General features: G+C 50.7%; 6 protein-coding genes across 6 annotated transcripts in view; 3 read left to right on the top strand and 3 right to left on the bottom strand.

Annotated features, from left to right (window-relative positions):
• Nucleotides 1-4,579: 4,579 nt before the first annotated feature.
• LOC141971913 (keratin, type II cytoskeletal cochleal) lies at nucleotides 4,580-14,670 on the bottom strand. Its single transcript, XM_074929575.1, has 9 exons — nucleotides 14,051-14,670; nucleotides 13,072-13,280; nucleotides 10,457-10,517; nucleotides 9,862-9,957; nucleotides 8,930-9,094; nucleotides 8,664-8,789; nucleotides 7,193-7,413; nucleotides 6,639-6,673; nucleotides 4,580-5,874 (listed from the first exon to the last, which is right to left on the bottom strand). Exons 1-9 carry the CDS (start codon nucleotides 14,447-14,449, stop codon nucleotides 5,705-5,707), a joined length of 1,482 nt encoding a protein of 493 aa, XP_074785676.1. The 5' UTR covers nucleotides 14,450-14,670; the 3' UTR covers nucleotides 4,580-5,704.
• Nucleotides 14,671-28,274: 13,604 nt separating this feature from the next.
• Nucleotides 28,275-44,299, top strand: KRT80 (keratin 80). The gene is made up of 9 exons (XM_074929576.1): nucleotides 28,275-28,601; nucleotides 32,050-32,264; nucleotides 37,377-37,437; nucleotides 38,450-38,545; nucleotides 41,654-41,818; nucleotides 42,310-42,435; nucleotides 42,531-42,751; nucleotides 43,114-43,169; nucleotides 43,260-44,299. The coding sequence occupies exons 1-9, from the start codon at nucleotides 28,275-28,277 to the stop codon at nucleotides 43,460-43,462; spliced, it is 1,470 nt and encodes a 489-aa protein (XP_074785677.1). The 3' UTR covers nucleotides 43,463-44,299.
• A 21,072-nt stretch (nucleotides 44,300-65,371) lies between these two features.
• On the bottom strand, nucleotides 65,372-69,107 carry BCDIN3D (BCDIN3 domain containing RNA methyltransferase). The gene is made up of 2 exons (XM_074929577.1): nucleotides 68,916-69,107; nucleotides 65,372-66,782 (listed from the first exon to the last, which is right to left on the bottom strand). The coding sequence occupies exons 1-2, from the start codon at nucleotides 69,105-69,107 to the stop codon at nucleotides 66,141-66,143; spliced, it is 834 nt and encodes a 277-aa protein (XP_074785678.1). The 3' UTR covers nucleotides 65,372-66,140.
• A 4,444-nt stretch (nucleotides 69,108-73,551) lies between these two features.
• On the bottom strand, nucleotides 73,552-91,438 carry FAIM2 (Fas apoptotic inhibitory molecule 2). The gene is made up of 12 exons (XM_074929655.1): nucleotides 91,232-91,438; nucleotides 89,554-89,734; nucleotides 86,454-86,557; nucleotides 86,230-86,294; nucleotides 85,409-85,462; nucleotides 83,060-83,110; nucleotides 82,471-82,510; nucleotides 81,913-81,950; nucleotides 80,663-80,750; nucleotides 80,086-80,181; nucleotides 78,194-78,247; nucleotides 73,552-76,382 (listed from the first exon to the last, which is right to left on the bottom strand). The coding sequence occupies exons 1-12, from the start codon at nucleotides 91,244-91,246 to the stop codon at nucleotides 76,233-76,235; spliced, it is 936 nt and encodes a 311-aa protein (XP_074785756.1). The 5' UTR covers nucleotides 91,247-91,438; the 3' UTR covers nucleotides 73,552-76,232.
• Nucleotides 91,439-104,547: 13,109 nt separating this feature from the next.
• AQP2 (aquaporin 2) lies at nucleotides 104,548-108,953 on the top strand. Its single transcript, XM_074929543.1, has 4 exons — nucleotides 104,548-104,913; nucleotides 106,995-107,159; nucleotides 107,982-108,062; nucleotides 108,738-108,953. Exons 1-4 carry the CDS (start codon nucleotides 104,548-104,550, stop codon nucleotides 108,951-108,953), a joined length of 828 nt encoding a protein of 275 aa, XP_074785644.1.
• A 9,035-nt stretch (nucleotides 108,954-117,988) lies between these two features.
• Nucleotides 117,989-119,417, top strand: part of AQP5 (aquaporin 5) — a 4,085-nt gene continuing 2,656 nt past the window's right edge. Inside the window, exon 1 of the mRNA XM_074929523.1 lies at nucleotides 117,989-118,477. Coding sequence (XP_074785624.1) covers nucleotides 118,115-118,477 — 363 coding nt within the window. The 5' untranslated portion in view covers nucleotides 117,989-118,114. The remainder of the gene's footprint in view (nucleotides 118,478-119,417) is intronic.

Genomic DNA, 119,417 nt, shown 5'->3' with positions numbered 1-119,417 from the left:
AGTTAAAACAAGATGCCTGGGTGGAGTTCCCTGGTCTTCCCACTCCTATAGATTCAAGGATTAAAACGAAGTGAGAGAGAGGGTACCTTCTGCCTAAGAGCGTTTTCATTAGAGCTTTATCTGGCCCAGTTGTCTCAGCAGCTCCCACCCCAGATCAACCTAGTTTTGTCAGGTTTTTAGATTACACATATACTCCTGGCATGAGCCAAACTTGCCTAAAATTGCCTAGCTTGGAGTTTCCCTACACACTGCATGGATTTCACTGATTATTTGCCCCAAAGGACCAATTTCAAGGGCTGCTGCTGTTTGAAGGCAGTTTGCTTATGTACTTGCATTATCTGTTTTGAAACTGATCCTCAATTTCCCTTTTTCTTCTGGCTTTTTAACAGTCTGGCTCATCTGTTACCATAAATACTGTCCTAACTGAGGGGTCTGGGGGCCAGAGCCCACTGTCGGGTATGGAGGAGGCTGATCCATCAACGTGTCTGGCCTTAAGACACAAAGCTCCTCTGTGATCTTGTTCAGGGGATCCAAACCCAACCTTAAACACGTGGGACCAGCATCAATTCCCTTCCCAGTCGTCCAGGACCCAACTCACTGAACTGCTAACGCAGTACATCAATCCTATTTGAAGGAAAAGGGGAAGTAGTGATTTACTTCTAATGACCATGTATTTTGCCAGTGGCTTTTCTTCTAGCTTTAGTCTTGCATCTCCAATAAATTGACAGAGCAAGTTACCTACCAGGATCTCAAATGCCAAAGCTCACAGGGGTCTAAACCAGGCCCAGGCCAAGCCCTCCATCCGCTGGGAGCTCTTCCTTCCCAACCCTGACACCGCACCTCAGCAGTCTCCCATACTCCCCAAGGCATCCATCCTCTGTGCACATGAGCAGCTAAGCAAGGAGAGGGCTTATAACCTCTCCAGAGCACCACCAAGCTGAAGGCACAGCTCTCTTCTTCCTCACACCCGCACATGAGGAGTCAATGCCGGGTGTTTACGACACAGCTGGCTGCCAAGAAGGCAGGAGAAACAGGTGCTTCCCAGTTAGATGTCTTCATTAGGAGAGGGTGGAGCCCCAAATGATTTTTCCCCCAGGAAAAACAAACAAACAAAAGCATTTAGAGGGCACTGACTAAGCAAAGATGTTCTAGCAACTGGCATAAAGCTAACTGAAACTTTTTATTACTATTACTGGCTGCTAAATCTCCTTAAAACCATCACCGTTTGCCTCGAGTTGCCGGGGAACTCCTCAGAGCCAGACACCAGGAGCTGCTGGATGGTTTTACACCCACTTGTCCTTCCTCTCATCCCGGCACCAGTCGAGGCCCCGCTCAGCTCATTGCAGTAACCCCCCAGGCAAAGCAGACCCAGCTCCCAGCCCATGCTACCTGCCCCCAGTCCACACTGGGTTTGTGCCATTTAATTCCTTTTAAACATAAAATGAAAATCTCAATCCACCTCAGAGCAGGGTTTTGGCCTTAGAAGTTACTGAAAAAATGATGGAAAATGAAGCAAATTCAGCTTAAACACTGGTGAACCAAAGAAAGCTCTCCACCTTCTGTCTTCACAGGCTTGCTTGCATCCAAGTCCTCACCCTTCCCCTGCCTCAGTTTCCCTAGAGAACAGAACTTATCTCCTTTGTAAAACCCTCTGACATCCGTGGACAGAACCGCGTTGCCACTGACCTCAGTCCTGTTATTACAATAACGTGTGTCCAACCTCACTCCCCAGCGCTGGCAGCTGCCGGTACAGCAGCGCCACAGGGGCAGGTGGATGCAGCAGAGCAACCACATCCTGCGACGCTGCCCAGAAAAAACCACCAGTGACAGTCAGCAAGTAGAGAGCGTTCAGCTGGGGCACCAAGCTGGAGAGAGAAAATCAGGACAGCTCACTAGGAGGGGGGAAATACAGAGGCTAAGAGCAAGCAGAGAGCAGAAACACTCAAAGTATTGCTTAAATTATTAGATAAATCTTACAAAGTAGACTTAAATCAGTATTATGAAGTGTAATTATTGTGCATTTTACCCTGCAGAGAGCAAGAGGGAGAAGTTGAAGTGCTCTGAGCCTTGGCAGGGGTAGCTGAGCTTTGCACCAGCAACACTGTAAGAAGGAAAAAAAATCAGTTTCACAGATTTTATGGGGTCAGGAAGCAGCAAGATTTCCTTGAGAGTTCGCTTGGAAAGAGGAAATACGACTGACCACCAAATGAAACCCACTGGGCATCTTAGATTCTGTGAGTAAAGTGCATGGATGGAGCGACCTCCCCAGCCCTTAACGCCCTCGCCAGGGCAGAGCTATCAAGATGTTTAATTGATGTGATAATAACTGAGGGCTCTGAGACGTTTCAGTGATGACGGCAACACAGCGATGGAGCTGGGCTGTGGAAGGCTGAAACTACACAGCAGAGCATAGAAAGATGGATGGGCTCCTGACTGTGGAGTATTACCTGCCTAAATCTAACAGGAGGGAAAATGGGGCTGGGATGTCCCAGCGTCTGAACCGAACAGTGTCCCTGGGATGGCACCAGATGGCCCAAAGGACTTGCCCATTTGAGGAAGAATCGCCCTCTGCAATTGTCTTTTGCTCTCTGCTGGGCTCTGTCTTTCCCTCAACTCACATTCGCAAAGCTAAACGACCTCCAGCTTTCCCTAAATCCTTTGAGCCCAAACTCACAGCTCCTCCGTGAAGCCCAGCAGCTCGTCAGGTCACTCTGACGTCCAGAGCAGGCACGTTCCTGGCCCTGCACCAACACGAACATCCTTTGTCTGTGTATGATTTCATGCACATCTCAGATGCTTGTTATTCTTCTTCCTCATTGCTGCAAATCAGGGAGGCCAAAAAATACTGCTTTGTGGGTCATTTGACACCTTTTTCTACCTTTTAATACCTCTGAGGCCTGCACACTCCCATCATTATTCTTTTTTGCCCCTATTCTCTGCAGCAGTGACATGCTGCCCCACAGCACGGGAAGCTCAGCTGCTGTCCAGACAAGCACTGGGAGGCAAAGTCTGGCACCCAGAGGCTCAGCCTGGGTGAGGAGAGTGGGGTGAGGGCCCTGCTGGGCGCAGAGCGGGCGCCGGCCCCGACAGCAGCTCAGAGCCTGCTCGGTCTGGCAGCGGCAGAGCTCGGTGGCGGAGGGCTCTGCAGTGGGAGGGTGCTGCGCTTCGCTGGGTCACATCTGTCTCCTTTCTCTGAAAGCGCAAAAATCTGCTCTGCTGCAAAGCTGCTTCTGAAGCTGCATTATTTCTCCTGAATACAACTTGCAGAAATTGCGCTCGGCAGGGAAGTTTCAACACACCTGCTTTTGACACTCATTCAGGGCACTCTGCCTTCGTAAGGTCAGCAGCCTTCTGAAGCAGAGATTGAGTTTTGACCAGCTCCACTTATGACCCCAAACTGAGCCAAGATTGAATCCAAAGAACAAGCACAAAGGGCGTCTGTCCCTATTTCATGGCATTTCCTGGTGTGCACAGATCCCCTGTTCCCCATCAGCACTGGGCAGGGTTCGTGGTTCTGCTGCTGTGGGAAAGCTGCAGCCACACAGAACTGCAAACTCCCCCTTCCCAGGTCAGTGCTGAAAATTCCAGAACCAGCCCTGGAGCTCTGCTCATCTCCTGCAACGCTTAGAGACCCACAACTCATTGTGACAGCAAACAGCGGCACCTCCTGCCAAAAACATCTGGGCAAGGTCCGTCTTCGAGCTTTTCATTTCAGTTAACTTCAGGGGATTTTTTTCATTCGACTTTTTGGCCATGCCACAAAGGCAGTGAGCTGGGTGTGCCGGGCCGCCGATAACGGCTGTGCTGGGCACCCCGGCTTCCTCCCCTCCCCGACTTTAGTGCCGCCTCTGTGGTAAAGCCACGCACGGGCTCAGCGCTGGGCTCGCTCAGGCGCGAGGTGCCGGGCCGTGTCGGCGCTGGCCTGACGGGGTCTGGGTAGTGCAGAGGCGGGTCAAGCACCCTTCAAGGCTCATCACCATCCTCACCCCGCAGGAAAAAGCTTTTCTCAGGGAGTACAAAAGCTCTGCCTGGTCTCACCGCCCCTCCCCGGGGTGATGCCTTCTGCACCAGCAGCTCCAGTTCCTGCAAGAATGGGAACAAGCTCAACCCACCCTGGGATGAGACCTTCTCACCCCTCGCCGCCCCAGCAGGAGCGGGAAGGAGTTGCCCACATGCAGCAAGGCCCAGATTCACCTCCCAAAGCTCCGGCCATCTGCAAGAGAGGAGTTTCCTCCAATGTTTAGCTCCTCTCGGCTCAACGGAGGAAGATGGTGCTCGGAGAGGGATTGGTCTCAGTTTCAATCCTGATCAGGGGCTGGGCTGAAGCCAAGAGCTTGAACAAAACCAGTCGCATCATCTCACTGCCCAGACTGGGTGCAAAGTGGGCAGGGGAATCTCCCCAGGAACGGAGGCTGGGCAGGCAGCGAACCCTAAACCCTGACCCTGAGCACAGTGTGGCCCCGCTCCAGGGGACACAGCCCCGAGCAGGCTCTGGAGACAGGAGGAAGGTGACAACGTTGGTTGTTTTCCAGAGCCCCTGAGCATCCAGGGTGGCACAGACAAGGAACTCGGCTGGGACTGAAGAAGCACACAACAGGGAAACTTTATTAATGGCCTCATGACAAGGTCTTAGACCACAAAGACATAAAATGCCAACCAAAAATACACTGCTAGGACATGGCTGAGCATGCGGTACAACAGTTCTGTGCAGCTTCTCTGAGTTATTTATCTAACAGTTCTTCCTACTGCAGTAATGACCTAACTATTTTCACTGGCATGTTTAAGTTGAAGACACATTTTGGCAGGAACAAGTAGTTATTGTAATGATGCATCAACCAAACACGCTTTTCCCCCTAGCTGGGGGGGAGTGAAGGCACCAGATATCACTAGTTACGCTTTGAAATGTTGGGGGGTAAACAGAGACACCCAGGGATGGGGAATGTTATCTCCCATTTTAGTGCGCTACTTAGAATTTCAAGCAACTTCATATCCCTTAAGCTTTGGGCTTCTTTCAAGGAGAGGGAATGGGTGGGGGAGCTTGTTTATGAGCTACTTTGCTATAAAAAAGCTGAAAGTAAATCTGTCCGCGTTGCCTTCGGTAAGAAATCAGCTTCATTCAAAGGGGAATTGTTGAATTCCATTTCTGAGCCCATTTCCAAAGAAAATAAAGAGAAACCCAAAACAGTTTCACTGTTTTCTTCTTGGTATACTTTAAGAAAATAAACCCAGGCTGAAATCTTAACAAGGGTTGGCATTTTCTGAGGAGCCTAAGGGAATTAAGTCTTCCAAATCATATTAAGAGGGAGATAATCTTCTGGTCTCTTTTGCAAAACCACAGTAGAAACGTGGAATAGTTTGCCACTCAAATGATTGCTTTGCCCTTCAAAGGGTGAAATCCAGCCCTGAGCAGGGGGTACCAAGCACACAAGTAACAAAAGCATTATCCCGCCTGCTTCACCGGATGAATTTCACCCTACAGGCTTGAACCTGCTCTCAGTGGAATGGTTCCCACTAAGTTCAACAGTGCAGGATCAAGCCTTAGGCGTGATGTGGCGGGGTCAGGTACTCTGGTATGTCTTATTCCAATTCATTCATCACTGCAGAAGTTTTGCAGCCAATTTGTCCTATAAAAGGCAACAAGACTTTTCTTTCTATGGTTTCCCTGCTCCCACGTACTGGGTACCGTTGATCTCCGCTCCTGGAGTTACTTCCTGAAGCTTCTCCTGCTGGACGAGGTTGTGGTGACGGTGTAGGATTTGGAGCTGCCCCCCGAGGAGAAGCCGAGCGCTCCGCTGCCCATGCCCGCTCCCAGGCTGAGGCCTCCACCGATTCCTCCTCCCAGGAACCCACCGGAGCCGCTGGAGCTGACCACGGCTGCAGCACAGAGAGAAGCAAACCCAGCGTAAGCCCCAGCAGACTTCGCCCTCACAAAGGGCGCTTTTACTCTGCAGTAACCAGATGAAAACTCTCTCATCTCCTGCAGAACACAGGGCCTGGGCCACTCTTGTTACATTTTGGCCCAGAGCATTTACTCTCTGTGCTAAGCCAGCTGCATGGGAGGGTTGAGCAGCTCATCTGCTTCTCCATCACTCAGGCTGGCTCAGGACCCCCTGCAGCATGGAGAAGCCTGTATCACAACCACATCCAGCTCATCCCTCGGGGCACCAAAGAGGCTGCGGGCATGGGGGTCATACTGGCAATTAAGTGAAGGAAAAGTAGAGCCACTGGTTTAGAGCTGTAGACACCAGCATCTGCCTGAGATCCAGGCACGGTGAGCACCCAGTGCTTCCCACACTGGAGACACCCTCTAAACATCACCTTTGCACTAACTTCCAACCCAGGCAACGCCTCTTCTCATTAGTACCTTCTTCTCCATACAAAAATGGGAGGAAAGAAAGATCAATATTCCCCCAAGTTAAATTTCATACAGGTGAGTTTGAGCTGAAGGCTGCCATGGAGCCAACAGCGCTCTCAACTTCTGTCTCGGGGGGCTCCCATTTAAGAAGGGCTTAACTGGGTGGCAGAAGCTACAGCAGGGCGCTACGAGGCTCCTGCACGCAGACCCAGCTGGTCCTCACCTCCATTTTCTAGAGGCACATGGCTACGTGTAACTATTATAAATTAGAAAATCGACTCACAGATGTTGACGTTGCCAACCCCATCGCCAGCCAACCTGTTGGAGGAGAAAAACACAAAGGCAAAAAGGAAGAGGACGGGTTAGACTCTGCATTACTCAGTGTTCCCCCAGGGCCTCAGTGCTGAGGATGAAGACAATGGCAGTGAGTTATTACTGCTGTTGTAAATAATTCAGACAAGATAAGTGTGCCATCCAGCGCTTTGTTCTGGCCCTACATTTACAAGGTCTGTTATCACCTGGGGGGGCCTGAAAAAACACAGGCACTCTGCCCTAATTCCACCCAGCTTTGAGCCACTTGGAAATTTTCTGAACATATGACGGAAAACAACTTTTTTCTTCTTTGCATATTTTCACCAGAAGTATCAAATTTTCCCCGGAACCTGCTAGTTTGGCTCTTCAGCCAAAGCATTTTCAGGACCAAAAACCAGTTTAAAATACAAGGTTTCTCTTCTGCATTTCCTTGCAGAAATTGGAACTGGACCCTCACAATGTCCCCAAGCAAAGTGAATGAAGGGCTGGACCCTTCTTCACGTACAACCCACAGGCTGCCCCCACCTGCTCTCCTCGCCCTCCAGCAGCTTCCTGTAGGTCGCGATCTCGATGTCCAGGGCCAGCTTGACGTTCATCAGCTCCTGGTACTCGCGGAGCTGCCGGGCCATGTCCTGCTTCGCCTTCTGCAGAGCGGCCTCCAGCTCCTCCAGCTTTGCCCTGGCATCTTTGACAGCCAACTCGCCACGTTCCTCAGCTTCAGCGATGGCTGCCTCCAGCTTGGCGCGCTGCAGGGAGGAGCGAGGTATGTCAGTGGGCATCTCCCCCCTTGGTGGGGTGACTATGGCCCATGGACCTCTTGGCATCTACTGGCCAGTCCATCTCTGTGCATCTGCATTGTTCTGGAGCCATCTGCTCAAATTAGATCCCCAGAAGTTCATACCTACACATTTTTTTGGGTGCTGGATGGAGATCAGCCTGCGAAGGAAACTCATTTCCATCTCAAGACATGTTCTTCCAAAAGGAAGACCCTATTTCTCTCCACCAGCTAGATTTTTGGAAGACTTTCTTCAGGTGATCCTCAGCTTCTCAGCCCACTCACACCACACACAACAACACAACACTCAGGGTTAATGCAAGCTCAGGTTTTCCCTCCTATTATGCCCCAGAGCTTGTTCAGTGCCAGTTGGGCTCCAACAAGCTTTGATGTGAGGCAAGCGTGGACTCGAGCAGACCTGCATTTAACAAACAATGCAGACCTAACCCAAAAGCATCCCTGTGGGGCCACACCAAGTTGGCAATCTGATGCATCTACAACTGTGCCCCCTGCACCTCCAAAAAAGCCCCACGTTGGGCAGGAAGGGCTCACAGTGAACACATGTCCTTTATACTCTCATTCATTATTCAAGGGAGCTGCACAGGGTCAGCTCTTCGTTTGTAAGTGTGTGTTGAAGCCTCCCTGCCCTGAAACCAAATAAACACAAACGGATGAATCACAATGGCTTATCTCCAGCTTTGTGCACCCTGGTTATTCACAGCCAGTTTCCAGTCCCAAATGAACAAGGTCTGAAGCACTCACTGGTCTGGCTTCCACCAGGCATTTGATAAAGTGATAACGGTCCCTGGAGAAAGCAAACAGAACTCCCCTGTAGCTGAAAAATTCTTTTATGTGTCCCAACATGGTGTGTGTTCCCTTCTGCAAAAAAGGGAGTGGACAAAGAGCCCAGAAGCAAGGGGGCACAAGGAATGTGTGTGGCTGGGAGGGAGGCCACAGGCAGCCTCACCCTTTGGGAAGGGCTCTGCATTGCCTTCCCTCTGAGCTCTGGGGTCGGGCTGTCTCTCACCTAGTTCAGCTGCCTCTCAGCATTATGTTGCTCACAGCAGTTTCTCCCTCCAGTAGAACAGACAGTTTTTTAGGTGAGCACTGCAGCTGCCCCCAGTCTGCTTCTGCAGATGTTGTGTTACACCCAGATCCCTGGCATATGTGCTGCTACTAAATCCACTGCTCTGCAGTGGGAGAACAAGGGCAGCTCCTCACCTGGGCCTTGGCATTTTCGATTTCACCCTGCAGCCTCTGGATCACCCGGTTTATCTCTGAGATCTCATTCTTGGTGTTGCGCAGATCATCTCCGTGCTTCCCAGCAGTGAGCTGCAGCGCCTCGTACTGCGACACCAGACAGTGTAAGAGAAAAGGGTGGAGTCAGGCAGGCAGTCAGTTAGCTGGCTAAAAATCTCTCCCACTCGTGACACACAGTACACCTACTAACAGAAGCTGTAACTGCCTTTATCTCTCCCATAACTCACCTTGGTTTGGTACCAGGACTCGGCCTCTGCCCGGCTCCTGTTGGCGATCTCCTCGTACTGCGCTTTGACCTCTGCGATGATGCTGTCCAGGTCCAGGTTCCGACTGTTATCCATGGACAGCACCACAGAGGTGTCAGAGATCTGGGCCTGCAGCTCACGAAGTTCCTGCCAGTTGAATTAAAAACAATACCATTAATCATTGACTTGTAAGGGCCTTTCTTTCGGAAGCCAATTAAAGAGAGAATCTAAGAAGAAAAGGGAAAGGGAGGCAGATAAGAAGAATTCGATCAAAACACTCATTAACTCGAAGGAAACCAACTGAATCACATCAACCTTGTAAAGCACAAAGTAATGAACAGCAGAAATGGAGCTACTTCTTATCACCCACATTTTGACAGCCAGGTTAATTTATCCTGAGATAAAAACCCTGCATGAAATCCCAGTCCAAGAAACTTGAGTATCAGCTTCACAACAAAGCGAGGGCCAAATTCCACCACCTCACCCAAGAATGCAAGTGTCCAGTTCAATCAAACTCTTCTCTTGTAAATAATGGGTAAGACAAAGGTCTTTGGAACAAGGAGCTTTCCTTCCTTTCTCTCACACAGCACACAAACACACACCAGGACTACAGCACTGGCTACAATACACCAGTTTTCCTTGTTTTCACACTAACAGCATCAAAAAAAAAAAAAGTATGTCCTGGCTACGTTTGCAATAATCCATCTCACATCCCAGACAGGGAGAAATCACTGGTAAAGGACGTGCGCTTTACTTGCAGGCTTATTTCTGCTTCTGCAAGGGAAGACTCCACGTCTCCATCACCTTCCCTGTCTCTGGCACCAGCACATTCATTTTCTCAGTTGCCATTCGCTGCTCTTCACCCACGGGTGGAGCTGCACTGCAGCAGCCACGAGCAGCAGAAAGGACCTTACCGCTTCATAGAGACCCCTCAGGAAGTCAATCTCATCAGTCAGCGCATCCACCTTGGCCTCCAGCTCCACTTTGTTCATGTAGGCAGCATCCACATCCTAAAAAAGAGCGATAATCCACTGAGATTGCCACAGCTTTGATAATTAAGCCCACCCAGCCTTTGATGGCTTCAAAAGCAGGCGTGAGCCCATCACATTCCCCAGGCTGTCTGCTCTCCATGTCCCTCTGCCCAACGACCTGCCACGTCCTAAAAATTATCTACCAGTGTACTAAATATTGGTGTGCAGGATCCCGTATATGTTCTGTAGGGTCCCCTGGACCTGGGTTTGCAAGTCCACTGTCAGTTCGGACCCTCGGGGAAGGTCTTTGGAAATTTCCCAAGGAAAGATCTAGCTGTAATCGATGATACCCATGGGATCTGGATCATATTCCCAGTTTCCTACAGAGGTTTCAGTGGCTACTGAGGCAGCTTTTACCCAGAAATGAGAGCTGTAGTTCTTCACCTGCAGGTCTCTAGGGACAGCCGTGGCAAAGGCAGTGTAGAGGCTAAAGGGGGAGGAGGGCTGCAAACACACAGCTGATACCCACGGCACGCACCTTCTTGAGCACCACAAACTCGTTCTCTGCTGCCGTGCGCTTGTTGATTTCATCTTCATATCTGCCAGAAGAAAAAAGGGATTGGTGTGAAGTTAGAGCCTGGGTAAAAGGAAAAAATGTCCCAGTGAAGAGTTACCCCAAATCCCATATCTTTCCCTCATTTCCCTCTTTGTGAACGACCTCGGCAGAGCCTGTGACCTCCCCAAGCAGAGTTTGCCACGCTGCCGCAGCGTGTGCTGTATTTACACAAGAGGTACCAGGGTACAACTCAGGTACAACCCGGATGAGCTGACACCTAAAAGCCATCCTAGTCTGTGCCACCATGACCACTAACCTGGAAAGCATTTCCCACATTCATCAAAATTCACTGCACTTAAGGTTTCTGCTCCTTATCCCCAGTCACGGACAGCTGCAGGCTGGCAGTGTATGTCCTGCAGCTCTCAGCTTCGTCACCTGCCCCTTGAGAGAGCAAATACACACACGGAGAGGTGCAAGGAGATTCAACAAATTCCCTCTGCTGATCAAAGCACCTGCTGACACTACGTTCACTGTGCACTTCCTTATTAGAGACATTTTTGAACATTTTGCAGGTGTCAATCCCATGCCACTGTCCTGGTAAGAGCGGAGTATAATTATTCTCATTCTGCACCAAGTGGCTACGCTTCAAAGTCAGACAAATTTCTAATATTGGCTACATCCCTTCCTCGGGTGTTCACCTTTAGATGTAATGAGCTGGATCCTCAGCAGACAGAAATCATGTTCTGTTGACTTTAGAGGACTTCACGGATTTGTACCACTTGCAAGCCTGGATCTCAGAGCCTGCCTTACACCATTCTACAGAAGCCAACCTGCTGCAACAAACAGCCAGAATCTGCTACATAAATCCTGAAAGTCATCCAAGGAACAGAGCAGGAACCACTTTCTCTGGCTGTTTCGGAATTGCCGTTGCCAAAGTTAGAGCACTGCTCTGTTTATTTACACAGCTCCTGCATGGCTGGTGCTGTAATTTGCCTTCCAAAGCATGAGCTACTTCACTTTCAATGGCCTTCACGTTCCTCCCCTTCTGCTCTGCACTGGAAGCTTGCCCGCCCACGCTGGCATAAACGGATGTCCTTTTTGAGGCTGATAAACTGATTTTGTTGCTATTGCAGAGTAATATAATATAACCTGGAAATTACATGATCGTGCTGCGTACACACAGCCTGCAGTGCAGAACGGATAATCTGAGGTAGGTGAAAAAAATGAATTATTCAGAGCGGTTTGTCAAACTCCTCATTTCCTGGGGGAAGCTCCACCAAGCTGACAAATCATTGGATGTTCTCCATTGACTCCCGAGCGCCTCGGGAAGGCCAGGGTGCTATCACACCTCAGCACGCCCTGCTCCAAGCCACACGGACAGGAGAACAGGCTGCTCCTACCCCTGCTCGCCCTGAACCGCGCCCTTAGTCAACGCAGTTACTGAGTCAAGGACTGAATCTCATCCCCTGGCGCCTCGTGCAGACACATCTCCCCTACCCCAGAGAGAATTACCGTGTCAATCGGACATACAAAAAAGAGGCAACAGGCACATAAAGAATTGGTCCTCTTTTGGATATTCTACTTAGATATTCTACTTTAGATATATCTACTTAAGATACTCAATTTAGAAGTTGAGATTTTCTTCATATGAATGGGGAAAAGCAGGTTCTGAAATCCAGTTACGACATCCCCACCCCCCTGCTGCACTAGCATCTTAGACTCCTAATTCTTGCTTCCTTCTCTTAGCACATGCAGGCTTTGGTTTTACATGGACCTGTAAGGTGGAAGAATAAATATGCCCCTGTGCACCCCGTATTCACGTGACATGAAGCTAAAATTAGGGCTGTAATTCCTCTGGGGTCAAGCAGCTCCTTGGTGCTGCCTCGCAGAGATGCACAGTACAACTGTGGGTGAGCACAGAGTGGGAAGAACTGAGCAGGGTCGGGGGAAACATCATTCCCATGCACCTCCTTGGGAATCACTGGCTATTGACTTTCCCTAAACAAACCCTGGGGATTATCAGATATATTTGGTTTTAGTTCCTGCTTGATGCAGTTTGCCAGCTCCCTCTTTTCTTTCTTTTCTTTTTTTTTTCTTTTTTTTTTTTTTTTATTAGAGGCATTCCCCTGTAGAGCTGGGTTGGGCAAGGCTGGGACAAAGGCTACTTTCTTCACGGGACTCCTCCCAAGTGACACAATTTGGACTGAAAAGTTGCTTAAAAATCACAGGTCACCTGCTCCATTACCCACCCACAAAACAAGCAGCAGTTCCTCCATCTCCTGCCAACCTGCTGAGCTCCCGTGGGGCTCTTACGGACCCAAACTGGCCCGTCCAACCCCAAGTACAAAGCCAGCCCTGAGGAGGCCCCAGAGCAAAGCCAGGAGGATGGAGCCACTGAAGAGCACACGGGAACAAGGTGCCAGGAACAACGAGCAATCGAGGCACGAAGAATCCAGGCAGCTTCCCTGGACTAGACACCTAACTCATGGCTGGGAAAAAATCACTCTCCCTAGCAGAAAAGCTGGGAAAGTCTCTGCCAAGCTACAGAACAACCTGTCAGCTCAACTACACCGTTAGATGGGAAGATTATACATTACTTGGTCTTGAAATCCTCAACAAGATCCTGCATGTTCTTCAGTTCGCCCTCCAAACGCCCTTTGTCATTCAACAACCCATCCAGCTGACGTCGCAGGTTGCTGATGTAGGTCTCAAACAGGGGAGCAATGTTACTGCGGGCAGTCTTCTGGTCCTGGAGGAGGCTCCATTTGGTCTCCAGCATTTTGTTTTGCTGCTCCAAGAACCGGACCTGGAAAACAACCAAGGGGTCATTTGTGAAAGCGGGAGGAAGGGGGAGCTGACAGGCCAGAGTTTGGATCCTGGGGAAGGACTGCTTCGGAGAGTATCTGAAGAATTCAGATTGCTCATAGGAAGCACCTAAACTCTGGAGGGTGATAAAGATCATGAGGGAGCACTGCTACTCTGGGGCCTGGTTTATGACTTTAAGGCTTTGTATGAATTGAAGATAAGCAAATTCTGCCTGACACTTGACAGAAGCCATCCACAGACCTCAAAGTCAGCCAATTGCTCAAACTCCAGGTCTGGATTCCTTGCATTTTGAGGATGTCAGAGCTGAAGTTTACACAGGACATGGGATCAATTAGTGCAAGACAGTAAAGCCACAGGGGTACAGGGCAGCAAGCAAACACAGCAAACTCTGACTCACATCAAGATCTGTTCTCTTGGAAAGATTCCTCTCCAAGAGGCCCCCTCCTCCCTGGGTTTGGCGGTGGTGTGCTTGGGTGCGGATTTGATCTTTAAAGCCTGCACCCATATTATGGGCAAAACCAGCTAAATAAAGGGGGTGCAAAGCTGACCTAGAGCAGGGCACAACCCTCTACTGACAGAAATGCACGTGGGCTTCAATAAGTTATGGGATTGCAGTAGGCAAATCACACCATGCTCCTGAGCACCTGACCCTGAGCACGTTTGTGAATCCCCCAGTGGGTTAAGCAAGCTTTGGGTCAGATGTACTTTTAAGCAGTGTCCGCAGAGCTATCAGTCTTTCCAACACCTCACCTTGTCAATGAAGGAGGCGAATCTGTTGTTGAGTGTCTTGATTTGCTCCTTCTCCTCCTTGCGCACCCGCTGGATATTGGGGTCAATCTCCAGATTCAGGGGTGTCAGGAGGCTCTGGTTGATGGTGACCTCCTGGATGCCCGCGGGGCCGAGCGTCCCCCCGAACCCCATGCCTCCATAGCCATATCCAGAGCGAACGCTGTAGGAGCTGCCACCTCCAAGGGAGATCCGCTTGTTGGCAGAGCCAAGGTTGTAGAGGCTGGAGCTGCCAAAGCCACCTGCCCTGCCTAAGCCAGCACCCCCTCCTAGTCCACGGGTCGAGGAGACGGTGCTGACCCGCACTTGGCTGATCCCAGGGACGGCTGCAGAGCGAGAGCTGAAACTCACAGAGCGGGACATGGCTGCTCCGAGGGTGTCTGCAGTACCCCCACCCTTCGAAAGCTCAGGGAAGCTGTGCTGGAGACCCGGGAAGTGAGGGAGTTCTCCTGACTGCTTCTCCTTTTATCCGTTAGAAAAGCTGGGCTTGGCCCAAGGGCAAAAGAGGGATCATTTTACTGCCTCGGAGAGCTGGGTGTGCCTGGCTGCTTTCCCACCCTCTGTCAACCTCCTGAATTCGAGCAGGCAAGGGAAGGGCCAGGAAGGGCCAGGACACACCTGGCGCCGTGTCCCCATGCTCAGACCTGGCTTTGTTCCACACCTCCCTTCGCCTCTGCCACATGTGCAGCCAAGGGACATGAAGCACGGGCTCTTCCAGGCTCCCCGGGCAGAGAGTTCTAACAGGACAGGTCCAATCCCTTTTCCTCAAGGCTTCTCCACTCCTCCCCGCTTAGATGCTGAAGTGAAAAGAGGGGGAATACGCACCGATTTTTTTAACTCTATTGCAGAACAGGTATCTCACCTGTGCAACAGCAGGAAGGAGATGAGGGGCCTCAGCTTAATGCCAGGTCCAGCCTAGTTTAATATAAACCAAAGCCAGCTGCAGCCTTGGACACACACACTGTGCTCTGCCAGCACTCTACTCTCCCAGTGAGTCTGTGCCATGCAGGGGAACGAGGGGGGCAGATGAGAGATGCCACAGCTATCCCTGGCCACCATGGGTTTGCCTTCTCTCTCCTGTTAGTGCTAAAATAAAGGTGGATTAGGTGGGTTGCACCCTGCACATGGAAATACCCAGCAGTGCTAGTCCACACTCAAAAGGAGACAGGACAGGTTTCTGATTAAATTTCTAGGTTCCTATGCAGAATAGGCAGAGGCAAAAGTTAGTTTTTATGGGCTTTCTGCGTTTTCAAATATCCTCGAAGGGACAGGTCTCTTTACTATCAGGTCGTAAATCCTCCATGAGATTTCAAAGTCTGGCCTGAATGTGTCACCCTTCAGCTCTTCCCCTCATCGGGTCAGCAAGATAGAACTGGGTACATATTCTGGCCACAGCCTATTCAAAATATGTACTTCCGTCTTTGTGGGGAGAATACAAGTTGGCTGGAGATCCCAGCTACTAAAAGGAAATTCTCTTTTTCAGGGAGAAAAAGGGGGAGATTGAGCCAGACAGAGACATATGAGGCAAGATTCCTTCTTCCCCTTCATGCTGGCTCAGCTTCCACCAGTGAAAAAAAATAATGCGTTGAGTGTAAAGCAAACTGGTGTGTTGTGCACACCCAGCTGTGCTTGACCCGACGGCTGATGCAGGGTTCGTTTCATCTGTACAAAGCCAGCAACAAGGCAGAAGCCTCCAGCTGCTTTGTGTAGCTCCAGGTCCTTCCGAGTTCACAGACAGAGTCAGGCTGCACTCTTTCAACTCCTCTGGCTTGTCTTGAGAAGACAGGGATGGAATCTGAAAGTGTGATTTAGAGTCCTACAGTCAGGCAAGAATAACTCCCACCAAAGAAAGCCCCGGCTGCTGGATTTTATTCGGCTGCACTCCAGCCTCAACTCCTTTGTATCAGCAGACAAGGATTTTTTTGCACCACACAACTCGCAAAGCAGAAAGCGATCCAGCCAGGTAAATAGGAGCCTGCCGACAGATAAACTATCACAAAGGCAAAGCTGTTCTCAGCAGCCTTGGCAGAAACACCGGTTCAGCAGTAAGAGAACTGAACCTCACCCTGGCTTGCACTATCATGGCCCAGATCAATGAAAAGCCGTTCTCTAATCTTAACTACCGCCATGCAGCACCACTGATTTTAGGTAAGGATGAGTCTGTTTTCCATTCAAAGTTCAAATTTTCTTTTCTGTACCATCAGCAACGCAGCCAATGCAGGAGAGGCTCAGGAAGGCCTTGTTTACCTTGCTGCTATATGCTCCCCAGCTCCCAGTGTGGCAGCTGGGCAGTTTAGATCCCTTGCACCCATCCTGCAAACGAACATTCCCCATTTAAATCCGGTTTTAAGCCAGCGCAGGATCCAGTGATCCAGAAACATCTTGAGCAGAGTTTGCTTGTGTTGTTGGGATGCCATGGTAACACTGCATAGTTTCACAACCGCACGGACTGGTAAATACTTCCAAGCCCATGAGAATGACCCCAGGGATTCAGGTTTGGTAACACAGAAGACACTACTGACTGGTTAAAACCCCTCTTGGGGAAGGGAATGCTTTGACATTGCAACTGCTGTTCTTGGTGTCACCACAAGCCAGCCCAGTCCCTGCACACCCAGGAACAGCCCGCTGCTGGGCACTGACGCTCACAAAGCTGATGAAAGAGTCACAAATGATAAATCCCTCCCTAAGCCCTTGGGAAAATGAACCAAGCTCTCCATTCCAGCCCAGAAAGTACCCCCGCAAAAAATAAAAATAATCAAATATGCTGTGACCTAATGGAAAAGGAAGAAATCTTTGCAGGCGAGCAAAATTGTGTGTTAAGAACATGTTATTGTGGCGATTGATGTCGGGCTGTTGTTTCCACATCTTCTCTCCATACCCCATGGGCTGTCTCTTGCTGTGTGCTTAGGTTGCGATGTTTGGATTGAAAGTTTTCCGGAGCAGGGAGTGCCCTTAGGTTCTGTGTTTGCACAGTGCAGTCCTAGTTTGTGATTGCTGCTCCCAAGTGCTTTGGCGATGAGTCATAAATTAGTGTCCTAACAATAAGCAGTGTTTTGGTGGTCGCCTGATTGGGGTATTGCAAGAGCACAACAGGGCACTCATGGGGCTGTGGTAACAACACTGTCAAGCTGTTACTCTTGTTAACACCCAAATGCAACACCAACACAGCAACGCTTCCACCAGCGCCTGCAGTCATAAAACTGCCCTGCTGAAGATTCCCCCCACGCTGCAATCACACCTTCCCTTTTCAGGATCTGAGCAGCCTCATTAATAAAAACTTCCAGCTCATCAATAATTCCTGCAAATATTGAGAGATTGCTCCAGAAGGAACTTGTTCTCTTACGGTCCCAAATGCAGCCGCCATATGTCAACAAGTTGATGCGCAAAAGAGCCGTGTTAGGATGAGGTGACTATCTACCATGAAGTTTTATTGACTGGTTTAGTCCTACTTCCTGTGCTAGGCTATAAATCTCAATATAATGACGCAGCTCTTCAGCCTTGTATCTCAACGACAGACGAGCGGCTTCTCCAGATAGGCGACGGCTGGCTGACCTGAAGGATTCATTTGTTCCAAAGGTTGGTACCTCGGTACAGTTCATTGCCTTGCAACAGGAATCCTCCTGCTGTAACTCAGGGCCTCATGTCTCATTTGAAGTTGTTTAATTGGTGTCTTTAGTTTTCTGCCGCTGCCGAAGCACTTCAGCAGCTCTCCTGAACCTGGTGTCATTCCCCTGTTAGTGTTAAGCCACAACCCTCTTCATCTTACACTGGATAAACTGAATGGGCTGAAATCCTCACATCTTTCATAGACAAGCGACTTTTCTGAGGACTTGAAATCACTTCTGTGGCCTCTCTCTGCTCCAGTGCCCTTGACACACACATCGGTGGTGTTTGTGCTGCAATATCATGTGGGTTTACACCTGGAAACCGCATTTTGCTCTTAGAGCTCGGCAGCTGTAACAGCCCCAGGTCTCAATCAGCCCTAGAGGCTGGTATGATGGGTCTCACCTGAACTACACTGTCTTCCAGCTCCACCTCTCCTTTTTACAACAAAGCGGAACAGCCTAAGGGGGCACCCCTGGTTCCAGTAGGAATAGCTGGACACAGCCTACCCGGGGTGACAGAGCCCAGCTGGGGACCAGAGCCAGCTCCGTGTTAAGGTTTCCAGCAAGCTCCTGTCTGTCCAAGAGCTGCCTCTCACCTTCTCTCCTCCCCCTGCTCACCCCTCTGAGGCTGGCAAGCTCTCAGCTCGGCTCCTTGCTGCCTGGCTGCTCCTGGGAAGCTTCCTGCTGCTGCCGTGTAATCCACCGCTGAGAAACACCTCGAGCTCAGAATTGGCCACGCTTGTTCTGTTAGCTGAAACCCCCCAAAGAGCGTCGGTCTAAACCTCAAGGTGTTTAGATGACAGCACAAAACCCCTCCAGGAACAACCTGAACCCTCCAAAGTAGTTGCTGCTGCTGGAGTCTCTCCCCGTCCTCCAGCTGCTCAGCACAGCGATGCCCCACGGACGGAGCCCCGTGTGCCCCCCGGCCTCTTTGCAGAAGGAGCGTTTACACCCCACACCACGGCTGCAGCAGCGGGAACCTCCACACGTTGCCAGGAGCTCCTGGACAAACAAGCAAACCCAGCCCATGCAGATGGGCTGTGGGGATCCTTCCTGGGGACACAGCGTGTGGCAGGGCACCAGCTCATCAGAAGAGCTTTCCGTGCCTGACACACGGTGCAGGCATTTAAGCTATGGACTTTCCCCCCCTTCAGCCTATTTTACATGCACCTAAAGCTGTTTTTTTCCCCTCTCCCCCAAATTACAAGATCTTATGAGTACAAGAAATCTTGAAGGAATAAGTATAAATATAGTTATAATTATGTATAATCATAATTAAATGGGTAATTTTTTACATGAAAGTTGAGAGTCACTCCCACAGCTAAAGCCTTAAGGAAAAACAAACAAACAAACAAAAACCCACTACATTTCTGAAAGCTGAGGTGAAACTGCCAGGCCTGGTAACGCTGAGCTCAGTTTTTCTGGAAACAGCACATCTCAGAAAAGAATGGAAGATCCATGTTCTGTCCCCACGAAATCACAGGTGACTTTTGAGTCCTGCCCATTGAATCTGTCAGGCTGTTCCTGATAGCTGATCTGATCTAACCTCTGCGGATACTCACATGGTACAGAGCAGGCAAGCCGGGTCAGATCAGAGTCCATCTATCTCGAGCCAGTAATACACACTGGCCAGCCCTAAAATATAGGGCAATTACAAAGTGATCCTTCCTCTGGCCGTTTCTCCAGCCTCCAGCCATCAGCTGTTTAACCCTTCCCAAGTTGGAGGTTGCATCTTGACCAGCACGTTTAACCGCTGCTGCTGGTCCTCTCTCCCCATTATTGTTCCGCTCCTCGGTTAAATTCGTGCTGCTCGCTACAGCCCGCGGCAATGAGATTGCACGTGGCACGAGAAGATCCTCCCGTGTTCCTGTTTTAATTATCTCAATTGCAAACTAATGTGCCCCGTTCAGAGCAGATGGAAACCGTGAGGTCATTTCACCCCAGTCAAGGGAACACCACCAGTTTGTAGGAGCTGAAATAAAACTAGTGCAACAGCACTCAGCATTATTTCAGGAGTTTGAGGGCCTGATTCATGCCTAGGTTAAAGGATAATGCTGCAGAGTGAATAGAGCAAGGAAGGAGAGGAACAATCTAGCACAGTCATCAACGAGAAATGCTCTTATCAAAACTGTGCTTCATCCGACACAGCTGGGGCAGAGTCAATGACACGATGCCGCTTCACAGCAGCTGATCCTCCCTCTGCAATGCCAGGAAGGATTAAGGTCTTAACTTCCCCCAAAGTACTAAGCATCCAACATGTCAGCCATTCTAATTCACCCGTATTTGTACAGCCCTTGGCACAACGTAATTGTGGACAATGACTGGGTTTCTTAATAGCTACCACAACGCAAATAACCATCTTCACCCTGGTGACTACAGGGGAACAAAGCTGCTCCACAACCTCTGGTCCCAATTACAAATTCCAAGATCTTTTGCAAAATCAAAGCTGTCCAAACAAATCTGTTGCCCAATAAATGCTCCTAAGGAAGGAAAACAACAAAGAAAAACACAGAACTGTACACAGTGTTTTAGAGATAACCTGTCCTGAAGGCAGGAAGTACGTGAGAGAGGCAGGAGTAAAACCCGTATCACCTCCCTCCACTCCCTACACACGGGGTGACATGTTGCCAAACTGTGGCTGTGAATATTCATTTGAATCTTCAGGCCCTTGGATTGCAAAAGCTTCATCAAGATTCCACATAAACTGTCCTCCTGCTACAGAGGGTGGTTTGTACCAGCCAGGGTTTCCCGAGATGGTTTCTCCTGGACAAGCCCCAGGGATGTCCACAGAAGGGACGTTTTCCATGTGCAACCGCAGGAATTTAACACATTCAACTTTGTAAAAATGGGAGCTCGCAGAATCTGCCCCAAACAGCTCAACCTGTGAACATACAAACAATTTTGTGAAAGGCAGAGAAGCAGAAAAGCAAAGGCAGGGGGGCTACAACAAAAAGGTGCAGGACCTCCTCACAGATGAGTCAGTGTCGGAAGAAGAGAAGGGCAAAAAAAATTTCAAATGAGTAATTTTTTATTACGGCTATAATCACCAAGCTGAGATGGTTATCTCTGCTCACAGAGGGGGGCCAGTTCAGGCCCTCAGGGAAACAAGGGTTTTTTTCTACAATTGCAAACACGGGAAATACAGAAACAAGGAGAATCGTGCTCCCAAGATCTCGGCTTCAGTCCTTCCCACCTGTCTGCTGTCGCACCAGCCAGGTATTTTATCTCAGCATTTATATCTCAGCCAGCAAGATGCGCTGCTGCAGCACCCAGCTTTTACCAAGTATGACAGAGTTGGAAGCTTCCAAATGAAAGCCAAAAGGAAGGCGCAACCCCACTTTTCCTCTCATCTTCTCCCAGCTTGGGACCTGGTATCAGGTTTTACAGTACGAGCAAAGGGCAAGATTGCAGCCTTGGACCTGATGGGGAGCCAAGCCCTGGGTGCTGATGGCAGCAGAGGGTGTGGTAGGTCTGTGTCTGGCACCATCATTATCAATACATTAAATTATGACAATAATAACTATGATTATAATTATCTTGTGTCTGCCCACATTGTCTATGACATGGCTGACTCTTTCCAGGTCTGTGGGAGGGGAGGGATGATCAGGTCCAGCACCGGATGGAGCTGGGGCTACCCACGGCCATGTCTGCTGCTCAGAGAAAGTTCCTCCAGCCCCAGCACCCAACTGCCTCTTCCCTCCACCCACCAGCACCCCAAAGCCACCTCCACCATTGGCTCTGCTGGTGGCAGGCTTCCACATTACGTGAGGATAGTGTGGGAGGAGAAAGGCTTGGCTGGACAAAGAAGAAGAGGAAAAATGGTGCCAAGAGCAAGAACAGGTCTCTGTGATGCTGAGGGTGCTTCCTTCCCACGTACCGTGGGCTGCAGCTCCTTAGTGCCGGGAAAGAGCTTTACCCAGCATGAAAAATGACATAAGGGCCCTTCGAGGCAGGACTGAGCTTCCAGTTTACCGGGCGTGCACCAGGATGAATCAGTCGCGCAGAATTTGACCCCAGGAGTTAAAAAATCAGGATGAATCAGATCTGGTACCAGATTTAAGCGGGATTACAGACCAGCTCCTGGGCTCAGAGCCAGCGTGGCCCTGACACACGCACACACATGGGGTTGCACGGGGCTGTTGCACAGGCACACGCAGCCCAGCCACGCCATGTCATAATGTCCTCGCAAAGCCGAGGCAGAGCGAAGCAAGTGGGTGATTCCTTCCTCTGCCTCAAGGTGCTGACTTGGGCCTGTGCCTGCACCGCCTGCACGCTACGAACCCGTTGAGCTACGCTACAGGGCACACCATTTGGTGCCAAAGTTTCCCTTGCAAGCCACGTCGGGACGACAAGCAGCTCCCGACCGCACACTGCGCTGCTAAGAGGTGGCTCCAGGAGTTAACCAGCCCCCTGAGGGGAACCCAGCCCCAAAACTACACACACAGCAACTGCCCCTTCGCAGTAATTCAAGCAAGGAGCAGGACCAGAGCAGGTCGTGCCCCTGCAGAGGGGTTGGGTTGCATCATTTGGGAAGTATGCAGCACGACAAACCGAGCCAGGAAAGCTGTGGTGAGGTGTAGGCATGGCCAAACGCCCACTCCGCATTTATTCCAGAAAGGTGTTGGTGGCACAAGGTAAAAAGTGGGAGACTGAGATTCCAATTCACATAAGTGGCCAGGAAAAAATAAACTCAGACCTTTTGCCTGACAATTTGGGCATGTGGCCTCTGAAAAGTGTGAGCAGAAGGCAGCTATCAAGGGAGGGGGCATAGAGGCACTGGTTCTCCAGCACAAGGAGCTCCCACGTTGATCTTTGTGGGATCCCACAGCAAATTGTCCCTCCGTTTGTCCTAACACAGCTGCTGCATCAAGCAGTGACACCGTCCCTTTCTCCCATTCCCACCCTCACCATGTCCCTGCTCCTGGTTGCGGCTCCCACCTGATGACAAATGCAGCAGGAGCCCAAATCTCTGCCCTCATGGAGAAAAGAGACATCTCACCTCACATGCCATCCCTCAAAGTTCTGGGCTCACCCCAGTAATTTTGTTCTGACCGGCCACCGATCCCCACCTTGGGGCAAAATGATCTGTTTCTGCAATTCCCAATGCAAATGTCCACCTTCTAACTATCACTTTGATGTCTTAAGTCTTTCCCACCCCCCCCAAAAAAAAAAGATCCCAGTGTATTTTAGCCTCAGAATCTGCATGTTGCAAAACAGGTAGATGGCCTCATAAATATCCATGCAACCTCATTAAGAGCGAAAAGTTCGCAGTACCCACTGAAACACAATACATCATTATTTATGCTGCAAAGCATGTGAGAATGACACACAATGCAGAAACAAAATGCCTAATTAAAAGTGACACAAGAGCACAGAGCCAGACTGTAATCAGAGTGGTGGATACTGGGTGCTGTCTAAAAGGAATGAAGTCATTTGCTCAAGTGTGGATTGAGAAACACTCAGCAGTAAATCCTCATACTGTGTGTCTCTTTTTATAAGCAGGGATATGGAGAAAGAAGAAGCCATTTGCCAAAGTAACAGGACAGATTATTAAAAAGGGAACTGGCAACCTTCAGGCTCCCAGCACAGCTCAAGAGTGGGCTCTGAGAGTGGCTGCCACGAGGATTGGGGGGGTGATGGACAGCTGAGAACACACGGTGGGTCGTTCAGAGACTCTGGGCCAGCCTTCAACTGGGAAAATAAAGCAGCGGTTTCTGAGACAGAGCCCAGTCCCTTTATTTGGGAGATGATACCATGCGGCTGCCTGGGGGACATCTAGCGCCCAGCAGCTGCTTCCCCAGCCCCAGGCACGGACGGTATCACCCAACCTCTTTGTACAGTGGGAAGGGAAGAGCCTGCAGCACCCCAGCACAAACGAGTGATGTCACCACCACTTAATTAGTCCTACTTTTTTTTTTTTTTTTTCCCCCAATACCTGAAATTTCCTGGAAACTACGTGAGCATAAGCGCAGCAGATGGATTGGAAACCTTCCTGAGTGTGAAGCAGATGTGGGCACGTCCTGTCCTGCCTTCCAAACCCTTCTATAAATTCTTTGCAAGTGACGTTTATTTTGGGGAAGCAATTTAGACAGCAGTTATAGCTACTCACTGCTTCACCCAGAAATCAAAAAGGAGCATGGAGGGAAGAGGGTTGGCAGGAGGAAGGGGATGTGGATGGCTCTGGGCAGGCACATGAAGGAATGAAAGGATGAAGCGAGAATGGAAAAGGGACACTAAAAGGGTGGATGAGCACAGAAAGAAGGAACAAGTGAGAGAGAAGGAACGAGCAGGGATGGAGTGCGTGCAGGGAAAGCCGCAGAGCTATCCCCAGCCATCCCCCAAACCAGGGCCCACAAAGAGCCACTGTCCGAGGAGAAATTCTCCTGTCCCCTGCCACCATGCCCTGATCCCAGCATGGACAAGGCAGCTACAGCACTTCCCTCAGTGCCCATCCACTGTCCCCCAGGGCTGGGGAGGGTCAGACGGGGAGAGCAATGGCAAACCACATGTGTGCCGAAATTAGCATGGAGCCCTGTGGTCAGTGGCGTGGCCCTGGCTGTCCTACCACAGCACTGGTCCGGGCAGGCCTCCAGCCCAGCCCAGCCCCATCCCTCCTCCACTGGGCACTGCAGAGATGGGCTGAGAACAGCTGAACCAAGGCGTCTCTGCAGTCAAAGCCCCTCACCACAGACCCAGCTCTGGGCAGTGGCGCTGGCCTGTGACCCCACGTCATCCACCTCTCTCCAGCCTATGCCCCAGAGCAGGTAAATGCCTCTCCCGTCGCAGGATGAGGGCCAGCAGCCAAATTTATCAAAAGCAAACCAAACATTTAACAGAATAGGCCCTCCTCTTGCTGGTTTTTTTTTAAGCCTGAAGTGAGCTCAGTGGACTGAACCTGGTTCTCTGGAACCAGGAACCTGCAGCTGCTCTGCCTTGTCCTACCTGTGGCCACAGTATCAGCCATTCCCCTGCGATGTGTCACGGGGCTTAACACACTCAGTTCCCACTCCAGACGCTCCTCGCGTGCCTGATGAGGCTTAAATAATTCCTGCTGACCCACTCATTACCTCCACAGCTCTGCATCCTTCAGCCCTGTCTCTGTCTTGCTTAACCTTCATCATTTGGATTCCTTGGGGCAAATGCTGATTCGTTGTTTATGCTTCATACATTACCCATACTTAATAAACAACAATTACTTATGGAACCTTGATAAATAAATTATTCTCCTATGTGTATAAGTATTGAGCTAATAACCCTAAAAGGTGATTTTCCAGATGGCTGGGATAAGTCTCCATGTATCAAGAGATGGGTGACAAGACTCTCTAGGTTTGTCTGCTAGGGTTTAAGCACTCCCAAGCCACCCTGTGCCCATCTCCAAACCTCCACCTACCAAACAACCACACTGCAAACTCAAAGCAACACGTTGTTTTACTCCAGACAGATCCAGAAAAGATCCTGGGACCACTCAGCATCTTTGGATGGTGATGACTCCATCCAAACGGATGAGGAGACAAGCCAGCCCAGGCTGCAAGGACACAGGTAGCAACACTACAGGAGCAGGAGGACACAGCTGTTTAGCTGGAGGTGACCAGACCCTTCATCACATCTTCCAGAGCCTTCTCCACCTTGCTACCACCTTCCTCTTGTCCCCATCCTTTTTCAGCTTGTTTTAGCTGTGTAGCCAAAGAGGCTGGTGCCAAATCTTAAAGCCCAGTTTTTGAGACCAGCCCATTCCAAAATGAACCAAATACCTCGCCAAGGAGGAGCATCGAGAACATCGGCAGGAAGGGAAGAAAAACCCTGACTCAGCACTGCCTCTCCCATAGGGCTGGGAGGACAGCAAGGGAGAGAAACACGCAGCAAGGCTTTGGCTGCTGCTGTAAAGCAGCTCTCCCTTCTCCATCCTTGAAGAGACAGCGGGAGGTGACGGGCTTCTGCGTCTCTAAGCGCACCTACGACGCCAAAGAGCAGTCTCATTTCAGCATCAGGCCGTTGGATTGAAATTAGGCCAGCTAGACTGAAATTCTTGGATCCCCCAGCTCGCCCCTCTGCCTAGCAGGTGGGACGCAGGAGCTTCAGCCTTGGCACCTAGAGAGGAGAGGTTAGAAAGCAGGTTAATCCTCTCTCTGCAAGCTCTTCCCACACATCCTCACATCACCTGCCAGCAGAGATGACCACTTGCAAACACTTTCCTTAGAGGGTTATTTCAAATTATACCCATCCTTCTGGAAGGAGGCAGGACTTTGAAAAGCCTTGTTCATCTCAGTGTAGAGCGGCCCCAGTGCTCCCACTGAAAAACGGCTTTTCACCCTGCCTTTTCCTAAAGGCAGCTGTAATCCTGAACAATCATCCTTCTGCATCTTTCTGCGGCAGAATGATTTGGCCTCTGCCTCCAGCATCTAATAGAGAGGATGCGGGATACAGCACGTGCTGCTGTGCAGGAACTGGGACTCAAAAGGCACCAAGCAACATGTCACAATTAAATCTGATCACCTCAAGAGGTTTTTGTGCCGTTGTGCATTGGGAGATGCTATTTCAGCCAAACTGGATATCCTCACAGGCTGGCTCCAGTGTTAGAAATCTCATTTCAAGGAAAAAAAAAAAAAAAAGAGAGGGTGAGAGGAAAAAATTGATATTTAGAGGAGAAAGGAGTAGGGATTGATGCACAGGTAGATGTGGCTGCCAATGACCAGCAGTGCTTCCTGGGACCCTGCAAAGCATAACCATGCAATACCCCCACCGGGCTCAGTGCAGAACTCCGCTCTCCGCCGCTATTAAATTGAACTAGCCTAATTCCACCTCTATCTCCTTCCCTCAGAGGGATCATTTCTAGGGAAGCCATCACAACTGCCCTCAGTACCAGATGAAGCAAAAAACCTGCCAGGTGACCCCACGACCTGATGCTAATCATGAACACTGATGTGCCTGCAACCGCAAAGCCACAAAGAGCAGCCCACGATGAGATAGCTAATCTCACCTCATCTTGCAAGAACCATGAGCTTTGTCATCTCCCAGCCATAAGTTTTGTTTTAATCCTTAAAATAAACCGTCAGGATTAAACTCAGAAGTCCTGACCAGGATTCGCTGAGTGAGGGACTTGGTATTCAAATGGATCATCAGGGGAAACATCTTCCCTGAAAAGGGTGTTTTGGTGAGATGGACGCGCCCTGTGAAAGCACATGGGTCTTGAAAAAAATACTGAAACTATGCTTGAAGAAAAGGTTAACCCTACTGGAATGGGTCATCTTCCTTCTGAAGTCCTTCTAAAGGCAAAAACTACTACCTCATCAGACATGTTTCTTGTTGAAGCAGGTCTGTGACAGATCCAAGCTTTCTTTCACTGCACTTGGTAGGGAAATTCCCAGCTTGTATTTCAACACGGGGCAGAACCGGAGCATAAAACAGCAGCTTTCCCACAAAATGGAAATGCCACATTTTGGCCAGAGAAGACCATCCCCTTTCCTGAGAACACCACAGCGCCAACAGACATAAAGAGGCAGAAACAAGTGTTCTGTCCTGATTTTTCACATGCGAAACTGAGTTAAAGCAGGAAAATGCTTTCAAGAGAGCCATGTCCAACACTGATTTAGACCTAGGTCCAAACAGGTATTTAAGGGCATTCCACCTTAACAGCCTAGAATTCATTAAAAGACAGTGGGTTTTGGTGTCTCCAGCACAAGTTTTTAAAGGGCTTTCAAGGAATGTGGAGCGTGGTAGTCAAAGATGGAGTCAGGCACTTTTGAGATCCCACTCTGTGTCCAGAGGTTTTGAAGGCCTCTGCTGTTGCCAGACCAAATGACTGAATAACCTCAGGACTCTTGGTTCCCACACCCAGGGGTCTCAAAACCAGACTCAGCACCCTAAAACCACTCAGAGCACCAGAAGTTTCCATGATGTGCCTGTGTGCCCAAGGGAAGGCCACGAGCACCTCTAAGCACAATGAGCTTGAGATGTGTTTACAAACTCCTACCTTTAGCCAATTCAGACTTTTTCTTTATGATTTTAACACACAGATCCCCCTCCAAAAAAAACAAAAATCACAATTCCTTCCTGCAGATTTTGGCTGGAAACCAGTCAGGGGCTGAACCCAGGCTCCACGTGCTAGGTGCTAGTGCAGCAGCTGTGCTCAGAGCCGTCCTCCCTGAGCCTGCTGCAGCCCAGCACCTTTGACTGTTTTCTTCACCATTTAAGGATGAGGAAAGCAGCTGCTTGGGGCCCAGCGAATTACCTGTGAGTGATTTGTTTTTGCTGCGAGTGCCTATGCCCTCACCACACAAACAAGCTCCTGAAGAAAGGAGGGTACAGACAGAGGAGGGAAAAAAAAAAAAAAAGCCAACAGGTTGATCTGGATTACATCAACGGTTACACCCTCCTCCGTTTAATGAACATAGGAGAACAGGTGCTTGTAATTCATTAGCCAACCCACGAGCTGAGGAGACAGGAATTAAGCCGACCAAGCTCCTCAGTGTGCCACTACTCTCTTTCCCTTTGAGGCAGCAGCAGCAGCAAGAAAACTTCATTTTTTTTTTTTTTCCTCCCTCTTTCCCTCCCCTTCCCTCGAGCTGCAGAGCCACAAGCTGAGCATGACTAACCCTTGCAAAGCCTTCACCAGTGGCTCCCTCTCCTCTTGGGAGGTGTCAGGGAAGATGAGCAGAGGAAAAGCAGCCAGCACGTCCCCGGATCGCCTGGGCCGCTGCAGTCCCGACGGGGCGGCCAGCAATGGCTACAGCTCTCTCAGCCTTCACGGGGATGGTGGATACCGGTGCTCCTCCTACCCCTCCTTCTCCATCAGCAGGAGACTTCTGGCCCCTGTGAACCTTGATATCGATTCAGACTTCCAAGCCATACGACAGCAGGAGAAAGAGGACATCAAGCTGCTCAACAACCAGTTCGTGACCCTAATTGAGAAGGTAAGGTGAGCTACTGAGGACCATGGTGCAGGATGGGGACAAGGATGGTGGTGGGGAAGCAAATGCTAACCTGACCCTTAGGAGACTTATCAAGAACTGCAGCTAACCCTTGCCAGGCTCTGAATATTAGGCTAATTACCCAATTAGTTATTCCTTCAGCGCTATCTATTGTAACAAGGGCTAGCATCATCTCTAGGTGAAGCCGGGCCGCATCCGTGGCCAGCAGTGTCAGGCGTTTCCTCTGCTGTGCCGGATGCCCCGGGGGTCCCTGGGGAGGACAGGCAGCTCTGCCCCCGGGGACCCTGCCCTGCCCGAGCAGCACAGGCAGGGCCACGGAGGCGCCGTGCTGCAGAAAGAGGCCTTGGGTCGCAGAGTGGACGCACAGCCACGGGTGGTGATACTGAATAAGGTGGCAGCTCAAGTTCTTCTCCAACTGCTAAAGAAAGCTGGAAATTCACCTCCATAGCAATGCGGTGGGCAAGGGAGACCCCCCCTCCCACCTCCCTCCTCTGTGGTTTTTACTGTGAGGGGTTGCGTGCTTAGCCAAGAAAGTGTCGCTTTCATCTCTTAAGATCCATGAGAAGGCAGAAGGTTTTTCTCAAAGGAAAACAACTCATCTAGCCGAGGCAGGTTTCTGCAAAGCCCTGGTGCTCTGTAAACAGATGGTAATCTCCTAGGAGGATTGCTTCACTGCAGTCTACAATACAGACACTCAATGCCAAGCTACTATGGCTTGGGTTGGTTGGGGTTTTTTTCTGTTTTAACTCTACCTCTAAGAGGACCTGAGTTCACACTGGGAAGGAGAAGGGTGGGGGAACCATCTCCCATAGCATCTCTCCAACCTGAATAGCTGTGAACCAACCACACCCGCGTGTGCGAGCAGGCGTGCAGCGGTACCAGGGGGCTGACCCTGGATGGAGGGGACACAGCAGCCTCCACGTCGGTGCTTTTCCAAGCATAGATGTTGGCAATGTGAATTTGGAGAAGCCCTGGTGTGGAAATCACCCAGGTGGGTTGTGTTGCACGTGGTGCAGGACTGGTCCAGATTGAAAGGTCGGGTTTTGTGTGGATGTCAGCCCTGCTCAGAAACCAGAACTCAGCAGGAGGGATGGGGGTAGAGGTGATGGGACAAGACCACACAGTGACAACATGTGCGTGAGCCAGATCACATGCAGATGCCTGTTCTGTGCAAACAGGGATGGAAGAAGCGAAAGAGCCTCCAGGTTTCCTGATAAACCCAATCTGGTGGCCTGATGGACACAAGACACAAACACCCCACTGTCGTTGGGTGGCTTTGACCTCGGTGCTAGCAGCTCCTGCGTTTGGCTTTGAAGGCTGTAGCTTCAAGTGGTACATCAAGTGGCAAACTTCAGCCATCTGCCTCAGGCCCTCATTCCAGAGGAAAGTAATGACACTTCCCTGTCAAAGAGAACTCGTCTTTTTAATCAGTTATTCAGATGGTCTGAACCCTAAGTGGCTAATTCCTCAGCTAATTGACCACACTAACTTTAGGAGTTTGCTGCTGATGGTTTTCCAGCAGGCTGTTCCAGATCTGCTAGTGTTTGTTTTCCACCCAGGTATGTCCAGGTGGAATAGAGGGAAAGGCCAAGTCATGAAGTCCCTGTTCGAAGCTCTACCTTTAGCCTGAGCAGCACCTTTGGTCACTTCTATGTTCAGGCTTGATCTTCTGGGAAATGAGATCAGATCTGGGTGATTCTTCTGCTGCAAAGCTCATGTTAAAAGACTTTGCGAGGAAGAATTTCTGCTAAGAGGGATGCTCTATAAGAAGCCAAGATGTAAGCAGTTCAGCCCCCTGGATAGGTATGTTCTGGGAACAGGAAAGAAACTGAAGAGTTTGGGAGAGGTAGAAAAAGAGCAGCTAAGGATTAGGAGCAAGGTCAGGAACTGAGACTTGATTTGGGGGTCAAAGATGGACCTAGAACAACAGCCAACACATTCAACCATTTACCATCCCAGCAGCAAATGGGGAAGCTGCCTTAAAATGGGAGGCTGTTCCTTAACAGCCAATCCCACAGGCTGACCCCAGCCCCACGGACAGTGCTCTATAACAATCCCCAAGATACCCCAGACAGAGAGAACAAATGTCCCGATTGGCTCCTGGTAGCCCCAGAGGCCACTTGTGCCACCTGCGATGCCCCTTTCTGGCGCTCAGCTTCGCACATGCACCCAGTCTGCCAGTGGCTTTGTGCCAGGAGAAAGAGCCAGTCAGCAGGCTGGGCTACTGATGGGATGTCAGTATGGGCCATGAGTTTAGATATCGGGAAGAAAGGATCAGGTCTCTAACAGCGAGACCTGGAAGATCTCAACACTCACATCCCTTCTGCCGAGAACTGTGAGCATCGGAGTGCCTCTGCTCCTGCTTCTCGCTCTCTGCTCGGCCAAGAAGCAGTCTGGGAAGATGCTGGCCCCCCCCGTGTGTCTCCGTGCAGGGGTCAGCAGCTGGGAGCTCTGTCTCTTCAAGGCCCTGGTGCTGCTTCGGGCCGCAGAAAGTTCATCAAAGCTGAAGGCCAAGCAGAAGGTCAAGGCCGGATAGCATCTGCCCCCCACTGCCCACACTACCCAGGGCACAGTATCAGCACTGAATCATCCCCACTATAGAGTGGAGGATGTTGTTGGAGGCAACTCACAAATCACCAGCCAAAAGGTGACGGAGGGCGTTTGGTTTTGTTCACAGAGCAAAAGGAGAGAGGCGTAGCAATGAGATAATTGACTGAAGTTAACCAAGACCTTCAAAACCAAAAACGGTTAAACACTGAGCATTGCTGTTAAGGTTGTGAATATTAGGAAAGAAGAGTGCCAGATTCATCAGCTGGTGGGTGGATGAAATGCAGTGTCTCCTCTCTCAAGCAGACAGGCGCATGCACACACAGAGCTCACGTGGAGTCTGTAATTATTTTGCTTATTCTCTAGAGTTCCCATAGGCCTTGACTATGTTGCTTTGCAATACAAACCAGGACTCTGATTCACTACCCAGACTTCACCATGGTGTAATCCTACAGATTTTGAGAGGAGTTATCTTTCTTTGTGACATTCTGAGGTAGTAAATCTGACTTTCATTCACCCTGGACATCTGTGCATGACCTGTGGTGGATTTTCAGCCTTTGCTTCAATCAAAAGGGGACTAACATTGAACAGTCCTTATTTTTCAGTGACTTAATAAAAGATGCTCATTCATTTTCATATGAACATGTTATATCAAGAATTTAATTAGTAGGTAATGTGTAAAACCTCTAAAAGTCCCTATAACCCTCCATCCTCAGGCCTAATTTTCAAGGGTTTTCTCATTCTTACCTGGAAATCTCTGCTGATTCCAGCAGCTTCTCACTACTCTGAAGGTCTCCAGGTCAACATCTCCTGCCCTGCCAGGAGCAGTCAGCCTCGATTTTTATTAGTGGTGTCACTAATATCTCTGAAACCTCTTCTGTAGGTCCAGTGCTTGGAACAACAGAACAAGGTCCTGATGACAAGGTGGAACTTCCTGAAGGATCAAGACAATTCCCACTCCGAGTCAGACATCAAGGCCATCTATGATCAGTACATGAGCAAAATGAATCAAGAGATGAAAGCGCTCAACTACGAGCAGGAAAATCTCGAGTCGGAGCTGACAAAGGTCCTGAGCACTATGGATAACTTTCGAAGCAAGTAGGTGTCTGGCCTAGCTGGATATTACAAGGGGGGGGGGGTGTTTGGAAGGTATGGGTTCAGTGTGTGCACGAAGAGTAGCGTGGGATTGATTTAACACAGCCGGTTATTCTCAGGAACAAACTCCTGGTCTGGTGTGCACAGAACAGTGTATCTGAGAAGTTAGCAGCCCAGCCTCTTCCCGATTAATTAGAGATGAAAGGAAACCCATAAAAAGTGAAATTTCAAAGAGTGCAGGCAATCTGAGAAATGCCTCAGGCCAGAGAACAGCCCCGGGGAACAGTATTATCAGGAATGACAAACACTAAAACAGAGAAATATTTATTGTCCCTGCTATTATCACAAACCAGAACTTTATCCCCAAACCATTTATAGATTTAGGCTGCTTAGTATTAACAAACATCCCTTCCTTTCCCCCTTCACCCTACAACATTTCATGCAAAATTCTGCTTTAGTCCAAAAAGTCAGACTTCTACTCAGAAAACCCATTGACAAAAAATATTGAGGCAGCTGAAAGTTTAAGTGAGGACCAGCTGCCATGTGCTTATGGCTGCTTTTGCCAAGAGCTTTGAGATCTTCAGATAAGAGCCTCTGAGATGTGCCATGGCTCATTCAAGAAGACAATGCTTTTCTTATTATTGGTGTCATTTGCATACCGCAGATGAATCCACAATTAGATACTTTCCTTTACAGTTACACCCATCTGCCTACACGAGATCTCTGGAGTCTTCCATGCTGATTTGTAGCAAAGAGCCATGTATGGGCACTGCCAAACAGAAGAGCGATGCTAAGGGACTGCCCTTCTTGTATACGTCACTGTAGTAACAGCCCAAACCTCTTCCTCATGTACAAAGTGATGCAGAAATAATAACAGTGCCCTCTCCAGAGAGTTTAGCCCAAGGATCTTAAAGCTCTTTGCAGACTTCGATTAAACCAGCGACTCGATGTGTCTCTAAATTAGGGGGAGGACTGATACCTCCACTTCACAGACATCTTAACAGAGACACAGCAGTTAAATGTCTCACCCAAGCTCACAGGGCAAGCTGGTGGCAGAGCCACAACAGGCCCCAGGAGTTTGGTTCTTGACCTTATGCTGAAATCATTATGCTCAGCATCCTTCAAGCAGAACACAGTGAAACCCAGGTGCCTAGAAACACTGAAATTCCTTGTGGTGGGTGTCTGTCTGCTCTGTACATGGACGTTGGTTTCGCTACAAGACTTGAGCTCACTGCCGCTTGCTTTGCTGACATGTGGCAATCCTGTGCTTGGATCAAAGCCACGATGTGGATTGTGCCATTTACTCCCTGCCCTAAAAAGGTTAAAACCTGTCAGCCCTCTCTGGAGCACTCGCTCTTCCTAGCACTTCCCCGAGGAAGTAACTGCCCTGTGGCCCCACAGTTATAAAAGATACTTCTTGGTTTATTCCCTGACAGCCAGGAAAACCCAGATAGGAAAATGGTTGGGCAGGTGGATAAATGTCAGATCAGCCACCCCTATCTGCTCGCACAGTTTGCACTCATATTTGTACTCAGCAATTGCCTCGCTAATTGCCTACGTCTGGCGCTTCATTTATTTTTCAGCCTGATTTCTTAAGGACAAAGGTGCTTACACAAACAGGCTGGCTGCTTGTTTTCCCCCTATGTTTTGATTTTCTTGGACAGTTACTACCTAGCTAGACAACAAGATAAGACATGATGGGGATGTTATATCCCTCAAAATAAAGAAAAGAGACTGGCTAGAGGAACAGGACCCACCCCATACCCAACACACACAGAAGATAAGGACGCAGCCTGTGCACAGGCACAGTATTAGACAGCAGAGAATCTGCAGTGGACACCAGCTTATGACTAGCCCAGCTATCGGTCTTGAGAAGAGTTCCCGTTTTGTGGGACTACACAGCCACGGGAAAACAGCGTTCAGAAATTACTCTGCTCCTCAAAGCGTTTTCCCTTCATTTGCGGAGCCTTCCCCTTCCGCTTTCTCCCGCCTGGGAGCTGCAAGGCACAAGCTCTGCCGGGGGTGACCTAAGCAGCAAACAGGCAAAACCCCCCCTTGTCATTGGGTGTTGTGACAGTGACAATCCACCGCGCTGCTCCCAGTGGTTGGTGATTCACGGGGAGAGAAGCGCTGCTTCTGCTGAGCCTTCTGCAGGCAGCAATCCAAGCCCGTCCTAACCCACGCTGGCTCTGTTGAGTCCTGCACGCCGCCTTCAACACGGCTGCCTCAGCCCAGCAAACGGTCTGCCTAAGCCATGCAAATTTTGAAGGCTTCCAACTCCTCTAGAGGTTTCTTTTTTCCCAAGGGAAATTTTTTGGGGGAGGAAAAGCTAATAACTTCCCTGGCAAAGTGACCTGGGTACCTTCTCATCCAAGCTGGGGTGCTCCAGAGGGAACACGCCATCGCCCAGGGACCCCCCAAGCGAGCTGCTGCCCAGCAGGTCACTTCAGATGTGAAATCTGCCTTCAGTGCCCCTCTATAAGGCCCTAATTCATCTGTCTTCTCTATGCAGGGCCTGCTTTCCAAAAACCATACAGGAGATTTAAGTAGCTGGGACACCTGTACCTCCTTCTCAAATCAGGTTCTCACTGACCAGCAATTCCAAATGGAGAGGGGACAGGGATGCAGGTTGGAGGCTGCTGCAGGATCTCAGACCCTGCTGCTTCAGGAAGTCAAGCTAAAAATCAAATACCAAACCATACCACGTAGGGATGCTCAGCTGCACAAGGGTTTGCTTCAGGTCCCCACGTGTGTGGGGCAGGAAATTTTTGCCCGTGCTGACCTACCCTAGTGCAGCACTGAGGAGATACTGCAGGAAAATACGGGGCACAGAGCCCTTAGAGCATCCATCTCTGAGATCCCGGGATTCTGTCAGTCGAATCTTGCCCCTGAAGACTAGACAGCCAACACCTCTCTCCCTTCAACCTCTGCAGTTGGATTTCAGCTACTTCCTGCCCCATTTCCTTGCTCCACAAGAAGACTGACTTAATTCATGCCACCAGGCTCAGATCAATCCCACCACTTCATCCTCACCCTAAAGTAGTCTTGAAGGCACATCCAGAGAGGAACACAGCCTGCCTGAGATTTGGTTCACCTCTGCTTTTGCTTCACTGCTTATGGAAGGAGCCCAAGGCGACCAGACGCCTGTCTCAAGTGTGTCTTAAGTGCCTGAATCGAGCTGGGATGGATTTACACCTTAATGTATGACTGCTTGAGGATTATCTCTGAGGAGATAAATGCTGTAATGTGTTTGTGGAATGCTCCATCCCCATGTGAATCATCTCCCGGCCGCCAGGTCCCTCCGGAGCCGTGCGGTGAGCACGTTTGGCTGGCTGGGCCTGCTCTCTTTCAGTCAGGATTGTTGTTTGTTCAATATGTAAGATTATGTCAGCATCTGGCAATGTGTGAAGCTGCTTCGGCAGGCTGGGACAGACGGATTGGGCTGAGTTGCAATGAGGATGAAGGAAGAGTGGCAGGCTGTAATTAAGCTCAGTACATAGTTGCTGGCAGCATGGCTAACATTCCAGCTAAAGAGCAGAGAAACCAGACAGGTAAATCTCGTTAGCCACATCACCCGGCCTTACAAAAGCAGGCAAGGAGAGGGTGAGTTTAACATCATGGGGGTACTCAAGAGGAACCTTAGAAGTGCCTGACTGTAGAGCCTGGGACTGTCAGATACCCCCACACCCCCCATCCTCACTAGCCCCTCTGTCGAGGAAGCGACAGCTCCAGGGAGCTGTTTCTGATATTTTAGATCAGCTCCTGTGCTGTGTTCCCAATACCTCTCCTCTTCCTGCTCCAGCTCCTCTTCCTCCTAAAGGTTTGTATGACAGCAGGGAAGGCTCTTCAGGGTAACTGGAATGATGATGCACCAGGCACCAAACAACAGAACATGGCTGTCATTCCTCATTTTTATCATCATTGCTCTGTTAGGAGATGCCATTTTACCTCATTCCCAAAGTCTCAGCCTTCCCCATATCAATTTGGTGCCGTCTCTAAGTCCCACGGGAAGGTTTCATCCACAGCCTGGAAACACTATGTGCACATTAGGCTAAAAGGAGCCAGAGGTATCATGGAAGAGCAGGGAAGCCACGACTTCCCTGAGAGCACAACCCGCTCTGGTCTCAGGAGAGCCCAAAGTGTGTCCAGCAGCACAGTGGGAGATACCAAACACCCACCACATAACGCTCCTGTACGGCAAACGAACCAACCACTGCTGGTCACACGCCAGCCCCCAAAGAGACCCTGTGGCTTCCAGTCGGACACCTGCTTTTAGAACATCAGGGCTAGCCACGTGCTGGTCCCCGGAGCCAAGAAGGGTTGGTGTGTGCCCTGAGCTACTCTCTCGTGTCTGCTGCTGGCCATCAAGAAAAGCATTTGTCCCCAGACTAAGTCTTTGCTATCCTGGTCCTGCCTTATCAAACCTGTTTTTAGACACCTTCAGGGTTGGTTCTTCTGCTGGATATTCAGCCATTAGGCCTCCACCCTATCCCGTCCGGTTTTTGTTACCTTCTGCTCTGTGGGCACCGTTTTCCATGCATTGCTTTGCCAGGTCCTGTGTTACTACACAAACTGCACTTAGGATAAGTTATGACACTGGTCCAGTATTCTCAGAATTTTCACAAGCCAACATCTCCCTTTTGAAGACTCCAGACTCTGGAAATTAAATGCTGAAAGAAACAGAAGGGTGAAAATTTAGGAGTCTTTGGGCATGAGACTGGGTTTCACAGAGAATAACGCACCACACCCCACTTCTCCATGCCTACTCTCTCTTTCTGTGGCAAATGTAAGGTAACCTGAGGTTGCTTAGCCCTCAAATTAAATTAGAATTAAAGCTACCTCCTCTCTACTCTGGTGCTTTTCAGACTTGAAGTGCTTATGGTGTTGCTACAGAGCAGCTGGCATGCAGCAGCTTGTTATCCTCTCTCTTGTCCAAGATGCCCACACCTAGGAGACATCTCTCCTTGCTGCCTAGTGTACATCAAGGAGGTGGGACGTTGTAGTAAAATCAGAAAGCTTTGATATCAGCACTTCTTGGGGCCAGCAACACAACCTTAAGCATCTCAGAGGCTTTCACCATGGGCAATTTCTTACTGTTTTTTTCACTCTCCTTAGATACGAGGATGAAATTCGCCTCTGTAGCGGCATGGAATACACCTTCATGGAGCTCAAAAAGGTCAGTGGCAAGAGAAGCTTTTTATCTGTATGGGCTCGACACCAGATCAGCGTAGGCACAGAAGAACCTGGCAAGGCAAGATGGTCCAGGCTCAGCTAAGACAGTCCGAGCTAGTCCTCGTATCACAGATGTTTTGGGGGGCGATAAGGTCTTGAAGAGGGCAGCAGAGCGGTGAATGCAGTCACCATTTTCAGAAGGAAAAGCACTGGTGAGTCTGGGCTGCTTGTGGTTACAGACAAGCCCTGTGGCTCGTGGCAGAAGTGCCTGGGGGTCAGAGCCAACCACACTGCAACTGCACTGGCCAGACCTGGCCCCCAGGAGTCTGCACCCCAGGACCCTGCGAGGCAACTCCTCTCCTCCCTGGCGTGGCTCTCAGAATGACACAGTAGGTTGGGAAAGGCTAGAAATTGATAAATGTGTTTGCTTTTGTTTCCTGTCACATGGCCACACCCTGTTTAAACATCCCGCCCCAGAAGGAGCTGCATTTGAGTATCAGCTGAAATGGGAGGCTTTGTGCACAGCCTTTATATTAAAAAAAAAAAAAAAAAAAAATCCAAGGTGCAGGAATGCAGGGTATTATTAGACAGAGGAAACGTTCTCCACAAGTGATCATTATGGCTAATTGCATGTTTTCCCTGAGACACTCATCAGCCAGTAAGGGCAGTTCTGGTGACTTTTGTGGACGGCATCAGAGTTTTCAATAACGCGTGCTTTTTGTGGTGAACAAAAGATGAGTGGGTATGGACCAGCCCTGTCTGTTTCCTTCTCCACCCTACCTCATTTGAGACTTCCACCAAAGCGCTCACTCAAAAAAAAAAAAAAAAAAAAATCAACAAACACTGCACAGGAAAAGGTCCACAAAGGAGCCTCCCTACTTGTAGAGCATTTTCACAAGTGTCTGCCAATAAATAGCAAACAGGGCGCTTGCTGGGGGAGAAGTGGCAGTGGGAAAGACTTCTTGCTACAAACTCAAAGACAAATTATTGATTAACACCCTTTCCATCTCCCGTAGGATTTAGATGTGAGCTCCTTACACAGAACTGAGCTGGAGGTAAAACTCAAGGGGCTCCAAGAACTGATGGATTTGAAAAAAACTATCTACGAGCAGGTAAAAATGCAACTGGGAGTGTGGCCTGGGAACACACAAGCTGCTATGGAAAAAAAAAAATGGCATTTTTGTGGATAGTTCCACTACAGAGGGGGCATTGTTCCAGATTTACACCAAAAGGAGAGCTTAGTCAGGAGAGTTGCATGGTGTTGCAGACAACTATTAGATGTCTTAAGGCAGGGTCTCATGTGCTAATCCCCTTCCCTTAACTAAACCAGCTCCATGTAAAATCTGATGGGATGTTCCTTCTGCCTGGCAGCTACTGCAGGGAGGCTGCTCCAGCAGGTCTCCTCCCCCAGAGTCAGGAACCCCCCCAACTCCTGAGCTGGATGTTTTGGGGCTCAGCTCCCAACCCCCACTGACAGCGTCTGCCTTGAGACCAAGCGCTCCAGGTCACACGTAAACTGAGTATTATTCTGCTCAGAGTCAGAGGAAGGGCTCACAACAAAACAGGACAAGCTGTGGCGAACCTGGGTGAGGTGCTGGATGCTCTTTAACACAATCCACCACGTTCCGTTTCCAGTGAAATCGGGGGGGGGGGGGGGGGAGGACCCGAAGGCTGCAGCGTGCCCGTATCTACTCAAACAGGGTGAAGCCTTTACAGCCACTTACTCAGAGCCTCTAAAATGTTACCAAGCAGGCTGGGCAGTGTTTTGGGAATACTAATGATTTGTCTGAATTCTACAAATACAAACAATTAAAATGCTTGAAGAGGAATGTTAACATCCCTTGTGGGGAAACTGAGGCACAGAGTGGCGGAAGGACCTATATTAGAACACATGCTCTGCCTGCAACTAACCACGAAGCCTTACTTTCTCAAAATTTATAAGATTACTCCTGGTACAAGGGTAGCTGGAAATCACATCCTGCTGTGAGGATCTTGAGCTGATTTCTACCCGGTTCCACACAGCTGTCCTGGCAGAAGGCTGTATTTTTTTTTTTTTAACCCATGCTTCATGCAAAGCAATTACCCTCCACCTCTCTCTCTGCCCTTTCCTCCCAGCAGCTTGTCTGCAGGTTAGTCACCTTCTCGCCCGTACCTGCTGATTTGACTGACATCACTGTACAGGCACACATACCCAGTGGAAGGGCAAATGAGGAAAACTTTTCTTGACAGCTTTGCTCACAGCATGTTGGTGTGAATCAGAAGAAATCTCAGCCTCTATCTCTTTAATAAGGTTCTTTTTTTCCCCCCCCCTGGCAGAGGATGCTCAAGTGTTTGCAATAAACATGCATTTTCTCATGTAACTCAAAGATTACCAAAGAGGCTAAAGGATTAAACACCAGTGGGGAAAAAAAAAAAAATACACTGATAATCCTGCTCTTCGGAAGAGTACTGGGGTATTTTTCTGTTATTCAGGAATCACCATGCCAGGGTGCCCTTTGTTTCCCCAGTCAGGGGAAGGCCAGGCAAACAAGGTATTCAAATGCTTCTCTAAAAAGATTAGAGCCCTCAGCACAAAAGGGAAGAACAAAAACATCAAGATGAAAGGTAAGAGATGGGGAAAGATGTATGTTGCTCTCCTTTTAACACTGGTGTAAATCAGAAACAACTGCAGAGGTACTGATAAGAGTGACATCCCTGCAGAAACAGTCTGAGGCTGTGGGGGCAGCTGCCAAGTGAATGTCTACACCATCTGCTCAACATCAAGTCACGTCTTGCCTGGATACAAACCACCCAGGAGCGCCGTTTACAGGCACGGATTAAGGGTCCTTTTTAGGCTCACTGAGGGGAGTCTGCATTCATCATTGTTTGGCTCCTTTCTCTAAAGCTGTGACCGAGTCAGCTATCGAGAGCAAACATCCCTGGCAGTGATACTGGGGCCTGTGTGTGCACGCTCCTGCTTCCCCCAGCCTGCCTTGAGATGTCCCAGCGTATGAGAGCAGCTCTGGGGAGCGGAGGAGGTCTGCTAGTGATGGATGTGCTTGAGAGGAGACCTGCCAGAGAGGGACCTGGGGGTGTTGATTGCCAGCCGGCTGAACAGGAGCCAGCAGTGTGCCTAGGGGGCCAAGGAGGGCAATGGCATCCTGGCTTGTACCAGCCCTGGCGTGGCCAGCAGGGACAGGGAAGGAATCTGAGCCCTGGGCTCGGCACTGGGGAGGCCGCCCCTCGCTGAGGGGGTTCAGTTCTGGGCCCCTCACCCCAAAAAGGCCATTGAATGACTCGAGCGTGGCCAGAGAAGGGCAACGGAGCTGGGGCAGGGTCTGGAGCACAGGTCTGCTGGGGAGCGGCTGGGGGAACTGGGGGGGTTCAGTCTGGAGAAGAGGAGGCTGAGGGGAGACCTCCTGGCCCTCTGCAACTCCCTGCCAGGAGGGGGCAGAGAGGGGGGATGAGTCTCTGGAGCCAAGGCCCCAGCGCCAGGCCCCGAGGGAATGGCCTCAAGCTGCCCAGGGCAGGGTCAGGCTGGCTCTGAGGAAGGATTTCTGTGCAGAAGGGGCTGTTGGGCGTTGGAATGGGCTGCCCAGGGCAGGGGGGAGTCCCCGGGATCCCTGGGGGGGTTGAAGAGTCGGGCTGAGCCAGCGCTGAGGGATCTGGGGCAGTTGGGAAGGGTCAGAGGGAGGGTCATGCTTGGGCTGGAGGAGCTTCAAGATGATTCTGGGATACTGAGAAGGCTCTCCCTTCTCTAACCAGACACAAAGCAGACTATAATAACAGAAGTGGCAGACACAGCCTCTCTAGATACTGAAGCAGAGCTCAGCAAAGGCATCTTTCTAGCACTGCCAGCCTGCAGAATGATTCATGCTGCCCTATTTCTCACCCAGGAATAGATATCTGAATACTGATAGATATTGAAGTATGATCAGCAAGTTCAAATTAACCTGCTCTTGATGCAGTACAAATGCACTGTTTTGTCAGACTCTTAACAAATTGTATCCAAAGATCCCAAACCAATACTTTAGTACCTGAGTCTGGTTTTAAGGAGAAAATAATATCAGCTTCCAAACTTTGGAGACTGAAAACCCAGGAAATCCCACCATCTCCACACTGCAGATGGAAGATGCTTTGCCTGGCCAAGCACAGCAGCTCTGCCAGGGTTCAGCTCTCTCCTGCCTTATAGTTTTGTTGACTACTTGGTATCTCAGTCCTATTCTCTCTTTGCTATTCAGGAACTCGAGGAGCTGCTGACAGAAATTAAGGACATTTCTGTTGTACTGGGAATTGACAATGCATGCAAACTTGATCTGAGCAGAATTGTGGAAGAAGTGAGGGCCCAGTACGAAGCCCTGGCTCTTCGGAGCTGGGAGGAGGCTGAAGCACTTACCAGGAGAAAGGTATTTTGTCTCCTTATCTGATTGATCCAGGGGAGAGGCAGGGAAAGAAGAGGGAGAGAGATCAGCCTAGAAACTACAGGAATCAGCAAGATGTGGAGGGACAGACTACACCTGGGAATGAGGGGAGGGACAGGGTGCTAACCCAGATCAACTCCTCCTAGGGTGTGTAAATTAGCAGTTTCATTGCTCTAGGCTCTCCATGCTGCCAGTGGAGAAAGAAAACGACATCTCCCAGTGGCAGCTTGTCCCACCTAAGAGGAAAATGACTTTCCACTGGTGCCTCCTCTAAGCAGAGCAAGAATGTGGTTAGCCCCAAGAGACAGTGCGCTCTGTACCTGGCACAGCTACAGCCAGAAGAGGATATAAGAATGAGCCCAAATCCTTCCACACACCTACTAGTCTGTCTCTGTCGGGTGTTTCTCATCCTGGCAGATCCCTTTGCTAGAGCAGAGGAGGCACGCAGATAGCCCACTCTTTAATCTCTCCTGCAGCTGAACGAAGGAAGCACCCAGTCGGGCACCTATGGGGGTCACCTCCTTGACAGCCGACGGGAGATCGCAGACCTGAACATACAGATCCAGAAGCTGAGGTCCTGCATCGTGTCCCAAAAGAGCCAGGTGTGTCCTGGGGTGGGAGACAACGCTCTGACCTACAGGTCTGAAACTACAACACACCTAACACCTCCACCACCCTTCTCCCTTTGCAATACCAGTGCCTGCACTTAGAGGAGCATATCAAAGAAGCAGGGGAGCACGGCGAGGTGGCCCTCAAGGATGCCAAAGCCAAACTGGTCAAGCTAGAAGCAGCCCTACAGAAGAGCAAGGAGGATATGGCTCACTTGGTGAAAGAGTATCAGGAGCTGATGAACATCAAGCTGGCACTGGATGTGGAGATCCTCACCTACAGGAAGCTGATGGAAGGGGAAGAGAACAGGTAAGTTGGGCTTCCTTGTGCCTGAAGAGGGGAAGGCATGCACCCAAACACCTAGGGAGAAAGCAGACATCCCAAGCTTTGAGTCTGGTATTGAAGGTTTGATCAAAGAAAGCACAAAGCCCAGCAGACCCCATACAGTTCAGCCCTGTTTCTTGCTCTGAAGCTTTCCTTAGACTCGCCAGATTGGAGGGTTCCAGCACTCCTCTAGAAGATGCTTTGCCCAGATGCTGTTGAGTTAGCCTTCACCATCCAACCATGCACTTGGCTCTACCCGTGTAGCTCAGCTCACGTGGGCCAAACTCTACATCTCTGGCATTGCAGAGGTTAATATGTGTCCTCACACTCTGTTCTTGTGTACACAGCATGGAGCAACCAATACCCACAGTCATCAGCACCGTCCTCTCCAGACCAAAGCACCGTAAGTGGTTTTATTCTTACAGTTTGGTAAAGCAGAGCGTGAATGAAACGTTTCTAACCTCCCTGCTCCCATTTCCCCCCACTCCTGCAGTTTCTGCCAGCACCTTGAGAAACTCCAAGCTGTTTGCCAGAGGAACAGGCAGCACCAACGGTGAGACGAAGGCCAACGGAGGCAGCACAAAGATCCTGCCCTCCAGAAGCCGCAGCGAGGGCTCAGCGACACCTGAAGCAGAGGCCCTCAGCAGCAGCGTCCGGCCAAAACTCAGTTCCCTGCCCGCTGAAGAATGTTCCTAAGAGAACTGGAGCCCTGCAGCATAAACACAAGACCCATTGGCATCTGTAGCCAAATGAGGCCAAAGCACTTTCTCCTGAACTCAAGCCAATGTCCGAGGACAAAGGATGAGAATTCACTGCAGGCTGTCTCTCTTGTCTTTACAACATCCCAGTTAAAATCTCTGTTACCAGTTACAAGCAGAAACCAACCCAGGATTTTAGAGACTCTCTCACTCAGATACTCACACCAACATCATCCTCTCTAGGTCTGTTTCCCCAGAGGATTTGCATTCACCACCTTTGAGATCTACCTATAGGAAACTTGGCAGGAGGGGAAAGTATTACTACACAAGCTTTTAACACAACAGCCAGAAGCCATCAGCCCAGCCATTTTACCAGTATTACAAAATCATTCTCTCTGCTCTTTCCCTGCTCTGTGTCTGTGAGGTGTCACTGATGTGGCTTTCGGAGGAAGGCTGGTGGGGAGGTGCAAGTAAACACCCTGAGCCAGGTACATCTGCGACATCTGGATTTGTATATCTGATGACAAACATGCCAGGGGAGCCTGGGCCGCTCCAGAGTATTTAACTCATTTTAGCGCCTTTTGGGTGACCCCTCATTCCCTCCCATGCCACCAAAGCTAAAACTTCTCCAAACTTCTATTTTCAGAAGCCATCTCTAACAGAGCATCTCCATCTGTCTCACGTAAAGGCACTCCAGACTCCACGCACAGTGGTGCTCGGTCCTAGAAATGGGATATTGGTTCCCATGCAAGGAGCAGGACTTGTCTTTGTATTTATTGAACTCACACAGCAGCTTTTACCTTACCTGGCTGATACCAGCCAGTGCACCCCAGTCAGGTCACACCAAAGCTACCAGAGCCAACTCTGTAGATGCCGTGTCCCCCTGTGAGCAAGATGGGGGGGGATGTTCTGGCCTCCACACAGACATTTCTGTGGCCTTCTTGCGCAAACTAACGTAGACAGTGCCCTGCAGGATTTTCCTTTACGAGGCCAGGCTCTGGCCTCAGCCACTGCCACGCAGCCCCACTTGAGTTCCCAGATTTTGAGTTCCCAGGGAGTTGTTAATAGTCTCTTGGCATATTTCCACATTGCTGTAGGATAGACAACTGCTGTACTGTCTCTGTAACCAGAACACTGGCTCTCTGGGGTTATGGCTGTTATAATAAAGCACTGACTGTCACACAGAATGCACTGTACTGATGGTTTTCTCCAAATTTCTTACAACAGCCCACCTGAAACAGCAATTCCTTCCCCAGTTGCCAGCAGGTCGCAGCTGAGGGCTCTGGCTTAAACTCTGGCTGAAGCTGAAATTGCGTCCCAGGTAACTGGTTTGGTCCCCAGCCCCAGGAGAACGACAGGGGGCTGGAGGGGCAGACGCAGAGCCAGCAGCCAAGGCTTTGGTGAGCTCACTGCTGTTTTGCCACCAGGCTCCCATGTGGCCTCAAATCCCAGAGCAGCTCAAGCATGTTTTGGGAGATGAAGGGTTATTGCACAGGCCACCACCCTCTCACCACCGTACTCACCTACACAGAGCTCCCCCTCGTTGAACTCCCCCTTCGTCTGCACAAAGGGGAACTTCTGTGCAGCTGGGGCCCACATCTGTCCTGGGGAACCACACTTCCATGCTTGACACTTACACCCCTCATTCCAGAGGTGCCCCTCCAGAGCACAGGGGTTTTCTTGGTCTTTCTCGCACAAAACCATCCTCTAAGGGACTTATGTGGGAGATCCAAAAGAGATGAGGCCTCCAGAGGTGCCAGAGGACCTGAGACGGGGAACATCTCTGTTCTGCAGTTTGCTGCCCACCCAAAAGAAACCCTGCACTTCCAGGGTCAGCTCCAAGGGGCCAGGGGCAGAGGAGGGGAGGACAGTCCAGGCCAGCAGAGAGTCCCCACCTGCTAAATCTGGTTTCTCAAGCTGGCAGGGGTGGGAAAGGGGGGAGCTATGAGTGAGGTCCCAGCAGTACAAGCCATTTGCAGCTCAGGAGGAGACGCCACTCTAGTGCAGAGCTTCCCCTGGAGGCAGGACCCAGCAGAGCCCTTCGACAAAAGCCCTCCCAGCTGGAGGAACAATGTTGGGTTTGTGCGGGGCTGCACGACGCCCAAGGTGTGTGTGAGGCCCAGAAGATGAATGGCTGCACTGAACAGCCCTGTGTCCTTGCGACGGGGAGGGGGGGGCTGAGGCTCTGTGAGCATGAAGGGGGGTGGACACGAGAAACACAGAGTTTCTAGTGTTGCCCAGAATGAAACCTGAATGGAAAGGGAGGGTTTGGGAGCCCTGAACACTCAGCCTGGGGGAACTGGAGGAGGGAGGTCAGAGATGTGTGCTCACAGCCAGGCTGGAAAGGGCTGAGGCTCAACAGCAGCCCAGTCCTGAAAGAAGAGAGTTTCTAGCTGTTTTCCCTCCCTGCCATATGTTGTTTTGTTTTTTCCTGCTGCTTCTGAGCCTTCAGCACCTGGGGGAATGGGAAAGAGCCCTCAGGCCAGACTAGGAAGCTGGACTCCTGGGTCCAGTTTACTGTTCTAGGACAGAGGAGAGAAGGACCCAACTCACTATTTCACTGTCTCAGTCACTTCACTGCTCTGTGCCTCAGTTTCCCTACTGACACTTGGAAAGGGTATATCAAGCCACATCAGGGCAATGATTTTATGCAGCAGAATAATTCCTGTACCCACTGATGGGAGCTGACCTACGCCTGAGATAGTCACATTGCTTCGGGACATCTGTACCTGCCCATGCACCCGTCCTCCCCGCTCCACCATACTACCCCTTAGGCACTGACCTCACCTGAAGGACCAGCCCCTTCCTCAGGACTAACTTCAGAAGCTGTTCTTACACCAGAGACACAGCCAGCCCTAAACCCAGCTGTTAAACTCACTGGGGAAGTTCTGTATCTTTTTTTCTGAAGGGCATCATGCCCCTTGAGAAATACCAGGCAATGCCACCAACTTGGGATCTCAGGCTCCCCTTTGGGGTGTTGGGGGAACAGTCTACAAGGGCAAGGATGCTGAGCCAGCACAGTAATCAACACAGATTTAGCTGCTGCTAAGGGGATCAGTGGAATAAAGGCAAGCTCATCCATGTTATCTGGCAAGCTACATCAGTGCAATCCAAAGCACAGCCATTTCCAGGTGAAGTCGTATCAGTTTCAACTGCAACAGGCTTCCCAAAGATGATCTCAAACCCTGTCTGGAGCCAAAGATTGGAGTATCTGCCCAAGCGTGGGGAAAGGAGACATCAGATGTCCAGGACGCAGCCCAGTTGCAAGACAAAGCCCAGGGGCAAAACCCAGGGACAGATAAATCCGTGTGCTGAAAGCAGAGGGCAGAGCTGATTTTAGTGGGGCAGGGAAGATCACCAGGGAAGCATTCACGTCCACACAACAGCAACTGGGCTGGAGTCCAGAAGACAAGCCAGAGCAGACAGAGGGAAGCAGCAGGGCTCCTCTGCTGTCTTTCAAGCAGGGAGAGTCTGAACCCCAGACCACATCTAAGGGCACCGCACACCTGGGCCGCTGCCTCCTGCTGTGGGGAGCACCCAAGAGTGAGGTCCAGGCTCCCTCTCCTGGGCAGGTGACACCATTGCAAACGCCTCCAAAGAGGAGGCTCAGAGGCCTCCAAGCCCTGAATCCCTTAAGCTGCCACATCCCAAACCACCCCCTCCTTCCTTCCAGCAAGCCCAGCCTCCCGGGAGAACGGGAAAACATCGTCCAGGCACTGAAAAAGAGGACACCAAAGTGTGGTCAAGATCTTTCCCTGAATGCTTCAAGAGGGTAGAACAGTGGCTGAGTACAGAGGTAGACTGAGACACAGAGGTTTGCCTGATCCTAAAGCGTGTTCCTCATCCACCAAGAGCTCACATCCTGGTGGAAATCATGCCCGGAACCCAGTCTGGCTGGCCCAGATTTGTTTCACCACACACAGACTGCGATCTCATTCCTTCATAGCCCACACACACTTTCGAATCAGTCTGGGGATCTGCTTGGGGAGGGAAAAATCGGTTCCCAGCAGAGTTACCAAGAGTGAGAAACACCTCCTGTGATCAGATCCCACCAGTCCAGGGAATGAGCCTGTCACCTTCCCCTCCTCAGTGTCTGGCTTGGGTGGCCAATGCCAAAAAACTCTGGCTGGGGGCTGTGCTGCCAGCCCCACTCTGAAAAAGGCCATGGACCATTTCTAACCTGCAGAGACAGATCATTTCTTGATCCTTTTAGGGCTGAATCCTGCAAGAAAACACTGAAAATAACTTCATAAAGAGATGAACCATGTTTTCCTTTGGAAACTCAGCTTTCAGCCCATCTGCTCCCCATGAAACAGTTCTCCAGCTGCACGTGGTAGCATTTCTGGTTCTCTCTGTTCCCTCCAGATGTAGGGATGCTCCTCTGGGCAGAAGCAGAGATATTCTACTGCTCCCTGGGGCACTGAGCAGCCAGGCTCACACAGACAAGTACATTTAGACTGGGGAAGTCTGGCACAAGCTGTCTTCATGCTCTGTACCGGAGGGGCAGAAAAAAAATCCCTCCACATGTTCTGTGTTGTTAAATGTGTGGGAAGTGAGATGAAAATGTGTTCCTGAGGTGGTGAAAGGATGGCCTAGAGCTCTGTAGAGACTTTCCACTACACTTAGTCCCACTGAGGGCAATTGCACTCTTCCAAAAATACCCTCAAGCCCACTCCAATTTCCAACCGAGTTTAATCTGCCAGTTCCAGTTCACCCGCAGCTGCTCCCCCTGGTTCCAGCTCATGTCTGGAACGACTCCAGGAGACGGGGCACAAGACAGGAGGAAAAAGATGGATCTTTCAGGCTCATCTCCCAGGCCTGCTGCCTGGCACAGCCTTTTCCAGGAACTGAAGCAGCTCAACCAAAGAAATCAGACATTGGAAAAAGGAACTCCCCTAGTCTTGGGGACAGACAAGAGTTTAATTTCTTTTCCCTGCATGTTCTTGGACAAAACTATGCCTCAGCTTCTCCGATTTGGTTTTGCTTACAGCCTCAGATGGGATCAAGTTGGGGGGCGGGGTGGTGGAGGGCAAGGGATGTAATTTAGTTTTCCTAACCAAATGTTCCAGCCCAGGACAGTGAGCTGGGAATTTAGCAACCAGGAAAGAGTCTTAACCATCAGTGATTTTTACTGTCCCTGCTGTGTACTTGAGCTCGAAGCTCTCTCCAGGCCCACCAAGGGGCACCCTTGGCTGCCCACCCATCACCTCCCTGCCTCTCAGAGGACACAAAACCAGCCACACTCGCTGCGGGGAACCAGCCTCTTCCCAAGCCCCAGAAATCAGCCACGCTGGCTGCAAAGCCAATGCTCTATTTGTCTCCAGGGCACCGGGAGAAGGGAGGGGAGAGCAAGGGAAGGGTGGAGGAAAACATGCCCGACCCCATCAGCCCATCCACACCTCTCCACACGTCGTCCCTTGGCAGGGAGGAGGAGGAGGAGCAGCCGGCACTGGCTTTTTTGACCAAATAAGGCCAGGTTTTTCTCTCCGTGGCCAATCCGAGGAGGAATGTGAACACCTGAGCCTTGCCCGGTTTGCCAGGGCCCACCCTCGCCTGCCCACACCCCACACCCTGCCTCCTCGGCCAGGTGTGCCCAGCAATCCCTGCAGCAGAGGGGAGGCCGCTTCCACACAGCCCACTCCATGTTTGGCACAAACCAGGGGGGAAATTCTGCCCTGCACGATGATTTCATCACTGGGGACAGTGGCCCAGTCGGGGCTTTCCTCTCCTGCAGCCCTTCAGACTCACCAGGGTGGCCAAGCTGAGCTCAGGTTGCCTGCTGCAAGGCTGGGTTGCCCCTTTCTTTCAACTATTTCCAGTTATTCACCATCCCAGTCGTGTGAAATCTCTTCTTCTGTCCTGCAGCCATCCTTGCTGCTTCGTTTCCATCCCTGCTTGCGCCTGGCTGGCGCAGAGCAGCCCTGGGGTCTCACCTCCCAGACAGCGCCTGGGAGACAGGAGCTTCACCTCTGAGATGTCCTCAGCCTGGCCGTAGTTCAGGGGAACTGGACCACGGTGGGGGGACTCCATGCATCACCCTGTCACTGCTGGGACACCCAGCAGGACCAAAACCAGTGTGTGACAGGGCTGGGAGCCTTCTCACCCAGTGGCTCCCAGTCTCAGTACCACATCTCACTGCCTCAGTCCGAGGTGAGAGGAGGAATGAAGGACAAGTTGGCCCATCTATTGGCACCCCAAGATTAGCGAAAAGAAGGTAGACCCAAGCTGCTCCCAGCCAGGAGGGACACAGGAGAGACCCTGAGCCACCAGCCCCACAGTCCTGTCTCCAGGCCTCGCCGCCTGCTGCAGCGACACACACGCCAACTCTGCCCTGACCAAACGAGCCCAAGAATTTCAGAGAAACCAGCGCTCCCTTGTTGTGCTGCCAAGATTCGGTACCCGCCTGCCAACAATCCTGGTTAGAGCGGGACAGATTCCAGGAGAGTTGTGTCAGCTCACTGCCCTTGGGCTTTACAGGGTGGGAGTGCCAACAGGTCCCACACCTCTGCCTCTGGGCATGCCAGGGACTCGCACAGCGAGGCAGCAGCAGCTGCTGCTTCAACACACTCCCCACCCAGCCCAAATTCCTGCATATCCACAAGGCCTCACAGGCCTGGAGGAAGCCTCACCTGAAATGCAATGGCAATAAGGTTGGCCATTTGATGTTTGCCCACATTTAATCCTGCACAGCCCTCCAGGAGGGCAGAGCCCCGGTGAGGGGGCAAAAAGGGTGGGGACCAATGTGCATGGGAGGGCAGAATTTCACTCCCCGGAAGGCACGAGTCAAAATAGTATTTCCCAGCAGTCTCCTGACCTGCTCTCCCCTCTACCCACACACCATTTATGCTACAGAGCAACGTCACCCAGCGGCAGTGGGAGTCTCTGGGAATCCAGGGCAAGAAGTGAAGGGGCACTGGAAAAGCAGTGGCTCTGCCCATGAAGGGGGGGACATGACAAGCCTGTCCCTGCCTGGCAGGAGGGGCTGTGGATCACGGCCCGTGCTAACCTCCATCGAGTCTCAGCACAGATGGGGATACTCTTCTTTCCAGTGTGGAGCGTTCGTCAGGGCTTGGAAAAGCCAGTCTGTCCAGAGGGCAGCCGTGATGCCAAGGATAGATGTGCATGAGCTCTTGTCCATTTTGCTGAGCAAACAAAGGAAAACAAAAAGAAGCTCACGTAAAATTACTACTAGTGATCAGGACTGAGATTTTGCAGCTCAGATCAGGTTCTGTCTGCAGCAGGTTTCATGTGCTCCAAGCCCAGTATGGTCCAGAGGCCATTTACAACACCCACCACCCACCATCCCCGCCCAGCACAGACGAGAGCTGTGTCAGAGACAGCTTTTAACCGTGGAGCCTGACAGCCCATCCTGGCACGGGCTGCAGACCTGCACTGGCACTGCTAGCCCAGAGACCTGCTCCCTTCAGCCTTTGTGGCCATTAGCAACCAGAGCTTGTAACTGGAGTTCGGTGTCCACTTGAGAGGTGATGCTGAAGTCTCAGCTCCTGCATCCTCTCTGCCAGCTTCAAGCATGGCTACTCAAACACCACGTATCCCTCAACATCCTCAGCAAGAACAACCAAGGGCTTGTGGTGCACTGGAGGAAGTGGAAGAAGCCCAACACATAGCACACGTCCACCCTCGGGAAATGGAGATGGTTCAGGTCCAGACCGCCCAGCTGTGCTCCCTCCCAACCCGACAGATCACTCCAGTGCAAAATACACCAGGCAGCCTCCAGCCCTGATGCAGCACAGCGAGTGGAGATCCATGGAGGGGCCTGGGCGAGCTGGGGCAGTGCCCAGTGTGTAGGGCAGGGCAACAGAAAATATTTGAGAATGCAGGTTGGACGGGATGAGTCACACACGAGGACGGGCAGTCCAGCTGCCGGAGCTGCCTGCTCAACTCTCCACCCCTACCAGCACAGTACCCTGGGAAGCTGCTCACCGTGGGAACTGGGATATCGCAGCAGGCCAAGCGGGTACAAAAACATGGCTGCTGCTGAAAGGAGATTAAAACTGTCCATCTCTGCAAAGCAATGACTTAGCGAGAGGAGCAAAACCCCAGAGCTCAGCAGGTCTAGGTGCTTGAGATTGGCTGCTCAGCCTGGCAGGATCCCCGTGGCAATCAGCCAGGTATTCATAACATAATGGGAACAGCGCTCACCCATTCCTGCCGGGGCCTGCGTGTGTTTGCGAGATTTCATAGACACACCCTTCAATTCAAGGCTTTGGAAAAAGAGCTCAGCACCTGGGGAGGAGGGGGGAGAGAGAAAAAAAAAGGGAAGGAACCACTTCAGAGCTGAGGAATCCCAGCCGTGACTCACGGCGGGGCTCTGACGCAGGAAGCAAACGGGGCTGGGAACACTGGGGAGAGGGTCAGGGCAGCCAGGCTGTGGCCCTGCAAGGGGACCCTGCAGGGCAAGGCAGCCCCCTCGGCGCAAGGAAACCTCTGCTCGTGGCACCCAGCTCCTCGTGCAAAGTGAGGCTGGTGCTATCACAGCGCAACTTCTGCTCATGGGAACAGGACTGGCTTTTTTTTTTTTTTTTTAGCATTAGCAAACCTGGCCTGCACGTTTCCCAGCTCTCTAATGCCCACCTTTAGCCGCCTCTGTGGCACTGAGATCAACTCCAAGAGTCCCAAAATCTCCTTTGCCTCCAACATTTCTCAGGCTGGTGATATCCCAGTGCAAGACCAAGACCTTCCCCAGCTGGGAATCTCTGCCACCCAACAAACACTGGCCCATTTGAGCTGCCCCCCTACTACACACACAGGAAAACCATTCACACTTCACAGGGAATATACAACATCTGGGGCTTGGTTTCCAACTCTTCCAGAGCCTTATCATGTAGCCAAAGTGACCTGTCAGCTCCTTTGTGCAGAAGTGCAGTAGGGCTGAAAGACACCACTACCGATGTTAAGAAGGCTGATTTGGAGCCTTTTGGATAGTTTGCAGAGGTTAGAAATACCAGACAAGGAGTAGGATAACACCTATTCCGATCCATAGCTGCAGATCCACTCTAGATTTACACCTGCCTGTTCCACTGACCTCAACAAGGTGTAAATCCAGCATTCCCTGAGCACTTCACGGGATAGAGGGATGCTGCACCAGTTTATCCCCCCAGTGCCAGCTCGCCCGGTGGGTGACACTGTTTTAAGTCCCAGTGCCTGAAGTCAGAGCGAACTGGAAGATCAGTTGCTCTCCTAGTTCAAACCAAAGCTCTAGCCTACCAACAACAGAGAACATGCAAAAACTGGGACCCCAAAAGACAAGCTAGACAAGGGGGAACAACTCCAAATGGCTTTTTGTTTTAAAGCAGTGAACCACAAGGCACTACAAAAATCCTGAAACTCATTTAGCCTTGGATTTGCCATGGGGAAACCTGAAACTTCGCAGCATGCAATGTGTTTACCCCTCTTAAGAGGCAGACCCGAGGTAGCATCAGACAAGGCCTTTGCCCCCACAAAGGGTTTTGTGTTCAGCCTCCACGTCAGTGCTTTCTCCAACCTGGTGGAATGCACCGAGGTGCTGTGGAGTCTCTGGATGAAGCAGGACGACTCCATCCATACGTGCTCTGCTGGCAGCTGCCCGGACAGCCAGCTCACGCTCATGGCAACAAACACCTACGGGACGTGTTCTGACCTGAGCACCAAATTCAGTTCTCCCTGGAGGATTCGCCCACATACATATCTGGAGTGAGCTCTGCAGGTTATACAACACACGTTATCTAAGGCAAGCGGATCCAGAGAAATGCCCCTGACTTTGCAAGGTCTTGGGGGAGCCCATCTGGACCAAGGTAGAGTATTCGGTGGTTGGCAGGATGGAATTTTAATACAAAATATCTGACTGTAACCCAGAAACATGAACTTCTGCCTTGCTGGAAGCTTCTCAGTCCTTGACGAGGCCTTAAGTAGAGTAAGAAGCAACTCAGGGTTACATCTTTGAATTTATAAACCAGCCCTTGACTGCAGCAACGTTCCAGCCCTCTGCACTGGTTAAAGACCTGGCTCACAACTGCAAGTAGCCTCTTGGCTGCAGCTCTTATTCACCACTTAGTTCTGGGAAGGGTCAGCATTTCAATCTCTCCTTCCCAAAGTGGGCTGATCCATTCCAATCCTGTTGCTATCCCAACCAGGGAAGACCCCCAAATTCTTCACTCAAGCAAAGAAAAGAACCCATAGCAGCCTGGCTGTGCTTGTCCATCCAGGTCCTCCAGCAGCACAAGGCAGAGGCAGCATCAGCATATGTTGTCCCTGGGCCTCCTAAAACCCTGCTATCATCACAACTCCAATTCCAAGATTATCCCTAGGTTTGTACCCGAGGCAGGTGCTTGACAGCGTGAACAGGACAGAGCTGTTGGGACCCACTTGCAACAGTACTGAGGATGCTGCTGCCCACAGGCAGCAGAGCTGGCAAACTAAGCCTAACTTCAGCCCGACTGTTCTCAACGCCACACCACCACTTTGCTCCCGATTTATACTGCTCGTAACAAGCTTTGGCACCTGCCCCTTCTCTGTCAGCTTAAACTTAAGTGAAATAAGCACAATTTCAGTGAGCATTGGCTACAGCAGCACAGCGAGACAAGACTCCCCATGGATTTTATGGGACCTGGACCAGGCCCCTCAGAGTTACTTGTGTGCCAATTTCTCTGCAATTTACTCAGAAGTGTGAGCTTTTTGCAAACCATCCCAGCCATGCAAGGAATGGGGTGGGGATGTTTTGACATGGAGTCCTGGATCACTTACAAATCCCACCCAGCTCCCTCCAAACTCACCTTCTAATGCTCTCTACGTGCTCTTGTTTCTCACCAACACCAAGCAGAGAGCAATTCAGATAGTGTCATTTAAGAGAAAACAGACTGCAGGGAGCAAACACTGCACAGACCAGTGTGAATATGCACGTAATGCTGCTCAGGAAAGACAGAGGCAGCTGCTACAGAAACACTGATTTCCACTACACACTGAAGGGTTACAAAAAAGAAACCCCAGCCTATCAATTGTTGGTTGGAAGGGAGGGAGGACTTACAGGCCATAGGGGTCTTCTCTCTTCAGCTCTCTAGAGTTTAAAAGAAAACTGTAGGGAGTAAACACTGCCCAGACCACAGTGAAAACGCACAGCTATCAGGCCCAGGCACAATCTGTGAACGCAGCATCCCAAACCATTCCCCTCACCAAAAAAAAACCCCTCAAACCAAAAAACCCTAGCAGGTACAGAATTTGTAACCAGATGTATTTAGCGGCCTAACCATTTAGCATTATATTCCCAATAGGTTAAGCTAATCGTGTGTACATCACTAATTTACTAAAGCATCCTCACATTACTCGCCTTATTTACTTTGCTTCACCTTTGCTGCAGGTGGGGTCGGAACCAAGACTGACAGCATTCTCTTATTCCTCAGTTAAATCCTACCCTGTAAGAAAAAATTCAAATTCTTTCTACATTTTCACAACAAACAGCTGCTTCTTGTAAAGCAGAAGAGACACGTCTAATGCATATGTAAGCAACTGCCCCTGTTCTCAGTGTGTATGTCTAAGAAGCCTTGCGGAATCACTTTTGTTTAGTCTGCAGCAAGATCCAAATCCAGTTTCAGATGTGTATCTACATTTCACAACTGGCCTTTATTTCTCTAATGCACTATCCCAGCCTTTCCACCTGAATCCCAAAACCTGCAAAATCCAGCAGGTCTTCAGATCTGGAGCTCACCGGCTGCACCACAAACCTTGCATTCAAAGAATCATCCGGGTTGGAAAAGCCCTTGAAGCTCCTCCAGCCCAAGCGTGACCCTCCCCCTGACCCCCCCAACTCCCCCAGATCCCTCAGCGCTGGCTCAGCCCGACTCTTCAACCCCCCCAGGGATCCCGGGGACTCCCCCCTGCCCTGGGCAGCCCATTCCAACGCCCAACAGCCCCTTCTGCACAGAAATCCTTCCTCAGAGCCAGCCTGACCCTGCCCTGGGCAGCTTGAGGCCATTCCCTCGGGGCCTGGCGCTGGGGCCTTGGCTCCAGAGACTCATCCCCCCTCTCTGCCCCCTCCTGGCAGGGAGTTGCAGAGGGCCAGGAGGTCTCCCCTCAGCCTCCTCTTCTCCAGACTGAACCCCCCCAGTTCCCCCAGCCGCTCCCCAGCAGACCTGTGCTCCAGACCCTGCCCCAGCTCCGTTGCCCTTCTCTGGCCACGCTCGAGTCATTCAATGGCCTTTTTGGGGTGAGGGGCCCAGAACTGAACCCCCTCAGCGAGGGGCGGCCTCCCCAGTGCCGAGCCCAGGGCTCAGATCCCTTCCCTGTCCCTGCTGGCCACGCCAGGGCTGGTACAAACCCTGGTGAAGACGCCTGAGGCAGCCCTGCAGAGCAGTGCTTTCAGTCCTGACACTGGTGAGGGCTTCCTGATTTCCCAGGAATGTATTAGAGTTAGTAACGGTGCCCAGATACTCCATGAACCATGCCACGGAAGGACAGAAAGGCCAGGAGTGACTTTGATACTCCTAAAAGGGCAACGACAGCTTTAGCTAGGTATGTTGGGGTAGAAGCAGCCTCCTGGCACACACATTCATGTCCCCCAGTCGATGCAAATACTGCTCTGAAGCAAGAAGAGCGATCGGGCAGGCAGACGGCCCTTGGGCTGGAGAACCTCAGGAGACGCAGCCAGCTCAGGCTTCTTCTTCCACCTCTCTGGGAAAGGAGAATTCAGAGGCTGGGCCGCCCAGCCCCAGAGGGCTTTGTCAGCATTGTTTGCAGGAGGGAGCAGGCCGTCGCCCCGCCTGGCGCTTCCCTTTGTGCATTTGCTGAGCTCTGATCTTACGGCGTCCATCGCCGTGGGGAGGGAACTGCTTGCAACCAGGGCAGACGGCTCCAACCTACTTTCGCTGGGTTTTGCGCAGAAGGCAAGTCTTGCAGGCTTCAAAGCTTCCACATCAGCAAATTGTCTGACAAGTGCCTTCCCTGACGTCTTGTCAAAGAAACGCCAGTGTAAGGGAAGTGGAGGGGGTGTTCTCTCATACGTGGAGGCGCCCAACTTCTGTGTTATATTCAGGACCAGCTCATCTACCACTCGTTTCCTTTCCCCCAAACCCTCAGGCCCAGACCAACCTGCTTTTTCTCCCCCATCTTCACTGCCCCCCAGTTCCTGTTTTGCCATCATGCAACCACAGCGCAGGTGCCTCAGCCCCACAGCAGGTGCACATGCAAAGCAGTTCCTGTGACTGGGAACGGGGGGGGGGGCGGAGAAATGAACCGTTCTCCCATCTTATCACAACCAAATTTGTATTTCTGTTATACGATATCCACAGGCACATCATAGAGAGGAACCGGGGTGAGCTGCTCTCCATCACCTCCCTCCAAGAGAGCCAACGGTCCCTTTGCAAGTCTCTGCACTTTAAGAGACAAAGTCTTTAAGAGCACCCTCAGACAATATCACACACAGGGCTGTAGTCGCCAGTGATGGACGCAGTGGGCCCACCTACCCTGGGCACTGCATCAGAGCAGGGAGCTGAAAGGAACCAGGGTCTGCAACAACCAGTTGCTCCTCTGATGACAACTGTGACCATCATCAATGTACTTCTACGGGGAACATCAGGCCCTCTGGAAACCTCCAGGTACCTTCTTGGTACAGGGCTCCTCTCCTCCCCATCTCTACACACACACCTGTACATATACAACATTATTCAGATTTACTAGTGGCTTTACAAGCATTTACACACTCAATAAAGCATTCTTTCGCCTCGCAGTTGTGCCAACTCTGTAAATCCTTAATACTCTTCCTTTAGAACCTGGAAGAGAATCAGGCCACCTCTACCAATACTGTTTGCTGTAGTTTATAGCTTACAACTCCTTAAAAAGACTTTCCTCCCTCTCCCCTAAACCTCTCCCCTTCTGAGTCATGCTCTGCACAATGCCTGAAGTCAGCACTTCACACAAACCAGCCGAAGCTGGTCTTTGGAAAAAACGCAGACACATACATGCAGAGCAGGGAACAGCTACCAGCCAGGACCTGCAGGCCTGGCAAAGAGCAGAGCAAATATGCTGGTGACAGCACCAGCCAGAAACGCAGATCAAGAGAGAACACAGAGAAGTAGAGCAGCTCTCCGCTCTCCACCTCCCCCGAAGGCAAAGATCAGTGTTTGTGACAGTAACTCGTCACCTGGGAAACTTGGAAACTTGTGCCATGGGAGAGAAAGGCCTAGCACAGGCCTGTTTTGTCCTTTGCATTACTCTGTTCTCTACCTACAGCCCATGGAAGTGCGTCCTTTGGCCTTGGGAATGCCCCCCAAATTACTTTTGCACTGATGTTATTCAAGGTCAGATGAGATTTCTACTTTCAGCATTGGTAGTACAACCCTCAGGAGGAAAGAGCTCCAGGAGCTACCCCAGGAATATCTAATCTGTTTCGTAAGTCTCACCTACATTTACTCTCTTTCTTCCTCCTTCCTCTCACGTAAAGAAAGATTTTTGCTTCAGCATCCACAAAAGATTCCTCCCAGGCATGTCCTGGAGTCTTTTCAACCCTGATTTAGGGAGGTCTAATACTTGGTAGCAGCCCCAGACTCCTCCAAGGAAGATACCCAGAGGTTTTTTTCTCCCTGAAAGGGCACTCTCTTCTCTGGGATCTGCCCAAGATTCCTCCCAGACATGTCCCAAACTGTCCTGAGCTCTGCTGCAGGGACCTGAGATCCCAGATAACAACCCCAGACTCCTTCAAGGATGCCATCTGAAATATTTTTTACCTTCTGGGGAAAGCTCTCCAAAGAAGCTCCAAGGCTCAGCACTGTGAGGTCCCTGTTCCCTCTCACCCAGCCGTAGCCTTTCAGACTCTATCTTTTCCATTCAAGGCTCAACACTTCACAGAATCACAGAATTGTCTAGGTTGGAAAAGATCTTGAAGATCATCCAGTCCAACCATTGACCTAATACTGACAGTTCCCAACTACAGCATATCCCCAAGCGCTGAGTCGACCCTACTCTTAAAACACTGCCAGGGATGGGGACTTCACCACCTCCTTGGGCAGCCCATTCCAACATCTAACAACTCGTTCTGTAAAGAAATGCTTCTTAATATCTAGTCTAAAACTTTCCCTGGCACAATTTGAGGCCATTACCTCTTGTCCTATCACTTACTATTTGGTTAAAGAGACTCATCCCCAGCTCTCTGCACCCTCCTTTCAGGGAGTTGTAGAGGGCCAGGAGGTCTCCCCTCAGCCTCCTCTTCTCCAGACTTCATTTCACATCCCCATGCTCTCAGGTTCAGCACCTCTGCTCTCTTACAGCTTTTCCATAAAGGCAATGCTTGCCCTGAGCACTGTACAAGATCTCACGGAAGAAGCCACACCGTTTTGGAAAGTCCCACAGGTTGGTTGAGGCAAGGCAGAAAAAAATAAAAGTGCTTTGACATGTCACCATGGTTGCCTTGTCCACAGAGACGATCAGCAGTGGGCTCAGAAATGACCCAGGGCAAACCAAAAGCAGTTCTCTGAGGCATTTGTCCTGAGTAACAACTATGGGTATTTTAAGGAAAAGACTAAGGAACACCTGTTTAAGTAATGGTTAAGATGTGGAGTTAAAACTCAACCTGAGTCAGTAAGGAATGCACTGCAGGTCCCGCTCTAGGGGCTGGAGGACAATAAATAATTCAGCACCTGCCCTACTTCGCCACCCTGGACAAGAGGAGTCAGTGCTGGTCAGGTTGGGAATGTCCAGTTACTCCTGCAAATCAGTCCCAAGAGCCCTGGCTAAAAGCCACCACACACATCCCTGAAAAGCCCTCCCAACTTTCCAGTACTGCCCTGCCAATTCATCTGCCTGCACGCACTGGCAGCAGCAAGGTCTAATCCCTGACACAAGGCAAGGGCAGCCCTGCAGAGGGGACCTCCTGGCTCTGTCCCGGCAGGGTACGGCAGCTGCTAAAGGGAATTGCTACTCTCTAGGTCGGGACTGACACCAGGCCCACACAGGGCAGCTCACACCCTGCTCCCCTGCGCCCTTTTACGCTCAGGCTGTGTCACCTGCTCTGATGGGACACAGAGATGCTGGCTGTGTTAGAAGGGTACATCAAAACCTTCGCTCTCCTCTGTGCCTTCTTCACAAAGGGTAAGGGAATTCTTCCCCAACACGCAACCAGGGATCTCTTCCCTCACACTAGCCACTTCACAGACGAGCTTTTCCCATCACCATCTCACATGCTTGAAACAGTGATCTAGGAGGTAACTGAGATTAAAGGGACACAGAGAAAGAGATGAGCAGTCTCAAGGGCCAGCCAGGAGAGGAGCCGCCCTGCTTGCTTCCTTTTGATCTCCGCAGAGAACACCACGGAGCTGCCCTTCTCTTTTGATGTGTCACCCTGCAGCTTGTTCTCTCGCAGGAGGGCAGGCCTGTTGCAGCATGACTGCGCCTGGATTTCAGCTGCTGGGGTAACAAAGCTGCATTTCAGCAGCTTCTATGTATTTCACAGACTTCAGAGTCTCTGGGTTGACCCAGGGGTGGAGGGGAACTGAGAAGGCCAAGAAGGGACACCACCCTCAGACTCAGCTTTAACTAAATCCTTGTCACTCACACAGAAGGCACATAAAATGCTAGCCTAACAATAAACCAGAATTAATTACTATGGAATCACGAAGCACTTCACACCAGGGAACAGAGCAGAGGATCTGCAGTGCCATGTCTAATCTTCAGCCCACCATATATATCAGATTAAAGGGGCTTTAGTCAATTAGAAAGGCACTTAACTAAAGCACATTCTGCTACAAAAACAGGAGTAAGATCCCTCCTCACCTTCCCTGCTTCACAGCAAGGTCCCCACACTACAGCGATGGGGTTTAGAAAGCTCTACTGCTCTGAAAACATTATCACTCAAAATAAAACCTCCTGCTCAAGAGTCAAGCTGCTCTGTGAAGGATCCGAGGATGGAGTGGTTTTGTTGCAAGTCAGGATAAAAATCCAGGCAGCTGATAATAAGTATTTTATAAGACTGATCTGCAACCGATTAGACTCAGATTGTCTGGTCATAACAGATCAGGTCTGCGTAGCATTTTGGATTCACTCAAGGGCTTATCATACCAGCTGTCAGGTTACACTTCCCAGGGAAATAAAGAGTGCAGATCACAGGTCCAAGGAAAGGAGCAGCTTGCCCAAGTTCTGCGGTGACAAGCCTAAGAAAGGAACCCCTACAGCCCAACCTAGAACAACAGCCTTTTAGACCTGAGCACCTTCAGTTCTTGTCAGAGCATTATAAGCATATCCCAACCACAGACCATGACCCCAAGCTTTCTTCAAACTCAAGACCCCTTTGGAGTCCAAACCTAGTGTGTGACCCAGATCTAAGGTAACAAGGGCACTCCCACATAAATAAATCCAAGAAACTCAAGCCTGAGTTGATAAGAGGATTGGTGGCAAAGCTCCTGCCCATAATACTCCAAGGGGTTTTTGTGCAAAGGCCTGTGGGAAACCAAACCTGCCATCCATGTTAGCACAAACGAATCCAATGAACACTGAGGTGCCTCTAACGAAACCCTGAAGACTAAAGCAGAGGCGGGACAAACTTCCCACATGGCATTTATCCATTTATCCACTAGGTCTAGAGAAACTGCGCCTAAGCCTGGGACACTCGAGGAGACCATTCTTGCCCAGACATCAAACTTAAGTGGACATGGGTAAGCTGCATCCATTTCTGTAACCAACAGGGCCGCTAATGCTGCTGGGAACAGCTCATCTGTTTGATCCCCTCTGACCTCCCTGGCTCACCAAACGCTCCTCACTTGCGACAAGGCCAAATAGGACCAGCCTTCAGCACACGTCCAGAGCAAACCTCAGACTCACACCTCGGATTTGTGGTTGCTTTTCCCACCAAGCACCCCCAACTCTGCCAAAAGGGCTCTGTCTCTCACACCACCAGCTCACCCACCAAATCAAAACTTTGCAAGAGAACTGGCTCACACCTGGTAGAGAAAAGACATCATGTGTTTGGTTTGTGGCTGTTTTTTTCTCAGGTTTCCACACTGCCAGAAACCGATGCCCATATTTCCATGGGCTGACACCTCTCACTTTTCTCCTTTAATTCACAGGCAGCAAAGTGCCAGGAAGAACAAGAATAAACTTGCCCTCAGCTGAGCAAAGGAAATCCGAAAATCTGCAGCTTCTGCCGTACAAGCTTGTAGTGACAAGCTGCTGGGTTCCCGGCTAGAGGAAGCTGCTATGGGAGCAGATATGTTGCTGCCAACTCTCAGTTCCTAAACTTGATTCCTCCACTCTTGGGCTGGTCACACGTTCTGGGGAAAGTTGAATTAAACCATTTTTTAACCCATGTCACCATTCAGAAATGCCAACGAACAGCGTCTGCAAGGCTGTCAATACATACATGCCTAAGAAGGAAAGCAGACAGCAGGGAGATAGGTGCTTACAACAGCCTTTTGCTCTGGCAGCTGTCAGCATTCAACTGATAAAATTACTGCTGTTGCACCATATTTATGCACTAAACTTTCCCCCACTGAGCACATCTCTTGTACTCATCCAGCACAAGAATCTAGGAAACAACAAACTGCCTCTTACCATAAGCAAGAGTTAAAATTAAGAAAAATTTAAAAATACTAAAAAAAAAGACCTCTCATTGACTCTATCTAAATCTTACTTTCTACAGAGGCTGGAAGCAACTGCAGAATCATCCAGAAACTGGAACCTCCAAGTTCTCAGCCCCAACTTTGATGCTAGCTTACGCAGGGCTAGATGCTTCACCTCTTCTACCTAGATTTTTCCATCCAAGGAAGAGGGATAATTAGTTGCAACTTGCTACACAGCAGTGGCATGAAACTTAATTAGTCAGAGCACTTTGAAGGTATGGTACCTAATTAATATCTGCAATGGCTGCAGTGATTATTATGAACAATGGCACAGCTCACAGCTGATGATACAGCTCAGCTCATCAGTATTTTTCATTCTCAAAAGTGCTGTGCAAACACACAGCCAATATTCCACATCAGAAATCCCCACAGTGGTGGGTGGTTATCAGCCTCATTTGGTGGACAGAAAAACTGAGGCAAGGTCTGATGGAGCCCAGCAACAATCACAAACCACAGAGCATGGGAACTCGGCACTTGCTGCCGGGATGGAACAGGGCAGCAGTTTCACAGTCCCGTCACTGTACCCTGAACCTTCTGGGTCTGTTTGGAAACACTCAGCTATACGTGCTCTGTGCAGGCATGGAATTCAGTGTGCTCCTGTAAGCGACCATAGGGTTGGAGCTTTGAAGGGGGGAAAGAGCATCTCTTAACTAACACAAATAACGTGGCACAGGACAGCTACGGGACCTACACACCAGCACAGGCCAATGCCACATGCTCCCAACTGAGCAGTGGGAGCACAGAACCTTCCCCCACACCCCCAGGGAAGCTGCATCTCCCTGGTTTTAGCAGCAGCAACCACCACCAGGTTGGTCCCATCCCTGGATCACGGAGTTGAGGAGCGAGCAGTACTTTCAGCACAGAGGCCTCTGCACCTTCCCAGAGCTCAGGTACCCCAAGCCCCGCCAGGGTAACCACCCCCAGAACTCACACAAGGAAGGGGCATCTTCATTTCGCCAGCTGCACGATGAACAATTACCAACCAACTCTGCAAAGTGCTCTCAGCACAGAAGTGTTGGTTTTAACCCTCATCTTTACGTTCATTCTGTCCTGCCTTCAGGAGACCTGGGAACATATTTTAGGCACATTGCAAAATGCAGAGAGAGTAGAGTATATATTAAAAAAAGAAATCTCCAGAGCCTTACACAAGCACTGCAGTTGAGATCCAAAGGCTCTCTTCTATCACTGTGTCATGGAGCTGGGTTCCCACCTGTCTCATCTCCCAACAGCCTCCTGGAGAGCAAAAGCAGTAAGCTGAAAAGAAAAGAGATATTTTTTTTTTCCCCTTTCTCTCCTGTCTGCTAAAGGACTGACTCCATTTTGAGCTCCTTAGTATGCCAAGAACTGCACAGAGATTTGTCCTGACATTATTTTGAGCTGTATTTGTGTCAATATCCAAAGGACAAAAAACTAAACACACTGCTGTGCCAAAGCCAAACGGAGCTAATTTTGGAGCTCAGCCATTTCTGAGACAGTGGGACATATTGATATTAGCAATTTAGTAGTACAGACTTGAGAGACAAATAAGAAGTTATTATACTGTTACACACACACTGGGCCAGTTTGCAGGTCTGTACACAGCCAGCCTATAAAGACTGGAAAAAAAAAACCAAAAAACAAAAAAACACCCCACAATCTTTAAACAAGCAGCAGCTCAAAAGAATCCCCCAGGCAGATACTGATCTGTCACTCAGTGTACAAGGAACGTAAAATAGGGTCTCTTTAAAGAGGAAGGTCATTCTAGATGGGTGCGGGGGACGTCTCCTGGGTGTAACTCTTTGAGTTGTCTGCCTTCCTAGCAACTGTTTATAAAATTTTTCACAGGCAAGTGGGTAAATCCCCGGAGAAAAATGAAAGGCAAGAAACCCTATTCACCCCTTTAAACTTGTGCACTGAACAGATAAGTCCAGGTCTATTTTATAAATATTTCAAAGTTCAAAGAAAACAGCAACTAATATTGACACAACCCAACAGAAACATCCCAAGGGGGAAGACTGTAGGTTGCACGATACTCCAGTGCCACCAGCCGCACAGGACAGGAAAGAGCAGCTAAGCAGAATGAAAGGGGAGGCTGAGCTGCCTGGCAGCCCTGGGTGAGCCACCACCCCTCGAGTCAGCAGAGCTTACTGTAGATTATAATGAATGCCAGACGAGGTGCTTAATTATCAGTGATAAATGTTCTATATAAACTGCAAGAGAGATCAGGCACTTGGGTGAACCCTCAGGAAAACACATGACAGATTGGTTCTCCCTTTGCTCCCACAGGGATAGGGAAATCAGTCCAGACTGAAATGTCTTCTTTAAGAAAATTAACAGCCACCACCACCAGGAAAGGCACATTTGTCTGCAGCTGAGAAGGCAGAGGAGCTCTCAGGAATCCTGGTGGGACTCCTAAATATTTTCTATGTAGCAGAACACTGGAAGTTTCATTTATGTGAAGAGCCTCAAAGCCTTTCTGTGACTCTACTCAGTCCCTTTAAACACACGTACATACACACACAGAGACTTTTTTCACAGGTCTGTCCATGGATCCCAGGGGCTTTTCATCCAGGAGGCTGTGGCCAGGCAGCCAGAGCACTCACACGCTTCACTCTTTCATCCGAGCTCATTGTGGAGGAAAGCAAAGTCTTCCCCGCCACCTCCCTCCACTATCACTGCATGAGCAAATAACAAGGAAATCCAGGTCAGGACAAAGTAAAACACAATCAAAGTTCCTCTCTGCACCTGCACACAGGCTCACCTGGGCACAAGAACTGCTAGACAAGAGCAGCTCCCAGAGGAATGTCCTCCTGTCCCCTTCCTCTAGTGCTGAGCTCACCTGACACAACGTTTACAGCACCTACACGGGCTTCCCTCTTACTTCGCAGGAAGCAGTGGAACCCAGAAATTCTTAAGTCATCAGTTATCTCTCTCTTGGTGTCATAGTCTACCCAAGTGAGGTTTTTAATCTGTTTAGACAACACCATCGAAGCATGACTCCTACTTGCTCTCAAAGCTAACAAAACCATGATGTATGAACTAAAGCTCTATTAAACAAGTGAAGTTAAAATATTTTCCTCAAGTTTTCTTTAGATTCTTTTTCTTTAGAAAAATCTTTCTTCAGATTTTACTGAAGAACACACACAAAACCAACTCAGTGAAAGTTGTGTCAAGCTTACCAAAGTCTCATTTGAGCCCATAAACACAACAAAATTACAAACTCAGTTACCTGGGACTGCTTAGGTGTTGAAAACAATATGAACAAAAAGACAGACTAAAAATCCCAACACAGTATTTAGGACAAAATTAAATTATTTTTTATTTCAAGGATATATCACAAAAAGCACTCACACTGTTATATACTTAAATGAACTCACACCCTACCACAGAAATCCCTCACTCCACAGGAAGATCACACCAGTGTCAAGCTCCAGGCAAGCCCCAAGGCAAAGGCGCATTGATCACAGCCTGACCAGTATCACAGAGTCACAGGATGGTTTGGGTGGGAAGGGACCTTTAAAGGCCACCGAGTCCAACCTTCCTCCATGAGCAGGGACATCTTCAACTCGATCAGGCTGCTCAGAGCCCCCTCCAGCCTGACTTTGAATGTTTCCAGGGATGGGGCATCCACCACCTCTCTGGGCAGCCTGTTGACCAGACATTCTCCATAACAATCCAGATTGTTCATAGCTGGTAAACCAGGTTATGTGTTTTCCAAGAGCATTTTATACAGAAAACATGACGAGAAGTGGAATAAACAGTGCATCGCGTGGGTCAACAGATATGTTCCCTTTCCTTGAAAAGCTCCAGGGACAAAAAAAATGCATGTTCTCTCTTCTTCCAGGGAATACTCTTGGTACACATAGAAAGCACAGATGTAGCAACTTTGATTTCAAGAGCACTTTCTAGGAACAGCAATCTCAAAACCCACAAGGTAGGTTAAAACTGCCACTGTATTTCATGGATGGAAAAAAAAAACCAAAAAAACAACCAACCACAGAATCACACGGACATTACTTGCCTCAAACTCCCTAGGGAGGTCTAGGCCTGGTCCCAGTAGGGATTTAGGAATTCCTACATCTGAGCAAACACCTCCTTGCCTCATGACTGCGAGAGGCCATTTGTCAGTCGCTGCTTCTGTTCTGAAGACTCCCTGCCCTCATGATTTGAGCTGTTTGATTTAAAAAGCAGGAGACTTCTGTCCCAGCTGGTGCTCCCAAAGCAACACACCAGCTCCATGGCGCAGTCCTTCGTTAAGATCTGGGTTATCCTCGCGGCCATATCCCCGTTGATAGCAAGAGATCGGAAATGATCAAAGTCGTTTCTGCCCAGTTTCCGCAGGCGGCGCGCGGCCGCCCGGTAGCACTTCCATGGCTGAGGTTCTATCAGCAGGTACTGGCACAGAGAGGAGAGGAAGGACAGGAACTCCAGCAGGCCACTGTCCCCATGATTCAGGTGGATCCACATGGTCACAGACATGCAAAAACCAATGTCAAAAGTGGAGCGGCCAAAACGGCCCAGGTAGGAGCTCAGAAAGGTCTCCCTGGCACTGGGGTCCATGATGTCCAGGTTGGCAAAGGATATGGAAGCAGGAAAAGGGCTGCACTGCTGAGCCCTCTCAATCAGCACCGGATCAATGTCACAGCACAGAAGGTTCAGATCCTTTCCAGCTGCAGGCTGGTCCAAGCTGCCTTCGCTCTCCTGAAGGCCAAGGAGATGCCTGTACAGAGCCACACTTAGCTCCTGCAGAAAGGAAAACAACAGGGGTTCACGGGGCCTGTGCTGCTTTGTTAACACATCACCAAACACACAGCAGCGAGGCACAAGCACCAGCTCAGAGCTTGCTCTCGATGAAGTTCAGAACAATAAGCTCACCAGCAATCCTCCTTTCTGTAGCAAAAAGCATCACAGTAGCCCTGACCACCAGAAAGTCAACCAGAGATTGGAACTAAGCCTGTATTGTCCCACACTTGGGGGTTTGCTCCAAAAACTAGGGGAAAGATGAGTTTTAGTAACAGGAATCTTGCTGGATATCCCCAACCAACATGGGGGTGACACTCAGAGCTATTTATAAGGCCTAATTTAGAGTAATAAATGTCCTCTGCAGCTAAAGTAAAAGACATTCCTTGACCATTCGACTGTAGCACAAGATAGTTAACATGAAAGCTTCCCTTCAAATTTCCTTTCACAGAGTGCACCACTGAGGGGAAAGCGTATTATTTTTTATTAAAGGAGATGGATGAAATTCCTGAGTGCCACCGGCCCAAGAGTGCAGCCACGCAGGCAGGCAGAGAGTGTCCTCTAGTGGTGAAGGGCTCTGCTCCTCAAGAGAACTGCACAGAGATCAGCTTTCCCTGACCTGTTTTACAAGTTCACCTGAAATAGGATCTGGAATGGTCCTTTAGAGAATGCCTTAGGGGAACTTTCAAACCTTCTGGCAGGGGGAAGAGAAACCATAGAAACAGCAGTGCTCTTGTCCCCAACCAGAATGCAATTTCATTCTGAATAAATAATTATTTCTAAGTTAATATATTGTTAAAGTTTCCACCAGAAAAAAAAAATATCTTTAAACATAAACACTGCACCAGCACGCATCATAGAGGCACGGATACTTCTGAATTACAACAGAGCAAAGCTGCCCACTGAGGAAAAGCCATGAGGAAAAAAGGAGAACTAGGTAAAGAAATAGAATGAATGAGAAATGGAAAGTTTTACGAGATTCACCAGCTCTGTCACAATATCTTCAAGAGCATGTGACCAGAATTTTAGTTTTAAGTTCTGTCTCATGGATAACTGATGTGATACTACATGATACCCAACAGTTTCTAGTTTCAGGCTTGTCCAGTTCGCCCGCTCTCAGGGCAGCCCTACAGCAGTTCTCTGGTGCTCAGGACATGCAGCAACCCAGGGCACTGCAGGCTGAGGCCTCAGTGGGAAAGAGGACAGACCTGCCAACACAGCTCAACCAACTCTGCCCCACCCCTGCCTTCACCCCAACCTTCACCCTCCTCTCACAGCAGACCTTTGGAGGAGCTTCCCATACACCCACACCCTCCTGACCCCCACAAGTCTCAACTGCACCCAAGTCCTGCTTTCCCACTGTGCCTTTCCCACAGGCTCACCCCTGCCACATGCTGCCACCCCAGCCCTGGCCATTCCAGGCTGTTCCATTGCTCCCCAGCCCCCCAGGTCAGCACTCCCCCCAGCCTTCCCCGCTGTTCCCCAGAGCCCCAGACCACCTCCCCCACCTCATCTTCTCAGGCTGCCCCATTCTTCCCCAACATCCCATGGGAGTGCCTCCCCCAACCTTCCCTCCAACACCACAGGCCGCTGCCTGCCCCGGCCTCCCCACTCAGCCCCAGTGCCCCCAACACTCCCCACCTTTCCCATCTGCCTCCCAACACCCCAAGCTCCTGCCTCCCCCAGTCTCCTCCATCACCTCACTACCTCAGGTCACTGCCTTTCCCAGTTTTCCCCACTGCCCCTCTCCCAGGCCCTCATCCCCCCCGCCCCCCCCCTTTAGCTCAGTGCCTTATCCTCAGTCTTCTGGATTGTCCCCCAATACTCTAGACAAGCACCTCCCCAGTCTACCCCACTGGGCCCCAGTCCCACAGACCAGCGCCTCCCCTCATTCTTCCTCCCACCTCCCCAAAACTCCAGACCGCTGCCTCCCCTCAGACCTTCGCAGTGCCCCCCAAAATCCCAGACAGTAGCTCCCCTCAATCTCACAGCCCCCCAGTACTCCCGACCACTGTCTCTCCGCAAGTCTTTCCAGTCCTCCCCACAGCCCAAACCCCATCCCAGCGTCCCCCCACCTCCAGACGGCTGCTCCGCGCTCCATCCCCCCCCCCGCTGCGCGCCCAGGCGCCCTCTTACCCCCGAGTTGCAGCCCACATCGAGCCCCAGCAGCGGGCGGGCCGCCGCGGGGAACAAACTCCGCAAGAGCCCGCCAGGCAGGAGGCTGACGCGGTCCTCGGGCGGGTGGAAGCGGGAATAGTTGGGGAAGTTGCCGTAGGGGGCAGCGCCAGGCTCCAAGGCCGGAGACCCCTCACTCGTGGGCGCCGCCATTTTACCCACCACCCGCGCGCGCCGGGCGGGACCCAGGTGGGAGCAGAAGCGTTCCGGGGAACAAAGGTTCCGGGCGGGGGGAATGCGCGTGTGCCTGCCGGCATCGGGGCGGGGGGCGACGGCCTGGGGAGCTGGCAGGGACAGGGATGGGGTCAAGGGACAACGCCACCCTCCCGCTGCCAACAGAGCAGAACAGACTCTCCTACTCCAACCTTTGCGGGTCACAGAATCCCAGAATCATCCGGGCTGGAAAAGCCCTTGAAGCTCCTCCAGCCCAACCATGACCCTCCCCCTGACCCCCCCCAACTGCCCCAGATCCCTCAGCGCTGGCTCAGCCCGACTCTTCAACCCCCCCAGGGATCCCGGGGACTCCCCCCCTGCCCCGGGCAGCCCATTCCAACGCCCAACAGCCCCTTCTGCACAGAAATCCTTCCTCAGAGCCAGCCTGACCCTGCACTGGGCAGCTTGAGGCCATTCCCTCGGGGCCTGGCGCTGGGGCCTTGGCTCCAGAGACTCATCCCCCCTCTCTGCCCCCTCCTGGCAGGGAGTTGCAGAGGGCCAGGAGGTCTCCCCTCAGCCTCCTCTTCTCCAGACTGAACCCCCCCAGTTCCCCCAGCCGCTCCCCAGCAGACCTGTGCTCCAGACCCTGCCCCAGCTCCGTTGCCCTTCTCTGGCCACGCTCGAGTCATTCAATGGCCTTTTTGGGGTGAGGGGCCCAGAACTGAACCCCCTCAGCGAGGGGCGGCCTCCCCAGTGCCGAGCCCAGGGCTCAGATCCCTTCCCTGTCCCTGTGGCCACACCAGGGCTGGTACAAGCCAGGATGCCATTGGCCTTCTTGGCCACTGATCCCTTTGAGTGGAAAGCATCTTAGAGGTGGATGCACAAGTCCGTGGAACCTGATGAGATGCACCCACGGGTCCTGAGGGAACTGGCAGGTGAAGTGGCTCAGCCACTGTCCATCGTGCTTGAGAAGCTGTGGCAGTCTGGTGAAGTTCCTGCTGACTGGAAAAGGGGGAAACATAACCCGCATTTTTAAAAAGGGAAAAAAGGAAGACCCAGGGAACTACAGGCCATGCAGTCCCACCTCTGTGCCCGGCAAGATCATGGAGCGAATCCTCCTGGAAACTGTGCTGGGGCAGGTGGAAAATAAGGAGGTGACTGGTGACAGCCAGCACAGCTTCACTAAGGGCAAATCGTCCCTGACAAATTTGGTGGCCTTCTATGACGGGGTTACTGGTGGATAAGGGAAGAGCAACTGACGTCATCTGCCCGGACTTGTGCAAAGCATCTGACACTGCCCCACACAACATCCTTGTCTCTAAATTGGAGAGACGTGGATTTGACAGACAGAGCACTCGGTGGATCAGGAACTGGCTGGATGGTCACACTCCAAGAGCTGTGGTCAACGGCTCCATGTCCGAGTGGAGAGCGGTGACGAGTGTGTTCCTCAGGGGTCGGGGTGGGGCTGGTGCTGTTTAACATCTTTGTTGGGGACATGGACAGTGGGACCCAGTGCACCCTCAGCTCACCAACGACACCGAGCTGTGTGGTGTGGTGACACACCGGAGGGGAGGGATCCACCCTGAGGGACCTGGGCAGGCTGGAGGGGTGGGACGGGCAAACCTCATGGAGTTCAACAAGGCCAAGTGCGAGGAACTGCCCGTGGGTGGGGGCAGCCCCAAGCACAAACCCAGGCTGGGCGAGGAGGGGATGGGGAGCAGCCCCAAGGAGAAGGACTTGGGGTACTGGTGCGTGAGAAGCTGGACACGAGCCCACAGTGTGGGCTGGCAGCCCGGAAAGGCCCCGTGTGCTGGGCTGCACCCAGAGCAGGGTGGGCACAGGGCGAGGGGGGGATTCTCCCCTCTGCTCCGCTCTGGGAGACCCCCCTGCAGGGCTGGGTCCAGCTCTGGGGCACCAACAGCAGAAGGACACAGACCTGCTCGAGCGGGGCCAGAGGAGGCCACGGAGATGCTGGGGGGGCTGGAGCCCCCCTGTGAGGACAGGCTGAGAGTTGGGGGGTTCACCTGGAGGAGAGAAGGCTCCAGGGAGACCTTAGAGCGGCCCCCCAGGGCTGAAAGGGGCTGCGGGAAAGGGGGGAGGGACTCTGGCTCAGGGGTTGGGATAGGATGAGGGGTGACAGTTTTAAACCGAGGGGGGAGATTTAGACGAGATCTAAGGCAGAAATTCTCCCCTGTGAGGGGGGTGAGGCCCTGGCACAGGCTGCCCAGAGCAGCTGTGGCTGCCCCCTCCCTGGAAGGGTTCAAGGCCAGGTTGGACGGGGCTTTGGGCAACCTGGGCTGGTGGAAGGTGGCCCTGCCTGGGGCAGGGGGGTGGGACTGGATGCGCTTTCATGTCCTTCCCAACCCAAACCACTTCATGGTTCTATTCTATGATTTTGTGTAAGAACATGCTGCCTGGGCATATCAGGACAGGCCAAAGAGGGATGGGTCCAGCCACCCAGGTGTCACTTTTGGCCCTGCCACCTTTGCTGTTTGCCCCAGCGTAGCATGGGGGCTCAGGCCTTGGGGAGAATCTTGGGGTCCCCCCTGCCCAGGGCACCTCACCCTGGAAGAACCGCCTTCCCAAGATGTCCAAGGTTTTTATCTCAGCTTTCACACTGCAGATGTCAAAATCCACCTGAATCTGGGCAACCCCACCTCAGCCAGCGCTTTCCCTACTTAAAAAAGCTTTTACAAACTTTTATAAAAATATTATTTAGACATGTATAGATAAATAACATACAAACGTTCTTTAAATTGCATTTTAGCATACGATTGCCCTGTGATTGCCCAGGCTCCCCCAGGCAGACAGCTGGCAGGAGGTTTTATAGCAGAAGAAAATGAAAGCTTGCAGTTAAAGAATTCAATGTCCCCTCACCCCAAAAAGGCCATTGAATGACCCAGTGCTGGGTGAACGGTTGGACTAGATGATCTTCCAGGTCCTTTCCAACTTAGATGATTCTGTGATTTTGTAATTGGCGGGGGGGAACGTTTTAGGGTCAAATTGACACAGGGAACCTGGATTTAGTTTTATGCCGGTTTTTTATCCCAGTATGAAGCGCAGAGGGCGCCAGGAGCTCAGAGATGCAGGTGCGTGACTCCTGCCCGAATCGGGGCCCTTGCGTTTTGTTCTTGCCATGGAAGAAGCGGGCAGGGCTCAGCAGGGACCCCCCCCACCGTGGCAAGGCTAGCGCAGAGTTGGCATCGGGCATCCATCCTTCCTCGGAATACCTCGGGCACGGAAGGGAAGGAAGGCAGAAAGAAGTGCAAAAGTAGATAAAGTTTTGCCCTTTTCCAGGCAGTGGAATTCAGGTTTTTTGAGGTCTTGTCTGACTCTCTCTGGCCGTATTTAGGGCCCCCAAATTCCTCTCCTCTTTGCTATATGCAGGGGGAACAGAGCGATCCCTTCCTCTTTCCAGCGTCCTTCACACCCTGATGAATCTTCCCGTCTCCCCCCTTGTCCCACATCCCTGCATCCTACCTCTGAGTGGTCCCACTTTGATTAAGCCAGATGAATTTCTGCCCTGTCCCTCAAGATCCGAGTGTTGAAATTTGACTCATCGGCCTTTTATCCCCTTTGTGGTAATTACAGGAAAAGTTAATGATGCTTTATGTGAACACCCATGACCACCTTGTTGTTTTCATGGAAATGCTTCACTTCAGTTATTTTTCCACAAATGCTGTCCCACAGCAGAGCATTACCCAGCAAAACGCAGGGCAAAATATTTTCTTGCTGCAGAAAATGCAGCTGTGGGCAGGAAAGCCCACACCGGCTGTACCACGCTGTTTAGCCACACTTCTTAGGAAACAAATCTCACAGCTGCTTTTTGGGCACAGCTCCTTCTGAAGAGCAGAGATCTGCTGCAGAAAGATGCTGCTGCTGGGATTTCTCTCCTCTGAGACCTCTGACAGCCTGGACTAATCAGTGCTTCAGAGCTGGTGGAGAGAGATACGAGTTTTCACCTCCCAGTGTAGGCATTAATTTGGGTCAGGTGTAACGCTCTCTGGAGGCATTTCTTTTTCCCATTGACTCTAGAGAAAGCTTAGTACGTCAGGCTGTTCTCCAGAGCTGCAGAAAATGCCCTCTGAGGAGGTGCCTTGCTTACAACACTTACTTACCCCCACTTACTTGTTTTTTAATCCTGTGGCCACTTAAACCAAGTCTAAGAGAGAGCAGGATCCTCACTCAAATTGCCCTTTGGCCCTCAGTTCTCAAATATTTCTGATGCATGATGCCTATGCTGGAGCCATGTGCATTTTATTACTTTGTGTAGGATGTTCCTTAGTCATAACCAGCGAAGGGACAGCCTGCTCTCCATTACAACTTTGAGCCATGCCACATTCTTGTTTATGTTTTCTGTTTTAAGGGGATGAAGCACCAGCTCTGCAACCAGACCTTCCTTCAGCTGCACGTCAGTAAAGAGACCTCACAGCAACAATAACAGTTTTGCAACAATTTATTAGCAATGTTCAGAGAAAATACAAAATCTTATTTACAATGAAATCATAAGAATGGCTGAACAAAAGGAGCAGGGGGATACAGAGCCAGGGTCTGGGTGATGCAGACCTCAGATCAAGGACATCCACATGGAGGAAGAGAAGCAGCCCTGCACCTCCCCTGCGCCGATGGTCAGGGAACCCAGGAGGAACATGCCTATAGCTATATCCCACCCCTAATCCTGCGTTACTCAGCCGCAGGAGGACTTCCACCTCTCTGAGCACGTGCATATTCCTCACTGCTTCAGTCTAGGTGCTCTCGGTAGGCCTGGCTTGGATGGACTGCAGGCCCTGGGGTCAGCGCAGGAGAGGGACCAGGACACATGCAAGAAGGGAGCCCTGTGGAGGGGCACGGGAGGGCAGCAAGCCATCCCCACTCGAGTGGTCTGGAGATGGAGCAGGTGCCATGCAAGCTTTTCCCACGCAGGAGCAGAAAGCCAGGACGTAGCAGCAGCTCAGGCAGCGGCAAAGTTACTCCACACCAGAAGGAAAAAGAGCAAGAGATCCAGAGTGGGCTGCAGATCCGTGTTCTTCTCCCCAGGTCTCGGGGTACGCAGGGCCAGTTTGGAGGAGTCCCAGTGCAGAAAGGAAGGCTGCAGAGCTCTGGTCTGGATTTGTCCTCCAGAGGAGGAGTTTTAGGACTATTTCAGAGTCAGAACTCATGACATAACTCCACACTCCCTCCTCAAAAGATGGAAAGCAGAAATACTTACAAGGCCTTTTACTGTGAGCAAAAAGAGGCTGCACAGCCAGTCTGCTAAGATATTTCAGAAGTGCCTGCATGGGTCTGAGCCAGAAAATTCTCTCTTTAAACTCTTACTTCATAAACTTTTAGGGTGCCTCCCATTCTGTCCCCTCTCCCAGTTCTGCCTGCTCAGCAATTCAAGGCCCTTGTTTCTCCTCTGCAATGCACTGCAGAAATCAGTGGGTCATGAACTTAATGCTGGCATCACCTAATAGTCTCCTTTATCCTGAAAATTATTTTGGCTTTGCCTTTTTTAATTGGTTCGGGGGGAGCTGTTAGGGAGGAAGGTTAAATGGAAGGCATCAGTGGTGCTCCTGTGTGATCCTGGACAAGGCCAGTGCAGCCACAGAAGGGCTGAAGCATTTTTATTCTGCACAGTAACTTTCCTCTGCCCAGCTCGGGGCACTGAACACGTGTGGCAGGAGGATACAAACATGTGAAGGGTAAAAGCCAGGGCAGCAGCAGAGGAGGAATGTGCGGTACGGAGCATTTTGGCAGAGCCTCTCTCGAACACGCAGGGATTGCTAGAGGCAGCTCAGTGACGCACTTGCCCTGGCATTCCCAGAGAGATTGAAGATACGGGTTTCTATCAGCAGCAAGGATCACTTTTTAAATAAGAGCAAAAGGCCTCTTATCTCCACCTGGAGCTTTACAGTTAGAAATTAGCCAGCTAATCCCCCAAAGAGGGGAATGTGAGCAAGGGGAAGATGGAAAGTTACCTGAGCACTCAGAGGTATCCAGTGCTCTCACCGACATCCCCATCCGGGGGAGCAAAACTGGAAAATGGCCAGAGGAAGAGGCGATGTTGGTGTTTGCTACAGAGAAGTGCCCATTTTGAGCAACAGACATTCACCCCGGCCTCAGTGTCTGGGTAGTAACCACTTAGGACCATTACTCTCAAGAAACCGAGAGAATTTGGTGAAGGCATCAGATCCTCATGATGGGTCACAGGATCTCAGCCGCCCATTTCCCACTTCCCTGGGTTTGTACAGGCTCTGAAACTGGGCCTCTTTCTTCTCTTCTCTGCCAATCACCCTTACATGGGATCACAACCCGCCCAAGTGAAGAGCCACACTTCAGAGAGAACTGAAGATGGGTGGGGAGGTGAGCCCACAGCCGATGGTCCTGCTATCCCACTCTGGGAAGAAAAGAAAGGACACACTCAGCCCCATGGCCAGATGCAAAGGATACAGAATTCTTCCTGCAGGGGCATTAGGGATGTCCTCAAAGAGGCTGCACGTCCTGAACAACAGGTTCCCTTGTGCCTGGAGGACTGATTGCTGGGACATCCAGGCTATGTGATCCTATGCTCTGCACTTCTAAAAGCAGACACTATCAGGAATATATCTCTGCAGAGGCCACAAGGCTCCAAATGAGTGCAGGAGAGAAACAGGGGGATGAAATTACTTCCCTAGCCTTCCCCCTTTCTTCAGCCAGTTTTCCTGCCAGGATCCCAGCAAAATTCCCTACTCTCCTCCCCTTTATTTTATTCTCCCTTTGCAGAGCTGGTCTCAGCACTTCAACACCCCATGATATGCAGAACTCAGACAGGCAACTCTGACAGCCTCTGGGGAAAAGATCACCTTGGGCTCATGCCTCCCGGTCTCTGGTCTGGTTTGATCTCAGTAGGAGTGGAGGGAGCAGAAGAGACATAACACTTAAGCCCTGCTTTGCTTTCTGGGTCACAAAGGCCTAACAGCATATATACAAGCTGCATAAGGAACCCAGGGGCTTTGCTCAGCTGACTGAATGGAGCCTGCTACTGGGCCAGAAAGGGGGGGTTTGTTTTTGTTTGATTTTTTAAACCCTCTTTTCCTCCTCTTTTAAGGTTTATTTTAAACACTTGCATCTTGCCAGCAAAGAGAAGATACTGCCTTGCTGCACTCACTCCTGGCTGGAGCCAAAGAACTGGAGGAAGAAGGAGAAGATGTAGATGATGTCCAGATAGATATTGAGGGCTCCAAAGATGTATTCCTCTGGGTTCAGTGAGTACCGATGATTCCCCATCAACATCTGAGTATCAAATGCCAGGAACTGTGAAGAAAGAGTAGGAAACCCAATGACATGGAGATCTGGCACAGGGAGGTAAGAAGTGCTCTAATGACAGGAGTTCTCCCAATTGCTTCACTGTACCCAGAACAAAAATGCAGCCACTTTTTAATGGGCTGTAACTGCAATTTAAAAGCTCAGAACAATGCACTGCAGAAAGTGCAACCTTCCCCTTCCTTCATTTTGCTCTTCATAGTCAAACCCTGAGCCCAGCCGTTACTCCAGGCCTGCTTCCTTCATGCTTCATCCATCCCCAGTGTGCCCCAGGATCAGCTCTGGAGTAGTTCTCCCTGCTCTTCCTCAGCCAGCCCCTGTTCCCAGACTTCCCCCAGTTATTTGCAGACTTATTCCCAGTTATCTCCAGTCTTCCCCCAGTTCAGAAACACCTGCCAGGGAACAAGGTGATCTGGATCCAACATGACAGCGCAGCAGCGGCAACACCAAAGCAATAAAGAGCAGGAAACCCCAGATCCTGGGCAGCACTGCAGAGGGGAGCAGAGACCTTCCTGAGGTACAGACACGCCTGAGTACAGGCCGGATTTTACCAGTGAAGCCATCACAGTGGGAACCCCCTGCCCAGCCTGCTGCAGGGACACAGCACTCACAGGAACAAACCTGAGCTACAGGGTGGGCTGCGTGAAAACCTGCGCCTTGTCGCATGACTTCAAGCCAAATATCTTCTTCCATCTCGCTTTTACTCCCTCTGTTAATGTAGCCTGTGACAGACACCTTGGCACGGAGCTCTTCAGGGCTGGCCGGGCACCTTCACCATCACCTGGGGTCAGCTGGCACCTTTGCCCTCCCCAGTCATAAAAAACAACTGATCTCCCCAGATGCTGTCAGGCTGAGCTGAGGTTCTGACTGAAGTTTATGGGGCAATTATAAGATGTTTAAGCTTACTTGTATTTTACAGAACAGTCTTTAATCATGAATCACAGAAGAAATATCCGAGCTCACTTGAAATGACTTTTACAGCTAATAAGAGCAGTTGAGCAATTTCATTTATTCACAACATGCCCAATAGGCACCGCCTTGAACCCCAAGGCAGCCCTCCTCTTGACCCCCACCTCGAGGTAACACCAAGCATCTTCCCAGCCACCTCCCACAGCCGAACGGTGAGCGTGGCACTGCTGGGGCTTGCTCTGGGAAGAGGCTCACGGGAGGGACAGCGAAGGAGCACTCGAAGGAGTGAATCAAGCCTTTGCAACTTTCCTTTGGAGGAGCTGCCCAGCTTCAGGGCTTTTTCTGCCTGCAATGAATCTTCCTAATGCCCCTTAATCCCAAACCACAGCCTCTCACTCTTCCTGTACCTCAGTTTTAGTGAAACTCATACCCAGTCCTTGGCTCACTCCACTCAGCCAGCCACGACTTGACTTTGCTCACCTCTGCAGCCTCATTTCATCCCCAGTTCCCTTTGAGCCCTGCGAGCCAGCTCCCACGGATGTGCCAAAGCTTGGTCTCTGCTTTTCCCACTCCAGAGATGCCTCTTTGCCCCATCCCTACCCTGCTTTCTGCTGTTCACACCTAGTGTTGCGCATACAGCATGAGTTTGCCAATCACACCATGCTCAGCACCAGCACTGTCACGTACACCAGCACCTTCTCGGGACAGGGCTGAGGTCACTGCAGTAATTGCTATTCATGAGCCATTTGAAGATGTGGAGCTCTCTACAACCCTGCGACTCACTCTTCTCCCTTCCCCAAGCACCCTGCAAGGCTAAAAGCATTTAATCCTTCCTTAGTTGCTTATTTTTCCTGCCAGCACATTCCCAGGCCCCATGACCAGCACCCACTTACCATAGTAAATATAATGGCACCAAGCAGAGCGTAGATTGCGTGGAGCCAAGGGACCTAAAGGAAACACATCCATCAGTCAGTGCCTGGGAGAAAACTGGTTAATTAGGACTTGACACAGGGCTTAGCTCTCATGTGGAGGATACAAGTTAGGGAAATTGCTCTAATAGCCCAGGATGGACTCACACCACTTCCAGCTCCAACACAGTTTCTGTTGTGGACCTTTTCATGGCAAAGGATAGGTCACTGTGCCTCAGTTTCCCTTTTGTGACCATTTGGCTCATAAGCTTCTAGATCACGTACTTGTGTTTCCAAACAGCCTACAGCACCACAGCTGCTGTCTCTGTGGAAAGGTCTTAGCACTGTCCTGATGGAAACACATTTTGCAGCGGCTCCAGAAGGTGCTTATTTGCCCAGACAAGGCTGATCCCACTGGAAGAAACACAAAATGCTTCCAAGAGCCAGATCCAGCTTGAATTAAGAAGCAGAACTTCAATGTGTCCATCCACTGGAGTCACAGCAGGAAATGCACTGGAACAAAGACCAAAGCCCAGCCCCTGCTTGCTGTGGCACAGTACCACACAGTGCTCATGGAGAAGGTGCCTTGTGTTCCAGGAGAAGGTGCCCACACCAACTGCTGATTCAACCCAGAGCTCGAAGCCTGCCTCCCCAGATAGACAAGCTCATTACAAGGCTGCCTCAAGCTATGCTTATCTTGACAAGCTGCAAGATAAAGAGTAGTTGTCTCAACAGTTTAATGGCAGTGGCTTGGCGCTGTAAGCTGGTTTACCCTCACGTTTGCACAGGGGAGAGGTGGAACTCAAGCCAAGACAATCAAAATCCAAGCTCCTGATTTTGGAAACACTAGCCTGTGTATTTGTCCATCATCAGCCCAACTCCAGGGCTAGTACCAGTGGGAGTATATTCTGCAGGTCTGGCCCTTAAAGTGTCTCTCAGGTCCCTGGAGAAGCCAGGTGAGATGTGAAGGGTTTGGAGGTCACTTAAAGGCTGCTGTGATCAGAATAGCTGGGTGCCTTCGCCTTCAGCACAAGCAAACGTTCAGGGTGATCAGTGATGGCTGCACAGCCCCACACACCTTCCCTCTTTCATTGGCATCTTCCAGGGTCTGTCGGGCTCTTGCCTGAATGACGACTCTCCTAATGAAACACTCTTGGATGGAGACCAGACACTCTGTACTGCCACGCCAAACCCTCTATCGGCTGTAGTCACAAGCTGCTCCAAGATTTCAGCTGGGCACAGCTAATGCCAGCTGGAAGGGGCTGGGCCCGTGCCAGAGGGGCTGGCAGCAGTTGGAGGAGCGATAAGGTGGTCACTCATCAGCAGGACTTGCCCCTGGGATCTGAATCACCCTCTGGAGGTGCTTATTTCTGAGAAATTTGAGCCTTGGGATTTAAACACTGCAGGACGTTGCCTGGTGTTGGTGTGAACACAGCCAGGTCTGGCCAAACAGGCACCCCACGGCACTTGTCCAGAGTCCAAGTCCTGCCCTGAATTTGGGGCAAGGGCCCTGCATGGGGCAAGGCAGCGTTTTAATGTGCTCACTACCCTGGTTTTACTGGAGGGGAAACCGAGGCACAAGCAGGTGGTATGACCTGCCGTGGGGTCACTATACAGCTCCAGGAACAGAAGCAAACTTCCTCAAGCCCCAGGCCAGTGCTGTCCTACAACCTGATATCTGATTGTACAACCACAAGGCAACAGCCACCTGGTCTTGCCTCTCCTTCTGTTGGTGTTTCTGCACCTTTTCAGAGAGCAGGCTGGGACACCCCTCTCAAGCCAAGTCCTGGAGTTTGCCCGCTTTAGGCTGATCAGCTCCCAGCCTTGCACCAGCACTGGTGGCACTGGGCGAGGAAGGGCCCCAGGTGGTTACTCACGTATTGGTAGGGCAGGATCACAGCCAGGATGATGCCACCGAAGAAGAGCACCATGAGCATCACAAAGAGGACGCCCTGATAGGAGGTGAAGTCAAACTGCAGAGGCAAAGAACATCACGTTACCCGTGTCCACAGGGAGGGACTCTCCAGCAGCACACCCGCCCTGCTGTCACGTGGCAATTGCTTCACCTGCATCCCAGGACCTATAGCCTGATGCCCATCTGCATGGCACAGAGCCAGACGCTTACCACGTCCCCTTTATTGCCACGGGCAAGAACCCAGCACCCATCGGGTACCTGAAATCCAAAAGCCCATCGTACACGTTTGTGCCAGTGCCCTTCTGTACCCCCTTACCCTCATCTTCCAGCCCCTTCTATACCCCTGACACATCCCTCACCCCAGAATCTGTCCTAATCCTCCTGTAACCTTCACTTCGCACCCCAGCACCCCTCAGGTTGCTCCTGCATCCAGAGCCCTACAGACCTGCCCCTTCCCACCTCACCCCCAGCACTGCCTGACCCTGTGTCCTACCCCAGGGAGATTCTTCTCCCAGAGGAACTGATCAGCACAAGCTCACCTTGGTCTGGAAGCTGAAGATCGTGACAGACAGACACACCAGGGCTGTGATCCCCAGACACAGAAGGACTGACTTGGTGTTGTAGTAACTGCAAAATTAACAGCAAAACCACTTTTCAGTGTTTCCCACAGGAATGGGTAGAAGGAGAGATTAAGACAGGCAGAAGCTTAGCAGAAATGTACACAGAAAACATGAGTCCTAGGGGCACAAACAACACTGAAATGATCAATGTCCCCCTTAACGTAAAGAGGGGAGGATAGAAAACACTAAAAAATACTAGATGGGTTTTCCTGCTGCTTTAAATAGAAGAGGGTAGGCAGGAGGGCATGTCTATGCCTTCTGGGAACTCATGAGCAGCTAAGATGGGGACTTACTATACAAACCTATCTGTCTGTGGACAGATGGAGAAGGGGAGGATTCATACTAGGAATAGAATGACAAATGTCATTGCAGCACAACGAGGAATCAGAAAGCTGCAGCCACTCTTACGCTACTGATGTGCTCGTAACGGGGGGCTGGGGCTTGGAAAACCACAGGCAAAGAGGGATTTGAACAGGTAGGGAGACCGCAGGCTTCGGTTATAATTTTTTTGTATGTCTGACTACTGCTTTTGGTTACAGCAACAGCCCTAAGAAAAGCCAGTCCCCACTCTCCCCTTCGGTTTGATTGGAGGGTGATATTGCTGGTATTTTCCCTGAGTTGCTGAAGCTGCTACTTTCTTTGTCCCCAGCACCCATCCATCAACTCCCACTGGCTCATCTGCCTCATCACCAGGGACCCACGTGAACCAGGGCCGATCTTGTGAGCAGATTGTAACAGTAAAAACACAAGCTGTAGACTACAAAAAACCTGAAACTGCTGGAAAAAAACTCCTCGTCTCACTCCGGCCCCATCTGCTAGCGTGCTGCTTCGTGGGAAAGGTGCGATCACAGTGTGTGGCAGCTCCCTATAGCCCATCCCTGCAGGCGCTGCCTTGTCCCTGGCTCTCTAGTGCCCATCTGTAGGATTCAGCACAGCCAGGAACTGCCCTGTGCTGCCTCGGCTGTGCCAGAGAAGGAGATGTCACCACAGGCCTTGGAGAGCTGCTTTAAAATGTATTTTCAAAAGGGAAGGTCGGGCCTTGTGTGGCTGCTGGAACAGCTCCAGAGAGATCAGGTGGCCCATATATTTCAGAAGTAGGGAAGGTTTTTTTGCAGGAAAAGACAGGACATAGGACCAGAAGACATCCAGAGACCACGTGCTCAGCCTACCTGGAGAGCATCCCAGTGAGATAAGCCATGGAGAGTGTCTGGGAAGGAAAGAGAACCACATTACTTCTGCATTCATGTCCCAGGGAGAGACACGCAGCAGATAAAACATTTCAATTACAGTGATAAGTGCAGCGAAACCTCTTAAACAGATGCTCAAGAGAAGCAATTTTTGCATAGTTTCTAATCCTCCAGTGATTAATATCCACAGGGCAGGTTAAAACGAGGGCAAGCCACCGCCCTGAGAGCAGTCCCACCTCTCCATCCTTCTACCCCTCTTGCACAGGACTCGAGCACCCTACCCCAGCTCCCATCACCAATCAGCCTCCACAAGTTTGGGGTTTTTTTGTGTTTTTTTTTTTTCTTTTTTTAAACAGAGGTTCCTTTCTTTCCTGCTTATCACACTCTAGTTCAATTACAGCTCCTCAGCCCAAGTGCAGGGCAATTAGAGGATGAAATTTCTGCAGGAATCCAGACCAAACGTCTCTCCTGCTTGGTGCCATTATGAAACCCACGCTGGCTGCAGGGGCAGGGCAGATGCTGTCCAGATGTGCTACTTACAAAGATGCTCAACAGGATCAGATTCCATGGGAAATACCTCCTGCAAGTGAAGACACAGTGGCTGGTCAGCCCTGCGATGCGGAGGGCAGAGGTAGACAGCAGCGCTGCACAACAGGTTGCGTAAGACGTGCCATATAATTAATGGCCTGTGCAGCAAATGGCAGGGGTGGTGCGAGGGGACAATCATCCCGTTGGGAATGAGAGTGCATTTGGGGTGCTCCTAGACCAAGAGAGTAAACGTCCCCATGATATTCCAGCAGAGCAGCCAGCAGTGCCCTGCTCTGCTGAGAGCAGACCACCATCCCCTGCAGTATTTACTAAAAAGAGTTTGGAGCTGCACGGTGATGCAATATGCTGCAACATAACTTCCTTGCCAGCTGCAACTTGACTTCAGCTTTTAATGCTGGGTTGCAGCAACCCACAACTGCATCAGGCCTGAAAATACAGCTGCCACCTCAGTCCCTACATCACTGCGTCGGCGTGACCCCATCCCATCTCCGCAACATCGTTGGTCATGCTTGAAACCAGAGGAAAACATTCATCCTTTGTTTTGTGGGGCTGTTTCAAAACCAAAAGGAAAATATTTTACCTGGGTCCAGAGCAGCAAGCAAGAATCAAGTAGGTCACAAAGAAAACAGCACTGCAAAGAAGAGAAAAAGAGCAGTTAGGGAGGAAAAACCCAGGTGTTGTGTGGTGAAACAGGAGAGAAGCCTCCAGCTGACAGGTTTCAACCGTGCCAGAGATGAAGCTGGGTAGGAATTAGGGCAAATTCTGCTTCTCACTGAAGCCGTTTTCTGCCCACAGCTGCCTGCTTTTTGACAGTCCCCAAGCTGGGACAGCACAGACGTCCCTGAAAAACCCAAAGGAGAGATTTAGGGCAGAGCAAGGGTAGCGTTCAGCTCCGGGATAGATGGAGCACCCACACGTGTTCCTTGTTGACACCTCATCCGTGCAGGAATTACTCATACGGAGGTGGCCAGACTTTGCCCCTCACTTCCAGGCACTTCCTGGCTTGGTGGGATCAAGGCATCCTGCTGGAATTCCAGCAGCACTTAAGCCAAGATTCACAGGGCTGGCAAAAGCGACTTGCCTAAGGCCAGATGGAAGGTCTGTGTCGGAGAAGGGAACTGGTCCCATGTTACTGCCCCAGTAGAAGGATCCTCTGAGGTCAGTGAAGCTCGCAGACCCAAGCCTAATATGCTGTTGCACAAGCCATCCCCGGGTCACAGGAGAGTTATTTATCTCACATGACTTGACCCTTCAGCAAAGTAAAAAAAAAAAAAATCCAACAGCTGAGGGATGGTCTCCCTCTGCTCTGGATGTCACGCAGCCCGGGTGTTTTTCCACAGTGCTGATGGGTTATGGCACAGTGGGAACCTGCTTTCACCCAGCGCCTGGGGGGGGGGGGGGGGGCGGGGGGGGAGCAGCTTCCAAGCATGCCGATGGCTGCACGATAGCCACTCACCTTAGGTCTAATAAATGAACATGACGGCAAAACCCACGGGCCATGATAAACGCACCAGAGATAAACCTGAGCATTGCTCTCCCACGGGGAAACCAGGAAAGCGGGAGTGGACACGGCTGAACAGATGGAAAGAAAACAGGGAGGGAGCAAAGAGAGCCGCTGCAGTTGTCCAGCTCCCTTGTTGCCCATCTGCGCTGCTTTATTCCCTCTGAGCCATCAGCCCAGCAGTAGGAAAGCACCCTAGGGCACCCACTTTTATTTTGCAGAAGTGTATAGAGAGTTGGGGGTCTCTGTGTATGAAGGAGATCCAAATCCAGATCAGGACAAGCGATTGGAGACGCTGGGGTGGAGGGAGGGGTTGGCTCTCTGGGACCTGAAGGGACAGACAAAACTGAAGTCCCTCAGGTACACAACTACCCCCAGCTGGGCCAAGACATGTTTGCTCCTACTGAAAGTCAGGAAGAAATAACTGCTAACTGGTCAGTGAGCTGCAAGAGATGAACCCAAAGGTCAAAGCATGGACCTGAACAGAGCTTGGGCTCGTCTCCCTGCAAGGCATCGCTGCTTCTCCAGTCTACCAACGGGCCAAGGAGAGCACGTTATTTTCCCTTGAGGTCAAAGAGGCTGATGTCAGTTCCCTTCTATTACTGCTAGTTTGGATCTTTTTTTTGAAGTTATATAAGCTGGTGTCTCATCTCCGGGCCTTGACACATTTCATGATTTGGGTGTGAACTAATTAAAGCCAAGTTCACAGAGCCTTGTTCACAGACAATTGCATCGCACACTCTGCCTGCTTAATTAGCAGCACTAACACAAGCGGCATCCAGGAAACGCACGGGAGCACAAGCCTACGCTGCCTCCAAAATGACCTTTCAGACCAGGCTCGGCTAACGAACGGCATCCCAAACTCTGGACACCGACAGCAGCTCCGTGATGAAGATCCAGACACGACAGCCCCGCTCCAACACGGCCAGAAACATCCAAACACCTCCAGATGCACCCACCCCCCGCCCCCTTCACTGCCTGCACCCCTCTTCACACCTGCTGCTTATCAAGGCGTGGGATGTGAGCCCAGGTGACCTCCCCGCATGCAAAGGGACAAGCCCAAAATTAAGCCCCTGAGGTACCCTAAGCACCCTTTCAGGTCTCCCATTTGGGTTTCCGCACCGTTTTCCTGGAAGCTGCTCCCTTTCACCTGGTTTGCTCTGCAAGCAATACTCATGTATTTACTTTGACCCCAGTTTGCAGAGACCCTCTTTTGGAAGGATTTGGAGGTATCCATCTTCTCTCATGTCTCATTTAGCTGGGATTTTCTATATTCTCACCTCAGGAACCATTAATTTCCCCAGCTTACCCTGCACATGTATCACATGCAAGGTACAAAAGTGTTTGAAAAGTGTCTCCACATCACCGCAGCCACATCCAGAGCTGTTTGGACCATGCATGGCCACAGGAGAAGACAGAGATACTCACTAGGAAGCCCAATACCAGGCAGAGTGTGTCTGAATGTACCCCTTGACCGGCTCGCTGCAAGACAGAGAAAATGAATGCTGAGCAGAAAGCATGAAAAACCCAATCATTTCACAGTTTGCTGCTAAATTAAACCTGGGAACATGCACAGGGTGATGCAGCACAGGGTATGTGAAAAAAAAAAACAAACAACCCACACTGAATCTACCCAGCAGACTGACCAGCTGGAAAGAAATTCAACCTGTCAAGTTGGAAAGACAGCCCCACTGTTATCAATTACACAGTCGGGCTTGCTTGGGGAACGGCCGCTGCCTTCTCTGAGAGGTGATTAAGGAGCTGAAATCCTCAGGCTGACAGTGATTCATTATTTATTCTGGAGGCAACGTGAGCCACACATGCCCAAAATGCTCAGTCATCTGAGCTAGAGGCAGCTGCTGCTCGAGTGTGGGGTATCTGCTTCTGCAAGGGGAGGTAACTCAGCCCCTGAAGCTGAGGTAGGCTGGGATCTGATGGCCTTGATAACTCCCAAAGGAAAAATACAGCAGTTAATTTTTAAGGGCAAGCAGCCTGGGCCTCTTGGCTGGGGATAGCACCCAGAACGGACAATGCACCATCCTGAGGACGTGCAGGAAAGGTAGCAGAAGTACTGAAGGACCTCTCGAGGTTCTCCCAGTTTTGTTTTTCTATTGGGGCACACTGGGAAAAAAAAAAAAACCAAACACCTCAGGTATCTACATAACAGACAACACCCCCAAGTAACAGGTAATTCAGGATCAGGTCATACACTGGACAAAGCAAGCATTACTGCTACACAAGAGACCTACCAGAAGGTGAAGAATGCCACAATAACAAGAGTGACCAAGAGCTGGACCATCAGGATGGCATAAACCTGCAACGAGAGGCAGCCCGTGGGTGACCCACAGACCCTTTGCTTCCCACCCAGCCCAGGGAAACCAGCAAAGCCATTGCAGCCAGGTCCCTCCAAGGCTCAGAGCTGCTCTCCTGCCTTCACAGGGGAAGGCTGAGCCTGGAGAGACTTGCCCCTTACCTTCCTGATGAACACTCTGCGCACATTCCTGTCATCCCAGCTGAAGGTCGTGAGCATCTCTGTGTCCCCTGGGTACCCGCTGCTGCCATAGCTCGGGCTTGTGCCTGAAGCAGAAGCCAGACAGATCAGCTCCCGCCACCCTGTCCCCTCCCCAGCTACAATAATCTGACCCCAGTGATTGACTACAGCTCAGGAGGCCCAAATTTCAAGGTTTTCTGGTTGCATTGCAAAGCAGAAGCTTGCTGGGGTGCATTCTTCTCCCTTCCCGCTCCTGAATCTTGTCAGGACCATCTCCAAGAACAGAGAGGGGAAACCACTTCTGCAAACTCCAGCACAGCAAGGACACCAGGGGCGATTCCTGTCGCTGTAACACCGTATCCTTAACGGCAATTAGAGGGCTCGCATCATATCCTCGCTCACCTTTCACTGAATATTAAAGCATCCCCCAGAGGAGCTGTGACTCAGCACCTCAGTCATTCCGTCAGGAGCTCTGGTGCAGGAGGATTCCCTCGCTGCTCTGTAATTGCCTGGGCTTAGACGCTGTCTGCATCACGTCTTGTGTCAACACTGTGCCCTCTCCTCTGAGACAAGCTGGTTACAGCCAGCTTTTCTGTACGGTTCATCCCCAAATCTGATTTCTGTGCAGGGAGCCAGAGCATGGTTTAACAACAAGCCTAAACACAGGGGAAACAACTCCAGGGCTACTGCTGAGGGTACCTTCCCCCCACATCATCGCACCACACAACCCGGCTCTGCTTTGCTGAAGGCTCTGTAATACAAACTCTTGGTGCTGGGGTTTCCCTGCAGATGGGCAAGGGGGAAGGCTGGACCGTAAAGCATCAGTTTGCTCTGTAGCCTGAAGGGAGATGGAGGGAAATATTGGAAAACTTCTGCCTGCGGGGAGGCGACTGTGCCACCAGCCAGGGGTGACGGTAGCAGCTAGGACACTGCAGGGCAGGCGGCTGCAAGGAGAAACCTGAAGCAGCAGCTTCTCCCTGCTAGGATCAGCTGCACAGATTAGATGTAAGAATCAGCCTTCTCCATCTGCTGAACCTCATGCTCAAGAAAAAAATAAAACAAATACTGAAGCCTCAGTTGCCTTAGCACATCATTCCCTGTGCTATTTGCTTCTCTTGCAAAGATCCCCTTCCACGTCACTAACAGCCCCCCCGCCTGGGTTTCCTATAGAATGAAAGCTTATGAGATGACACCAGCTATACATTCACACCCCTGTCTGTTTGACAGATGCCTCCCCTCCTTCTCAAAGCTTTTTAGCTCAGTGATACTCAGATCATTCAGGCAGGTGGAGGAAAGATCCTCTGCAGACACCAGGAAAGCCAAACCCCAGGTCCTGGTCCTGGATTTCTTCTGTTTTACTGGTCAAAGCTTCCTTGCTTTTACTGCAGAAGATGCCCCTGGCAGGAAATAAATCTCTTGTGCTCTTCTCGTGCCTAATAAATCTCTTGTGCCTTCCTCTACGCCCCAGTGGAGATGAAACTCCTGCAGCGCATCCTCCCTGCATTTCTGCGAGATCTATCATCGCCGTGCAGGGCTGAGAGCACCTGAGGCCCATATCCCCGGGACGCTTCAGTGCCTCCTGCGTCAAAGCAATCAAGGCATCTAAACACCAAATTAGACGCCTAAATGCCTCAGAGGAATGGAGGGGGTTTCCTCCTCCCCGGCTGGTGTCCCCAGCGCTGGTCACCTCCCAGCCAAGGGCCACATCTGAGGCAGCAAGATAGTGTGTCCCAAGCTCATTATTAAAGGAAGCAAAACACAGACCCCTTCTCTCTAGCTACTTCCACTCTCATATAAGCTGTCAGACACAGCCCCGTGGCACATGTCCCCCCTGACCCTGGTGCAGGAGCCCCAGCTTGCAGCATGGCTGAGGGCAGGGAAAGGGGAGAAGGAGATGACAGAGGAAAACACCATCAGGGATCAGGGCACAGGACACAGCTGCAGGGAGGAAATCCTGCCAGGCTCGTCAGGGAGGGGACAAGAGGTGACACATCATCTAAACAAGTCCTCCGGGATACCCAAAATACCCATTTGGGCTTTACCTATCCAAAATTCATCATGACAGCAGAAAGACCCAGACGGTTGTTAGAGCAAGCTGGAAGGTTATTTATCCCCTCTGTTTCCGACCACTGAAGGCAAATGAGAATGGGAAAAGTCTGTGAAACCATTGGAGTGTGCGGGCACACACATCTCAGAGGAGTTAAGCTTGTTCTTTCCCCTTCCCTAAACATCTCCATCCCTGCCGCGGCAGCCGTCCCCGCCGCATGGATCAGGCAGTCAAAGCACAGCAGAGGAAGGGGACCGAGCAGAGGGAGAGGACTCAGGAGTCGTTAAACCCAGTCCCTCCAGCGCTTGCTCCAGTTCAAGCTGTGCTGACCAAGCACTTGGCCACCCCAGCAGACTCGCTTGCTGGCCACTGCGTCCATCCCAGCTTGCCACCACACAGCCGTTCCCCTGCCCTGGGCACAGTCGAGTCTTTGTCCACTTGTCACAACCAAGCAGAAGCCACGCGCAGCACCCAGGAAAGAAAAGCTGTTTGTTTGCCGAGGAGTCGGCCACCCAGCCCAATGCTGGAACAATTCAGCCTTCAAGGCCAGCCATTTTAGCCTCCCCTGGCTCTGACCACCAGCTCGTAGCAGCCAGACATCACTGGTGCCGCGACGCTGATTTTGCCAGTTCAGCGGCTTCTTTGAAAGCCGGGGTTGAGCAGGAGCTCGAGGGGGGGCTGCTGCCTGCAGAGCTGGGAGCATTGTACCAGGACTCTCCCCAGCCCTGGGAGGTGGCGTTGCCCAGCTGGGAGAGGGGATTTTTCCCATCCTGGTAGCGGGGAGGAGAGCAGGGATGGAGCACTGGCGTTCAGTCCCACCTCAGGAAGGCAGTGCGGTCTCGTGGTTGGGCTTTTACATATAGATCCAGACTTATATGGCTTATAGCTACAGCTTTGGGGTGAGCTCTACCATGGACCAAACTGGGACCACATCCCTGGTTCCCCTCTTCCCTACCAGCCTGTGGGGGGAATCTCTGCACCCCTCTACCCCCTCTGCCAGGGGCTCACCCTGGGTACAGCCACAGAAGGACTTACTGGGGTCGACATAAGCCCAGCTGGGGTGAAGCGGGACCGATGGGGGAGGAGGGTAAGCACCAGACTTCAACCCTTCTCCTGCCGTCGCCTCCTCATAGGTCGGAGGAGCTGGTGGAGCCGTGGCATTGTCCTTCTTCTCCCCTTGCCCCTCAGAGTTGGGGGGCTTGTTGTTCACAGAGAGCTGCATGGGAAGGAAGGGGACAGGGGGCAAAGAGGGAGATTAGAATGTAAAAACAGCACAGAAACTGCCCCCCCAAGGAAGGAGCATCCCCTGATTGAGTGAGGGAAGAGATGAGAAAACACCTGACATGTTAAAGGGGATGAAAAATTACAGGCAGCTGGGTCTGAGGGGAGACACAGCCTTGCCCAGCGTCCCCCATGTGCCTCAGGCTCATTTGTAACACTGGAAAACATCCAAATAATTCTCTGGTTTTCAGCCTACTTCTTTCTAAATTTCCCCTTAAAAGCGCTTTTAGTTACTGGGCAGAAAACCCTGAACTCCTTCATTTCCACTTACACCCACATCTTTCCTAGCCCCCAAGAAACACTCTGGCTTGGCCCTCCAACTTTTTCTTCTGGCTCGTTTCTCTCAGCCCATCCAGAGGCTCAGCCCTGCTGCTTTCCATATTTTGAAGGTGCAGCTAAAGGACCCAGGATCCCACATCTTCAGACTATGAAATCCCAGCAAAGAGCCAGCCTCACACCACCTGAGAACTTCCTTCTCCTTGGGAACATTATCCACCTAACCTTCTAGATCTTTGTCATCCTGGGATAAGTTATGAGCCTGGTATCCTGCCCTTGCTGCCAAAGAAGGTGCCAGCTCAGCATCTGGGATAGCAGCCCCCTGGATCACGGGGGTGTGGGGCTGGAACCACAAAAAGTCCAAAATGAAGCAGACAAAACAGCCCCACAGACAGCGCAGCTCCTGTAAGGTCTTAAATTAACAGGTCTTTGAAAATAAAGCCCGGGTACCAGGCTGGGATGTGCATCACGAGCAGATCCAGCTGCATCCAGATAACTGCGCCACCTCCTCTGCCAGCTCACAGGGACTGTCCTCGCCCTGTCCTTCATGGCAAGCCCTTGGGTACAGGGTGGCCAATATCCTGAAAAGCCCCCAGAGATACCCAAGGAGATACAAGAGGGATGGTGCTGCCTGTATCCAGGCATCCTCCTGAATCGTTGTCATGGCAACGGTGCACTGAGCTATCATAGGACGTGTAACCCCCGCCTCCCTGGTCTCAGAGCATTGAGAAGTTCCAAAAATCCGGAGCTCTCTGGACCAGGAAGGAGGTGCTGAGGTGCTCAGGGCAGGTGCTGGGTCCTGACTGCAGCGGGCATGGATGGGGAAGCACAAGCACCCCGCTGAGCTCCCTGGCACCCAGGATGGGTGGAGGAAACGGCCACAGGTCCAAGAGCAGGGTTGAGCTGCATGTCCAGCCCCAGGAAAAAACAGCCCCCAACCCCACAATGACACAGCCCTCCATCCTCTTCCTCTGCCAAAATCCTCCCCACCGCAGGGGCCGGCACACCAGGCTGTGCGCAGGTACCCAGCTCCCCCCTCCACAGCAACTGTTTTATTCCTTAAATCCCCTCTCTTCAACCCTCCTCCCCCCTCTGCACGTGCAACAGTTACACAAGCAGGACGGACGCATCATGCCAGCGCTGGCCTCCCACCTACCTTCCCCTGGGTCATGGCTCCTCACTGACGATGCTGCCGGACCCTTGGAGCAGCAGCAGGAGGGAGGGGGCCGGAGCTGAGCACAAACCTCCTCAGCGGGTCCCTTCCACCCGCTCTCCCGGGATGTCTCGGGGCTGGCTGCAACCGCCGCAGCCTGCGCTGATGCCTTCACCTTCTAGCAACATCCACGGAGCAACGGGCGCTGAGGGAGGACCGTACCATTCCCAGCCTGCGGCACAGGGGGAAGCCGGGAAAGAAACGGCTCAAACAGGCGAGCGGCCACCGGCACCGATGGGGAGGATGCCCCGACACCCCGACCCGGCACTGGGGAGGCAGCAGCAGGATCCCACACCGGGGATGGGGTGGGGACCAGCTGCCCCCGAGATGCTGAACTTGGGGCTGGGATTGCGAAGGGGAGGGAGAGGCGAAGGATGCTTCGCCGCAGCATCTCCCTGCTGCTGTGTGTCAGAGCCGACTGTGGGCCAGGGAGCTGCGGCTTCCACAGGCCCCGCTGCAGGCGGGCGCAGCAAGGAGGGCAACGATGGGGGGCAGAGGGGAGAGCATGAGCTAAGCTCTGTAGCAGGAGAGCCGGAGGGAGGAATCGCACACACGGCCCTGGCTCCCTTCCTGACCCTTTCCAGGCTTTTGCCCCATGTGTGTTGTCTTCTCTGAACCGATGCAGCCCCACTTGGGGGGCAAAGGGAGAGTTTGGAGGCGTCCCCGGACAGCCAGCAGACCACGAGCACCACGCGGTCCCCATCACCAAAGCAATATTATTAATTCAATATTAGTCCAGCTTATTTCAAAATCTAATCTATCTAATTCAAAATTAGAGTCCAGCTCCCAGCCCAGAGCACATCTAAGGGAAGCAGCACAAAGATTTCACCCTCCCTGACAGGGTGTGGGGAGGGGGAAGGGGGTCACATTACAGTCTGAGGGCACAGGGAGACGGAGACATCTCCTCTTACGCCATAGGCAACAGGAGGGGGAGGAAAAATCATCGCTTTACATAGTGGAGTACTTCACATGGGCAGAAAATTTGTTCAGGGCAGAGGAAGAAACAGACAGTACAAACACAGCACACCCTCTGCCTAAACACATGGAGAGCCAGGTTTGTGATGAATGAGAGATGTCAGCAGAGCAGCCTTGCACTGTGTTCCCACAAAATAAAAGTACAATTTCAGGCCATTCTGGACTACACTCGGGCTAGGAGCTGTGCCCCTACATCCCAGCTCTCCACATCCTCTCCCTGGTCCTTTCCCACCCTCTTCAAGTCATTTATTGCTTGTCATGCCATAACCATACATCACACCTCAAATTAGTTTGCCACGGCTATAATACAGGTATAAAAATTAAATTAGCTTGTCTGTTTGCCATGAAAAAAAAAAAAAAAAAAAGACGCTGCCACATTTTAGGCTCCTTAAACACAGTCCTAGAAAAGGTGAAGAATGGGCTGTCTGCAAGGAAAGGAGGCTGAAAAGACCATCCCCATTTGCAGCTTCTGTGAAGAAGCAGGCGGTGGAGGGGTTAAAAGGAAAGCATGAGCTGGAAATGAAAGAATGCAGCCAAGCAATGTACAGCTGGCACCCATACAGACCTAGCCCGAGCTATTCAATTGGAAAGAGAGAAGATTACCACAAGGACTGCAAAAACTTGTCAGGATTATTCAGAATCAATTAAGTGCCAGTTAACCACAACCTCTTCAAGGGCTTTTATTCTCCTTGAGGCAGAGCAGAGACATAAATCCGGGCAGGTCCCAAGTGAGGGAGAGAAACTCAGCCCAGCAGGTGAGGTTCTCACTGCTCCAGCCAAGCACAAGGAAACCGTTCTCGGCTTGTTGACCCCCTTCGAGCATGGGATGAGCCAAGAGGTCAAGGGCTTGGGAACAGAAACTCTAGGTGATGCGCAGCGTCGTGGTGAGAAAGGAGACACACATTTCTTAAGGAACTCGAGAGGGACTCAATGCAGCTGCAGTCCCTGGCCAAGCCAGATTCCTTGGTGGGATAATGCAAGAGCCCACATGCTCCACCCCAGGCTGAAGATGCTTCAAAGAGCTAAAATACTGGGTCTCGAAGAGGAAAAATCTGCAAAGCAAAGCAGATGGCACTGCCTACCACAACGGCCTTCCTCTAAATAAAAACCAGCAGGGAAGAGGAACCAAACCCCTCACCACCCTGTTGTTAGAAGGCCCATTCCCACCCCGTGAGCTCCCAGAGGGTGTCTCAGTCATCTCCCACTGCCCAACCCCAAAACAAATCCAACACCAGTGGGCAATGTCTCCATGGGGCTTTGAGAAACCATCGTGTCTTTCCTCAGCCAGGAAAATCATCTGGGAGAGCCCATGGGCTCCAAGGCTTGGAAGAGTCTCATCTCTGCCGTGGAGAAGACAAGGATGACTCTGCCAGCTGATAGCAGTGCAAAGTAGGGCCCTTCACCTTCTCCACCAAAAAAGCTGCTCCAAGCCTGGTTCCTTGCTCTCTTGTTTGAGCTGGGAGCTCTTCAACATGCCAGCGTCCTACCAGCAAGGTGAATTTTCTCTAGATCTTCTCTTATCCCAACCTCACAGATGCATTAGGAGGATAAGTACACGCAAGAGCCACATTCCAGACGGTGATGCTCACACAGAGCATCACAGCAACTGTTCAACATCCCCCATCCAACTCCCTGCCCAACTGCTGGTCCAGCTCAGCATCAGGCCACGCGAAGCAGCCATTCACCTGCACACAAGTACCTTTAATATTCAGGAAAAAAAAAAAAAAAAAAAAAAGAAAAGAAAAAGAAAATCTCTGTCAAGGCCACACCCTGCCAAATCCACAAGGGATTTCACAGGGATTAAAGCAACTTTGCTGAGCACTCAATCACATGAAAAACAAGGTGAAGAAAAACTGATGGGATAATGAAGGGTTTTGCTGCATCAACATACATAATAGCACACCCAGGAGCCCTCTGTAAATATGTTTTCCCCATCCCCAAGAGGGAGAAGCTCCCACTAGCAGTGAATGCTTTGCAAATGACTTTAAAAAAGAAACATTCAAAATCTCAGGAATTTACCCCAGGCTTTCAGGCTGCTGAATTATCCATGGATTATTATTAAGGCTAAATTCTGCCACCAGGCTTGGTCCCTAGACGGGAGATGAACAGGCAAGTTGTGAACATCAAGGCACGCATGAAGAGGAGTTTGGAAGGATAAAAGAAATAAACCCACCCTTATTCTTGAGGGGTAAAGCCCTACCTTCACCTCCCACCTCCCAGCATCCCTGGCACAGGGTAGGCAGGGAGCTGCCCAGTGCCTATCAGCCTCAAGTGAGCATCACCTCCGTGAGAGGTGGAAACCTGCTCCCAAGAGCCCGTATCTCCCTTCCTGGCCAGCTCATACCTTCTTGTTCTCATGCAGAATCCTTCAGCTGAAATAGCTCTCCTTCCTTCCCGAGCTGTTTTTGCAGAGCAGAAACAACTTCCCATTAACATGCAACAGGAGGAGCTGGACAAGCCAGAACTATCTGGGGTGGGATGTTCTCCTAGCTGGCTTCTCCAGGAAGCATCAGGCTCCGGCTCAGGCCTTGATAGCCAACACTAATGCCTGTTGGAGGTGTTGGGAAGCACAAAACAGTGAAAAACTGCAAAACCCACACTTGCTGAACAGCTGGTGCCCAGAGCAGACACAGCACAGGGCGAGGATTGGGCGGTTTGTGTTTCCATGGCACCAAGAAGGAACACGAAGCGAGGTGGAAGCCACATGGTCTCGTTTTGCTTTTTGCGAGAAATGTTTTGCACAACTGCTTGGAAGTTACACCGAGCCAGGTTTTGTGCTACGGCGCAAGAAACGGTGGCTTGACCACAGTCCCACGCACAGCCACGGCACAATAATGTATAAATACAGCCCCAAGTTTGCATCTAACTCAGAGGGAGGAGAATTCAAGACCAAGTCAGAGGGGCAGATCGACAGGTCTGTTCTCCTCGCCCCTTCCCCAGGAGACATGCCTTTTGATAAGAGCTGTGACCTTCCCTACGCCAAGTGACTACCCAGGAAATTAAGCCTGTGATTGCAATCGGTTTCTGTTTGTAGAGCTATGTAGCTGTTCTGCAGGCTGGTGCATTTATTGGTGGCCGTCTCCAAGAATCTGTAGATGTTGCATAAGAATAAACCGTGCTATCCATGAAGCTGCTTTGAATGTGGCCGGACCTGCAGCACACGGGCTGCCCCTGCAGCTGGTGTCAGGCCTATAGTCACAGCAATAACTGGCAAAACTATTAAGAGATAAGCCCATCCACCCCCAGCCCCTCTAATCTTTGAGGACCAGCTAGAACACAAGGGAATTAATCTCTTACCAAATGAATTCATCACCTGAAATGCAACAGTGCCCAAGCTAAAAAAAAAAAGAAACCCACCTCTCCATCACTCCCTCCATACCATCAGTTTTCCATTACCTGGAAGAAAATCCTGCAAACTGTGCCCAGCTGGGCTGTTGCACTTGATCACAAGCACCCCAGCTGCCAGGTAAAATTAGTTGAAGTGCTCAGAAAGGTGTTTTAATTAGAGAGGGCTCAAACCCCATTGGTGGGTAGTAGCTGCAAGTTATCTAGGGACCATTCCCTGAGTAAGCTTCGTGGTTACTCGCAGCTGTTTGCCTGGGCTGTGGGGCTAAGTGCCAGGATTTGGCTTTGAGAAACTTTGCCCTATTTTTTTTTAATTCCTCTAGAGCTGTGGTGTGTGATTTCGGTGGCTTGCAGGGAACAGGTCCCGGTGGTGAGGTTAAAAAATAAACAGAAGCAAATCCGTGATACCCACAAACCACGTCAGAGAGTAACAACAACACAGTTGCATACACCTACCAAACAAATAGGTAAATATAAAGATGAGGCACTCCCCAGGATTAAATTGTTCAGCTGCTCAGGAGCACATTTCACTCATCTCTGCCAGAAGAACATGTTCTTACCACCATCAGGTGCATTTGATGCTGTTAAACGCAAGGAATTGCACAAGTATGCAAACGTGCCTCACTGGGAGTGGGGGAACAGAACAGGTTTGGGTGACACTTGGAGTGACACCTTCATACCACTGTGCAGTTTCTTCTTTATTATGAAGGAACTTTATATAATACAATCCAGGGATGTGCCCAGGAATTTTTATGTTCTTATGAGCCCGTACAACAAGTGACCTGTGGCCTCGTGGTGATGCAGCAGCCTGATGCCCAGGACTCAGGCAATCAGCAGGGAGAAGAGATGGAGGAAAGATCTTTGCTGCACTTCAGAGCCAAATTTCCAGCACTGAAACTGGCCTAAAATCCAGGTTTATTGGTGCTATCCTGGAAGGAGCTCTGTCTTTGCCCTGGAAGCTCAGAGTTAGAAGTGAGGGTATTTCCCATCTGGCTTAATGACATTTTAGGAGCAGCTTGTAGTGTGTAACCCATCCTCCAAGCTTATGACATCTGCCTTCCTTGCCTACATCCCCGAGTGAGCAAACACCTTTGCGTTTCCTCCTTTGCATAACTCTGGGCTTCCCAGTGAGCCGCTTCCTTCCTCTCTTTCCTCCGTAAAACACATCTTTCCCATAACATCCCTGCACACGTGGCTTTGCTAGGCCGGGAGATCGATGCCTGCCTTGTTGAGAGTACCTTCACTTCTGCAGGCTTGCCTCTTTGTCTGCAGATTTCTCTCCCACTGTTACATCATGAGTGACCCAACACGCACTGCCTGGGTCTGCACAGTCTTGCTGTGCTCGTCTGAGACCAGGGCTCCTACGCTCCACAGTAAAGGTAGAAGATTTGGTGTGTGCTCTTTGAGTGGGATTTTCACAGTTTCTGGTGTATGAGAATGCCCAGCGAGACCTGGCCCCTCCTGGATTCACACTGCAGCAAAATTATGAGCTCCATCACACCTGCAAGAAGCTTAGTCCCCCACCCTGGGAGAGAGCAACGCTTTCCAAACACCGGGCTTTGCTGGCAAGGAGCTGCCAATGCTCCTCTCCACTTTATACAACTCAAGGAAGCGAAGCAAATTGCGCTGACACTCCAGGGCCAGACCCCATCAACACAGGCATAAATGCAGAAGGAAATCAGTGCAATAACCCAGATTAAAAAACAACAGCAAAAAAAGTCTTTCTACCAAAGTAGGACGGCGATTCACACTGCTGACAACCCAGTCCCTGCACCGCACCCAAAAACCCACACAGAAATCAAGTAACTAACCGCAAACAAAAATATCCCACGCTGAACCTTTATTCTCAGAGGTGGAAAGGAGCCAGAGGCTTTATGAAACCAACTTTATGGTTCTCTTACTGCTGCAGCCTTGGCGTGGAAGTTGGTGGTTGGGTCGCACCATAAAGCAGAGAGAGAAAGAGACACATAGGGGAAAAGAGGGTGAAAGGTGCCAGAGAGACAGACAGCTTAAGAAGTCTAGAAAGAGGGAAGAAAAATAGCAAATTTTTAAAACTTAAAAGCAACAGGTTGTATCTTTTCCTATCTGCGCGCCTTAGGTAAAAGTGTAAGTTTTAGGAGCAGTTTTGGAGCCTGGTCCAGCCCTTTCCCGGCATGTGTCGATCACACAGACCAAAGGAGACCTCTGCAGGATCCGGCACAGTGGAAAGGGCTAATGGCCAACTCTGAAGGCTGTTGAGGTCTTTTCATGGGTGGTATCCAACCTATCAAACTGTTCTCCTTTCCCTGCTTTTCCCACCTCCCCAGATTCAACATAAGTCTCCATCTGGTGTCGGAAAAACTTCCTGAAGCAATGTGGAAAACATGAAAAGCATAAAGGTTCTGTTTCATATGATCATCTCGTACTTTGTTTCGTATGATCATCACCCCAGCAGCTCTCAGCTGGCAGCTCAGTGGAGACGACCTTCTGGGAGCCCACACCGAGGTCCTAACCTTGTTCCTGATGCTGTCCCAGAACAGAGCAATGGTTTCCAAGCCAGTGGCCAAGTCCCTGTAAGGATTATTTCAGGCAGAGGGTAGTTGGTGGCTGCCTGTGGCCCAGGGGCAAAGTCGTTCTCCCACAAAACCATTCTTGCCCTCACGGCTCTGGGCCGAGCGTCCTGTTCACCTGGTTCTTCCCTGGAGCTTAGCTAGGGTGGGAACCCAACCTTTTGTTAACGGTTCAGCTGTTCTGCAGAAACCCCACAGGCCTTTGGGTACCAAGGGTTGGAAACCCTCAGTAAAGGACGAGCCCGCCATGGCTGAGAGTGTTGAGCAGCTCTGAGAGCTACAGGACGGGCGGCACGGCTCCACGGCCACGCAGCGGCCCCGGGCTGCTGGTGAGGCTGCACACGCTGAGCTTCACATTTTAGGGTCATGCTGAGACTCCGAGTTGAAGACGTCTCTGAGCAGTTACAGCCACCAGCTTCCTGGGGCTGCCAGAGCCTGGCTCTGTACCCAGACCCCAGCTCCATGCTCCACCAAGGCAGAGGCAGATGCAGCTTCCCACTCAACAATCGATTTTAAAATGACTGTTCGGTTTAACAGCTGGAAGGGATTTAATATGATCTGACATCTCATCTGGCTTTCTCTCTCTGATTGCTGCACTGCAGCCTGAAAATCATCTTTTTTTTTCGCCCACCGTGGACCACAGTTGCTTGCACTGCTCCCTTTATCTGTCTGTACAAGGATCTCAGGTGAAAGATGCTGTTTTCAGAAGCCAGTCACCTTTTTCTTTCTCCATCAACCCCAGATGGTTGTTAGAGGGATTTTTGCAATAACCTACTTTGATCACTGCACTGTTCAAGCACCTCCTCACCACACACACCAGCAGCTCCCCAAGAAAGATGCTGAGAAAACAGCCTCTTCTCAAAGGTAAAGTTGTGAGACACACTCCCGCTTCCCTCTCAGCAAAGATCAGGAGGTGGCAGCCAAAAAAGTCCTGCAGCGCAGGTGAGCAGCCAGTGCACAAATTGGTACCCACAGCACTGATGGTGAGATAACACAGGGATTGCAACAGCTTTAGCTCTCAATCCCTTACGGTGATGAGCATCTCAGATCCACAGGACTGCAGGAGACAGGACAGGAGGGGACAGGGGACGTTGTTTCTAGAGCCACCAGCAGGACAATTCCTGGCAGTATCTAACCTAGCTTATTTAAAAAAAAAAAAAATCCAGTAGAATTACCTAGAGAAAGACATTGAGCTCATTCATTTTTCCTTCATGGACTTCAGCTTGATTACTTCTGATTGACATAAAAATGAGGAAAATATTGAAAAGGTCAGGCACTAGATGCTCTCAGTCAGTGTCACTGCACTGATGCGAAAGCCACGTCCCTGATTTACACCCACTGGGAGTTTGGCTGATTAGATGTGATTTGTTTTGCAAACATAACACTGGGTATCCAGTGAAGGGTGAAGCTGAGGTCTCCTGCTCAGTTCTGTCACCCGAGGATGATGCTGGAATCTGATTGATTTTAGCTAACGTAATATTCAAGCCTGGATAAGTAGCAAAGAGCTTACAAGACCTGGTGAGGCCATGGGGTCTCTCTCACTTCAAAATCTGCTGGCTATGGAGATATCCTGGTGTTTGGCTTTATTTGCTTCATGGATTCAAGAGAAAAAAACATTAATTATTCTCCTATCAATGTTTATGCAAAATATGCCAGGCCCTGGCCTTGAACTTCAGCACTCAAACAAGGGAAGAATGCTCTCCTTTCCTCACCCCTAAAGGCACGATTAAAGGGGGGTTATCACCTAACTCAGCCCCGTCTCTGACCTCGTGGTGTGTTGGCATTGGCCATATATTTCCTACAACTCTCTCTGCAGAGGCACAGACCATGGTTTCCCCCTTCTCCCTGGTTCTGGACAGTCTGGGTCTCATTAACATGTTGTTAAAGAAGAAAAAAAATACCTTTTCCTGAAAATCACAGGAATAAAGAGTTAAATCCCTGCCTAGGTGCTGTACGGAGATCAGATCATGCCGGAGTGTAAGGCTTTGTGGTCTTCACAGATGACTAAGACCCTTGACAAACAAGCAGGACTGAACCTGCAAGTCCTTGAGATGGATAAAAAAAAAAAAAACAGAATGAAGCCTTCTTCTAACACCAGGCCCAATTCCTGGCCTGCACTCAAGCTCAGTTCATTGAAGTCAGTGAAGGAAATCGGGGCTGCATTAATCATTCTGCTTCAATTAAAACAAGAACAATAAACACTGCAAGAGCCAGCAGAAGTTTTGCATGAATAGGGATTTAGGATTTGGCCTGAAATGCCGGAAAAGGTCTTGATTTTTTTTTTTTTTGATTTTTTTTTTTTTTTTTTTTTTTTTTTTTCATTTTGCTCCTCTGGGTGAATGTCCTCTTGATGTAATATGACAATGGGAGAACACAACTTTTCCTGGTGGTCACCTCGCTTTGGGGAATACAGATATTATTCTCTGCTCTGTCTCTTCTCCAACCAGGAGTGGGAAAGTGGTAAAATTTTCTTGGTACGTTTACGAAATGCAATTAAAAACATGCCTCGGTTTGCATCGCAGCAAGAGCTGTGCTGCTGCGTCCCATCACAAAATAGCCTGCAGCGAAAAGGGATCTGAATCTGCTCACTGTGAGCAGGCATCTGGGAATGCCCCATCCTGCAATCAGCAGCGGGAGCCTAACGGTTAATAAACTGAGTTTAGAGGAAGGTGGGGAACCGGTGTTTGGTCCTTTCCCTGCCACGGGGTCCCACACCCACAGACCAACCTCGTACCAGGTGCGAGGGTCGGGACGTTCAGGGTGGGAACATCCCCGGAGCCAAACTGATGCTGCAGGTGCTCTGACTCCCAGGTGAAAAGCTACGTGAGGTGTTTCCGCCCCTGCAGATCCCAGCACAAAAGTGTCCATCCCCTCATCCCCACCTTCTCCGCTTCCCCAAGTGTCCCAGCAGCCCGTGGCTGCCATTCCCCACGCTCTGCTGGGGGCCATGGATGGGGCCAAAAGCACCAGCAGCACCCCCATGTATCCAGGCAGCAAACAGAAAACCTCAGCTGAGAAACAAGATGGTTGGTCAGAATACTAGAATTAAGATTTTTTTTTCCTTCTTATCCTTTAGCTTCTTTTAAAGGCTTCCCCTAGAGAAATCTTAGAGGCAGCATTTTCCGTTTTACACCTCCTTTCTTGGAAAGAAAACATGTATTTCAACGAACAGCAGAACCAATAAGAGCCAGTTTGTCTAAAGGTTCCCCCCAGGGTTTAGTCCTGCTGTGGATTCCCCAATGTCTAATATAAAAAGGGCATTTGCTGCCGTGTGAAGCACGGGTACGGATTGTCCGTGCAGCTGTTGGGGAGGAAGGGGGATTGTCTGCAGGCTCCCTCTACTCACAGAAAAGAGAAAAAAAACCAGAGCTTCCAGTGAGGTCTGGGCAGCACATGCACCTCCTGCGACGAATCGGATCCAAGAAGGAAACCTCACTGTTATGTATGCAATAAATCTTTTATTCTCTGTGGCTTGGAGGTATTTTAGATGGAATGGAGATACCTTAAAGATGTTTATACTTTCCTGAAAGCCAGGGAAGCAAAGATATCTGAGCCATCTAAGTCACTTGATAAGCAAGTTGTTGTGCAAGCACCGTTCCCTCGCTTGCAAAATGTTCTTCAAAAACGTGTTACCAGGCCATTTTCTGCCATCGGGAGGAAGCCCGGTGTATCAACCCTCCGCCGATGCCAACACACTCTTAACGAGCGTTTGCATTTGATGCTGGGGGAGGGCTGATAATGCTGTTACACTCCACGGGCAGTGGATTCCAAGGTGAAAAAACACACTTCCCCAACTCGGTGTAGCTTCGCTACAGGGCTGCAGCACTCTTCGCAGCTTCCAAAGCTGCAGCACACGTGGTGTAAGGTGGAAAGCCACATTATTATCAACACCAGCAGCTCCAGGAACCCCTCCTAGACACAAGCAGAGCTTCAGCAACCCAGTACCAAGCTCTTCAGCTTGCTCGGCCTCCCGTTTGTCCATTTCCCAGGCATATGGCAGGACGCGTGGCCGTGGCAGCAAGGCGGGAAATGTGAGGTTAATGGTTGGGCTGGATGATCTTCAAGGTCTTTGCCAACCTAGATGATTCTGAATCTGTGAAACCTTGGCTCTGCCATTGACCTGCTGCCTGGCATTAGCAACAGCAGCGTCTTCATGCCGTGGGCCCCCTCTCTGTAAAACCAGAAGGATTAGAGTCACTGCCGGGCTAGAGGTCCCCGGGTGGAAGCTGGGATGTGTTTTTATTCCTGTTGGAAAGCAGCATCTCACAGCAAGAGTTTGCTCTGCCCCACGATGAAGACCACGATAACAGCTCTCCTTTTAGCAAGTCGGCTCACGATGCGACGCCGACCCTTTCACCACGGCTCGCAGCAGAAACCCACCGCCCACAGCACCGGCATCTCAGGGTGTGGCACAACCGAGAGCTGCAGTGGACTTTTGCATCAGCAGATAAAAGTGAGGACCACAAGGCTGAGTTAGACTTTTAAGTTGCTCAGAGCTAATCCTGCTTACTTCTCTTTCCTTTTAATTAGTCGTCATTAAGCACTGATACATCACAACTTGCTCACCATGAATAACTATTAATCAAATAGAATATTAGCTCAGTTAATTGCCTGTATTTGTTGTCTGTCATTCCAGCACTAGTAACAGCCCGCATTTGTAACCAGTCCCTGACATAACTAGTTCTTGGGTAACCCTGAGCTCACAAGTCTGTACCAGGCAGACAGCAGCAAGATCCTACAGACGGGATGTGACCGCGCTTCCGTGGCTCATCAGCACCCCAAATATATTTAGCCTCACAACCTGTTTTATGAGATTGGCTTCATGGCTGGAAGGCAGCAAACTAGAGTGATGCTGTGATGGGCCGAAGTCTCCAAGGATTTTCAGAGGAAAAGGTTTCCTAGGACCACAATCCCACCTCCTTCAGACTCACCCATGGACTGGACTTGTTCTCCCCGCAATCTCTCCCTTGCTATGAGCAATATTCCTGTAAATATCTTTTTTTTTTTAAAGAGAGGGCAGGAATAGAAGTAAAATAGTTCTGATGAAAGGGATCTGCAACGATCATCTGCTCCAACTGACAGTATTGTCACCCACCTTCTGTGAAGGAAAGAACAGGCCTTCACACATCCTTATGGGTCCCCTCTAGCTTGAGATATTCTATGATTCCATGATAGAATTTGAGCAATATGGAATATTTTGCATCAGCCTTTCACATCAGCTAAGTGGCACTTGCATGGTTCCTCTAGAGGGGAAAAATATTTGATTTATTGGACAAGAGCAGCCTTTGTCAAAGCCAAAAATGGACTCTTGGTCCTGGTGCTCTGCATCCCTCTGAAATAAAATGGTCTTTTCAACTCCAGCTCTGCCCTGGGGGAGTGCTCCTCCCAGCTCTCCATGCTTTAAAATAACTACAGAATCTGCTAACAAGGGACCAAAAACAAAAAATCCAAGTGCTATCTTTCTAGTAAACCCACCAACCTCAATGACACAGGGAGCAAAAGGCTTTACAGACATCACCCAGGAATGGGCAAATGTGCCCCAAGCAATGGAAGAAAAAGGAAAATAGACTCGTTGGACAATTAGTGGATGGTTTGATGTGAAGAACCATGCTCCAGAGAAGAAAATATCATTTCTCTTTTGGGGATTAACACCAAGAAGTAAAAAGACAAGAGCTGAGTTGGCAAAACTCCCCGTAATTAGAACACAGCCGGTACTCCAGCTGTTGCGTGTCATTTTTTCACACTAGAATTTCTTTCTTGACAGTGATTTCTTGGGGCTGGTTCCCATTTTTCTGGGTAGGAAATCTGTGCCCAGGCTGTAAATCTCTGGTACCCTGAGGAATCAAATTGTAGTAAGTCACTGGGCGTTTTGAGCCTCTGAGGACTCTTCTGCACCCAGTTTTGCCAGGTTATTTTATCACAGCCTACATCCCGCTTTTCAACACAACCCAACCTCAGCTCCATCTCCAGCTCTGCAGAACCCCCTTTGCTTTCTCTCCTCTCCATGCTGCAGGTGGCAGAGGAGCAACACGCAGCTCTAGGGATCCGTCCCTTAGTAAGAAATCACAGGAGAAAGGGAACAGTGTTTCACGGCATTGCTCGAGGCTGATTTATGACCTCCCAAGGGTGGCGAACGCTGCATTCCCCAGCTTTAATAGAGGGGGCAGGGTCTGATGTTCCCTCAGCTGGAACACAAATGAATAAAAGCATCAGGTTTTCTAGGACCACAATCCCATCTCCTTCAGGGGGTGATCCTTCAGCTTCCCGCATCCATATAGATATATGTGTTCTCCCCCTGTCATCCTCTAAGGACGCAGCAGCCGTGGTAGCAATTGCCTGAAGAGACCACGGGCAGGGTCGACCCTTGCAGCCTCCACCAAACGCCACTCCATGATGTGGGAACTGCGCTCCATCGCCTTCACCCGGGCTGTCTTCACAGAATTTCTGGCAACTTTGGTCTTCATCCTCTTTGGCCTGGGCTCTGCTCTGAACTGGCCCTCGGCTTCCGCCCCAAGCATCCTTCAAATTGCGCTGGCTTTTGGCTTGGCCATCGGCACGCTGGTCCAAGCCCTGGGGCACATCAGTGGAGCCCACATCAACCCGGCAGTGACAGTGGCTTGTCTCATCGGCTCCCAAGTCTCCTTCCTCCGTGCAGTCTTCTACGTGGTGGCTCAGCTCCTGGGGGGTGTCGTGGGCGCTGCCATCTTACACGAGATCACCCCAGCAGACTCCCGCGAAGGCTTGGCTATCAACAAGGTAAGACTCCAGCCCATGGATGAGCTTGGGAGGGAGCAGGAAAGACTGGGCAGGGCTTTGGGGAAGGCTGAGGGATGTGAAGAAGGGTTTTGTGGCCAGCAAAAAACCCTCTTTATTTAGTGTTGGGTAGGAAGCCACTGCCAGCTGCAGCCCAGCACCATGAGCCTGCTGTACCAAGGGTCCTTCCAGGAGCAGGGATGAAGGCAGGACTCCAGGCTGCCTCCTCTGATTTTTAGGAGTAAAAATAGAGGTATGATCCAGCTGGCCACATAGACACCTCCCTTACAAGACAAAGCCACCATCATCTCAGTTTTATCTGAGGCTGTACTGTGGAGAAGCTGGATTCAGAGGAGCCCGGGTGTTTAGGGAAGGATATGACCTGAAGCGTCACCTCTCCTTTCCCCTTGCCCCAAGCTCGTCCCACTTCCCAGTCCTGGTGTGGGTCCAGGCAGCCTTTTCTCCCCTCTGCACTAGCAGTGCTACTATTTACAGGCTGCTGTGCCAGATTCCCAGCCATGAGGATGTTGCGCCGGGGGGTGGGAGCGGGGTTGGGTCTAATTCCCAGTATTTCATTCGACAGCACTGCCCATTACGTGCTTCCCCTTGGGAAGGGATGGCCACGCCAGGTCTGGCTGGTTCATCCCAATGCCCAACACACACGGGTGCCCTGGCAGTGCCACAAGCATCACAAGGATCCCAGTCTGGTTTCACACATGCAGGGAAAAAAGAAAACTAGGCAGCCCTAGGAAACCGTGAGGGGACTCCCCAGTGGTAATCCAACCTCCAAAATCCCCTTCCCACCAACGCACGTAATAAAAAAGGGGAAAAAAAAATTAAAAGTTCACTATCATCCCCTCTCCATGCCCCACTACTCCTCTTCAGATGGATACGGGCAGCTGTATGATGCCCATGCCAGGACCAGCATCACAAAAAACCGAGTGAGCAGCGCAGGGCCAGGGGGGGGGGTGGGGGGGTGGGCAGCAGGTTTTAGGAAGCAACACATGGGAATAAATCCCATTTCTTGCAGCAGGGAGGCACTGCCAGGACCCAGCTTTGCTGCCAAAGAGATTGAGAGGGTTGAAAAAGTGCTTGTGGATTAATCTGAACAAGACTATTTAGACTGATAATAGCTGAGGTTTAATAAACCCAACAAAGCAAGTAGGAGTTTTAAGAGAGGTGTTCAAGATGCTCGGCTCTGTTGTTTACATCTTAAACCATCTAAAAGAGGGAATAAGGATTCTGATCATTTATTTTCCCCTGTGAGCTGTTCATCTTGTAGATGTTTGCACAAATTAGTCTTTAAAAAAACGGGGGGGGGGGAGAATATTGAAGAGGAGAGAAAGCAAGATCTGACTCTGGATCTCAGCCAGGAGGGAAATTGCTGCCTTCGTGGCATCACGGAGCAAAGCGCTCTCAGGATCAGCATCTGGGAGGACACACAGTGTCTGAAGCAGGAGTGAGGCAGGGAAAGAAAGGGCAGAGATGTGCCAGAAGAGGCTGGGGGAAGCGACAGTGAAGAGAGACCAGAGGCAAACAGGACTGCCAGCTGCAGATCTGGCTGGCGGCGCTGCCGGATCCATCCAGATCTGGATGAAAAACCGCTAAGGAATAATAAAGTGTCAGAAAGCAGAGCTGGGGGAGAGGGAGTGCAAGCAGGCACAGCTTCTGATCAAATCTGACAAATTCTTTCAGTCAAAAAAAGTGTGGGAAGGGAATATTTTTTTAATGCCAAAACCATTTCTTTTTGACATTTTCAAAATGCAATTTGTAAACTTTTCCAAAAGGCATTTTGCATTTTAAGTCTGAGGAAAAGAAAAAAATAATTCCTAGGGGGAAGAGAGGAGTGGGAAAAAAATACACAAAGAAATGTCAATAAAACATTTCCCTGCCAGGTCAATCAAGTATTACCCATTGACCCTCTTTTACCTGGAAATTGTTTCCTCCTTTTCATATTGGTGACAAAAATCTCACCTATTTCCTATGTCTATTTGGTTCCTCCTGATTTTGGTTTCCCTCTCCACTTTTGCAACCCAGTCACCAAACTTGCCTCTCCCTGAGACACATTTTTCCTCCCCTTCCAGCTGCACAACGAGACAACGACGGGGCAGGCAGTGACTGTTGAGCTCTTCCTCACCTTCCAGCTGGTCCTCTGCATCTTTGCTTCCACCGATGAACGCCGGGAGGACAACCTGGGGTCTCCTGCCCTGTCCATCGGCCTTTCCGTTGCTGTGGGGCATCTCCTTGGGGTGGGTAGAATAGAATAAAATAGGTAGAATGGGCTAATACTCAGCAATTTTTAGATTGTCTTTATGCTTATGCCCGAAGCTTGCTTGGCTGCATGATCTGGGGTGGATGGGGGATTTGTAACTCATATGGTGCCCATGGTTTTCCAGTGGATAGAGGAGAAAAATCTCATCAAAGTTATAACAGAGCCATAGCCTGAGGCATGAAAAAACTTAACCTGCTGGGCTCTGCTGCTCCTTGAGTCCTGCAGAGAGCTCCAGGCATTGGTGGGGTCTTCTATCCTGGAGTGAAGGCACTTGAGACCATGATAAGACTGGGAAGTGTTTGGGATGGACACCCAGGGAAATCCCTCCTGGATGACAAACCAAAGCAGCCCCCAACACTCCCAGCCTCTCAGTGCATCCATTGAACCAGGAATGTTTACACCACGTCTTCCATTCTTAACGCTCTGCAAGCCCGCGTGTCTATGGGACTGCTCTTCTCCCACCCTCAGTGGCAAGGAGCAGCAATTTGCTCCAGGAATAGGCACGGAGGAACTTGTCCCCGCAGTCCTTGTCACACCGCAGGGCCACGTCACCCAGCCCGCAGCTGAGTTGCACCATGCTCAGGACACCTGTGCTCGCGCAGAAGATGCACAAACACAGAGAGTTCATCCCTGTTGACCCAGGTGGTGGAAGCTGCTAGCATCCCTTTCCCTGGAACAGGCGTGCTGGAGGGTGAAACATCAGCTTGGTGAATGAATCGTGCTAATAACACACCAGGATTTATTTTTTTAATGTGCTAAAAGGGCTTGGTGCTAACAGTAAGCGTGGTGTTTCTCGCAGATCCGGTACACCGGCTGCTCCATGAATCCAGCCAGATCTTTTGCCCCTGCTGTGATCGTTGGAGACTTCAGTGACCACTGGGTAAGCAGCCGGGTCTAGGTGTTGTTTTAGTGGGATGAGCCCCCACATTACCAACATTCCTCGAAACCCACAGAGCCAGCCAGATTCCTGGCATTTCCATAGCAGCTCCCAGCTGGAGAAGAGATGTAGAGATTAGCAAAAAGAGGTGGAGCTGCTGGATGCTTAATTGGCTTATCTAAGCAGGGTGCATTGCGACAGGAAAAGGGCGTGTGATTTATTGACCATGATTAACAAAAGAAGCAAAACCAATGGAGAGTGGAGCTCTTCTTGCCCATACTGGGGACCTTTCCTGGTTCCAGTTGGATCTAGATACACATTTTCCACCAGCTCCTTTGGGAACACTCCCAGGCATTTCCACCTGCAAAGAGCACGTTTGGAGCCAGAGCTGTGGTGGTTCAGAGTGTCCAGCCCAAGCTGATAGCCCCCTCCTCGCTACCGCAATGTGTAAATGGGTAGGAAGACACTTCTCCAGGAGAAATCATTAATAATGCTCGTGATGGGCCTGTCATTAATGAAGATCATGCAGCTCTCAACAGAGGAAAGACGGAAGAGGATAGTTAGGTATATTCAGGCACGACAGCAATATAAACCCCCTGTAACATCCTTCAGAGATCCTGGTTCCTTCTCCATCCGCCAGGATGGTTTTTGCTCACTCAATTCTTCTCTTTCCTTCAGGTCTTCTGGGTGGGCCCCCTGGTTGGGGCAGCAGCAGCCTCCATCATCTACAATTACATCCTCTTCCCGCAAGCCAAAACCTTCTCGGAGAGACTCGCCATCTTCAAAGGCTTCGAGCCGGAGGAGGACTGGGCAGAGCGTGAGGTCCGGCGGCGGCAGTCGGTGGAGCTTCACTCCCCACAGACCCTGCCAAGGGGGATGTCTGAGAAAGTGTAGCCAGATCTCCCCCTGGGCTGAGAGAGGAGCTGGGGAAAACTCTGGCATCGTTTTAGACAGTGTTTGTTCGGATGAACGTTTCACCTCTCCCCTCTCTCCATTTTTGCTGGGGGACTGAAGCTGACTCATCTCCTGGGGGATGCACTGTGATGGCCCAAGGCACCTTCTGTCGCCCAGCTCTCCCCATGGCTGATGGTTTTCTGATGCTGGGGGGCGGGGGGGGGGGTGTGGGGGGGGGTGTGGGGGGGGGAAATGCGACTAAATCAAAACCACGGGTGTAACAACAGGAACGAGGACACTGGGATCCTACCCTGGGCCAGCTCCTTCCACGTCCCCCTTGCAGAAGCTGGCGCTTGGTGGAGTTTGTTGCCCTTCCCGAAGAGCTCCGAGGCGCTGCGGAGAGTTGTTATTACAGGCATTTGCTGGGTGTGGAGGTTGCCACCCGATGCCTCATTGCTGTTGAACTCCACTCACCTGTCCCCCATTTCTTCTCGCTGCCCGGCTCTTTGCACACACACACACACAGAGGAGCGCTCGCTCCGTGGCACAAGTATCTTAAAAAATACAAGTTTTGCTGCTGTGAAGAACCAGATTGCCATTTACCACCCCCCGGGACGCAGATATCCTTCGCTCATGTGGAGCCTTTCCTGAGGAGATGGGACTGGAAGCACGTCCTCGAGTCCCTGCTGACCCCACCGGGAGCTCTTGCAGCTGCTCTCTGCTGTGACAATGAGAAACCTCCTGATTTTCAGCCCAAACTCATCCACAGCTTGTTTGTTCTTGGGCCAGTGTTGTCCTTTAGCTTTGATGCTTCACATGTCTCCCTGGTTTTTGCTTTCTTCCCTCTGTTCCTGTTCCGCTCTGCTTCTCAGATGAGTAACACAAAGTGTTCAAGGTGTGATCTTCTCCATCACTTGCTTCCTACAGCCCAGAGCTTTTCCATGGCCGCAGCACACCACAGCCCCATAACCATCCCACCTCTTCCTTCTGCTGTCAGGACTTTGGGTTAGTCTTTGGGATGCAACTTTGCTCTTTCAACCATTAATTTAATCCCGTTTCTACTACTTAGCCTAAAAGTCATACATTTCCAGCAGGGCATCCTAATGCTTCTTTCAACTGGTGGTGCCTCCCCAGCACAGCACCGTCACAGAATGTCATCACCACATTCAGGCTTTTTCTGCTAAAGCTGTTAATGGAAATATTCAGTAAGATCGGACCCAATTCCAAATCATCAGGAACATTACTGATCATTTTCCTCCCTCTGACTGCTTTGACATGAACCACCACCAAATGATGCTCTTCTCTTCTTCTTTATCCACTGTGCTCTACTTATACCAATCTCCTCCTCCTTTTGAATTAATAATATCCTCTATTCCTCACTGTGCTTTTCCTCAAAGGTGTGCTAATGGCTATTGCTGGAGAGAAAAGGAGTAAACAAACCCAGACCAGGTGTCACTGTGGTCTTCATTTCACCCTGCCAAGTGAGGCTGAGAGCACGGGAGCTCCTACACCCCCTCCTCTAGCTGTCATTTGACGTCCCCAGTGCCACGCTGTGAAGCAAGGGGAGAACGGCGATCACAGACACCAAGCCTGATTTGTGCTGGCCAAGTTTTAGCACTGGTTTAACCCATTTTCTGCCACAGTAAAAATAATTGATTCTGGTCCTCCACTTTGTACCTTCAATGGCGAAGGAGCTTTGAATATTATTACAGAAAATCCTTGCAAAAAAATATCTGTCTGTTCTCAGAGACGGGAAGTTAAATCCTGTTTCAAATCTATCAGATTCTATTTAGATCACCAAATACTCGGTTTTAAAAGTAGTTTGTATTTTTGTTACTTTTCAAAGGAAAACAAAACCCAAAGAAAGTTACCCAGAAGTTATCCTGTCAATGATCTTCTGTATAAAATGCCATACAGCTGATTTTTTTTATTTTTTTTTTTTTGGGGGGGGGAATATTCAAGTTAATTACATGCCTCTTTCAGATCTAAGCATTTAATTTATTGTTATTTACCCTGACAATGTTTAAGACCCACATAAACTGCACAGAGCCCAAAAATGAGTTTTAATGTCCAATAATTATGTACTCCTTCAAATAAAGTGCTTTAAATTCACTTCTATCAACTGATTTAGTACATGTGAATCAAATAATGACACATTTATGGCCATGTAGTATATATACAGTATATAAAGCAACTTTCCAGACCCTAAATCCCACAGCCACCAGTGCAGCACAGCCCAGTCCAGCTTCAAGTGCCGCTACCTCGTGCCACCAAGCTGTTGATGTGCAAAAGTGACATTAAAAGGGCAACCCCCATCCTGAAAATAGGCACCCGCAAAATAAAAACCATCCCAGCTTCAGCACCCCTTGGATTTGTGACCTGACTGGATTCTGGTCTCAGCAGGCCAGCGTTAACACAAAGCAATCTCACTAAACCAGATCTGCAGACGGCTACAGCAGCCTAAGTCCTCTGGAGACAATCAGGAACACGAATTTACCTTCTCTGCAGAGCTGTGTCATTGACTTCAATGACACTTCCAAAACTTGCGTCGTCAGGAAACCAAGCCAGTCATTCCAGATTTGCACCAGGATAACTCGAATTAGAGGGCAGGATCAGCAACCCAGAGATCAGAGCTGCCACAGACTAACCTAAAACCTGGCTAAGTTGATAACACTTTGTACATCAGACCTCAGCAGAAGTGCTTTGAGCCAGGATTTGAAACCATCCAGCCATGCTTATCCACGAGCTCATGACTCCACAATAAAGATCTACACAATACGTATTGCAGCATACATTCACTTTATTAGCGTCATCATGGACCTGAAATCAAAATGAAAATCACTGTACAATGTGTCTCGGATCACTTCTTACGTCCTGACATCACTCGAGACCATGAGGCTTCCCGTCACCTCCCGTTGTCCCACCTCTGAGTTCTGGAGGTCCTCAGCACGAGCAGGTTTGGGGTGGTCATTCTGCAAAACACGATCGTTTCCTTGGGGTGCTGTGAAAATTCAAGACATGCCCAGACCCTTTTCCTTGACCTCGCTGCTTGGCTGCCACATTCAGCCCATCCTGTTGATTTAAGACACCAATTAAACACCAAGGTACTGTAGAGCTTCAGCAGAGACATGTGATTTCACAGAAATAGCTTTTGAACCACTCTGTTGTCACCCAGTTCCCTAAGACGACTTCCCCAGCCACCTGTGGTGAGCTCGCCATCCCACCAGGTCCCCAAAAGTACACAGTTCGACCCTGGTTGTGTCTCAAGACCTGGAGATCTGGAGAGGCTGCTGGGACCAGCATCCTGGGATGTGCTCCACAGCAGGGCACCAATCCAGGGCACCACAGTGTTTGCCAACACACCAGCCCTACCCGGGGGAGGAGGAACAGATGCAAAAGCTGATAGAGATGTGCAAAATGTTATTTTGAACAGTATCATTGTCTTTTCGAGTGAAGGAAATCTCCCTTTCTGCACACTCCTTTGCCTTCAACATCAGCCTTCACCACTGACCTCATGAAATGAAGGCTGATGCCTTTTACAGGCGTCTTGTAGTTAGTTGAGACATTCCCTCATTTCAGCATTTCAGCGCTATGAAGGAGGGTTGCAACACTTACTTACTGATTATTTTACCTTGTGTAGAGATGGGTGAAAGCGATCTGAAAGCATCCAAATCTCTGCTCCAAAGAAAGCTGAGTCAGTCTGTCCCAAGAGTGCAGACCTCAAACCCAGCACCCGAATTGCTTCTCCATCATGTGGCTGCAAATAGGGAAAGCGCAGTGCCTTACCTGGGGGAAAATGGGAAGAAAATCAACCTGGCTTGGATAAATCCAAACCCACTGGTATCTTGGAAATAATGGTGCAGAGCAAACTGCTGCACTCCTGTAGAGAGAGGCTCACATTTGTAGGACAGAGAGGAACAGAGCACAGCCCAGCTTCAAACCTCGGAAATCAGAGATGAGTCTCTGAATTTTGTGGCCTGACCTTGTACCAATCCTCCAGTTTAGGATCGTCAAGGCCATATGAGCATTCAGCTCCCATCTGGCACCTGCCCTGCAGTGGGATGACCTACCTAGGATGCAGGCACATCATTATTTTTACGGATCTATTTATATATGTGGAAATATTTCCCAAGGATGTTTTCCCTGAGGAGGGACCGGGAGGCTAAATCCATCCAGGAGAGAAAAAGGAGGAGGTAGAGCCAGATGTAGTCTGGGGAAGGACCACAGACCTTCTCAGAAGGTGGCTGAGAAGGGGGAAGCCAAACCCCCAGCTAGTTCCTGCATCTTCCAGGTTTCCAGCGAGTCCCATTCCACAAGGTTCTGCCAAAGGGTCTGGGTACGAGACCAGAGGCTCCGCTTTGATTTTCAGCTTGATTTTTCTGAAATACAAACAACCTAAGGAAAAAATCACAGAGAGACCACTCTGTTCAAGAATCTTTAGCTCCAGATCTGATGCAACAAGAGATGCCACCACCACGAGTGTCTTTAAATCCTGATCGATATACGCTATCTAAATTTTTAGGTTGAGATATTTCTTGATGCATTTCCTCTGGGTCTCAGGCAGAATGGGGTGAACAACTGATTTTCCAGTTCACCAGCTGTCCACGTATTATCACCAATATTTTACTTTGCAAAGTCTTGGGCTTTTGAAGCCAAGTGATTATGTGAGAATTTCAGCTTTTAAGAGTTTCCAGATTCCTCTCTGTTATGATATTTAGAGCATTTATAGGTGCTTTGGAGCCTGGTTGTGCTTTCAGTTCCCCTCTGCCTCAATGCCACTCAACCACCTCCACCACAGAGCTCCCCCTGCTCTCCAGCCAGCTCCATGCCCCCCCATCCCTGGGCACACGCAGCAGAACGGCATCGCCAAGGCGAAGAGGGGAGATCTCTCTCCTGGTGGCAGCTCTCTCCCCACATCATTTCAGCTCTTATTCCCAAGCGTGCTCCTCGCAATCCTGAAAGGAGACTGCACGGGCGAAGAAGATATTTCCACAGCAAACATGTTTCGAGAGGAAAAACACCACTGCCCCAAAGACAGCTCTGTGAATCCTGGGGACACTGATAAACGGCTGCTCGCCCATAAGAATTCGAAGTATTTATCTAGATGAGCAGCAACGCAGCCTCTTAACGTCCGTGATGCAGGTGGCTTTGCTGGGAAGGGCTCGACCTGACAATCAGGGTTTCAAGCCCAGCTTTCCTCTCACTGTGTGATCTCCTACAGGCCTATTTTTCTAACCAGCCCTTTGCTTTCCCTGATACACATTATTATCCCCATGTGACGATTTAATGACGATTTCAATGCAAAATTAATTATTAAGGATGCTGGCATTTCCATCGCAGGCCGGCCCCAAAGCATTTGCATCCACTTGTGTGCCTTAGAGACCATCAAGCAGCTCCTAAGCGCAGAGCAGAGCAATGCTGTTATTAAGCATTAACACTATTCAGCGTTAAATGGCATCATCCCTGTTTACAGGCTCCCAGGTTACAAGGTCACTGTGACCACCCAGCTCAGCACAGCAGCCACCAAGGCCCGGAGGAGAACGTCAGGACTGGCCTCACGTCAAAGCAGTGGGACAGCAGCAAGGGACATGGAGGCATCCTCAAAGCCAGACTCAGTCTTGTGGGGGTGTTTGCTCCAAAGCTGCGTCAGGTTACTAGGGGAAGCAAAAGCCTCGTTGCTCCAGGAGAAGGTAGAAACACCATCAGCCTCAGGCCAGCAGAGTAATCCCTTGCCTTTAAAGAGAGCGCAAGCAGATGGTGGGTTAGATAAGAGAAGTCCTTGAAAGCCCCGTCTGAAACACCTGAACAGAGACAGCAGGTTGTGCTAGAAAGTGGTGTGAGGATTTGCACTAATCCCACGACCTTCCCTACCACCACGGCAAGCAGCAGCCACGGGAACTGAGGACGAGGAGGGGAAAGTTTGCTATTTCTTGCTCTACTCTTAATTCCCAATGCATATTATTTTTTTCCCATCAACGGCTTTTTGCAAACACCCAAAGCTGAGCCATCAAGAAACACCCTTTCTCTTAAAAATGAACTAAACCAAACTTTCTCCTCTGGCCATATAAACCCAGCTAATCACAGATTCCAATGGAAATAGTTGTCTCCTGTTATTATTATTCCTGCTTGTATTCTTGTGCCAGTTTTAAGGCCCTTGGTGGACATAAAGAGCCAGGTGAGGGGGAATAAAACAAAAGCCAAGCTGGTCTGGTCTCAGCAGCATTTATAATCTGAATTTGGCCACCTGCAATACCATCTGCCAGGCTTTGAGTTCCAACATGGAGTTGAACTCATCAGAAACCTGGGCTGCCGTGGAAATGACAAATGAATAGCAGCCCCGTGCGGGCTCAGAAAATGAAATCAGCAAACTGGGGACGACAGGGACAGACACACGTATTCAGTTAATAACACACACGCCTCTGTGGGTGAGGCAGAGCCTCGGGAGGGCCCCGGGCAAGGATGAGGCACCAGCTGCCTTCCTCCCACCTGGGCACCCTGCACCCCAACCCAGCGGTGGGCTCGGGTCCCTCTCGCCCTCCAGCACTTCGTCCCCAAGTCATGTGGCCCCACAGCTGAGCGGTAGATGTAGATGATTTTGGGGTTGTGTTGTTTGTCTGCCCAGTGCCAGTGAGGAGGAGGAGGAGGAGGAGGAGGAGGAGGAGTTAGACAGCTAAACCTGTCCTCCTTGCAAAAAGCCTCCTCGTCTTCTTTCCTCCAAAAGCCTAGGGGTGAAACAAGGCGTGCGTGACCCCACCACGTAGGTGGTGTCTGTCAGCATGACCTGCGTAATGCCTTCTCAACATCTTGCCCAATTCAATTAAATTTGACACATCAAAGGCACTTTCAGTTCATACAAGCTCCTTGGCGGGCATGCAGCTGGGGAGAGGACAAGGAGCCTTCCCGATGCCGGCTCAACGTGGTTAGACATCAGAGAAGCTGAGCAGGAATGTCCCAGTGAGCAAAGTCCAGCAAACAGCCTCAGGAAAATAGGTTTTGCATGGCGTGTTGTTAGGGCAAGATCTTGTTTCTCTCTGTAAGTTTTCCCCATCATTTCCAGCTGTATTTTATTATGTCTCCTAGTCAGCTGCTGGAGGATTTTACTAGGAGGTTACTATCCACAGTTGGGAACCTGGGAGAGCATCTTTTTAGCTAAAGCGAGGCGTGCGGCGGAGAAGCTGCCAGCAAAACGCGGCCACCTCCAAGGTAGATCTGTGGCAGGCACATTACGAAAGGGTTTGGAGGATGGAAACAAGGTGCATTTTATCCAGCTGGAGCCACAGACAGGGCTGAAGGGAAGTGGCAAGCAATTACTCCAGCTGGAATCTGGCCAGGGTGTCTTGAAATACCAGCTTGCAAAACTTTCACCAAAACACGCCAACGGACCAGGTGTTTCTAGGATAACAGATCTGGTCTTTAACTCTGCAATCTTCCCCAGGATCAGCAGAACCAGGAGAAAACCATTATGAGGAATTAATGCTGTAATGGACCCTCAGTCCCTTGAGACTCTCTGGGTCTGTTTGCTGAGCTCAGGACTTTGGGTATGGCTGGAGGAGAAAGGCTCATTTATTTTCAGCTCTGGAGGAAGAAGTCGCCCCTTCTTGCTCTGAAGAGGAATCCCTCCCAGCTCTTGAGTGTGCAGGTCTGACTGCACCCAGCAGAAGGCAGCAGTGAATGCAATTTTTTTTAGTGCTTTTTAAATTTAAAGAGGGATTTACATAATTTTACCAATCTCCTGCATGTAGAAGCTTCACTCAGCACGTGCTGGAGTGTGACCGCTTCTGCAGAGGCGCGTGGCAGCCACGGATAAGCACAGCCTGGGCTCGCTGCGTTAGGCACGGGGAGATGGCAGCGCTTGAGAGAGGCGAGATGCGATCAACCAAGCAAGGAGAGCAGATCTGGCACCCAAACCCATTTAAAAAAAAATAAATAAAAAATAAAATGCTCCTGGCACAAGGCTGCAGGGACTACAAGGAAACCAAGAATTCATTGTTAAGTGTCACCGGAGACTTTTTCTGCCCCAAAACCTCAGTCCCCAACAGGTCCATGTTGCTCGGCGCTGAAAGCCTCCCCCCTCCACTCCCTGCCAGCCAAGGATTTGCAGCTGGACAGATTGAGGATGGTGGGCAGCAGCACAGGAACATGAAAGGAGTCGTGTAAACATGGCCTGTGTCCGTGCAAAGCCTGTGGCTTTATGCTGGCGTTCCTGAGAGCAAAATCATTGACCTTGTTGAGCAATAGCTTGAAAGGCAAAAAGAAAAGAAAAGGGCCCAAGATGACAGGGGTAGGATACACCCTCCCCGGCTACAGGCAGCCAGCACCCCCAACAGCCAACTCACACACCCGATGCTCTGTAAGGAGCAGCAAAGCAGAAAGGCAGCAAAGAGGTCCACAGTCTGCAGCAATCTGCCCTCTTTATCCGAGCCACACCACCCCATTCAGCCCCCACCCAGGCACCTCGAGGCAGCCCCAGCTTGTCTATGGCTTCCCGGCTAGGCAAAGCATCCCCCAAACTCTGCTCTGCTCCCAGGACAGTCGCGAGCCACTTGTTTCCTGTATTTGAGCTGTCTTGACAGCCTGGGAGCAGCTTCAGGTGCTTAACTTCGCTTTATGTTTCAACATCCCATGTAAATGGAATGCGCAGGGAGCCCTGCCCCAGGAGAGCTCCTCCAGCCCAACAGTGGCCACAAGACATTTCAAACAAAAATACAGTCCTCTCCAGTCTGCAAGCACACAGAGGAGGGGAATATTAACTACACCTCTGCTAATGAAACACCCAGAACCTGGCGAGAGGTAGTAAAAGGGAAAAGCAGAGGAGGGAGCAGAGCTTCGTTATGCAACCGCGTTATCTAACGACCACAGAGACACCCTATAGGGGCTCTTTGTTTGCAGAGGGAAGGAGAAAGAAATGCCACCAATATCTGAGTCACTGGTTCACCAAGAGGCTCCGAAGTTATTTTCAGATGGAAACTTTTCCAGTTTCACATGATAATTTGGGAGGACTGGCTAATTCCCTGGCTCCACCCACCGCCTTGTAACACAGCTCCCTGCTGCTCTTGCATATATAGATAGGTATGGCCCTACAATTGGGTGCAGACAAGAGCCTGGTGACAGAGGAAACCTAAACTTTCTTCCTTCCTAGCTGCCCTCCACCTGCTCCCACCATGAAGAAGGAAATATTAACGCTGGCCTTTGCTCGATCCGTCTTTGTCGAGTTTATCTCCACACTCATCTTTGTCTTTATCGGCCTCGGCTCAGCCCTGAAGTGGCCGTCCGCCCTCCCCAGCATCCTTCAGATCTCGCTGGCGTTTGGCCTGGCCATCGGTACGTTGGTGCAGGCGTTTGGCCACATCAGCGGCGCCCACATCAACCCGGCGGTGACCATCGCCTTCTTTGTCGGGAACCAGATCTCCTTCCTCCGGACGCTCTTCTACGTGATCGCCCAACTCGTCGGGGCCATCGCCGGGGCTGGCATCCTGTACGGTGTGACACCAGTCAACACACGTGGCAACCTGGCCATCAACGCGGTAAGTGTCCCTCCTGGAGGCCGTTCCCTTGCCGTGTGGGCTTTCCTTTCCTTCTGAGCGCAGGGCTAGTGCTGGCACCAACCCCGGGAGCCAAATCCATTGATCTCGGCACATTGTCCTGCGTGCACAGAGGGATGGGAATGGGATAGGAGCGAACACTAGCTAGCCAGCAGAGCACTGACATGACAGCTTTATTGTGCGGGGTAATGAATGCATGTTTTTTTTCTCCTTTAATAAGCGCTTCCTTTATCCTAAGGGCCTGAGTGAGTCACTCGCACCATTGAGATGTTCTTGACTGCAGCCTCTCCACCTGGAGATTAGCGTCGGGATAGGAGCTGTGCCAGGACGGAGGGGGGAGGGCAGGGAGCAGAGCCCAGTCAAACCAGTATGAGCAGGGGGAGCAGAAGCCCACTATAACCAGTGTGCTGGGGGAACTGGGAAATGGAGGTGGTTGGAGAGGTGGTGGAAAAGAGCTAAAGGAGCAACGCATGGAGGGTGTGGAGAGGCTGTGAGCGGCAGGGGCTGCTCTTGGGGGAGGAGGGAAGCAGCGGGACCCTCCGAGATAAGCAGGGATGAGAAGCGTGTCCCAAACCCTTGGGGCCGTGCTGGGAAACCACCTGAAATGGGAGTGGTGAGGCTCCTGCTCCAACCATGGCCAGGTCTGGGCCCCTTGGAGCAGCACAGACACGTTGCAGAGGATTTGATCACTAGGATGGGGTGCTGCAATGCTCCTTGCTCCCACATGCTGCACATCCCAAACCAGTCAGCTTTAGCCAAAAACAAACTGCGACAGTTTGGGTCACTTTGCCCTTCCCATGCCCAGTGGGGACGAGTCCATCTGACAGTCTCCAGTGGTTAGTGCAGAGGCACTGGGACAACAACAGCCCATTTTACCCCCATGACTGCACCCCAACCTTCATCCAAACCCTCATCCTTCATT

This window comes from Athene noctua, chromosome 30 (assembly GCF_965140245.1).
Source record: "Athene noctua chromosome 30, bAthNoc1.hap1.1, whole genome shotgun sequence".
NCBI lineage: Eukaryota > Metazoa > Chordata > Aves > Strigiformes > Strigidae > Athene > Athene noctua.
Note: the sequence above shows the minus strand (reverse complement) of the source record. Positions and strands in the feature narration are given on the sequence as shown.

Bases quoted from the DNA above. Each gene is read 5' to 3' on its own strand.
- LOC141971913 (XM_074929575.1), bottom strand. From the start codon at position 14,449: ATGTCCCGCTCTGTGAGTTTCAGCTCTCGCTCTGCAGCCGTCCCTGGG. The intron at 10,518-13,071 runs GTAATGTATAAT...TTCTTCTGGCAG, and splicing joins GTTGAGGATTTCAAGACCAA to ATATGAAGATGAAATCAACA. The intron at 9,095-9,861 runs GTAAGGTCCTTT...TTCAACTGGCAG, and splicing joins TGAGGGGTCTCTATGAAGCG to GAACTTCGTGAGCTGCAGGC.
- BCDIN3D (XM_074929577.1), bottom strand. From the start codon at position 69,107: ATGGCGGCGCCCACGAGTGAGGGGTCTCCGGCCTTGGAGCCTGGCGCT. The intron at 66,783-68,915 runs GTAAGAGGGCGC...TCCTTTCTGCAG, and splicing joins ATGTGGGCTGCAACTCGGGG to GAGCTAAGTGTGGCTCTGTA.
- KRT80 (XM_074929576.1), top strand. From the start codon at position 28,275: ATGACTAACCCTTGCAAAGCCTTCACCAGTGGCTCCCTCTCCTCTTGG. The intron at 38,546-41,653 runs GTAAAAATGCAA...TTTGCTATTCAG, and splicing joins AAAAAACTATCTACGAGCAG to GAACTCGAGGAGCTGCTGAC. The intron at 42,752-43,113 runs GTAAGTTGGGCT...TTGTGTACACAG, and splicing joins ATGGAAGGGGAAGAGAACAG to CATGGAGCAACCAATACCCA.
- FAIM2 (XM_074929655.1), bottom strand. The intron at 85,463-86,229 runs GTAGGTCTCTTG...TCTGTCTTGCAG, and splicing joins GTGGCATTCTTCACCTTCTG to CGAGCCGGTCAAGGGGTACA. The intron at 83,111-85,408 runs GTGAGTATCTCT...TCTTCTTTGCAG, and splicing joins GCCTGGTATTGGGCTTCCTA to TGCTGTTTTCTTTGTGACCT.
- AQP2 (XM_074929543.1), top strand. From the start codon at position 104,548: ATGATGTGGGAACTGCGCTCCATCGCCTTCACCCGGGCTGTCTTCACA. The intron at 104,914-106,994 runs GTAAGACTCCAG...CTCCCCTTCCAG, and splicing joins AAGGCTTGGCTATCAACAAG to CTGCACAACGAGACAACGAC. The intron at 107,160-107,981 runs GTGGGTAGAATA...TGTTTCTCGCAG, and splicing joins CTGTGGGGCATCTCCTTGGG to ATCCGGTACACCGGCTGCTC.